The following is a 121,689-nucleotide window of genomic DNA, read 5'->3' on the forward strand; positions in this document are numbered from 1 at the left end:
ATGTTATGTCTAGTTGTTCATGTGGTGAACAGTAAATTTCTGCTGTTGTCACTTTTTGTTTTCAATGTTATGTCTAGTTGTTCATGTGGTGAACAGTAAATTTCTGCTTTTGTCACTTTTGTTTTTAATATTATGTCTAGTTGTTCATGTGGTGAACAGTAAATTTCTGCTTTTGTCACTTTTGTTTTTAATATTATGTCTAGTTGTTCATGTGGTGAACAGTAAATTTCTGCTATTGTCACTTTTGTTTTTAATGTTATGTCTAGCTGTTCATGTGGTGAACAGTAAATTTCTGCTGTTGTCACTTTTGTTTTTAATGTTATGTCTAGTTGTTCATGTGGTGAACAGTAAATTTCTGCTGTTGTCACTTTTGTTTTTAATGTTATGTCTAGTTGTTCATGTGGTGAACAGTAAATTTCTGCTATTGTCACTTTTGTTTTTAATGTTATGTCTAGTTGCTTATGTGGAGAACAGTATATTCCTGCCATTGTCACTTTTGTTTTTAATGTTATGTCTAGCTTTTCATGTGGTGAACAGTAAATTTCTGCTGTTGTCACTTTTGTTTTTAATGTTATGTCTAGTTGTTCATGTGGTGAACAGTAAATTTCTGCTGTTGTCACTTTTGTTTTCAATGTTATGTCTAGTTGTTCATGTGGTGAACAGTAAATTTCTGCTTTTGTCACTTTTGTTTTTAATATTATGTCTAGTTGTTCATGTGGTGAACAGTAAATTTCTGCTTTTGTCACTTTTTTTTTAATATTATGTCTAGTTGTTCATGTGGTGAACAGTAAATTTCTGCTATTGTCACTTTTTTGTTTTAATGTTATGTCTAGCTGTTCATGTGGTGAACAGTAAATTTCTACTGTTGTCACTTTTGTTTTTAATGTTATGTCTAGTTGTTCATGTGGTGAACAGTAAATTTCTGCTATTGTCACTTTTGTTTTCAATGTTATGTCTAGTTGTTCATGTGGTGAACAGTAAATTTCTGCTATTGTCACTTTTGTTTTTAATGTTATGTCTAGTTGTTCATGTGTTGAACAGTAAATTTCTGCTATTGTCACTTTTGTTTTTAATGTTATGTCTAGCTGTTCATGTGGTGAACAGTAAATTTCTACTATTGTCACTTTTGTTTTTAATGTTATGTCTAGTTGTTCATGTGGTGAACAGTAAATTTCTGCTATTGTCACTTTTGTTTTTAATGTTATGTCTAGTTGTTCATGTAGTGAACAGTAAATTTCTGCTATTGTCACTTTTGTTTTCAATGTTATGTCTAGTTGTTCATGTGGTGAACAGTAAATTTCTGCTGTTGTCACTTTTGTTTTCAATGTTATGTCTAGTTGTTCATGTGGTGAACAGTAAATTTCTGCTCTTGTCACTTTTGTTTTTAATATTATGTCTAGTTGTTCATGTGGTGAACAGTAAATTTCTGCTTTTGTCACTTTTGTTTTTAATATTATGTCTAGTTGTTCATGTGGTGAACAGTAAATTTCTGCTATTGTCACTTTTGTTTTTAATGTTATGTCTAGCTGTTCATGTGGTGAACAGTAAATTTCTGCTGTTGTCACTTTTGTTTTTAATGTTATGTCTAGTTGTTCATGTGGTGAACAGTAAATTTCTGCTATTGTCACTTTTGTTTTTAATGTTATGTCTAGTTGTTCATGTGGTGAACAGTAAATTTCTGCTATTGTCACTTTTGTTTTTAATGTTATGTCTAGTTGTTCATGTGTTGAACAGTAAATTTCTGCTATTGTCACTTTTGTTTTTAATGTTATGTCTAGCTGTTCATGTGGTGAACAGTAAATTTCTACTATTGTCACTTTTGTTTTTTAATGTTATGTCTAGTTGTTCATGTAGTGAACAGTAAATTTCTGCTATTGTCACTTTTGTTTTCAATGTTATGTCTAGTTGTTCATGTAGTGAACAGTAAATTTCTGCTGTTGTCACTTTTGTTTTCAATGTTATGTCTAGTTGTTCATGTGGTGAACAGTAAATTTCTGCTATTGTCACTTTTGTTTTTAATGTTATGTCTAGTTGTTCATGTGGTGAACAGTAAATTTCTGCTATTGTCACTTTTGTTTTTAATGTTATGTCTAGTTGTTCATGTGGTGAACAGTAAATTTCTGCTATTGTCACTTTTGTTTTAATGTTATGTCTAGTTGTTCATGTGGTGAACAGTAAATTTCTGCTATTGTCACTTTTGTTTTTAATGTTATGTCTAGTTGTTCATGTGGTGAACAGTAAATTTCTGCTATTGTCACTTTTGTTTTTAATGTTATGTCTAGTTGTTCATGTAGTGAACATTAAATTTCTGCTATTGTCACTTTTGTTTTCAATGTTATGTCTAGTTGTTCATGTAGTGAACAGTAAATTTCTGCTATTGTCACTTTTGTTTTTAATGTTATGTCTAGTTGTTCATGTAGTGAACAGTAAATTTCTGCTGTTGTCACTTTTGTTTTCAATGTTATGTCTAGTTGTTCATGTGGTGAACAGTAAATTTCTGCTATTGTCACTTTTGTTTTTAATGTTATGTCTAGTTGTTCATGTGGTGAACAGTAAATTTCTGCTATTGTCACTTTTGATTTGTTTGTTTGCAGAATATCCACAGTAACATGTTCGTTATTAATGCTCATACTGATTTCTGTGACTGAAAGATCTGTTTTGTATGGCATCATTATGACTCTATTTTCATCATTTTTGTTTATTGTCTTTCCTTATGCTTATGTAGGTTGGTATTTTAAATCTATTTTTATGTGTTATGGTTTTGCTTAATATTATAATGTGGGGGTTAGTTTCTTGTATAACGTGTTCAATCCCATGTTTCTTAGAAGCTATTGCACCTTTGATGTTAATATATACCACTGTGAACTTTATGTTTTCAGTAGGTATCCCGTATGTGTTGCTGTTATGTGTTGTATATGAATTATAATGTGTTTTTTCACGACATTGATTCACATATCAACACAGTCAGTTGTTTGATTTGGTTTTCTGTATTTTGTGATATTTTTGATCATCGTAGTCAATAGGCTTGTTTTGTCAAGTGTGTTAGCACTTATTTTTGAGTGTGGTATTGTTTCCTTGTGATTTTTGTGTATGTATTGAGGTGTTATTTTCTAGAGTAATATTACTTTATTCTTGCTGTTTTTGTTTTATTTCCTTTTAGCATTTGTGTATACGTTGTTTTAGATGTTATTCTGTTATGTCTGTTGTTTGTTGCAAATTTGTGTTAGGTTGTTACTTTTTAGTCCTTGTTGTTCTTGTCTCATATATACGTTGTTTCATTTGTTTGTATTTGTGACATCAGTTGTAATTGGCTGTGTGTGTTAAGTCATTCACACCCATGACGGCCAACTTTACGTTTTCTAACTTTTCTGTGACCGAGCTTCGCTTTCACATGACTTTACTTTTTCACTCTCTTTCTGCTTGCCTGGTTGCAGTTATTTATATATCTATCATTTAGGTGTTTTAGAAATCTCCATAGCCTTGATGTGAACCAAACACAACATTCAATAACTTTGACACTAATTAATAATACTACACTAAACAATCTCTTATATCTGACAATCTTAATACAAACTTATTATTTATTGGTCCAGTTTGCATATTCTACTCATAAATTTACAAATTACGATCACATAAATCTACTTCATAAACCCTATGATCACGATCTGTAGCTTCAAGTAGTATATTAACACGATTGTCTGAAATTTATTCAAAGCTAGGCTCAACACAACCAATTATTGAATACCATGGCTGATCTGTCAATATGTAAATGATAATGGTTGTTACCTAAAAATATCTAAGTCTGTGTGAAGAAACATCAGGTAGAACTGAAGACTGCACAGTTTTACATTATGTTATTTGGTAAAAAAAGCTGGGTAATATACAGTATTTAAGATTCAAACAGTAAAACTTATTTTGCTCACATATACATACAAACTTCACAATGAAATAATTATTTAATGCTCTTTCTGTTCAATCTTACACAAACCCACACAATTTTCTCCACCATAGACAATGAAATACTTACTAAATTACACATACAGTGTAGAAAGAATCACAAATGTTTTAAAACTTCCTTTCTTCAGAATGCCATCATTAGCTTACCTCAAAGTAGCAATGATCCAGGAAAACTTGTTCTTTTTGAAACCTCACTGGAACTATTTTTCAAGTAGCACTTTGATGTAACTACTGAAAAATGTTCTTCACTTTCTGATTAGTGTATGAAATAAAATAACTACTTAAAAGGTTATATATCTTTAATGAGTTTGCCATCTCAATTTCTTAGTTATACCTTTATAAAAATTTATTATGTATTGGTTCAAATCTCCATATTACACTTTTATATTTGAAAATTATGCTCACATAAATCTAATTATAAATTTCACAATCACACCAGATGTCTGAAAATTAAACAGTGACAAATTTTATTCTATGTAAAATACAGCTAATATCTGTTATCAGAAACAAAATATTTTTAATTCTATGGAAGACTAGGATGTACAATTAAATATTATTAAAAATATTGCCATCTCACTATAAAATATTTTATAAAACTAATATTACTTTACTGCAACAATTAAAACATTATACATTCTAAGTAAATAAAAACATAAGATTATGAGTAGCTGCATATAGTACATTAACAAGTTTATATTGTCAGAAATACAACTAATGTTTCTAGATGATAGGTAAAGAATGTTTCCAAACATAACAAACACACATAAAATACATATTGTTGCTAGAAATAGGCTTCTTATGTATAATATTCCATGTATAAGAAAGATGAAGGTCTTGAGAGTTAACATGATTCCTATGAAATAAAAAGAACCTACAAATGATTGTTGTGAAAAATAAATTTTGATTAATCAGTTTAGTCAGTGATTCATTGTGATGAAAAACAATTTCACTTAAACATCATATTATTACATGTAGTTTATAAACTGTATATCAAAGTAGTATTATGATAAACTAATTCCTATTTGTTAACAAACGTTTGTCTGAAAAGGACTACTCAGTTTAATTTAAGAAAAAACAACAGAACTTGCTGATTACCAGCTATTATTTATTTTATTTCGACTTCCCAATATTTAGAAAACAGACCAATTTATGTATGAGCTTATGAATTTATTACCATTTTTGAATTTTATATAAAGCTAAATAGGGTCTGTCTGCATTAGTTATCCCTTATTTTAACGTGATAGACAAGAGGGAAGGTAGTTAGTCATTATCATACAAATTCAAAAATTTGTTTCACCAAATTGTGGGATTTGATCAACACTTTTTTATCATCCTCATGGTCCTAACTGCTGAGTGATTTTTGTTTGGTTATTTTGCAATAACAGATCCATTGTGTAGCATAAAAATCAGACCCATTAATATAAATCCACATATTAGATCTTTAAGTCATTGTTTCTCAATAATTTAATGTTTCTTACATATTGTCACATAAAAGGAAAACCTAACCTACTTCTTACATCTTTTTCATTTGTCCCACAACAGGACAGCAGTGAGTCTACACACATACTAAAATTAAGGGCTTCACTCATCTTGATGGGCACAACAGACAGTTTGATACTAATAAAAAAATTAATAAGATGAATTATGAAAAAACGACAAAAATCAGTATTCATTCTCAATACACTTACCCATATTTTTTTTTATAATTACAGAGACTTTGGATTTCCAATAACTCAGTTACACCAATACAAAAATTCTTTGAAGGTTAAAATCTATAAAATGTGATTACCATTTCTAATTGTATGCAGAATGAAAATAATCAGAATAATATAACATGAATAGTCTTAAACAACTTACTGTTAATACATAACATTATAATTATTAGGCTAAAGTTTCACCTTATACTTAGCTAGGTTAAGTTATTATGATTAACTAAATGAGAAACATAAAGAATGTCCTTATAAGAATTAGTATGTTTGTGATAAAACATGTACTCTTACTCATTTATGTAATTATTCATTGAATTTTATTTTTTGTAAGTGAAGAACAAAATACATCAAGTATTCATATCACACCCTTGTTATAAACGTAAGAATTTAAAACAATGAGATTCCTAATCAGACCAAAGCTATAAAACTTTGTTTTGAATTAAAAGCCATACTTCTGTTTTTATCATAGGGTGACATATTAAGTATTTCACTTTCTGTTTAATGATTTTCAAGCATTAAACTGGTTTTTGAAGTATTCACTGTTGAAGATTACAATTTTGAAGGATGTTACATGGAGTGGATGAGGAAGTTACTACTTCCAAAAAGTCCACTTAAAACAAACTGTACAACTGTATGGTTTCTCACAGAGCATTCATTGATTTTAACTTACAGCTAGATTCAAACTGTTTTATACAAACTCCACAACTGGAAAGTTCAGTGTACATTTCTAATGTAATTTTACATTACTTGTTTCAAACTGTATGGTTTCTCCCTAGTGTGTATTCTTCTGATGTAATTTTAAATTACTAATTGTTTCAAGCTGTTTTCCACAAACTATACAGCTATAGATTTTCTCACCAATATGCATTCTTTATGATTTTTTAATGCACTGCTTCTTACAAATTGTTTTTCACAAACTGAACAACTGTATGGTTTCTCCCCAGTATGTATTCTTCTGATGTAATTTTAATTTACTATTTGTTTTAAATTGTTTTCCACAAACTGTACAACTGTATGATTTTTCACTACCAGGTATTTTTTCTTATAACTTTAAGCTACTCTTCATTCCAAAGTGTTTTTCATGAATCATACAAGTAGGTTTCTCCTCAGTATGATTTCTTTCATGTTGGTTCAAAGGACCATTGTTCTCAAAGTGTTTTCCATACACTGCAAAATGACATGGTATATTTGTAGATTTTAGATTCTCTTCTTGTGTTATCATCTGTTCCAACTTCTTCTCCAACATATGTTCTACCATTACACAAAGGTATATTAAATTTCTTTATGGTTATTTCCATTGAAAGTTCTTTCTCCATTCTTTGGTTTTGGCAATTTTGTAACTTCTGTAAAGTGATCTTGTTTTATACTATGATAACAATAACTCACACAGCAGGTCTTCATATCTGAAACAGATATAAATGATGTCACATCATTGTCAATAATATACCTAATGAACTTTTAAATATATTAAATGCTCAAATATGACAGTAAAAATATACAGATGTGAAAATATTAAAGCTAAAAATAAATTAAATTTGCAGTTTTCATAGTTTCACACTTTTCAGAAACTTTTCTACTTGAATCAGAATAGCATTAAAAAGAAACTGTAGGTAACATTCCACTTTCAAAATGCTTTTAGCAGATAAAGTACAATTACCTGTAGAAATATGATAATATAATGTCACAACAATCAATGCACTTTCAGCTGGTATCTTTATGGATTAATACTGAGAGATATTTTCTAACTTGAAATGTTTGATTTCCATTAAATCGAATTATTTGTCTAATTTAATCTGTTAAGTAACATTAATAGTTTATACATTGTGTTCAAAAGTTCTATATGAAAGTTAAATAAATATTCATAAATGTCAAGATTTCTACTATACTATTTATTCTTTTATGAATTTCAGGTTTTAATCCTCTGATTAGAAGTGGTTTGACTGCTATCTTCAGCATGTAAAAATAAGGGACTGGAGACCTGGGATCATTAAAATATCAGTTCCTATAGGGACAGTAATGTTCAGTAAATTTCACTTATGAAAATAAATGAAAACTACACATTCTCTGAACATGTTGAAACATCAGTCTACTGAAACAGGTTCCAAACATTAATCAGAAAGTTTATACATAAAGAACCAGGAAGATAAACACTCATCAGTTGCTGTTCTCCTTATTCACTTTCAGGCAAGTTTAAAATTACAGTTTTGTTAAATGTTTTGTTGCCATTTTATTAGTTCAAAACCTGTCATACAAAAAAAATTCTGGGTTAAAAAAAAAAGTCATACACAGATGTATGCATTTCAAGTTAATCCAGTCTAATCTGGCACAATAATGTTTAAAAATTACCAAATTGAAAAAACGTTTTGAGTCAGTATATATGTGCTTAATAGTTTTAACTTTTTGTACTTACCAGATGTATTTTCTAACACAGATTCTACTTGAAATTCAGTTTTAGCTTTCATATTCATGCCATTATAGTTTGAACTATCTAAATCATCATCACTGCTGTCACTGAACTTTGAAATAACATCACCTTCTAACATGTCGTCAGGTTGTTCTATTTTCTCTTGGACAGATATGTTCTGAAACAAACAATATATTTAAACAGTCAATACAAATAATAGCTAGTGTTATCAATACACAAAGTCTCCACACTTAATTTGTATAAAATGTGAAAATATAATAAATAAACCTAATGCTTCAAACTTAGTTATCATGACAGGCATTATTGTGTGATATAACCAAAAACCACCTTCAAGAAACAGTGCATTACTAACAAGAATGACTATTTACCAATTTTACACATTCCAAAAATTGGACATTTTTACTCCAAACTGTCACTTAGTTTCAGTGGATGTCCCCTATAGGACCTCTTCTTCATTTACCAAATGTCAGGACAATCCATTCAGAAATTCATGAAATACAAAATCTCTAATATTGATTGAATTTCTTCCTTTTTTCTTCTTCTGCACACATAAAGAATGTAAAGTTTACTATTGGAATACAAAATTAACTTTCATGGATTTTTCATATTTTGTACACTAATGATACTTACAACTTACAATTAGGTGTCAAATTTGGTCTAAATTTAACCCACATTTGCAATGTTATTCAAGAAAAATCACTCAATTTTGACCATTGTTCTTTTGTTCACCTACACAAAAAGCCAAGTTAGCAGTCTAACATATCACCCTAAAGTAAAATTGGACCATTTTAGGTTTTTTTTTCCCTTCATGTTACAAATGACTGATTTAAAACAGCAAAACTATATGGTGAATGTATGTGCAAATATATAAATATTAATTCAGCCAAGGTAAGTAGATTAGAAGTTTCTAATTCATGTTTTCAAAATTAGATGGGTAGATGGTTATTGTTAATTGTTCATTGTTAGCTTTACAATATAAATTTGTTAAATTTTATGAAATTTTCCAAATTAAAGATTATAACATGATATCAACTTAAGGAATTAGCACAGATAATAATATCCGAGATGGCTGTATTGAGTGCATGCAGGTGAAGACAAGAAACCATTAATCTAGTTTCCATGTTATTACCATATAGGAAATTATTAAAATACAGAATAAGAGAATGTTAGAACAGAATAAACTGTTAAACAAAGAATAAGAGAGTGTTAGAACAGAATAAACTGTCAAACACAGAATAAGGGTTTAGAACAGAATAAATTGTTAAACAAAGAATAAGAGAATGTTAGAACAGAATAAACTGTTAAACAAAGAATAATGGTTTAGAACAGAATAAATTGTTAAATGCAGAATAAGAGAATGTTAGAACAGAATAAACTGTCAAATACAGAATAAGAGAATGTTAGAACAGAATAAACTGTCAAATACAGAATGAGAGAATGTTAGAACAGAATAAACTGTAAAATACAGAATAAGAGAAGTTTAGAACAGAATAAACTGTAAAATACAGAATAAGAGAAGTTTAGAACAGAATAAACTGTCAAATACAGAATAAGAGAAGTTTTATATAAGAAGAAAAATACAAAGTTTAGGTTCTTTCTTATGCAGCCTACAAAATTTGCAGTATTTTCCTGAATAACTGCTAAGCATTAAAATGTGTGTAATTTCTTCAGCTTGTGACTACAATATTGTAATTACCAATTAGTGTCAACAGAAAGACCAAAGAAGCACAACTGCAGCTAAATATTTGATTTAATAATACAACTTTAAAAGTTTAGTCTACATATTACCTCAGTTTTCACTGTTCCTCTATCATAGTTATCTTCTTTCTCATCTTTTATCACATTAGACTTCAAAACTGTTTGTAGAGATTTTTCTTCATGTTATGAGCTGGTCCTGTAGCTAGGAATACAAACAATGGATATTTCTCAAAAAATACATGACTTAATGCAACTTATATATCAAAATCTATACAGTGTACAATGAACAAAAGCCTCTTCTACAATTTTCTTACATAATGTCTCAGCCCAAAGAAAAGTAATTGTCTGAAGAATGATAATTAAATAAAGAGTATATATACTTCTGTAGTTGAAATACACACTGTACAAAACTAATAACTAGCATATTAATACACGCAAAAACACAAGAAAAAAAAAAAGAAACAACTGGTCCTCAGAATGCAAGGACATTGCAATGGAAACATTTAGTAATAAAGTAAAAGAATGTGGAAATTAAGCTATATGTTGTATTTCTTCTTATGAAATTGAGCGTATTTCAGGTCTGTGATGTCTCGATGCTATGCTGACATGGAAAACAATCTGTTATTTTCTATCCATCTCAGGAGGATATCACTCTCTAACAAAGTACCAGCAGAGGGTATGGAATAAATCTACAACAATTGTAGAAATTAATGTTTATCTAATAGAGGATTGAAGCTGCCTAAACACAGAGTTTTGTGTTACAACAGATAATGTAGATTTGGTTTTTCAAGAATTGTAAGTGATATTAAAAGTCAATTATTTGATCTGGCTTGAAAAAATAATTAAAAAAATTGGAATTCTTGAACTTAAAATATAAGTTAAAATTACATAACACATAATTACATAATACTGAAATATTTAGCAATAGCATCATCATAACATTTCAAACTACCCTAATAATGATAACTAACAAAGTACATTCTGAAAAAGATCCTCACTTTTCAGAAAATTATGCCAGATCATAAAAATGTTGTGGAAGTATTTGCTAAGCCCCAAAACATTCCATATTTTTTTTGCAAATAGTAACCTTTGCTATAATGCAAGTGATTTAGATCAAAGGTGAAATCTCTCTAGAAATAGTGGAGGTTGATGCCACAGAAGAAACAGGTTGTTCTACTGAGGCAGGAATAATTATAGCAATCATGGTTGTAATAATGAAGTAATACTATGGAAAACAAGTAAATGAAAGAATTCCACAAGAAATTACAAATGTCTGAAAAATTATAAATGGAAAAAACAAAGTCAAATGTTATGTGAATCAAGATGAAAAACAAAACACGAAGCAAAATGTAATCACATCTGCAGGCTAGAATACTAACAGAGTATAAATACATGTTATAATGCAGCTGTACCATGTGTAAACATATGAGAGTATGTGGGAGTATCAAGGTTCGTTTTGAGCAAAAATTACACATACAGAAAGAAGCACTGAATGAGCAAATACGTGAGTAAAGGCATCATTTCAGAAATTTAATCCATTAACTATGCTTTGATGACTCATTTATTCATATGCAACAATAATAGAGTGATGAAATTTTGAATGTAACTTTCTAGAAAGTCAAAACAGATGCAATTTTACATGCCCATTGCAAGTAGATTTATACTAAAATTATTTCATAATAACAAAAACCCTGTAGTGGACAATAAATGTGTACAACTGCAGATTATTACTTCACACAACAATGAGTCATGTAATAGATTCCTCTAAATCCATTGTGTGATAGAAATGTGTGGATAAGTGTGTGCTAACAAAACATCTATTGGTTTTCACAGCCAAATAAAGAATGAGGCCTCAGTTAAAGAAACTTACAAAACAGATAATAACTTGTGGTAAGTGGGTGAATGTTGAACTGTGAATAAGTATAGTGCAAAAACTATATCTCATCAAGCACAATCAGAATTTTAGGTCATGTGATACTGTAAGAACAACAAAAGGACAACTGTGATTCAAGGTAACAATAACCATCTTCAAATTACCAGTACAAAAAAAACCTCATTGATGAAATAACATATAACTCTTTACTAACTTTACATGATGGGTTTATCCTTCAGTTGGTATAACTCATCACACATGGAAGATCTCAAGTTTAACCACACTCACAGGTAATGGTATAGAATACAATCAGCATAGTGGTACAAGATTCAGGTTTATGCAATTAAAGACTAAAATAACCAAGAGAATTCAGCCTAATTTTACTGTCACACATCCAGGATCAGAAAACAAAATCATGCTAAAACAGAAATTATCAAATAACAATAACAATTGAAGTACACTGTGAAACTAAGACACTATTTATGTTGGGAAGAAGAAAACACTTAAAATCTAAACATACATACACACACTTACTATCAATTGTTGGAAGTGTTCCATCTTCACTTTTCTCCAATTTTATATCCAAATGACCATCAGGCTCTCATCATAAAATGGTTCAACCTTCCTCTTTAATACTTCCACAATTACACAGAAGGTTCACATTTGGGTCATTCCATGTCAAATCATCCAGGTGACCCCACAGAATGCCTTGAAAAAATTCACATGTGCTCATCTACCCATATAATGAAAAACTGCCAAAGATGAGATCAATATCTCTAATAGTTTCTGATTTACATCCCTGTAAAATTTAATTAATTTGTTTTTTATTTTTGGCAAATTCATTGTTGGGCAACTTGGGTTCTTTAAAGCTGCAAAGAATAAGTCTGAAATTTGCTACACTGACTGAATTAATCCTACAGAATTCAAAAATGGTCTTAAACCAAGTATATCTCTCTCAGAATTTGCATAGTGAGGCTGCAAAATCACCTGAAAAACCCAAAATCGTAAAAAAACATTGATTTATTTAATAAGCCATAGCTCTAAGACTTAATACGATACAAAGCTGAATTTTTTTTTCAAATTTCCTATAACATATCAGTTGATAAATCAACAATTCTTGTAATTAAAAGTCTGTTAGATCTCCTGGAAAAAAATTTAGCTGCATGCAACTGTTTATGATTTAAGACGATGTAAGACAAAAAGTCACTGGTATATGATAATTAATGAAATTAATATTGCAGATGTATTGTTTATCTGAAGTTAAACTAATATCAGCTTGCTGAGGAATCAGCAAATACTTATGGTACTTTTCCCCATTGAGCTTTATTGCATTTATATATTCAGTTGAAGTGAAAGTTTTTACCAGAAGTGAATATTTGTGTAAAACATTAATTGAGTAATACCAAAGCAATCACTAGGACCATGGTTTCCTACACTGACTGCAGAAATAAGATCTCAACATTCCCAAACAACCATTTTTTTTACAAATATGTAATTCAAATAAATCAATTATTTTATTTAGGCTGCTTGTTAATATATTATTTTTCACAACCTTGATTTTTAGGAAGATCATGTTCAGAGATGTTAGAAATATATGGTAAAGGTGGTTAGAATATTTCAGTGGGATTCATAAAATTCTGACAGGTATTTTTCAAAATTGTATGGATATATTTGCACACAGTAACACACCTGAATTGAAGTTTCTTTTTTCAAGTAAACAATGTATGGTCAGAGAATACTTTAAAAAAATTATAACTCAAAAAGTAGGTTGAACACCATCCTGATTGTTTTTGTAGATCATATTCAGACATGTTAGAATATATGGTAAAAATCTGAAAAGGCTGAATAACAGGTGACATGGTCAAACTGTGGCCTGAAGTAGGGCTATTTTTACCAAAATCATAAACAGTTGCATGCAGCTAAAATTTTTTACAGGAGATCTAACAGACTTTTAATTACAACAATTGCTGATTTATCAACTGATATGTCATAGGAAATTTGAAAAAAAAAAAAAAGTTTTTTTTTTACGATTTTGGGTTTTCAGGTGATTTTACAGCCTCACTATGAAAATCCTAAGAGATATAAACTTAGTGTGAGACCATTTTTGAATTCTGTGGGATTAAGTCAGTCAGTGTTGCAAATTTCAGCCTTCTACCACCATTACTCTTGCAGCTTTAAGCAGCCAAAGTTGCCCAATAATAAATTTGCAAAAAAAAAAAAAAAATAAAATTTTACAGGGCTGTAAATCAGAAACTATTAGAGATATTGATTTAATCTTTGGCAATTTTTCATTATATGGGTAGATGAGCACATGTGAATTTTTTCAAGGCATTCTGAAGGGTCACCTGGAAAATTTTCCAAAATCTGGATGATTTGACATGGAATGATCCATTTATATTCTTACCAAAACCTGCAGCCAGACTAGAGAGAAACAATAATTATATGTTGTATCCTTTCCAAAGGTTACAAAGTCTTCAACAACTGCATCCCAACATGCATACCTTCCTGTGATATCATGTTATAAGCCTCATCCTTTTTACAATTTTACTGGCCACAAAGAGCAAAACATATGCAGTAGTTTTCATGCCCATTTCCAAGATGCCAGATGTGCTTTATCTGTTTTCAGGAAAACAAATTATGGCCATGACAGTGCAGATGTATCAGACAAGAGCATATCCAGAATTTTCGTGAATACTGGTGTCCAAAATTTAATTCAAATTAGCTGTTATACTAAATCCTCTGGTCCCTATTTAAGCTTAGTTTTTTCATAAGGTAGTGATTTTTGTGTCACTAACAAACAAAAATATTAAAACATTTCAAACCAATGATTTCATAAACAAAACATAAATTGTACATTTTAACATATTAGATTACAAAGTTACATGAATTAAGCCACATATCATTCCATTAGTGATGAGAAAAACCAAATTAATATCTATTAAGAGTGTTCACAGATTTTAACACAATTTCTCAGAATCTTATTTAAATAAGATATCACTTATTAAACAAATCCAGAGAATAGCCTATGTTTATGCTTATGAATAAACATTTGCCAAACTACTTTAAATTATATGTTTGCTATAATGTTCATTACATTACTCATGCTTAATAGGGTGAGTCCAGCACATTGTTCTTCACCCAAGCTGCATGTTAGGAATGTCACAACTCCACATATACATGAAATAGAACATTCTGCATCACAGCAGCCAGCAGAAAGAGTACATCCACACCAGATTAATATTTGGATATTTGGTGAAACACCATCATCTGATACTGAAGACAGTCTATAATATTGTGTGTGAAGCCCTACCCTATCCACTACTTTACTTTTGTTTGTTGTGGTGATGGTTGAGACAAGTCTTGCTCCCAGGCTCTTGGATAAACAGAACAACTCCACTGGCCAAGTCATGGCTGTTTAACATCCCATAAAGTCATCCCACTTATCAAAGTCCACATGGAATGTCCCAAGATAGATGGAGAAACTAGTGCACACAGCTCTACTGGCAGAGTACATAAAGTTTTATTAGATGTACTACTATAATGCAAGATGAATCATTACTTCCTTCTCCCTTCCTGACAGCAAAAAGAGGAGACAATTAACACCTAATTTTCCTCTGCTAATCTTTTTACCATTACACAAACACTATATACCTAACTTATTTCTTCAGAAACTTGACCTTTAATATATGAATATAAGGCCTCACTCTTAGCCTGTCTTACACTCCCCTTACATAGATTTCCAAAGATTTTTTAAGGAATAAAGGAGGTATTTACCCCTGTATACCCAATAAGTCTGTTACTATTTCTCTTGGTGTTCACAAAGTGATAAACATATTTTGAATGAAAGCCCACAGAAAGTGTAATCAGTGTAATATTGATTTTGTTTTTTCAGGAAATTACACAAGAAAGCAGTATTCTTTGCAAACCTCGTGCTGGTACAACACTCAACACTGAAACAGTACAAATAAAATATTAAACTTGAAATAGAAGTCTATCACGACTATTCATCATATTATGACAACAAAATTGTGCCATTAAGTATCACACTCACTGTATTAAGATGTTGGAATAAACAAAAACAGGTATGTTGATTTTGAATGTAAAAAACAATATGTAATTTGGCCTGCTGAGACAAAGGACTCTCTGAAGATTTGAGATTTGTTACATTTGATTGCAAAATCTGAGAAAAGTTCCAAATAAGAAAATGGAGGCATATGATTTACATAAAAAATAATTCAACTTCTTGTAACTGAAATAATAAACTGAAAATTTATTCACAGAGACAGAAATTATGTTCCATGTCTATTCAATAGTTTTAATGAGCAAATTTCTGCTCCTATCTGTGTATCCTACTCATAAATCAAAAGAAGTTGCATGTTGTTTCATACCTAATTGTACCTGTACTATAGCACACAAGTCTTTACTTTCACTGTGATTTCATTTGCAAAAATAATGAAGTTTCATATTTCATGGAATGAATGACTGCTAATGTTTCATTACAGCCATTTGTTAAAAAAGACAAAATTAAAACGTTCATAATTTGGTAATATGAGAATATTCATACAAATACATTAGTATTTTCTGTTACAATAACAGATGACTTTCAAACTATTTGCATCTTGTAAAACATTATTTATTAAGATTAACACAGTTTCCTGTTCCATCAACTCTCACATTAGGCGTCAAAATTCATTAAAACGAGAATTTCCACAATTCAACTCAAATTCTATTTTTTCCACTATTCCTGTCAACAATTTGAGATGTTATGAATAGTATCATCACTAGGAATATCATATTTGACAAAGTATAAGGAATCGAAACTCAACCGCTATTCAGTTTACCAACATATTCTTCTTTAAATACAAATCTAACAAATAATTTAAGATAATACGTTTGTCGTAATTCACCAAACTATAATAATTTATACAACTAATACGTATACGACGTCAAAGTGGTCAAGTGTTGGGGAACAAACCTCGTGGTGATACAACGCTCAACACCTGAAACTGTACAATTTTTGTTATCAGTAGCTCAGTATAAAATTAAAAATATCAAATTTTCAAAGTCCTACAGTTCTAATTTTTATTTCACAATTAATTATAAGCTTATTCGTTCACTGTTAGTTAATAAGTTTAAATATTTCAAGATAAAATTTCTAAAACACTATTATACTTATTTATCCTTTCCTATTTCACTACAATATTCCGTCCACCCAACACAATGCGTATGCATTTAGTACAAAAGATACTATCGTCGAAGTTTTACCCGCGTAAGTTCCCGCTACGCAGTTTTGAAATATCTGTTTGTAAAATAAGAATTATTGGGTTGAGGAATAATTCGTGAGCGTTTTTTCAAGTTAAAAAAATATATTCATAACTGAAACGCTTTCGCAAATTATTTCATGTCATTTGGTAGATAATTTTTTGCTCTAATAGATGGTATGTTTGGTTTTCATATGTCTTTACTTTTTGCTTTCATTTTCAGCTCATTAAATGGAATGTCAAGTGGACAAAATCGAGCATTTTCGACAACATCTGCTTTTCGCATTTAATTTCTTGCAATTTCGTTTACAACAATGCATGCTATATACCTAGGTATTACATGAAATAAAGTATCATAATAAATGTTTTGGGTGTAATATGTTCATGCATTGAAGTATTGTATAGTCTTGCATGTAATGCTTGAATGAAATTATATAAAAACCATCACGAATTATTCCTCAACCTAATAATATATACTCTTCAAAAAAAGAAACGCAAAAGGCAAAATATGAGACAAATTGTTAACAAGTTTATTTCGGGCAGTTCTGTATGACATATGTGAAACTTTGCACATTCACTGCTGAACATCCAAAGTCTGCAAACACAAAGTCCACGCTCACTAGTTAAAGTTTAACGTCAATAACAAGTATGTCCCCCATGAGCATCAATAACTGCTTGGCATCTCCTGCCCATGAAAGCGATGAGATGACGAATCACATCCTGTGATATGGCTGTCCAATCAGCCTGCAAAGCTGCTGCAAGCTGAGGTATAGTCTGCAGTTGAGGTTGTCGCCGTAGCAGACTTCGGTCCAACTCGTCCCAAAGATGTTCGATGGGGTTTAAATCTGGTGATCTGGAGGGCCAGGGAAGAACGTTGATGTTGTGGTGTCTCAAGAAGACAGTGGTGAGTCGGGCTGTGTGAGGACGGGCGTTGTCATGTTGAAAAACGTCGTTGACGTTCACCCTGATGGGTTGCACATGGGGCCTAAGAATCTCGTCGACGTATCGTTGAGCCGTAAGATTCCCTCGAATGTGCAAAAGGTCTGTTCTGGCATTGTAGGCGATGGCAGCCCACATCATGACACTGCCACCACCAACTCTGTCAACATCCTGCACACGAGGTCTGCCAGATCGTGGTGGTCACAAGTTGATCTATGTTGTTGGTGACGATTCCATAGCCTTGTGATGGTGCTTGGGTGGACATTCACAGCTCTGGCAACATCTGATCGAGATTCGCCTGCTTCCAAGCGACCACTAGCGTTGTTGCGTTGTGCTTCAGTCAGTCTTGGCGTAACAGTATTGCGTGTCGGTGGCTCAAACTGAGCTATAGAAACCGAGAACCCGTCACTTTTATAGGGATTTTGCACATGTTGCACTTGCAGATCTCTCAAACAAATTTATTGGACACGTATGCGTTTTGGCGAAAAATCCGATGTTTTCCTCCGTTTTTAAAGTGCACAACTTTTATTGTCATTTTGGTGTGACAATCAGTGCCTTAACACGTGTAACATCACATGCTCTGAGCTTGTAACGTTATTACATATATTTCTCTTCAAAATAAAAAATATCCCTTTTGCGTTTCTTGTTTTGAAGAGTATATTTATTTTTGCATAATAGCGCGTCGACAACTGCGAGACACGATCACGATCAATATTTTAAGATAGAAAAATATCAGTTCGAATACACATTCAATCACATAATTTATGCTACTAGACCTTTCTGGTTTACGGTATATTTAACTTAATATAAATATAATGGCGTCCTTGGTGTTAAATTATTGATGAAAGATTTTAAATCTTCGATTTTCTGTGCTTCCATAATTCTTATTCAGTTTGAGATTTTCTATGTTATAACTGTTTTATTTTGTGTTGCTTTTAAATGTTTTATTCACATTTGACTCTTTTCGTTTTTATTTTTCCTGTATATCATGGTTATTCTCTTTGTTATTTCTCCTACGTATTAATTTTTTGTATAAATATTTTATGCCAGCGCGATGTTTCTCCTTGTTATACAAACTTTGGAAGAAAGCTTCGAAGTTAAACACACCAAAATCCCTGAAATAACGGAAGAAATAGGAGGAATGTCTTTTTATGAATGCATCAGGTTATTTTAAACGTATCATGAACGAAACCATGTAAATTGTAGGTTTTAAATTTGAAAGATTTTTCGTGTAAAAAACCTATCGTAAGTATTCAAAAGTAAAATTGTGATGAGTTGGAATTAATATTCATTAGAGTTGAAGAGTCCACATTATTTGGAGATTACGTGTTGACCCTTCTATCTTTTTTATTCAGTGTTATTTTTATTTATCGACAGAATAAAAGGTCAATAGCCATAAAAGGCAATTTTAACTAAGATAAATTTCAAAGTATTTGAAGTTTGTTAAGTTTTGCAATGAATATAGAATTTAAACATATCAACATTATTTTATTATTTGTTCTCAAATCAAAGAGGCCCGGCATAGCCAAGTGTGTTATCCGAGAGTCGCGGGTTCGAATTCCAGTCGCACCAAACATGCTCACCCTTTCGGCCGTGGGGGCGTTATAATATTATGGTCAATACCACTATTCGTTGGTAAAAGAGTAGCCCAAGAGTTGGCGGTGGGTGGTGATGACTATCTGCCTTCCCTCTTCTTTTACGCTGCTAAATTAGGGACGGCTAGTGCAGATAGCCCTCGAGTAGCTTTGTGCGAAATTCAAAAACAAACAAACCATCAAGTGAAGCGTATCAACATGAAAGTAATTTGTCCCTCGTGAACCGTCGACTGAGAATTCAGTTTTAGGCTAAATAGTGGGCATAATATTGTTTGTATCACTGTTGCATATAAATTAGTATTAATTTGCTCTACGAAGTGTCGATAAAAGATTCGGTTCCAGATCAGATAAAAGACGCAGTAAGTTTGTAAAACATCAATCTTGTTGGCAAGTGTCATGAACTTAATACATGTTGATATTCCAGTAGATTCTAAATTCAAATTTCTGGCTATTTGAAATCGTAATACGTAAATAAATTGGAGACTCTTCCGAGCAAATTATTCAAATCGAAACAATATTAAAGTGTAATTGCATTAAAAAAACCTGCATTTATCAGTCTTGTTGGGTCCCCCGCTAGTACAGCGATAAGTCTACGGATATACAACGCTAAAATCAGGGGTTCGATTCCCCTCGGTAGGCTCAGCAGATAACCAAATATGGCTTTGCTTTAAGAAAAACACAAACACACAGTATTGTTGGCAAGTATAATAAATTAAATACATATGGACATTTATTCAATATCTGAATTATAATTTTACTCAATTCCAAGCTATTCGAAATTTAAATTTCGTAATAAACTGAAGGCTTGTCTGGAATAATTGTTATACGTAACACTATACACAAAGAAAGTGGTCAAAAGCTTGTTTCATATTGAATGCATTAATAAAAACTACCTCTATTTTCTTTATCTATCGATTTGATTATCATGACATGACATTCGATGAGGTTCTCATTGTTTTGTTATATTCGTAATGGTAGAATTTGTATCAATGTGTGGATTTGATACTTATTTAAACACTAATTCATAGTGAAAACTGAATGATCAAATTAAATCAGCCTTTATTAATGTATGCATTGAACAAGTATACAATATTTATCAATTAAACTTTTAATTTCTAGAGAAGGTATCACGATTTTAAACAAATTGTTTAAATTTAGAGCTAATAACTCAATGTGACTGGATGATGAAAATCACCACAATATATATAACATGCACATTCCAACACTAAAATATCATATAACTCTTACACATTTCATAGCATGAGACACAATAAATCTTCGATACTCGACATAAATATTGGTTAGCCCAAGCAAACTAAATTTGTAGTTTCCAGCTTAAGTTTTCTAAATAATTATACAGGTTAATGGTTATTATTCATTCCTAATTTTTAAACACGAATTTCACAAATACTACGAATTTCTTCTACTTAAAGTATTTAGATTAATGTGATATTAGCTTGGGAAGTAAGAATTAATAACAACAATTGATATGACAGCATCAAATATATGCAGATGATGAAAAACTGTTAGTCTATATACGTAAAAACGGCTCGCTTGGGTTGAGAATTTTTTTTTTTTTTTTATGTAGAGGAGAGAACAACGTTTCGACCTTCTTCGGTCATCGTCAGGTTCACAAAGAAAAAAAGAGGTAACTGACCGGTAGCTGACCACAAGTTTGAAGGGGGTTGTGTAACTGAGAGTAGGAATGTAGAGGGCGTGATTACATTTTGAATATATAATTTTATATTATTTATTTTATTTTTAATCTATATTCCATGGCATTATGATAAAGTTAACTGTTTTATAGAGTAAAATTACTATCACATATTTAAAAGCAATCTCGCTAGTCCTCTAAGTATACGTGTGTTGTGAATAACTGAATTACAACCCAAAAGATAATGTCGGCTAACATTAAATGTCAATTCCTTATTTGCTGTGGTATGTTGGTGTGGAAAAAGAGTGTGGCCAAAAAACAAATGACAGACAGTACCACTAAAAAGAATGAAGTCAAAAGTGTTTTCCAAACTGAGAGCCACACTTAGAGTATCCATAACAATTACACAGCAAATATACATTTATTAGCTAAACAGGCCATGTAATTTGTTTTACCAATATTGTACCTCAAATTGAACAAAAAATGCACCTGTCTAATAAATAAAAGCTTACAAATTTATCACATACTTTGAATTTTGCATAAAGCTAAATCGGGACTCTCTGATTACTTATACCAAATTTTAATGTGATAGACTAAAAGGATAGTTGTCAGTCATTAACAGCTATTACCAAACCAAATTCAGGGATTTGATCAGAACTCGTTTATAAGATCCATTGGTCTTAAGTGCTGAGTGGTTTGTTTTGTTTTTTACCATAACAGGTCCATAGTCTGGTACACCACTTTATACGTTCAACACAGTCTATTCATGTTGTTACTGAAATACAGATTAATCATGCCTATCTACATATAAAGTAACTGTAGTGAAAATAAGTTGTACCAAATGTTAACAAAACATGGTCAAAATAAATCTTATCTAGACAAGCTGTACATCATTCTCACAAATCTTTGATTATGACATATCTGAGTTTTAAAGTTTATAACAATTAGGCCCATTACAATAAATCTACTCATTAGACCTTTAACTTATTGTCTCCAACTAATTTACTATTTATCACTTAAAAGGAAAACCTAAGTTACTTTTAATATTTTCCATTTGTCCCACAGTGGGACAGCAGTACGTCTATACATTTGGACTACTAAAATCAAAGCCTTCATTAACCATGGTGGGTACAACAGATAGCCTGATGAAGATTTGAGATTACTAAAAAAATCTTTTTACTCAATGATATTAATAATGAGAAGGAAAAACAACAAAAAGACAAGAAATCAGAACTTATCATTACACATTTATCCAGGTTTATCATTGAAAATATCTTAAACTTCCAATAACTGAGTCGCATCAACACAAAAGTTCCCAAACATTTCAACAGATAAAATTTTGTTTACCATTTCTAACTGTATGCACAATGACTAGAATCAAGATAATGTAACCTAATAACCTCAATATTCTATTACCCCATTGGTAATAATATTTAATACACAATTGTCCCATTACTAGATCTTTCAAAAACAGTAGTTTTTTCTTCTTTTCTGGAAGAAGCAATTAATGTTATCAGAATCAGTGTACCTTACTCATCACAGACTTTTGTACAATTAGAAGGCAGTATTAAAATGATTAAAACTCCCAGAAATTTTAATAATGGTGTGAAATTTTACTAACTGTAATTCTTTTCACCACTGACTCCCACAACACATTCTCACTGGTCTTCGTATCTACAACAGATATAAATAATGTCACAATTTGCTTCAATGTTGCTTAACTACTAGACGTCATAATTAAGCACAAGTATAAAATACACAACATTATAATTATAACATTAAAGTTCCAACTTAAACTTAGTTTGGTTAACAGTTTATAAACTGACTAAATGAAATACATAAGAAATGTCCATATACCATTTAGCATTTTCTTAGTGCATCTGGTAACTCCATTTGCTGCTTAAAGATTTTTAAGCACAAACCTGGTTCTGTGAATTAATCAATTAATGAAGTGTAATACATAAAGCAGATGAAAAAGGTAGAATTAATTAATAAGGAACACCTTCTACAAAGTTCAATCTACCATACTTTGAAACTATCTTTAATTTATGACAAGAATGATAAGTGAAGCGCAGTTGAGGAGGGTAGAATCTACTAATTAGTGCTGCTTGCTGGAGGGCTTTATCTAATATATTTACAAGTCTTGACTTTTGTTCCTGATAAATGTATGTAAAGTGGGTAACGAATGTAGTACATATAAATAAGTATTGCTTTTAGCAGGGAACTGTCTACTATATTGAGAACACGAGAATGATGTTAATCATGTGGAATCACTGGTGGGGAAGTAGTAAGTTCACACACAATGCTGCAGTTCAGGGTTTAATTCCTTGTGATGTTCAGACAAGATGAACAAAATGGTCTCTTGTTGTATGATAAGTAACAAACCACACAATAGGTTGTATGTGTTCTTTTAAGCTACAACTACTTTGAAATATGTTTCACACACTACACTGTAAAGCTTAATCCCAATGTGAGTTTTTGAAGTAATTTTGAATTACCTTTTGCTCCAAACCCCTTGTCACAAAATATACAACTGTATGGTTTCTCTCCAATATTCTTTGATGTATTTTTAACACATAATTTGTTCTAAATTGTTTTCAATAAACTGTACAACTGTATGGTTTCTCCCTAGTGTGTATTCTTTTGATGAAATTTTAAATTACCACTTGTTCCAAACTGTTTCCCACAAACTGTACAGCAATAAGGTTTCTCACCAGTATGTATTCTTTGATGCCTTTTAATGTACTACTTCTCACAAATTGTTTTTCACAAACTGTACAGCCATAAGGTTTTTCCCCAGTGTGTATTCTTTGATGTAATTTTAAGTAACTGCTTGAAACAAATTGTTTTTCACAAACTGTACAACTGTAAGGTTTCTCCCCAGTGTGTATTCTGTGATGTAATTTTAAGTAACTACTCGATACAAATTGTTTTTCACAAACTGTACAACTGTAAGGGTTCTCCCCACTGTGTATTTTATGATGCAATTTTAAGTAACTGCTTGATACAAATTGTTTTTCACAAACTGTACAACTATAAAGTTTCTTGCCAGTGTGTATTATTTTGTGTTTTTTCAAACTATCTCTTGTTCCAAATTGTTTTTGACAAACTGGACAACTGAATGGTTTTTCCCAGTATGTATTCTTTGATGTTTTTTTAATTCACTCTTTGTTCTATGTTGTTTTTCACAAACTGTACAACTATATGGTTTCTCCTCAGTGTGTGTCATTTCATGTAATTTTAAATTACCATTTGTTCCAAACTGCTTTCCACACACTGTACAATAGTATGGTTTTTCCCCAGTATGTGTTCGTAGATGTTGTTTTAATTCACCAATTGCTTTAAATTGTTTTTCACAAACTGTACAACTGTATGGTTTCTCCCCAGTGTGTATTCTTTGGTGTAATTTTAAGTAATCACTAGTTCTAAATTTTTTTTCACAGACTGCACAACTGTAAGGTTTCTCACCAGTGTGTATTCTTTGGTGTGATTTTAATGTACTGCTTCTTACAAAGTATTTTCCACACACTGCACAACAATATGGTTTCTCACCAGTATGTATTATTTGATGTCTTTTTAATGTGCTACTTCTTACAAATTGTTTTTCACAAATGGTACAACTATAAGGTTTCTCTCCAGTATGTATTCTTTGATGTAATTTTAATTTACTGTTTCCTCCAAACTGCTTTTCACAAACTGTACAACTGTATGGTTTCTCCCCACTGTGTATTCTCAGATGACCCTTCAGTTAGCCTTTTGTTTTAAATTGTTTTTCACAAATTGTACAACTGTAAGGTTTCTCACCAGTGTGTATTCTTTGGTGCAATTTTAAGTAACCACTTGTTCCAAAGTGTTTTTCACAAACTGTACAACTGTAAGGTTTCTCTCCTGTGTGTGTTCGTATATGACTTTTTAATTTATCATTTGTTTTAAATTGTTTTTCACAAACTGTACAACTATATGGTTTTTCACCAGTATGTATTCTTTGATGTAATTTTAAACTACTTCTCAGTCTAAATTGTTTTTCACAAACCATACAACTGTAAGGTTTCTCTCCAGTGTGAATAGTTTGGTGTAATTCTAAGCTACTCTTGGTACCAAAGCATTTTCTACATATTAAACAAACGTATGGTTTCTCCCCAGTGTGAATTCTTTGATGTATTTTTAAGTTACTGTTTGATACAAACTGTTTTTTACAAATTCCACAACTATAAGGTTTCTCCCCATGATGATTTCTTTCATGTTGTTTCAAAGCACTATTATTCTCAAAGTGCTTTCCATAAACTGCACAAAGATATGATTTCTCTCCAGACTGTACCCTCTGTTCTTGTAATAGGTTATCTATCACTCCAAGTCCTCTTCCACTGATTACACAGCTGTAGGTTTTACCTTTACACTGGGGTATATTAAATTTGTTCAGGTTATTTCCATTTAAAGTTGTTTCTCCACATATACTACTGTTTGGATTTGGAGATTTTATAACTTCTGTATAGTTGTCATCTTTGTTAATATCATAATAACCAGAAAACTGACTCACACAACACATGTTCTCACTGGTCTTCATATCTACAACAGATTTAAATGATGCCACAATGTAGTTAATTATAAATCAGATGAACTTTAAAATACATGTAACGTTTTAGCATGATCAGTACAAACATCAATATGAAAATGTTAAAGCTAAAAATGAATTGTTACACACTTTTCATAGTTTCACACTTGTTAAAAACTTTTCTACCTGAATCAGAATAGCAATGAAAACAAACTGTAGGTAACATTCCACTTTTAACAGGTTTTTACAATCTCATGCAGACATACGACACTACAGTGTTACAAAAAACAATATACCTTTAGGTAGTTCTTTTATGGATTAACTTTTACAGATATTTTCTACTTACATGACATGTTGATTGTCAATAAATCTAATGGATTGTGTATTTTAACATGTTATTTAAGATCAGTAAAGTTCTATATGCAAGTAATGAATCAGTATGTATAAATGCCAAGGTTTAGACATAATTAAAATGCACTTTTCTTACGTATTCAATTATCCAAAATTGACCTTTAGTCTTCCCTGTCTTGGTTATGTTTTTGTGAACTAGAATTTCATAATATACAGTCACATTTCAATTACTGAATATTATATATGTATATAGATTATTACTATTTAGATATAAATTATTAAACTTATTTTTCTTGAGATACAGAACAATACATAAAGAAGTAAAGCAAACAATTATCTCTTATAACTATGACCTTTGAACTTGGTATCTGCTGGACAAAGGTTGCAAAGCCTTTTAAAATTTTCAAAATGATTATATCAAACGAAATTTGTTTCAGGTTTTATATATACATTTGAATGACAAAAAACATAATAACTGTACTGATACCACAGAATTCCATTATAATTTATTAAGCTTTGTAATTAAGATGTATTTAAGTTTAAAAAAACATGAAACTTTGAGCAGTCTAAACATGCAATCTGTCTTTTGAAATCTTGGTTAGAAAGAATGTGCAAGTCTTTTCACAGAGTAAAATGACTGAAAAAAACCCCTAGGGGACATTCTAAGCTGTCCAGTGGTTATTCATGTGATATATCAAAGTAAGTGTGTATATGTAATTATAAGGGACCATTTCCAAATATAAAAAGAGGTGAATGTTGCCACTGTTTAATTCAGTACATAAACCATATCTCAGCAAAACAAAAATATACAAGATAATTTCATGTTCTAACTTACTAATATTGGTAATTTGAGTTCCTAATTTGTACAAAACTATAAAGTTGGTATTTTCACACTGCAAACAGCTAATTTGAAACACTACTACATTCAATAAAACCATGCAAATCAGTAAAATATATATTTAGGTGTGTTTTTTATACATTCTTTAAAATTGAGAAATTAGCTTTATAAAAGTTGGAATTATAATCTACAAATTGATTCCAAACTTCTTTACATAAATTCATAAAATAGTAATTCAATAAAATTTTGCATGCAAGTTCACAAACATAATGACATGGCCTTTGACCCCCTGACCAGTTGCAAAAGGGTTAAATTAAGAGATTGGAAATTTGGGATCATTAAGGTTCCAAATTCTAGAGATGATGTTCAGTAAACAACAATTCACACTCTGAACATGCTGAAACATTAATCTACAGAAACAGGTTCCAAATATTAATCATAAAGTTTATACCTGAAGAACTGCAAAGATAAACACTGATCAGTTACAATTAATTTTCTCCCTATTCACATTCAGTTTTGTCAAATGTTTTGTTGCCTTTTATTACTTCAAAACATGTCAAATTAAAATATTTCCCAGTAGAAATTAGTCCTGTATCACTTGGTTCAGTAACTTTTAAACATTACAAAGCATTTAAGCAATTATTTTAAAGCTACTGTTAATGCACTTAAATTTAGATGTTTGTACTTACCAGATGTACTTTCGAACACAGATTCAACTTCTTTTTGAAATTCAGTTTCTGTTTTAACACTAATATCATTATAAGTTGAACTTCCCAGATCATCATCATTACTGTCACTGAACTTTGAAATAATATCTTCTAACAGATCACCAGGCTGCTCTGTTTTCTCTTGGACAAATATGTTCTACAATCACACAACATATTTAAATGGTCAATAAAAATAACTTGATTTTGTCAATACACAGGCTCCACAATTAATTAGCTTAAAATTCAACAATAATTTATAAACTTAATTCTTCAAATGTAGTTATCATAATAAATGGTAGTGTCTAATGTGGCCAAAACAACCTGCAGGAAACACTGTGTGTTATTTTGTGCAGTGGTAATTTAGCAGTTACATTTTTTTTTGCAGCTTGGGTATTGATGCTCTAAAGGATAACATTTTGATACAAAAACTTTATTAAATTTCATGAATTTTCCATGTTCAGTGTGCTAATAGATATTTACAACCTACAATTAGGAGTCATATTTGGTTAAATTTAAGTTGCAGTTACAAAGTTATTAAAAAAAAAACACTATACTTTGACAAAAGTTCTTGTGCACACTTATGCAAAAAGTAATTTAAGTTGTCAGTCCAACATTTTTACTACAGCTACCTAAAAGTGAAAGTGGACCATTTTTAGTTTTTCCTTTGGATTTAACATGACTGATTTAAAGCAGCAAAACTATAGGATAAAACTATGTGCAAATATGTTAGTGTTGGTTTGGCCAAGGAAACTGTAATAGCAGTTTCTAATTAAGGTTTTCAAAATAATTTTATTGGTGTATAGTTATTATTCACAACTAAGTATCTACTTTTAAATATAAATTTGCTAAATTTTATGAAATTTTACAAATTAGAGAGTATCATGTGATATTAGTTCGAGCAATTTGCTTAAATAATAATGTCTGAGATGGCTGTATCAAGTGCATGTGACTGATGACAAGAAACTATTAATTTAATTTCCATGTCATTACCATAATCAGGTCTGAGATGGCTGTATCAAGTGCATGTGACTGATGACAAGAAACTATTAATTTAATTTCCATGTCATTACCATAATCAGGTCTGAGATGGCTGTAACAAGTGCATGTGACTGATGACAAGAAACTATTAATTTAATTTCCATGTCATTACCATAATCAGGTCTGACTGATGGCTGTCATTCAAGTGCATGTGACTGATGACAAGAAACTATTAATTTAATTTCCATGTCATTACCATAATAAGGTCTGAGACGGCTGTATCAAGTGCATGTGACTGATGACAAGAAACTATTAATTTAATTTCCATGTCATTACCATAATCAGGTCTGAGATGGCTGTAACAAGTGCATATGACTGATGACAAGAAACTATTAATTTAATTTCCATGTCATTACCATAATCAGGTCTGAGATGGCTGTATCAAGTGCATGTGACTTATGACAAGAAACTTAATTTAATTTCCATGTCATTACCATATTAAGGTCTGAGACGGCTGTATCAAGTGCATGTGACTGATGACAAGAAACTATTAATTTAATTTTCATGTCATTACCATAATCAGGTCTGAGATGGCTGTATCAAGTGCATGTGACTGATGACAAGAAACTATTAATTTCCATGTTATTACCATATAGGAAATTATTACTACTGTTTTATAGAGAATATACTAGCATAACATATTAAATATCCTGCTTGGCTCTGTAAAGTACTGGTCTACTTTGGATAATAAGCCTGCAATCCTAGAGCTAATGTTGGTTATGATCAAGTGTCACTTTCTTACTTGTCATGGTTTGTTGGTGTGTATTGATAATACCTCATGTTATCTAATCAAAAAACATGTTAGATGTGGAAAATGGTATCTTGTATAGCCCACCTTCATGTTCCAAACTGAATGAGTTTTGCTGCACTTTTGTTTTTACATGGAAGGTATTTTTCATTAGATGTATATAAAAATGCTAAGACTATTTAAATGCTAACATTTTTATGTCTTATTCTATTAGCAAACAAAACAGATAGGAAAAGTGTAAGAATAGTAGTTTATTTATATTACACATAGTTCAATGTATTGGACTAACACACAATAAAACCTATTTAATCTGACACAATAACTACTTATTTCAACATATTTAAAGTGAAACGTTACATATGGATATCCTACTAAAATGAAGTTTTTTGGTTAGTCACTTGGACCTGTACTGCACTGAGAATATTTATAGGAAATAATGGGTACTGAAGAGTGAGAAAAACAAAATAAAATAAAATAAAATAAAATAATTGTCATTTTATGAAACTAGACTAAAAAATATAACTGATACATGTGCTAAAAAAGCAATCAATCTAAATAATGTTACCATCTCCAATGCTACTACTAAATGTAACAGCATACTCTGAGATAAAATATTTCTGAAATTGTGCTATCTCTTCTATTCACATTGTTGGAAGGAATGCAAAATGTGAGCAGTTGTGATCTGAGTTTCATTAAGGCTACATATCATAAGATCAGTTACTTGTACAAAAACTCAATAAACAAGGAAGTTGGCCAAGTTAGAGCCACATTATAACAACTTCTCCTTCTGAACCCTATGGAAACTCAACAGACAAAAAACAGAACGAATAACCTAGAAAATGTTGTTGTGATGCTACTTCCAATATAATTACCACTTGGTGGGAAGTTTTGCATCAATGATTGTTTGGTTGGTGTCTGATGGTGTAAAACAACAAGGCTATCTGCACCAAACAGTTGATGAGGAAGTGAATCAACCTTTATAAAATACAGAAATTGTTTCATTTCTTTTTGGAAGCAAAACAATTCCCTGAAAAACATTAAAAAAGATAAAAATTGTGCATGCTAAAATATGGGATTTCCAGTTGCTTTTTGTTGAAATCTCAAAAAGAGATAAAACCTAAATAGAATTATAAAGGCCAATAGTCTGTAAAAAGCTAAAAACACAGTCAAGGTAGACAGTGTTACCAATGACACCACCCAAAATCAATAGTAAAGTGTGAGCTTAAGCATTTCTAAAATGGTGCTACCACTCCAAGTCGTGATCATGGTACAACAGTAAAATGTAGAGTTCGTGACATGAGTGCTATAAATGTCACACAACGGTGGGTTAAAAGGCCGTAACCAATGCAGGGCTTTGTGAGGATAATTTTCTCCTTATAATCCCTATGGAAAATAAACAGCCAAAGAGCAACAGTAAGTTTGATCTGGAAAACCTTGTTGTAATGTTCTTTACCTCACGTTAACTACTATCTGGTGGAAAGTTTGGCATCACTGATATGCCTCAAGTCAACATCACAGACAGGTAACAGAAGATGGCTGTTGCAGTGTTAGCAAGCTTATAATTGTGATGAAAGTTGATAATTGTGTCAATAATGAAAGCTAGGTCAGCTTTATTAAATATCCAAGAAAACTAGTATATGAACTTACATTAACAACTAAACATGGGCAAATGAAATTAACATCTGTTCAACAAGGGAAGAAAATATATGCAACAAAAATATCAAAACTTTGTGTGTTCCTCATAAAACCTTGTAACACTTTGTTATGGTTTATAAGAGTTTTGTACACAAAGAATAACATTACTCTAATTATGTCTTTCTATGAAAATGTTATTTATTTATTGTGATTATTTACACTCAAACTGTTAAAATAACTTGAGTGCAAAGTAATTGTCATTTTAAGTACAAAAATACTTTTCTTCAACTTATATTTCTATATCTCATTTGCATAACATCTTGAAACCTTTCACATGAATATCAAAAGTTTTTGAGGTAAATTTTTATATTTTAATATTAATTTTCTTTACCATATAACTAACTCTTGCTATTATTATAATTGCAATGAAATTATTAATATTAGCAAGTAATAACAAGGTACTTTGTATCTTTTAGTAGAATATCTCTAAACAAGTTATTTTGCTTATATTCATAGTCTTGGGTATTTTCCTTTTGACAAATATTTTAATTTTTATGTTCTATTTTCTTTCCTTGTCCCACTTATTATTTATCTGAAAGAAATGTAGAGGTCCCATCATTTTCATGTAATGAAAATAAATTTTGAATGTAATACAATACATACCCAGGAAACAATTTAAAAATAGAGCAGACAGCAATGGTTAAAATTATATATTAAAACAAAACAAACATATATACAAATGGTTCTACACTATAGGTTATTATAGGTGTATATACAGCACTAAACTGTTTGCTTCTTGTGACACAGACTGGTACAGTTACTTAAGAAAATTTATGAATTTTCTTATCTGCTCTATTACTGCAATACAAATTGTGATCATTCCATTTTTAAAACTGCCACTATAAGCTCTTTATCACAAAAATAAAAATAATGTAGTCTTGAACTAAATAATCTTTCAATGTAAATTTACACTGACAGAAATCTAGAACACTTCAAGCAATGCTATATATCCTGATGCAAAATCTTAACTTAAAACAATGAGAAGAACTCAGAAAGTTCTATTAACATGAGGGAACAATGTAACATAAGTGTAAGAGAATGTATGATTCATAAAATACTACACAACTGAACTTGCCATAAACTCTCATCACTAAAAATAACTAAATATGACACTTGCAGCTATAAACTATATAAATCATAACTTCCACTTGAACCTTAAACAGTCTTGTATATTTAACAGCTACTTGTGATTATGGCATGGCTTCACCTTGTTCAGAAAAAGAACAATAAAGTGGTTGTGGATTTGAGATTTAAGCATCTCTATAGACGTTTACTTTTGTACAAGGAAGGAACTATACTAATTTTAAAGACTAAATATGAATTGCAGGTGAGCATCACATGGCTTGATTGAAAGTTCCAACAACCTTTCCATCAGTCACAATATGTCCTCTATAATCCAGTATAATAATATGAGAGACTTGTAACAGCTCACACATACTGACTTGAGGACAAGACTTTTAAAACATTCATCTGCTAAACCTGTGTTTTCTGCAGAAGTATTATAGCCTTTTTCAGTGATATTAAAACAGATTTTCATAACTCAATCATCAGTTTATGTGATTCACAGAAGATCAATGTGGAATTGCTGGCAACTTAAAAAACAAATATGGTGAATGAATGATAATTCTTTTACTAGACACAGCAATTATTTAACCAGTTACAAAATATGCTCATTATAAATGAAACTGGTTGAAGACTTTTATACAAAAAAATAAGTTTTTAACAATTTGTAAATGTGGCAATTGTCAGAAGAGACCTATCACATGAAATGAATGAAAATTTAATCCCCTAACTATGGGTGGGTCAAAGTGGTGATTTCATAGCTTTCCAGAAATTCAAATTAAATAATTTTATTCATATTATGTATGAAGAAACATAGCATCAAAATGTGGTTATATAAATCAAAACTTAAAATTATACAAACTCTTAATTTTATAAGAAAATGAAAGATCCTCAATCTTCCCTAGTATGTGAACAGAAACATTTGCTTTTTCGGTGTTCTTTCTCCTCTAATTTATTTATCTTCCATCTATGAAGTAAGAAATTAATATAAATTACTCACTCTAATATAGGTATTAATCACACAAAGCATAATTGTTTTACATCCATCAATTTTATTTGTTTACAGAGTCATAAACTAGAAACTGAGACCTACTTTCTACACCTAGGTTTAGAGTAGTATGTTGTTAGTACAAAATAGACTTAAAAAGTAACAGAAAAAAAAACAAGGCACAGGTAAGTAATATATTTCTTTTTCTCTCATTTTGTTTATTGCTATAAATGTCACTAAAATTAGGTCATTTAATTGTGGCAACTTTTGTGATGAGATTTTGTGTTTGACATGGTTCAAATGTCAATAAAAAATAGAGTTACATATAAACAGATGTATATTATTAAAGCTTTAAATTGTTTTGGATAAACAACTGTTGTTTCCTGATACAATATGCATTAAATCTAGTATGACAAAAAGGTAATTAATTTATTCTGTTATTTTCCATGATGTTGGAACAGTAATTCAAATTGATCAAGCCTGTATAGAGTTAAGGTAGAAAATAGTACAGATAAAATACAACATTTTATTTAAACCACTTTTGCTTTTTTTAAGGATTACACAATCTTACCTTTTAAATTATCAAGTGAAAAAATCAGTTCACACAAAGAAGTGTCCAATATTTTATGCCATATATACACACAAACTCATTGAAACATTTCCATACAAAATATTTGATTAAAAGTTTATATTTCTTTGCCTACAAACGTTTTAAATATTTACAAAAAGACTGTCTCACCTTATGATGATACAGAAAAATATTAAATACTATATTATGGAAAGTATAGTGGTCATAAATTAGCTAGTCAAGCCCACCAACAAAGGGCTAAAAGAAAAAGGCAAGGTGAATGGAAACTGCAAGAGCATTATCATGTAAGAATAATTCAGTTGTTGAGAAAGTTATGAAACAAATGTGATAACATAATAAGCTCACTGATTAATTAATTAGTAAACATCATTAATCAAACAACTATAACTAAAACCATCCAGACAGAATTGAAACCAGATGAACCCTAAAGTGGTAAGTAAACCTTGCCATCTGGTAACAAAAGATAATCCATGAACACAACAGTAAGTGGCAAGAGTTATACTTGTGGCCCAGGTAACATTACAAAATATAATTAAGGAAAAACTCTGGTAAAACAATTACACAGTTCACTTGTATACCAGTGACTCCCCCAACATATTTCTTCAACTGTTACATATATCATGCAGTAGAAAAATGAAATGGGTAATCATGCTGTTCATCCCAAGTCAAGATGACAAATATAGTCCCTGTAGAGTTATGTACAACTAAACAGTGAAACAGTACTGGCAAACCATCACTCTGGTACATTAAATGGATTGTGGAATTCAGAAAGAAACATTAAGGCTTTACAATGAAGCCTTTTATTGTAGACATTTTGCTGAAGATCTGTAGTTATGGACTAAAATAATGTAGTGGTGCTCCAGATTAGGTTTAATAAAGTGTAAAAAACCACTATAAATATTATTTCGGATTAAACACAGAATAAGATTTTATAATTAGGTTTTATAACGAGAAGAAAAGTACAAAGTTTAGGTTCAATTTTATATTATAAGCTTGGTTTGTATAAGTAACCAGTATAAAGTATACAGTAAGTTTTATGGAAACATTAACAATGAAACAACCCTGGACTAGCAATATTATCCTTACAAATAGAGCTATAATGAGTTTATTCCCAGCAACGCAACAAATGTTTAGTGAATTTCTTCAGCTTGTGTGCATAACCATGTAATAACCAGCCCATCTTAACAAATATTTGGAAAGACACAATTACAGTCACATAATCTCTTTAATAACACAATAATGTAAAAGTTTAATCTCTAATTTACCTCAGTTTTCTCTTTTCCTCCATCACAGTTATCTACTTTCCCTGTAAGCAGAAATAAAAACAATATAGATTTCTGTTTAACAAGACTCAACATAACTTAGCCATTGAAAAAACACAAATAAGATTTTAACAGTGTATTTAGGTGAACAAGCTGCTTCTATAATTCCTTATGTAACATCTTGGTTCATATAAAAGTATCAACTTTCAGTAAAGTAGCTGAAAAATCTCAGAGGAGAACAATAGTAATTAAGTAAAGAGTACATATACTTCTAGTGTTGAAATACACACTTTAGAAAACTGATACCTTCTAGTAAATTAATGCATGCAAGAACACAAGAAGAAAAGAGACAGAAGGACACCAGATGGCAAGCACATTGCAAAAGAAACAGTAAGAAAAGTAAAACAGTGTGGAAATTAAGCAATATGGTGTGCTCCTTCTTATGGAACTATTAGAAAAATCACTTCAGGATAGATGTAATGTCAGTAATGTCTCAAAATGAGATGCTGATGTGATAAACCAGCCACAACTTCTATCCACCAACAGAAGGCATTACTCTCCAATGGAGTACCAGCATAGATGATGGAATACATCCATAAGAATTGTAGAAATTAATATCTACTTTATAGATAAATGAAGCTGCCCAAACACAGAGTTTTGTGCAACAACAGATAACTTACGTTTTCATTTAAGAATTGTAAGTGATCTTAAGAGTCAATGATTTTATTCAGCTTGAAAAAAATAATACAAAAAATTGGGAATTCTTGAACTTAAAATTTAAGTTAAAATTCTCATTACATAATACTGAATTATTTAGCTTTAGCATCATCATAACATATCAAACTACCCTAATAATGATAACTAACAAAGTACATTCTGAAAAAGTTCTTCACTTTTTATACCAGCTCACAAAAATGCTATGAAAGTATTTGTTTTATTCCAAAATGTTTCACATTTCATGTAAGAAGTAACTTTAGCTGTAATGCAGGTAATTTATACACTGTTGGCAACTTAACATGTGGGAATGTGGAAAGTTTTCAGTACTGCAATGGTAACTCCCTGATTCTAATAGAAGTACAACAAAAAACTTCATTTTATGAAGACAAGTAGAGAATGATATATATCTGACCTAGATAACTACAGTAACATAGAAAGTTTTAATGTTGCAAAAAGTATCAAAACAAGAAATTCAAAAGTACCAAACTTTTCTATGCCCTGCACCAATAAAAATTGTTAACATGTTTTTGCACCCCTCACAGTAATTATTTATTTAAGAATAAAGGTGAAGGTGGCCAAAATAAATGTTATCTTGCACCCCCTGGAATGCTATCTCGCACCCCTGGTTGGGAACCACTGACCAAGATACTTAGAATTTAATAAATACTATCCCTTCTTCAGCAAATCACTCTATGTTATGTCAAACCGAAGTAGAGACAAAATGTTTTTAAATATTAAATATCTCAGTTTTGTAATTATCACTTTCTTCTTTCAATATGTTTTGTACACATTAAAACTTTCTATATTATTACACCTATTTAGATTATGTATTTGTGATTCCTACTTGTCTTTATAAAATTTAAAACTTTTAACTACAATTGTTTTTTACATTTTTTAATCTATATTTTTGTGGACCAGCAATACAAAGTGTGGACAATACTGAATTCTTCAAATCAATTTTAAGGACTACCACATTATCTAAACTACTGTATTTCTGTTTACATCTACATTAGGCATTTTTTATTTGTTACTTATTGTTACTTTATGTAACAGTTATGTATATAACAGATCCTCTCTAAATCCATTGATACACTGTCTGATCAAAATAAGTGGATCAATGAGTTCCAACAAAGCATCTATGAGTTTCCACAGTCAGATAATGAATAAGACCTCAGTTAAAGAAGGAGAAGCTTACAAAACAGATAACTCATGTGGAAAGTGGTTAAATGTAGAACTGCAAATATGTATGGTGCAAGAACTTTACTAACACTATTTAATGGATTAATTCTTCATTTCAGTTTGTAGAACACTCACTTCGTATGTCTCATGTTTAACCCTAATCACAGAATCAGATCAAAGTTCATGCAACCAAGACTAAAGTAATCAAGAAAATACAACCTAATTTTACTGATACACAATCTTGGATCAGAAAACATAATCATCCAGAAACAAAAACCGCTAAATTAAAAGTGAAAATTTAATCTATTTATGTGGGAAAATTGTATATATACTTACTAGTTATTGTGAAAGTTTCATCTTCACTTTTCTCCAATTTTATATCCAACAGACCATCAGGCTTCTCATCAGAAAAAGGTTCAACCTTCATCTTTAATACTTCCACAGTTACACAGAAGCTTGACGTTTATATTCTTACCAAAACTTGCAGCTAGACTACAGAGAAACAAATTAATAATTAGATGATGCATTCTTAAAAGAGGTTACAAAGTCTTCAACAACTGTGCACCCCAATATTCATATCTCACTGTCATATCATGTTATGAGTTTCAACCTTTTTAAAATTTTACTAGCCACAAAGAGCAAAACATATGCAGTAGTTTTCATGCCCATTTGCGAGATGCCAGATATGCCTCATCTCAGATTTAGCTGTTTTACCGGACAACACTTATCCAGGATTTTCTTAAATATGGTGTCCAAAATTAGATAATTTTATAATAAGATAGTGAAAATGGGGCCAGTAGTTAAGTGATCTTTGTGTTATTAATAAAATAAAAATATCAAAACATTTCAACCAATGATTTAGTAAACAAAATATAAATTGTTCATTTTAAGATATTTAAGTACAAAGTCACTTGAATTAAAACACATTTCATTCCATAAGAGATGAGAGAAAATAAAATATCTTTAAAGAACTTTCACAAAATTTAACCTTACTTAAATAATTCACTACATATTTTTAAAAATCCAGAGAATAGACAGTGTTTATTCTCATAAATAAACATTTGACATTCTACTTCTAATTACATGTTTGTTACAATGTTCATTACATCACTCATGTTTAATAGGGTGAGTACAGCACATTGTTCTTCACCCATGCTGCACATTAGCAATGTCACAACTTCACTTAGGCTGAAATAGAACATTCAGCCTCACAGCAGCCAACAGGAAGAGTACATCCAAACCAGGTTAATGTTTGGATATTTGAGAAAACATCATCATCTGATACCGAAGACAGTCTATCATATTATGTGTAATCTACTACCCTTTCCTCTATCTCTTTCATTACTTTACTTCTCCTTGTTGTGTTGATGGTTGAGACAAGTCTTGATTCCAGATTCTAGAACAAACAGAGCAACTCTACTGGCCAAGTCGTGGCTGTTAAACATCCCATAAAATCCCCCCCACACGTTCAAGTCCACATGGAACATTCCAAGATAAATGGATAACCCAGTGTACACAGCTCCACAGGCAGAATACACAGTTCTCTTTTCTTAGTTGTATTAACTTCATGGGATCTAGAACCCTGGACTTTTTATAAATCTGTTACTGTCTCACTTAGCTTTCACAAAGTAATAAACATATGAATTTTAATGAACTGTGCTTGCACATTTTAGACCTAATTAAGTTGCAAAGCCCATAGCAATTGTATTTAGTGTAATGTATTTTTCCTTTTCCAGAAATTACACATGGATTGAGTGTTCTTTGTGTGACATCTTTGCAAATAAAAATAAAAATTGAAATAGAACCTTATCAAAGCTGATCATCAAGAAATGATAACAAAATTGTGACATTATATTAAAAAATTTGACTTAACAAAAACAAGCAAACTGATTCTGAATAGAAAAGCAAATATGCAATTTAAACACTTCAGGCAAAGGACTTACAACAGTTACGATATTATTGTGGCATTTAATGGAAAAAATTTGTGAGAAAAGCTCCACAATATGCAGTTGCCATCCATTCTACAAAGTTTCATCACTAGTGTTCCCTCTATGTACATTGTGTCAAAATTCCAAGTGAATAACTGAGGTACATTTCCATTACTTTAATCAGAAATTTTTTTTTTATTTTCTCCTTCTAAGTTAAATAATAAATTAATTGAACATTTTTCCACAAAGGCAAGATCTATATTTCATGTCCGTTCAACAGTTTTATTGAGCAAATTTCTGTATCCTACCCACAAATCAAAACAAATTGCATATTGTTTCATATTACTTATTGTACCAGTATTATAGTGCACAAGTTTTAAACTTTACTGTGAAATATTTTCAAAAGAAATGCTGTTATACACGTTATGAAATGAATGAATGCTAATGTTTCAATATGACTACCTGTTTGTTGAAGTCTTATACAAATTTAAAATGTTGATCATTTAGTAAAATGATAAAAGTATTTTGAGAAATATATTACTTTAGTATTACCTGCTATTACACACGACTTTCAAACTGTTTGCATCTTTTATGTTATTACTGAGCAGTTATTAAATCCAACACAACTTCCAATTCCATCAATTTTCACGTCACACGTAAAAAATTGACAACTAGAATTTCTAGTTTCTACTCTTAAGTTTTATTTCTTCCAGTTTCCAGTAAACAGCTTTATATACTGCAAATACTATATATCACGATGAATATAAGCATCTGAGAAAACTTTAGAAATCGAAACTCTACCGCTATTCAGTTTATCGACATATTCTTATTTACACATAAAACTAACTTTAAAATGAACACGTTTTTCATACTCCACCAAACAATAATAACTAAAGAGTACGACATGTAAACGTTCTAGTGTGGGAGAATAAACTCAGTACAACACTGAACATTTCTACTTTCGGCTTCAATTTCAATAGCTCAGTATAAAATTGGAATATTAAATTCTCATTGGGCCATAATTCTGATCTTTATTTTAAAATTAATTATAGGCTTAGTAATTCGCCACAAGTTAAAAAATATTTGATATAAACTAAGTTTCCAATAACTAAATCATATTAATTTACCTTTTCCCTCCATTACCACACTACGTCCGATATCAATCGCATCTATCGTGCAAGTAATGCGCATGCCTTTCAATATAAAAGACAGTCGTTGAAGTTTCGCACACAAAAATTTAGCAATCTAATTTTCAAACTTATGTGTAACATAATTATGTACACATTATTTCTATACAGTGTTGTGACTCCAACTGTGATACACACTAACGCACAATATTTAAGACTAAAAAATATTCACAATTAAATACATCCACTCACATCCTTCATATTTGCCTCCTCTGATTTTCGAGGTAATATTAAATACAGTAGCGTTCTTGATGTTTTATTAACACGTAATGCATATCTCAGGGAAGCAAACTTTCGATATATATATAAAGTTGATTTCTATGGAACATTAACTGCAAAATTTCAACATTAATATAGGGTATTTAGTGCTAAAATATAACAGCGAAGAATATTTTCAAGGATACTTTTAATCAGTGATGTCGAGAAAACACACTTTAGAGAAATATATATGCAAAAACAGAAGCTGTTTTTCATATGTATAAGGATGCTTTCAGTTTGTGTATTTTTAGGCATAAATATTCAAAATGTGGTGTGATCGTTTTACCATTGCAATTTCGGCAAAAAAGCTTTTTATTTTTATTTTTCCTTATTTTCATCTTCCGAAGCTCTACTCAAATAAGTGGTTGAGTCTAACAACGCAAAGGTATATTTTTCTTCATGTATTTCTGTACTTTAATCAGTAAAATATGTATTGACAGTGTTAAAACTTGTAATGAAAAATACGAAAACATTGAATCTAAAAAATAAAGAAATGTATGTTTAAAGCAATTTGATTAATTTGAAGATCTCATTTTATTACAATTAATTGGTATTTTTCGAATATTTTTCTCAAAATATAAGAATTATATAATTTAATTTTTATAAAGTACTGGTGTTTTCGATAAGACGGCAATACGAAAACAAAGCTGTTACCAAGAGGTATAATTTTATTTAATTCCTCACTCCTGAAGACGTAACTTTTCTGTTTTCTACAGAACTCAATTTCACTAGTTATCCTCTTATATCTTATTCATAACTAATCTATGTTTTGCTTAGGGGCGTCAACCAGTCGATTTCACCTGAAGATGTTTACTCAGTAGTATGAACTAATCCATTACCGCAGTACATAGTACCAACTATAGAACCAATAGCCAGTCAACCCACCACGTCAAGATAGCAAACAGTTTCTAAATTCACAGCAGATCATACACGAACTCATGTCTTGTTTTATACGTTTTTCCATTTCAGAGCAGAAAACCAAGACAATGCCCTAAAACCTATACAGTCTTACCAACCAAACCCTCAGATCATCCAAAATAAATTAGTAAATTACCAAAAGCAACCTTGGAAATAACTACTGCCAGATTTCAAGTCACACCTGCCAAGAAGCATTCATAACAGAAGGTAAGATTCAAAGACATGTCAATGCAAACTACACAATCTGAGAAGGAACCTGAACCAATAGAGAAGCTCATTAGCAAGGACATATTGAAGAATCAATCCACACAGATTCAAGTACATGTATCACTAAATCATGCTTCAACAATAATTAACTCCTTCCAAATGTCAACCGTTAAACCAAGAATGCGTCTCCAAAAGAGACAGGAGAACCCAGACAAAAAAAAAACAGCCAGACGACAACTTTTACATATTCGTTTGCTCTTTATCCAGGCAGTCCAAATCACCTTATGAAAACATGACTGATATTAAGTTTTTCCACAGTTTTATGTTGCTGTGCTCCTATCAGTACAATGTCATAGAAAACACTGTCTCTGAATTAGACTACTATCAGATTTTCCAAGCTTTACCATCGACCTGCCACCAGATTAGCCAATTTTAAGATGTTCACTTATATTTAATGTGTACTAATTTTATGTTTTTGTTCCTTCCAGGCAATGTAGGGGAATTTGTTTTGGCTCCCCAGCCGTAATAGTGGGTTTTATTGGTGTATTTCCACAGCAGTTGAATCCTCTAATAGCAACTCTGAAAGGAACTATTTTGAGGTCTTAAATTATTTCAGGAAAAGAATCAGAATGACAAATTAGTGTCAGACTCAAAGCAAGGGCAATAAGGTGATACACTCTTATTACAAAAGCAGATTCATCACTGTGTACTTCTAAAGAAATATGAAGTTGTTTAAATACTTTTTAGCATATTGCAAAATTTTATCACTTGCATTTACAGAACACGATTAACATTGAATTTAATGCTTTTGTCACAGCCTTGGTTTGCATCAAGTTAGGTTATTTTCTGTCTACCATTAAGCATTCTTCCTCACAATGATTTCCTGTTTTCAGCTCAAGACAAATAACCTTCCTAGATTTATGAAGCATTTATTTCATTTCATTAGTTACACTTACTATAAATAATAGCCAATCTACTCATTCAATAATACTGTGTTAAACCTTCGCACCCAACCAGTGAAGTCTAATTTAACACCTCAACATATCAGCAACTAGATCAAAATTTATTATCATTCACTTAATAAACTTTAATCTACAAAAGAATCGAAGAGAAACAAAATTCTCTGACTACCACTGACTGTCTTTAAGACCTTTTAGTGGTCTGAAAGATTTAAATTAAATTCTTATCAAAAATTAGATTAGATACCCACTTGCTAAGTAAAGAACACTGAGCCTGCAACCAAGTCAAAGATCACAGCATGTACATGACACAAAAACAACATACAACCATCACCTACAATAATTATAGAAGGAATTCCTGGTACCTACAAAAAGAGAGATATCATACAAGCCATGAAGAGGCTTTCTCAAGAATTATTTTCACACATCTTGGATGACTGGCCATTGGAATAGTATGCATCAGATGTTCTAACCGGCAGGGAAATGCCACACTTTTGAACAACAAGCCGAATGATGATATCAGTAGTTCCAAGGTCACTCAGTAGATTGCTGAGGAACCATCCACCAGAAAAGCCATAGTCATCAAGGGTGTACCACTAAACACTGAAATCCACGAGGAACTTGCTCTTTCGGACATCAAAATAATCAAGATTTAATAAGTAGAGCCTATCACCAAATAACTGAGTGAACCAACGTTCAAGAACTCATCAAATGAACTAGCAGTTGAGACCCAATACCACTTTTTATTTTGGATTACCAAAATTCAAAGACGACGTTGCCAGCTACCACCAAGAAATTTCAGAAAAATGTATCTCAGAACAGCTGGTATGGGTATTAACACTTTTATTGATTAGCAGAGAACAACGTTTCACCTTCCTAGTATCGAATTGACCTAGGAAGGTCGAAACTTTGTTCTCTGCTTATCAATAAAAGTGTTAATACCCATACCAGCCGTTCTGAGATACATTTTTATTTCAAGTGGGTTTCTCGTCATCAAGAAGATTTCAGAAAACACCACCAAGCTTATACCACTCACAGCTTCCAGAACTACCAGTTCCCAATGAACCGTCAGCTTCCAACTATACTTATATCATATAACATCATTACCGCCACTAAATCAGCCAAAATTCTATGGTGAAATAGATCAAACTATACGCCTGCAGCAGACATCACAGAATACAGTGGGTACTTTTTCATGGTCAGACTTGTTGCCTTTGTCATTAGTGCTATTCATACCTGTAAAAAAACCCAAGACATCAATGATATCACGTACCTTACCACAGAATTCTGTACTGCAGCCACGAGCTACTTTGACATTAATGTGACAAGCATACTCAATATATACTCTTAAGGTTATTAAACACTGGAGGAGCACTTTATGCATCAACATGCAAGTTTTACTTTATTTTGTTGTGGTATGTCTTCCATATAAAAATATCCAAGATAGGTGGCTAACTTTAAAAAAATTCTTTTTCAACCATGAAACGAAATTAATGCTAATATTATTAACTTAAATGAAATTCTCTTGAATAATATACATACATTTCAAATACCAAAATTATAAAATAATTACTGTACCAAAAATACCACATAATAGAGTTATAGCATTACTTTATAATTAAAAAACCCACTAAGATAATCTTTCCATCAATCCTGATACGATGCAAAAATGAATCTATTTTATGTCAGATTCATCACCACGATGAATTCATTATTATATTACTACCTCTATATGTGTCACTGCATGGACATTAATTAATTACAAACAATCTATAGTGTAAAAGTATAATCATGGAAAACCTTAACTTAAAACGTGTAGATTTTAACTGTGGAATCAATAATAGTAACACAAAAATTTTACATGACTTTGTAGCTAACAGGAGTTTATTACTATAAATACAAACCAACCAACTGACACATACACAAATGGCTATCAAGTTATGTTAGACATAACAACTGTCTCAGTCTCTGTTTTCTCCCACACTTCTGTTTTCACAGTACATAAATATAATGGTGGTAATCACAACGAAATAGTTGTCTATTTATAACTCCGCAATAATCAACCACTACCAAAAACTCTGGATTGTGTAAACACTAACTTGTTGCTACTAAAGACCAACATTCATAAACTTCCTTCCCAAGGCACACAGCTCAAAATCACAACGAAATTACCAAATGTCTCTAATATTTCCATTGCTTTTTCCCAAATTGCTCATGAGACAGTTCTGAGTAAAATAGTTAATCAAAACATAAATGCTGGACAACGTCAGCTAAAACATAGCTTCATCATGCCACATGATCTCACCCTAAACCTAGTTATGAACAAAAATAATCTTATTAAAAAGCTCATTCTTTTACAAGCAAATCAGGATAAGTTTTGACAGATAAAGAGATAATTCCCTTTACAATCCAACACTTCTGGAAAATATGTAAATCAGTCACCTGCAACCAATCTGCATAAAAAGCTACACTACACGGCCAAAAGTATGTGGATACCTGACCATCAAACCCATATGTGCTTGTTGAACATATCATTCCAAAACCATGGTCATTAATATGGAGTTAGTCCTCCCATTGCTGCTATAACAGCCTTCTGAGAAGGCCTTTCACTAAATTTTGGAACACGGCTGAGGAATCGCTCCTATTGAGCCACAAGAGCATTAGTGAGGTCGGGCACTGTTGTTAAACAAGAAGACGGTGCTTTAATTCATCCCAAAGGTGTTTGATGGGGTTGAGGTCAGGAATATGTGCAGGGCAGTCAAGTTCTTCTACACCAACCTCGGCAAACCATGTGTTTATGGACCTTGCTTTGTGCATGAGGGCATTGTCATGCTGAAACAACAAGGGCCTTCCCCAAACTTCTGCCACAAAGTTGGAAACACACATTAAGATTTCCCTTCAATGTTACTAAAGAGCCTAGCCCAAACCATGGAAAACAGCCCCAGAACATTATTCCTCCTCTGCAAAACTTTACAGTTGGCACTATGCATTCAGGCAGGTAGTGTTCTTCTGCCATCCACCAAACCCAGATTTATCCGTCAGACTGCCAGACAGTGAAGCGTGATTCATCACTCCAGAAAACGTGTTTCTACTGCTCCAAAGTCCAATAGCAGTGTGCTTTACACCACTCCAGCCATCCCTTGGCATTGCGCATGGTAATCTTAGGCTGGTGTGCAGCTTCTTGGCCATGGAAACTCATTTTATGAAGTTCCCGATGAACAGTTCTTTGCTGATGTTGCTTCCAGAGGCAGTGTAGAACTCGATAGTGAATGTTGCAACTGTGGACAGATAATATTTATGAGCTACGTGCTTCAGCACTCAGAGGTACTGTTCTGCGAGCTCATGTGGCGTACTTCTTTGTGACTGAGCTGTTGTTGCTCCTAGATGTTTCCACTTCACAATAACAGCACTTACAGATGACTGGGGCAGCTCTATCAGGGCAGAAATTTGATAAACTGACTTGTCATTCCATGACAATGCCACGCTGAAAGCCACTGAGCTCTTCAGTATGACTCATTTTACTTCCAGTGTTTGCCTATGGAGATTATATGGCTGTATGCTTGACTTTATGTGCCTGTTAGTTATGGGTGTGGCTACATTGGCCATGTAGTGTAGCATACATTACAATAAAACCATAGCAGCCACCAACCAAGAAAAGCTAACCTCTATGCAGTATACTTAAAAATGCTTTTATAACCCCTACAACAGACTCCTTTGACAATAATCACTATACCAATATCAACAATCAAATAGCAACTATTGAAATATTTAAACCCTTCCTTCCTACTTCATTAGATCACCACCTTTCTCCACACTACTTGAACATGCAACCCATCATTACCACAGACATTAATCTCAGTAAAGCTAAAAACACAGACCCAGGTAAAAATAAAATCAACAATAGTTTTAAAAATATACCTGACATTACATCCGCATATCTTGCAGCCATATATAACCTTTCCCTGCAACTAGGATACTATCCATCAATCTGGAAATTGACAACAATTAAAGTCATATCCTCAAAAACATAGCAACTGCGACAACTTTAAAAGTTATCAACCATTTAGTTTCCTATATATCTCTCCTCCAATTACAATTCCCAAAACTCTGTTCTAAGCCATTATAATATAAGATATACATTCACAACATTCCATTTCCCACAACTTATTCATTATCACCTCAATATGTTGACAACATTGCCTTTGATAGCACTTTATGCAACCAGAACCATGCAGCACAAAAAGTTTAAAAATACTCAATGCAACAGAGCAATGATGTAATATGTGATACGTTATACTCAATGAGACAAAAACGTTGCATAAAATAAACAGACATATGGAAAAAACTCAGAAATCTTAACACAAACCTGTATAACACAACAATCTCCTTCTCCTGGAAACATCAAATTTTTAGGAATATCTCATAATCAAATTTACATTTGGACAAGCCATTTTAAAAACAGAATAAAATCTGTCAGTAAGAAAATAACATATCTCAGATGCATTGCTTGAATCAACAAAGGATACAGTACCCAATAAGTATTAAGAAAACACAAAAGCTACACAGACCACTTTGAATATATCTGTATCACATTTTGCACCATGCCACCTAACCTCTTTAAAGAGCTTCAATTCTTACAAAATAAAGTTGTTAAAATCACTCAGATACTTCCCAATTACACCTTTCAGGAATATTTAGATAAAATACCTCAAATTCTAATAATCAAAACCTATTTCACCAAACTTGCAAAATGTTGCTACAAAGTAGCAATCACATGCAAAAACCAAGAATTTTCCTAAACTAGTCACAACTCGTACTTCTAATCGATAATCTGGACAACCAACAGCAACCTTCTAAAAACACTTTATCTACAAATCACCTTCTATAGGACACATACCTTATTTTTATATTTGATGTCTATTACCAATAGACTGAAATATATGCATGACTAATCTCTTTCACTTCAGACTCTTTATTTGATCAGATAAATTATTTGTCAACTGACCAGCAAAAGTGGGTCTTCCTTGGTTACTTCAATTTTTCCTTACACCAAGATTCAGTCAAGTCACTGGATCCATAATTCTCCACCCTACCCCCCTTGAAAAGGATTATATGCCACTGTCTTAAGAAATACATTTGTATTCATAATATATTACATTAATAAATATAGTTCTTAAGTTATTTTTCTGAGTAAATTTTTACGTTTGAAGTTGGAGTGCTTGGTCCCATTTTTGCAACTGTATGTGAGTCACTTTACGACTCAAACACCCAAACTACAATCACTTGATAGAAACAACCTAATGGCCCAAGCTCTTTACATAGATCTTCAATATGTATCTTTTATTTCTTGAGCTAATCTCCAGCTGAAAACTATAAGGTTTCTCTTCTATGTGCATTCTTTTGGTGTAACTTTATATTACTACTTGTTCCAAATTGTTTTCCACAAACCGTACAACTATAATGTTTTTCACCAGTGTGTATTCTCTATTACCATACTGATTCTTATAAAACATTTCACACATTCTGTACAGCTATAAAGTTTCTCACCAGAATGTACTTTTTATGTCTTCATAATGTACTACTTCTTATAAATTGTTTTTAACAAATTGTAAAACTATGAGGTTTCTTCCTAGTATTTATTCTTTGATGTAATTTTAATTAACTGTTTCCTCCAAATTGCTTTTCACAAACTGTACAACTGTATGGTTTTTCTCATTGTGTGTTCTTAAACGTCCTCTTAATCCACCTTTTCTTCTAAACTGTTTTTCACTAAATGTACAACTGTAAAGTTTTTCCCTAGTGTGTGTTCTTTATCATAATTTTAAGTAACCATTGGTTCCAAATTGTTTTTCACAAGCTGTACAATTATATGGTTTCTCCCAAGTGTTCATTTTTCAGTGTAATTTTAAATTACCATTGCTTCCAAATTGTTTTTTTACAAACTGAACAACAGTAAGGTTCCTATCTAGTGTGTGTTCTCAGACAGCTTTTAATTTACCATTTGTAACAGTGTTTTCCACACGTGGTGGTTTCTCTCCAGTATGTACTTTTTCATGGCTTTTTGAGTTACCCTTTACTTGAAATTTATTTTCACAAACAATACAATTGTAAGGTTTCTCTTCAGTATGTATAGTCTGATGTAATTCTAAGTTACTTTTTGAAACAAAGTGTTTTCCACACATTGAACCAAAAAATGCCTCCTTGAGAATGCCTGGAAGTCAGGGAGTGATTATGTTTTCCCCCAGTGTGGTCCAAGAAAGCTGCATTTTCAGCATTCTTGGCTTTTACAGTGGAGATGGCTACTCTACAGCCAACATGCAATGAGTGCTTTCTGCAAGTACTGCTGTCTTTTTGTTCCTGATGGTGCTGGTGTTGGAAGCCAGAAATTGGGACAACTAGTGAAATTTTCATACACAAACTTGAAGAAGGCTGTTGAAGACTTCAAGGCACATGAATTGAAACAGTACCACCAAGACAGCAAAGAAAAAGCTAACAATTTTCTACAAGTTGTAAACACAAGTTCATCTGTGCACTTGCAGCTTGATGCAACTTACAAGCAAGAAATTGAAAAGAACCAGCAATATTTAATACCTATCATTGATACTGTATTGCTGTGTGGGAGACAGGGTTTAGCTTTGAGGGGAAAATATGATTTTGGTCCAGTGTTTGTTGGTGAAACTGATGAGGAGCAAATCAATAATGATGGGAGTTTTTGGGCAATTTTGCACTACAGGGCAAAGGGTGATGTCAAGCTTTCAGCAAGCCTTAAGAGTACAAAGAGGAATGCTACGTATCTGAGTCTTCAAATTCAAAATGAAATCATCAATGCCTGTAATACTCATGTTCTTGATGCTTTGGTCAACAGGGTTAATGCTGCAAAGTGTTTCTCAATATTAGCTGATGAAACAACAGATATTTCAGGCATTGAACAGTTTTCGCTGTGTGTTAGATATTTGCATGCCAATGACAACTCTGTTGCAATTTGAGAAGATTTTTTGCAATTTATACCTGTTTATGATGTGACAGGCAGAAACTTGGCTGATGTTATCATAACCAATCTGACAAAATATGGTCTTGACATGGCTTATCTTCGAAGACAAGGGTATGATGGTGCTGCCTCTATGAGTGTTGGAAATTCAATGGTGTTCAGAGACACAAAACTGTTAAATTCCCACTTGCACCCTATGTGCACTGCAGTGCCCATTCCTAAACTTGGCAACTTCTGGTGTTTCTAAAGAAGTTCCTGTGCAAAATTCCATGGGAGTAATTTCTAGCATCGAAAACTTTCTCAATACACCCAAATGAAAGTACGTTTTGGTTCTTTTGGTGGAGAATAAAGCACCTGAATCCAAAAAAAAGTTTGAAAGGTCTCTGCCCCACCCTGTGGGTTGAGAGGCATGTCTCAGTCATTATCTTTCTAGAATTAATTCATGCAGTTGCAGATGCCCTTGAGACCATATCAGGTTGGCAAGACAGAGATTCTGCCACACAAGCCAATCAATTGTTGTGTTCTATAACACAACCAGAATTCATCATCACTCTACTTACCATTGCTAAATTGTTTTCCTTTAGTTTACCTCTGTTCAACTTACTGCAGCAACAGAATATTGATTTAGGTGCTGTGATGTACCTAAATAGTGGAAGATTTAATCCATTCACTCAGAAATAATACTGTGAATGAATTTAACAACATTTTATGTGAGGCTCAAACTCTGTGTGGTGAGCTTAAAATTGACATCATAATGCCAAGGCAGGCTAAAAGATAAATGTAATGTGCTAACCCACAAACCACTAGCCCTGAGAAGTACTTTCGTATTGTTGTATTTGTACCATTTGTTGATGAATTTCCTTTACAAATATGTGACCGTCTGTCCAGTCACAAAACTCTCCTTACAAACTTCATGTGTCTACTACCATCAGGATCTACCACAGAATGGTCAGAACCTACAGCACAACAATGTGACCAAATTAAAGAGTTGGTCAATGTATACAAGGCTGACATTGACAGCACTTCACTAGCTGCAGTAGGTGAACTTAGGGTTTGGTACAAATCACTTGCAAACAACAGACCAAAAAATGTCATAGATGCATACGCAATGTGCAATGCAGAAGTGTTCCCAGTCATTTCCAGAGTGTTGAAAGTATTTTCCACGCTGCCTGTGTCAACGAGCTTAGTGGAGCATTCGTTTTCAACTCTCAGATGACTCAAAATGTATCTGAGAAATACCATCACTTCACACTAGGAAAAGTAAATAAACAAACTAAACATCTTCAAAAACAAATCTATAGTAAATATACTTCATAACAAATCTAATTTTTTATGCACAAAACACAATCTTTACTGAAAGTTTACAGTATGCAAACTTCAGTGTATTATACCAACCTGTCATGAAATGGTTAATTCCTTTTTTCATCATTAATGAATTGAAATACTTTTAATTATTTGAATTACATGTGACTATACCATACAAGGAAACTTTGTATTTACTAGTGCTGAATTATTTAGCTGATTACTAATGAGCAGTGATTACTTTGATTAATGTTTCATAAACTAATCCATTAATTGAGATTACAATTTGTTTGTGTAAATAATCAACTAACTGAATTTAGACTATCCAGTTATTTACCATTTTAAAATTATTTCAACTATCTAAGTAATCAAAGTCTCACCTTTGTGCTTGCTTGTTTTAAACATAAATCTATGTAGTTGTGATAGTTGCATGTTCTCTTCTAAAATCATTTGCATGCATTTTGGCAACAGCAACGATTGTGCCCTTTTACTGTGTTCTGTCTGAAAAATGCCATTTTTCCTGTGATGGATTAGACAAAGTTCCTAGACTTTAATTTAACCATAATCTAATGCTCATTTCACATATTCAGCTCATTACACCACATCTCATTACCATTCCTACTTGCGACCTCTTCTTAAGCCATTTGAAAAAGTCAGGTATGGTCTTATCTCTTCTGAATACATTTTAAACTGTTCTTCTGTTTCTATTTTTATGAATGGTTTGAAACCATATGGTCCTATGAGCTCTGCCTTAGTTTGCTGAAGTGAGCAATCATATAATCCCCTTCACAGATTTTGTTATATACAATTTGCCTTGCTGTGAATTATTTTAAGGCAAAACAGTACATGAACTATATAAGCTATATTGTGTTACATCACTCTTTGAAGGCTCTGGAATCACTTAATGTGAGTTCTCATCCAGTTTCTTGGATATTTGGAAAACACTGACCTTTTTGTCATTATTTATCATCATTATTTAATTTTTCATACTTCTTGGCCATGTTAGTAATTGTGTGAATGAACTTGTTGACATTGCAACAAAATCACCTGCTCTTGCCTGTCTTGTTATCTTGACATGAGGCATGTCATTGGTGCAAGATTTTCCACCAGGTAGTAGTTAATTTGGAGTGAGAAATACAACAACAAGCTTTTCCATGTTGTTCCTACTGTTGTATAGCCATTTAGTTTCCATAGAATTCATAGAGAGGAAGTTATCTTGATAAGGCTTTAAGTTAGCTAGTTTCTTTGCTTGTCATTGTTTTTTGTATGAGAACTTGGTGTACCATTAAGTGACCTTCACGATACTCAGATCACAGCACTATTATAGAGACATTTTATCTCCTAATTTACCATTGATATAGGTCAGAGTTATTGCAGATGGTGAAGCTGTTCAGATTTGGGGATTTTTATAGATTATAGTATTTTTAGTTTATTTTGTAGCTTGATTTGATGAAAAGAAAATGAAAATCTTTTCATTGGGTATTTTATTTTCAATTTTCTATGTATTTTGTTTTTTCTCACTCTTTAGTACCCACCATTTCATGTAGATACCATAATGCTTTGCTACATAAAACTCTAAATGATCAAAAAAAAATTTCAATTATGCATGATGACGAGAAAGCCCACTTTTAGTGAACCTGACAATGACTGAAGAAGGTCAAAACATTGTTCACTCCTCTACTAGTGCTTTCTCTACCCATACCAGCCGTTTTTAAATATATACAACTTCAGTTATATCCGTATAAGGCTTTTTACAAGTTTCTTAAACAGGAAAATGGTTATTAAGTGTTTCCATTTAAATAAATTTTTGTTGTATATTAATTCAAAATATTGAACTTCATGTAACAGAAATGAAACTGCTTTTCTTCAAAGTTTTCCTCTTTCTTTTGCTTAGTTATAGATAAGGCAAAAAGATGTGTAAGCATTTAAATAGTTTTGCTACTGTTTACAAATATGTATAAGTTTGAAGTATTAAGTTGATTAATTATACCATCATGTTTTAAACCAGTAAACTGTGAAGACTGTGTGTAATAATAACACTAACTGTTTAATATTAGGCTGTATTTGGCCAAAAGAAAACAGAGCAGCCTGGTGATCTGTTAGAAGATGATATTATTTCAAAGTTCAGTGACAGTAATGATGATGATCTGGATAATTCAAACTATCATGATGTGAATGTGAAAATGAAAACTGAATTTCAAGAAGAAAATGAGTCTGTGTTAGGAAATACAGCTGGTAAGTACAAAGACCTAAAACTGTTAAGTGCATTGACACTGGCTTGAAAATATTGGTTAAATTCTTGGTATATTTTATAGATTGCTGAACCATATGAGACTGATTTAATTTGAAGTATACACATCTGTTTTGTATGGCTTTTTTTTTTTACTTGTAGTGAAAAATCTTGTGTGAAAGGTTTTGAAGTGATAAAATGACAACAAAAGATGTAAAACAATTATAAGATTAAATTTGTCTGAAAGTCAACAGGGATAACATCAATCATTTCTATAAAATAAACAAAAAATTTTCTTACTGACCAGTGTTTATCATCCTGGTTCTTCTATAAATTTTCTGATTAGTGGTTGAAACCTGTTTCAGTAGATTAATGTTACAAACTGTACAGAGAATGTATTCTTGTCACTTATTTTTGTTTATGTGATTAGCTGAACCTTCCTAGCTGTATAGAATCTGGAGTGGTCGAGACTGTAATCAAATAGCTTTTAATCACAGGGATGATACCTTAATAAAAACCAGATATAGTGATAAACCTTTAGTATTTTCTAACATTTATAAATGTTTATTTATGATTTGCACATAGAATTTTGAATTATTCATTTTAATTAATGTTAAAATGTACAAATTAGATTCATTGATAATTTACCACTTCCAATTAGAAAATACATGCATTTCTACAGGTGACTTTATTTCATCTACTAAAAATCTTTTAAAAGTGGAATGTCACTCATAGTTTGTTTTCATTGTTATTATGATTCAGATACATATGTTTTCAAATTACACTATGAAAATTACATTATAATTAGCTTTTAGCTTTACAGTTTTCATAATGGTATTTGTATTTCTCACAATAGGACATTAAATATATTTAGAGGTCCACCAAGTGTATTATTAACTGTAATTTGGTTAATTTATATCTGTTTTAGATACAAAGACCAGTGCAAATATCTATTGTGTGGGTGAGTGTTCTTGTTATCATAGTATAAAACAAGAAGAATACCATACAGAAGATATAAAATCCTCCAAACCAAACAATGAAATTTGTGGAGAAACAACTTTAAATAGAAATAGCATAAAAGAATTTAATATACCTCAGTGTAATGGTAAAACATACACTTGTATAGTCAGTGGAAACAATGAATAACCTAACACAACCAAAAAGGATACAATTTGGAGTGAAATCAAATCATTGTGATGATTATAGAAAACATTTTGAGAGAAATAGTTATTTTAATCAAGACAAAAGAAGTCATACTGGGATGAAATCTTACAGTTATGGAGTTTGTAAAAAACAGTTTGGATCAAGCAGTGACTAAAAAATACATCAAAGAATACATACTAGGGGGAATCCATACAGTTGTATAGTGTGTGAAAACCAATTCAGAACAAATGATGAATTAAAAGAACATACAGAAATACAAAATGGAGAGAAACCATACAGTTGTACAGTTTGTGGGAAACAATATGGTGCAAAAAGTATCTTAAAAATACATCAACGAATACATACTGAGGAGAAACCATACAGATGTAGAGTTTGTGAAAAACAGTTTAGAACAAATGGTCAATTAAAAATACATCAAAAAATACACACAGGGGAGAAACCTTACAGTTGCATAGTTTGTAGAAAACAATTTCTCTCAAGATATAACTTAAAAATACATCAAAGAATACACACAGGGGAGAAACCACACAGTTGTAAAGTTTGTGAAAAACAGTTTAGAAGAAACAGTGATTTAAAAGTACATCAAAAAATACACACTGGGGAAAAACCATACAGTTGTACAGTTTATCGAAAACAATTTAGAACAAACAGTGAATTAAAAGGACATCAAAAAATACATACTGGGGAAAAACCATATGGTTGTCCAGTTTGTGAAAAACAATTAGTAACAATAGGTAACTTAAAAATACATCAAAGAATACACACTGGGGAGAAACCATACAGTTGTCCAGTGTGTGGAAGACACTTTGGTACAAAGAGTACCTTAAAATCACATCAAGGAATACATACTGGTGAAAAACCTTACAGGTGTACAGTTTGTGAAAAAGAATTCAGAATAAAGAGTGAATTAAAAAGACATAAAAAAAACACACACTGGTGAGAAACCTTACAATTGTGTAGTGTGTGGTAAAAAATTTGTAGGAAGTAGTATCTTAAAAAATCATCAAAGAATACACACGGGGGAGAAACCTTATAGTTGTGAAGTTTGTGGAAAACAGTTTATATCAAAAGGTGTGTTAAGAAATCATCTAAGAATGCACACTGGGGAGAAACCATACAATTGTATAGTTTGTGAAAAACAGTATGGATCAAACTCTGAATTAAAAAAACATCAAAGAATACACACTGGGGAGAAACCTTACCATTGCTCAATGTGTGAAAAACAATTTGGAAAGAATTCATAATTAAAAAGACATCAAAGAACACACACTGGGGAGAAACCATACAGTCGTGAAGTTTGTGAAAATCAATTTATATCAATGGGTGATTTAAAATGTCATTAAAGAACACACACTGGAGAGAAAGATTAAATTTGGACAACTGGTTGTCCAGTGTGTGAAAAATACTTTGAGACAAAGAGTATCTTGAAAAATCATCAAAGAATACATACTGGGAAGAAACCATACTGTTGTGAAGTTTGTTGTAAACGGTTTATATCAAAGGGTGATTTAAAAAGTCATCTAAGAATACACAATGGAGAGAAACCTTACAGTTGTGCAATTTGTGAAAAACAGTTTGGAAGAAACTCAGAATTAAAACGACATCAAAAAACACACTGGGTTAGAAAATTATGTTAGAAAGAATCACTTAATATGACATCAAAGAACACATGTGGAATACATTTTGTTGAAGTAATAACTTCATACAACACAAAACAATACTTACCATATAACATAAAATTAAAGTACAGTAAGGGACACTTTCCTCCATCTTGTATGTCCTCTTCAGGGAAATGAATCCTGCAGTCAAGCATTGTTGTTTTGTGAAATTATCTATGTCGCACCAGGGGACTCTGCTTCAAGTACTTCCTTATCAGGATTTAAAACCAAGGCACTAGTATTGTGGATAAAACCCTCAATAAAGTGTTACTTACTAATAAATTCACCTTTCATTATCTTCTTGAAGTACATCTTATTATGAATTAAAGTCAAAGTTCTGAATATGGTAGATATAACCACACAAAAGGTGTTACTTGTTAATAAATTCTGCTTTCTTCATCTGTTTCATATGCTAGTCTTCAGAATCTTTAAGTAACAATTGGAGATATCAGAATCACAAGAAAAACGTCAGTCTTGATCTCTCAGTGACACAGTGGAGAGACAAAAGAAGTGATTTTATAGGGTTCCTAGCACTTAATTTAAGACCATGAATAAAACAACTTTAAAGCCTGTAAACATGTTTTTGAATGCTGTTTATTTAAAAACATAATGCTGCAAAAGGAATATTAATTCATTCATTCTGCTAAATTTTGCTTAAACTTGTAAATAGGCAGTGAAATTTTCAAACTCAAAAATATTATCAAGCAGGAAATGTGTTAAGTACAAACGTTTGCACTGAACTTGTGTACCCAAATTTTTCACAACTTTTGTATCTCCTGAGCTTTGTTGTGAATTATTTTATTTCAGCAAGTTTTTTTTTCCTTTGTCTCCTGTTTACTTTAGATTTAGCGGTGAAGTGAATGTTTTTGCTTTAACAGCTTGCTTAATAAATTTATTTGTTTGCAGTTGAAGAGATTCTTTACTCCGAAAATAGTTTTTCTCTTCTTCTGAACTGTACATGAATGCCTGTTCCAACTGTTTTCCAGTAATGAACTTGAAAGTCAAGTTGTTTGTATCTTGTAATTTTGATTAGACTCTCATCCAGCACTAACACAGAATCACCAGCTTGTTCCTGTAAAATCTACTGATATTTTATGTATGGTGCCAATGAAAATTTTATCAAATAGGCTGTTCTGTCTTACCCACATTTAAATGCTTTACAAATATCACTATAAAAGAACATGGACAGATAAAGTGATCCAGTATTTTTATTGCACTTGTATGACTTATGCTAACAGTTTTCAGAGTCAAAAGAATTTCTGTTTTGAATGTTTCCATGTATCTGAATGTCTGGTATAGGTTCTATAGGCCTAGATATGATCTACATCTTATCTCTAAGCACATATGCTCATCAAAGATCTAATAGTCTTGTATAGATTGGCAGCCTTTGGACACATAGGCCTAGATGTAGTCTACAGATCTCCAGGCACATAAGTTCCTGTGATGGTCCCAATAGGTGTTTCTGTAGACCTAGATCTCACTGTGTCGTTTTGCATGTAATTTGCAATTACATTTATATTTCTGCACACACTAGTAAGTACATAAATTAGAATTATGTTTCAACTTTCACTGTGTGATTGAACAATCTTAATGTTTGCTGTTCTAAGTTGAAATATCTTTGTGTACATCTTGCAATAGGTATCAAGCATGCATGCTGTTGGACTTACCAATGAATGGACTGAATGTCCTCCAGCCACTTGTCATTGAACATGCACTTTCCCATTATTACATTAACATTCTAATATGAAGAGCAATTCACACACTATGGTTAAGTCCCAAGCTTAATGTTAACAGACTGTAATCAAGGTAGGTCTATTTTTGTCACATACATTACCACCACTGAACACACCTATCAAAACAAGTCAAACTTGATTTTGTACTCCTGGTACAGGTAGTAAGCCTACAAGGAATGATTGCACAGTATAATGACTTAGTACTCCCAATTTTGAGTATGGCCTAGATCAAATGTGCACAAAGTACTCTAATGTTTTTTGAGCATAGGTACAGCATGAAACAAACTAAAGTTACAAAAGTGATACAGCATCAGTGCTGACAGAAATCAAACATAAAACTTCAAAAGCCAAAACCTGTGATTAATGTAAAATACTTTTTAAGAACTGTAATGAACCTTGTTTTAATTCCAAGCAAAGTTCTTTTGAGCTTTGGTTTTAATAGATCTCCAACTTTCAAAATACACTGTCCAAAAAAATTAAGGAAGCCAAAAAGAAGAATGGGGCTGTACACTTCTGTAAGTAATGAAGGTAACAGAAATGTTAATTTCAATGAAGATGCCTTTATTATAAACTTTTTTTATCCAAATCTTTGAGTTTTCATTTTCCCAATAACATGTGACTTTATTGAACAACACCTTCAAAAATGAACTTGTAATCCATTTATGTGTACAACATGAAACTTGAGGAACACAAAACTAAAGTTCATAATTAACTTCTAGTAAGAGGTATGACGACCTTGATCTTGTAAACATTCTTGACAATGTCTTTGGATACTTCTAATATTGAGTCTGATGTAAACGTGAGGCATGGCATTCCATTTCTGTGTCAAAGCTTGTCATAAATCCACAACATTGGCAGGGAAATTTGCATGACATGTTGGTTTGAGGGTATGTAAGTATGGTGATCTTGCTGGTTACTCCACCACCTCCATCCTTGTCTGTTTTAAGTAATCCTTGAATAACTTGGTGGTATGGGGTCTGGAACCATTGTGAAATTTTCTTTGATGCCACCTACAAAAATCTTAAAATGGGATGTAGGATGTTATCTGGATTTTGTCATGCAGTTAAGGAACTTCCATCAATAAAACTTGTATCAGCATAAATTTTCAAGAAAATCTCCACCCAAACAATAACAGAACATCCACCATAATGATCAAACTCCATGGTATTGGAAGCCTTATAACATTCACCCTGGCACTACCATCTTTGTACAAATTTGTCACAACTAAAAACATCAACTTTCATCTGTAATGAGTAAAGATTTCCAATAATGAAATAGCCAATTCTGGTGTAAATGAACAAGATTTAATATGGCAGCACAGTGCTGTTTAGTTAAAACTGGGTTAAAAATGGGTATTCTGGATTTTAATTCACATTTGTGAAATTTGTTTCAAACAGTTTAGTCAGATACATGGGTATATTTTACACAGTGATAGTTAATTTGCAGGCCTGTAGCAGTATTTTGACAGTTCTGTAGTGCTACGTTTGCTAACCAACAGCCATGTTTTTCGCTTGTGCTGCATGTATGGCCCTGGTATATAATTAAGTGCAATTTAAGTGTAATCAAATTGTCCACCAAGTTCTACCAGAGGTATGAAGGAAGCCTACATTTACAAATCTTATGAAGGTAATGCATGAACAACTCACCATTGAAAAATGAACAATGTTCACCATCACATACCATTTGTATTTATATCAGAATTCCACAGATAAGAAAAAACAGTTACATAATTACTGACTTATTGATAATTATGTCAAACCAAAGTTTCCTCAGCTAATTGTTATATAGATATTATTTGTATATATATATATATATATATATCATATAATGAGACATAAACTGTTTTCTAGAATAGTGCGAATTGAAATTCCAAACTAAAAATCATAACCTTACAGAGTTGTCTTGAATTATGAAATTTGAGAGTCAAGCATCATGAAAACAACTGAATATTTCATATCATTAAGTTAATTTTAAAACTTCTAGGAATTTTACTTGTATTAAAGTTGTTTTTCTATTTATAAAAACTTTTTTCCAGGAAATAAATATTTCATAATTAAAATTCTTAACAGTTTCCTTTGAGGTGCTTAAAATACATTAATAATACTAAAGTAATTTGTGATGAAAATAATTTTTAGTGTTGAAGTTAAGGTTAATAGTAAGTTAATTACATCTAGGTGAAAATCACTGTGAAGTCGGATGAAGATTTATTTTTGAACTTTAACAGTCAATTTTAATTTATAGTGTGTCACCTCAAAATTAGTGATGGATAATGCAGATAATTCTGATTTAAATTTTAATAAATGCAACATATATAAATCATGTTTGATTCATAAAGTCAAATAATAATTGGTTGTTAGTCTAATTGTATGACGTTGCTAATATTAAAGAATGTAACTTAATTGAATAATAGCTTTTGATTTGGAAGTTTTTATTTACCTTATGGAATTGATGATTTTTAACTGGATGACCTGCTTCAATTTAGAATTAGTTCTTCCACTACCAGTGCATTAAAATATGACCTAGATTTCTAATTCATAAAACAGGTACAAAGTACAAAGTTTAACTTGAATGGAACTGTTTTGTCAACACACACTATTATATTTCTGACAAAAGAATCTGGTTAATACAGTGTATTTAGCTGCTGATTGCCTGTTTTTGTTGTTGTTGTTATTACTTAGAACATGGAATGTTTAATTCTGGTAATAAAACCATTTATCAAAATGACAAATCTATACACATTTTACTATAAAGAACGTGGTGAAACTATGAGAACGTTATATGTCATATCAACACCATGGTAATCAAATTGATCAGGTAAACAAAATGGTGTAGTTGTTATTAATGCACACAACACGAAATACACAATTCCATTTATATAAGAGAAAATCTTGTTCAGGTTTGTTCCGTCAAATAAAAATTAATACCTTTCATGGTTTTTTACAGTTCTTAGTCCAATGTTAGGAGAAGAAAAAAAGATATCACAAAACTACAAGTAAAGTTTCAAAGATGATAAGTGATTGTGGATAAATTATATTTCATATTATAATTATGAAAAAAAAAGCAAAGTGTATTCATGATTTTGGTGACAATGAGTAAAGAATGTGTTATAAAATTGTTTTAAATTTGCGATAACCAAGTGGAAGAATAACCATTTTGAAAATACGAAAATAGCCTTTCTCATTTGTTTTATTGACATATGGTATAACGTGATTATCTGTAGAAAAGTGTTTATTATTTATCATATCTAATGTTTCATTTTATAGATAAACCTATTACATAAATGAGACAGTTACATCATTATTTCTTTTTCATATATTATTTGTATGATGTATATTTTGCATTTTTTGTTGTTTTATGTATGTGAAACAATTATTAATATCTCCAATTTATTCTGTACAGGGTGGCCCATAAATACCTTCACATCCAGATATCTTATGTATCCAGCGTATCTGTTTGCTGTCCCTCATTCTCACTGCATAGTATTATGCAATGCTATATTCTGTGAGACATTTTTCTCAATATAGCAGGGGTTATTGTTCCAAATGCCGTGATAACAGCTGCCTTCAACTCATCATTAGTATTATAACGTTGTTTATAATAACATATGGATGGGTAGGGACTTTCGGGCCACCATGTAGTTTTGTTTTTATATTTAATATCTTCTTCACCACACATTTCGATCTAATCACCCTAAAAAGGTCTTTTATTTAGATCTCTAAAGTTTCATGTTTAGATATATGATTTAATATACAGGGTGCCCCGTAAGTCCCTACCCATCCATATGTTATTGTGTTATATTCAATTATGGATGTATTATAAATTTGTTTCTTTTTTTTTAGAGAAATGTGGCCAATGTAAGCCCATTTACACTTGAAGAGCATATTGTGACAAGTATTGTGCAGTGAGAATGAGGGACAGCACACAGATACACTGGATACATAAAATATATGGATGGGTAGGGACTTAAGGGCCACACTGTATACAACTGTTCTGCTGATGTTTAGTTTTAAAGGATTTTATACCACTCCAGGTAAATTGTTATGTTTAACCATTACTATTATATAAATTAAAACTACCATTGTTACCTTTCTGTAAATAGTTTCACAAATATTTGTGCATACAATGAAATATCTTGACTAAAACTAATAACATGTACGTGTTCTTTCCACATATATCTGAGGGTCAGTAACATTGAACATAAACAACAGAAGGATAATCACGTTATCTACAAATGGTGAGGACACTTAACCTCATTAGATATTTTTGTGATTCATAACAGTTAATGTTAGGTCGACCTTTTAATAAGAGGAGGGATTAATAAAATTAAAATCTTGATTATATTGCAGAAAAAAAAAATTGAAAAGACATCTACAAACACAGTATAAGTTACGTTCTCATTATTAAACACTCATTGAAAAAGAAAAATTCACATACATATATTTACATTTAGCATTGAACCTAACTGTTTTAATACAAAATGTCCAAACTATACACAATCAAATTATTGTAATGTCATATACATCGATTTTTGATATAAATTCTGTGAACTGATTATACACGTTTCTAGCAACTGTGTTTAAACAACTTTTATTATGGAGTTTCTCATTTAAACTTTTGTTTCATCATAGCCCAATATATTTAAGTGGATATCAATAACATACGTTAAATCATAGCTAGGTGGTTAAGGAATTCGACTCGTAATTCGAGGATCGTGGGTTCAAATCCCAGTTGCACCAAATATGCTTCCTCTATCAGCCATGGGGGTGTTATAATGTGACAGTCGATCCCACTATTATTTGGTTAAAGAGTAGCCCAAGAGTTGGCAGTGGGTGGTGACGACTAGCTGACTTCCCTCTAGTCTTACACTGCTAAATTAGGGACAGCTAGCGCAGATAGCTCTTGTGTAGCTTTGCACGAAATTCAATCAAACATCAATTTTAATTCTGAATCTATGTTAAACATTTCCTTTCAAGATTAAGAAATATACAGAAGTGTCTATTGAATCTATACATAACCAATTTTAAAACTGAAAATTATGTGATGCACGTTTTGAGCAAAATTGTAGTAATTCTTATACATTATAATAGCTTCTCTCTGAAAAGAAAAATAGACTACTGTTATAGAAACATTGAGTAATAAAATAATTGTGAATGAAATGTTTTACTACAATAACTGTGTTGTTTTAAGATTATTCTGGTTATGTTATCCTCATTCTGGTCATTGTTCATACAATTGAAAACAGTGATGAAGTTTTTATACATTTTAACTTCTGAGAACTTTTGTATTAATGTAACTCTGTTACTGAATAATAAAATTTTTACAATTATAAAATATGAGTAAATGTTTCGTGTGAATAATAATTTATTGTCTTGTGGCCAATCTCAGTCAAACGAAAAGACCTTAAAAGTGATGTGGAGTTTACTTTTTTGACATTACATGATAATCAATAATTTGATAATTTCAAGATTTAATGAACATATTTATGTTAATAGCTGATTTTTATCTTCTAAAACTGAGCTGTTTGTTGTTAAGAGAGATTTGTGATAATGTTGTACTACTTGTCTGGATGAAATTTGTTTGAACGAGTTTGGGAAAATTCTTGCAACTTATTTTCACCATGATTATTTGATCTATACAAAGGAAGGATATACTTGATTAATTTTGTACAACCCAGTCATTAATATACCTAATGGTTGAACATGGGACTCCATGGATTATAATCTGTTCTTGCATAAAACATAAACAGAAAATGCTCCCCCACTGGGGCCCCCTGCTAGTACAGCGGTATGTCTCCGGATTTACAACGTTAAAATCAGGGGTTCGATTACCCTCGGTGGGCTCAGGAGATAGCCCATGTGGCTTTGCTATAAGAAAACACAAACACTTCCTCACTGGGATAGCAATAAGTGTACAAATTTACAACTTTGGGTTCTTTTCCTCTCAGCAGATGCAGAAGATAGCCACATATGGCTTTCTATAAGAAAAATACACAAAAATTCTCAGCAGTTAGGAACATGGATGTAATTTAAAAATGATGGTCAAATTCCACTATTTGGTCTAACAACAGTTTGTGGTGGGAGTTAATGACCAGCTGCCTTCCCATTTGTCTGGTACCTCACAATTTAGAACGGCTAATGCAGACAACCAGGGTTTAGCTTTCTGCAAAGTCCAACAAACAAATGTACCAAAAGATAACCAGTTTATAATTGGTTGGTAGTCAAATTGTATGAATATGTTAACTACTAGTGGAAAATTTAACATATATAAATCAATAAAAGCTGATTATCAGCAACAATTTTTTTTTTGCCATCTACATTGCTTATTTGTAACTGGGTGTCCCATTTCATACAAGCATTTATTAAGTAGAAATTAGATTTTCACATGCAGTGTTACATTGATATGATTTTGTAAAATAATATGAAGTTTTTAACTCAGATAAAGCTCTTTTGTCTGCACAGCAGATCGTAACTTCTTCGACTCAACAAAGTTTAGTTCTCACAACAATCACCTATAAGTTAATAAATAAACTTAGTATTTTCAATGTTATGTATTTTTAGTCTAAGTCTAATAGAGGTGCAATCTAATCTATATTTTGATCAACATGTGTTATTAGGTTATACTTGTTTCAGTGAATACCGTTAGTAGCCCTGAACTACAAAACTATTATAACTGAATAATACATAGATAAAAGTGTAGATTGATCTTTAAATCTTTTGAACTTAGGCTTTGATATTAAACAATTTTCATAATACTTAGTGTATTTGTTATATCTACTATTATACAGCCATATAATGTGAAGATCTGAATGGTACCAAGTCGTAACTTTTCTTCCACTTCATCTATCCAGTATAAAGGTTTTTCTCACAGTTACCACAAAGCATGCTAAAAGCAACAGCGGGTTTCCTCTATAAGTGTTTTTTTTAGCGATACAAGTTAGTTTTTAAGATAATTATACTTATTAGAATCTTTATATATATTTTATTATACATTGGCCATTGTACTTAAAAAGTGTGCAAATGACACTAGTGTATTTCAAATATTTAATAATGGAAATGTGGATTTCAGAGATACTGCAAATTCTTCGACTGCTTTACATGTCTCAATTTCATTGCCTCATTTCCATTTGTATAACTTCAAGATTCAGTCTGTAATGGGCTGCATGAGTTTTAATGATCTCAAAATCCAGGATCTTCTCAGATTTCCAAGAGGAAGATGTAGAAATTTTACCAGTATAATAGCTTCTTTATTTCTCCAAAAAAACGATAAATGGTCGGAGACAAGATGGCTTGTTTCATATAAGATGAATTTTGTATTGTTTTCCACTTCATAAACGTGGTTAGAGCTACAAAGTTGGTCGTATTGAAGAAGGTGGAGAAGCTCTGAAACCGACGCCGGTGGCAACAATATTCTAGGTGATTTCTGGTAAAGATGTCACAAGAACGTTGAAAATAATGTACAGCTTTCTCATCATATCTTTAGGTTTTCGACTCTACTAGACGACACTCAATGAGATCTGCTGCTTTCAAGTAATCTAGCTTGGAACCTGGCAGCATATCTGATGCTCCTTTTGTTTTATGTGAGATGTCATTCAAAAACAGCATACGCTATATAAATGTCTAGTTAATTAACGCCAAAATGGATGAAGCATTTAGTGCATGGTTTCAACAGCTGTTATTTATTTCAACATACTACAAAAATTTAATAAAACAGTCGAACCTTACTATATATGTAACAACAGAACGCTTCTAACAATACCACCGTGTTTCTGACGTTATTTTAAATTTTACATTTTTTTTTTCAATTTGGTCCATTGTCTGAGTGGCAGATTTTACTCACTTTATGATGATTAAATTAAAACAACAACAAACAAAACGGTGAATGTCATTGGCTTGAGGTACGATTTATCTCAATTTCTAATGAAAACCAGAGCACTTGCCGATCGTAGCGGCAGAGCCATTATACACTTGATCTTGTTTGTTTGTTTGTTTTGGAATTTCGCACAAAGCTACTCGAGGGCTATCTGTGCTAGCCGTCCCTAATTTAGGAGTGTAAGACTAGAGGGAAGGCAGCTAGTCATCACCACCCACCGCCAACTCTTGGGCTACTCTTTTACCAACGAAAAGTGGGATTGACCGTCACATTATAACGCCCCCACGGCTGGGAGGTCGAGCATGTTTGGCGTGACTCGGGCGCGAACCCGCGACCCTCAGATTACGAAGTACACGCCTTAACGCGTTAGGCCATGCCAGGCCCTTATACACTTGACCAATCAGTTGTATCACTTTCGCCCTTTTTGTTACAATTGTAAAACACTCGCATAAGAATTGAAATTTTAACAAACACTAATACCAGAAGTGTAACACAAATTTTGTTCCTAGATAGTATGTCTTATTTCTTAATTATGTATGTTGTAAAAGTAGAAAAAAATGGCCATTATTCCCTTCAAACTTTGCTTTTGTGACCTGGATAAGAACATTTAGAAATTAACCTATTTCCTACTTAAAAACAGGAAAATTTGCACATTTTCATTGACATAAACTCTGAATAAAACAACATATGACTCAAAATTTACATTATTTATGCTAAAGTTGTACAAAAATGTTTAGAAGTAAGTATTTTTTCGAGATTTGCGACTGTAATGTAAATCACTTTCACGTATCAGACCTCAAATATAGTCTCCCATCATATTTTCGTTGTATGCTCCTTGGTAGCGGCGTTCAAAGGCCAGTATATCTTGGTGGAAACGCTTGCCTTGCTCCTCTGAGTATGCTCTCATGTTCTACATAAATTTATCAAGATGAGCGTAAAGAATATGGACTTTCAGGGACATCCTGCAGCTCATTTTGCCGTAGCTCTTCACCAGAGCTTCAACCAGTTCCACATTATTTTCGGCCTTGTGATTGCCCAAGGAGCCCCGAACCACTGCGACAAAGCTGATCCAAGCTTTTTTTCCTTTCTACTAAGTTTCTTAGGGAATTCTGTGCACTCCAGGATCTTCTTTATTTGTGGTCCAACGAAGACACCAGCTTTGACCATTTTCTCAGACATTTTAGGAAAGAAGTCTCGAAGGCACTTGAAGGCTGCAGTCTGTGAGAAATTGTTTCATAAGACCCAGTTTTATGTGCAGTGGTGAGAACAATATCTTCTGGAGGTCCACTAGTGGCTCACACTTGACATTGTGCTTCTCCACAGAGAACTCGGTCCGTTGTGGCTAGTGCTTTCTGTTGTGGTGCACTGCAGTGTCCCTGCTGTCTCAAAGGCAAAGATAACAGGGAAACTTGGTAAAGCCTCCTTGGAGACCCATCAGGAATGCCACCATTTTGAAGTCTCCGTTAATCTCCCAGCCATACTCATCATACTTCAAAGCTTCTAGCAAGGTCTTGACGCTGTTATATCTCTCATTGAAGTACACCAAGTTTTAAAAGGTCTAAAATTTGTATAATATAAAATCTTAATATTCAAGCAAGCAAAAATTGTCTGTCTTACCTTCTAGAGATTTTTGGAGTGCTTGCAGGTAAAATTAGGTGCCTAGGGTATATCTTGATCCCCGACAGGCATGCTGAAATATGCCTTTTAGGCTTCACACATTTTAGTAGATGCTATCACAGAGTACTTTTTTGCTCTTGTCGTAATACATTGACCACATACATATCAGAATACGTCTGGAGAATGCTAGCAGCTTCTTGATGCCATCTCTGATAAAATCAGATAGGTTTATGTGTTTACTTAGGCAGCTAGAAATAAATTGAAGTGGTGAGCGGTGAGTCCTTGTATTATATTACTATGGAATATTATTATAATATTACTATGGAAAGTTCTAAAAAAATTCTTGTAAGTTCTACAATATTCTAGAAAGTTGTTGAAAATTCTTGTAAGTTCGAGAAAATTCTCTATCAGCTACTCAGCACTAAATCTGCATGGAATGTTCTGGAAAATGGGTAAATTTGAAAATGTCATTACCCAGGTCACAAAAGCAAAGTTTGAAAATAAAAATAGGTCTTTTCCATTTACTTTAGGCATAAGAACTTGGGAAATAATACTTTCTGCCTAGGAACAAGAAAAACTAAACATTTTGTTACATGGTGTAATCAGTTATAGAGTGTATAATTTTTGTATACTCGATATAATTTTAAACAGTTTGTTTCCACGATAACTGATGGCCTGGCATGACCAACCGCGTAAGGCGTGCGACTCCTAATCCGAGGGGCGCGGGTTCGAGCCCGCGTCGCGCCAAACATGCTCGCCCTCCCAGCCGTGGGGGCGTTATAATGTCACGGTCAATTCCACTATTCGTTAGTAAAAGAGCAGCCCAAGAGTTGGCGGTGGGTGGTGATGACTGGCTGCCTTCCCTCTAGTTTTACACTGCTAAAGTAGGGACGGCTAGCAAAGATAGCCCTCGAGTAGCTTTGTGCGAAATTCCAAAACAAACAAACAAACCACGATAACTGAAACTACTTAATAATTCCATTAAAATGTTTTTAGTTTTATATTTCCAATTACGTGAACATATTACGGTGGGTTTTACTCTTATGAATTAGGGAGATAATTATTTCTTATGAGCACGCAAATAGTTCCCGAGAAAAGCATCAGCAGTCAGTTAGATTGACAGTATTTAACATGTTTCAATTATTGACTACGTCATCAAATTTATAGTTCTTGTTCTATTAACAGTGGACACCTCAAAATTAATATTTCATCTAATGAGTGTATCAAACCTTTTACAATCATACTGGAAAGGACAGGGTTACTTTATGTGATACATCATCGTTGCAAAGTGTGGTTGGTACTATAAGCGATGAAAAACAGGGTTTTCATAATTTTGCAGGAAGATGAGGTTGGTTATCGAACTGCATAGATCTCTCAATGTGTGTGTAGTTTTATGACATTATAATTTTCACTTCTGTGTTTACGCATCCAAAAAAAATTATCTGATAATATACAAGCAAAAACATTATTTTAAGAGATACCTATTCAACTTAGGAATAGTTTATAGGTTTTTAAAGCTATTTGTGGTGCAAATTAAACATCAATCACAAATTAAAGGCAAAAACTAAAATTGTAATTAAACCAAGCTATATTGTTAAAAGTTGTACAAAAATGAAAACTCGGCAATGTGTACAAGAGTGTTCAGACTGTAAAAGTTGTTGTGCAGGAGAAACGGGTCAAAAAATAACAACCAGATGTAACGATCATTAAAATGAAAAAGAATTTAAAATATTGAATTATTTAATATTGGGAAAATACTGAACTAAAGAAAAAATGTGGAAGTAGTGAGCATCAAATAATTAAAATCTCAAATTAATAAAACGTTTGAGCACCTTTATATTTATAGGGCCTGGCATGGCCAAGCGCGTAAGGCGTGCGACTCGTAATTCGAGGGTCCCGGGTTCGTGCCCGCGTCGCGCTAAACATGCTCGCCCTCCCAGCCGTGGGGGCGTATAATGTGACGGTCAATCCCACTGTTCGTTGGTAAAAGAGTAGCCCGAGAGTTGGCGGTGGGTGGTGATGACTAGCTGCCTTCCCTCTAGTCTTACACTGCAAAATTAGGGACGGCTAGCACAGATAGCCCTCGAGTAGCTTTGTGTGAAATTCCAAAAACAATTATATTTACAGTAAGTTGATTAATTCTGAGACGATAGGGGGCTAATAACGTAAATAAAATTATTTGATTTCATGTATTTGCAACTTAAATATACTTGTACGAGGTTGTGTGGTATATGTGAAGACGAAACTTTGTTCAGAAGTAAATTTGTTATTTTGTATCTCACAGACAGCTGTTTCGAAACTCCATAGGCCAGGATAAGATCAGACCAGGACAAACCATGGCAGACGAAAGAAGTGCTGATGCCGATCAGGATATACAGAAAACAAGTAAGTCTTGTTGGTGGCAACATAAAAATATTAACTTTGCTTAATATTTGCTTAATTTGTTGTTGAATGTAATTAAACCTTGAATTCATTTTAACATTTGCAGTTAAGTTGCTTTTAAATATTGTATCTTTTTTTTTTTATTTAATTATATTACATGTACTGTTGAATCTATACTTTTATATAATGTTTTAGGTATTAGTTATAAAAATACTGAGATTTATTCAAAATAGTAAGGTATAGTTTAAACAATGACACTTTTCTAAAGGATTGTGTTTATGAACATGTGATGATCAACTTGCATATTAAACGTGAAACACTTTTGATGCATTTAATGTTTATATTCATCATTAAAACATTTAACTGTGTTCATGTCATTGTTTACTTACATTTTCTCTCTGTTTAGTGTTCTTGTCAGAGACAGAATGAATGGAGATTTGATGTTTGTTATAATGATTTTGTTAAAATATTCTAAACTTTCATGGTATTTGGTCAGCAATCAAATTTACTGAAATGTGTAGTTTTTGTTTTAAACATATTTGTAATTCTTTCTTTTTTTAAATAAAGTTCGTGATCTGATAGTTGCACTTAATGAATCAATCCATCACAGAAGATTTATCAGTAATTATAGAAGGATTGAAACTATCAGTAATTAAAATCATAAATGTCTTAAAGGTGTTTCTGCAGTTGCAATGCTGCCATGTTCTAATGTAGTTTTATGTTGGAAGTATAAATCCTCAATATGGTGAAAAACCTATTCTCATAAAAAACCTATCTATGTAGTCATTACATAAAGTTTAAACTACATGAAACTGATGTGAAGTTTTTCTTGGTCCTTTAATGTTCATGTTGTTTCATAATCTTGGTATCTTGGATTATGTCATCATTTTCATATAAAGATGCGAGAAAAATGAAACTTTCTAATTTGATATGAAAGAAGAAGAATGTTATTTTTGAATTTATAATTGTTGAAGATTTTGTAACCTTTGTGAAGGATATAACATTTAATTATTAATTTTTCTCTCTAATTTAGCTGCAAGTGTTGACAAGAATATAAATGTAAAGCTTCTGTGTAATCATGGAAATGTTAAAGATGAAGGTTGAACCATTTTCTCATGAGAAGCCTGATGGTCAGTTGGATATTAAATTGGAGAAAAGTGAAGATGGAACTTTCACAGAAACTAGTAGTAAGTAGATGTGTATATATTCACACACATACAGGGGTCCTTGCTATTTATATATGTAAAAACGGCTTGTTTGGGTTGAGAAAATTTTTTATGTAGAGGAGTGAACAACGTTTCGACCTTCTTTGGTCATCGTCAGGTTCACTACTGTACGTAAAAAAATTTCTCAACCCAAACGAGTCGTTTTTACATGTATATTTCTCTACAAGTGGGTTTTCTTGACATCACTGATCCTTGCTATTTTTGTTTTATTCTTATATTGCTGGCATCTTGAGGAACAAAATACAAAATTTCCCCACACATATGTCCTTGATAGTTTTATGACTCAGTTGTTCAACATAACTCTTTGAACATGGGCTTGGTCAGCTTGGATGACAACATGACCTCTTTGTACTCGTTTAAAGTTTTTATAGATTTAATACTTATGACTTTCAACATTGGGTGTATGTATATCTTCACAAAATTTGGTACTATTTCAGATAACATTATGTCTTTACATCCAAAAAATCATATGTTTCGTTTATCAATAGCATTTATTTCTATGTTTTTATACTAATGATAGTAGTGTGCTAAATAATTTTATTTAATTAAATAATGCACATAAGATCATAGACTAATAGCATGCAAGTAGGAGAGCTGACAAATCTGGACTCTTTATTTAGAAAAACACCCAAGTAACTCAAAGCAGGCCCTTCTGGTACTCAGGTGAATGAACATTCTGAGCCCATGTCTTCTATAGAGATAAAGGTGACAGAAATTAGTGACATTGACATTACAGCTGCATCTACATTTTCATCTTCTGCCCAATCCTCTCACAACACCTCAGTCTAGTACAACTCATACATTCCTTAAGAAAAGAATATAAAAATTAAAGGTTATGCAAAGAGGTTTTAAAAATGTATTTAATATTCTGTGACTTTTTTATACTGAAATGTTTTCTGTTAAGAAAGGAAAATGTTTTTAAATGTTCATAAAAAATGGTTTTCAATTAAGTGTTTGTTAAATATAAAGGCTGTTTAAATATCCTTGAATTTAGAATTATTTATAAATTGTGTTATATAGTATAGTGCCAGAACTTTACACATACAGTTTGTAATTGAATTCATAATTATTTATAAATTGTGTTACATAGTGTAATGCCAGAACTTTACACATACAGTTTGTAATTGAATTCAGAATTATTTATAAATTGTGTTATATAGTGTAGCACCAGAACTTTACGTGTAAAGTTTGTAATTGAAATCATAATTCTTTATAAATTGTGTTATATAGTATAGTGCTAGAACTTTATGTGTACAGTTTGTAATTGAATTCATAATTATTTATAAATTGTGTTACATAGTGTAATGCCAGAACTTTATGTGTACAGTTTGTAATTTGGTTGCTTGGTGTAAAACAACATTTTTTTAAGTTATTGCCCCTGTTAAATACCACATTTCATTGTTTCTTATAGGAGATATTTCTCTGTTTTGCATTACATAGGCAATGTTCATGCTTCCATCCCACCCCATTTCCTGTTACTCTTGTTATTACCTGTTGCAAATTTCTGGTTTCTAACTCTGATGTTTAATGAGGACCCCTAATATTTAAAATTGTGATGATGTTTCAAAATAAATATAGTATGATTTTTACCTGTTTTAATTTAGCTCTTTTCTTGAATGTTGAATTATTCAATGGTACATTTTCTTTTTTATTTTGTTCATGATTTTATTTTCTGTCTTAGGGATATGTGTCAGTGAAATTATGTTGCATTCTCATGGTTTTTTTCAGTAGTTTGTTAAATAAATATGAATCTAGTGGCACTTTCTAACCTTATTTTGTATGATCACCCATGAGTGGAGTTAAACTTGAGACCTTTCACTTGTGAAACAAGTGTTCTGCTAATTGAAGGATTAACTTGCTATATATGTTACTAAAGAACTTGTATGTGATTTAATTGGTGTTACAACATTTGTTCTTTTTTATGCACTGATAATTTGAAAACTTGATGGCCTTTTTGTGGTTTTTCAATAACACCTGATCTATAATTCTGAATTTTCTTTAAGCATTATAGCAGTTGTAACATATTTATTCATAGTTCAACACTCAACCACTTTCCATGTGAGGTATTTGTTATTTTAGAAGCTTTTTTATTTCATATCTAACCATGGAAACCTATAAATTCTTTGTTGGCAGACAATGAATTTAGAAGAGATCTGTTACATAATTCACTGTTAAGTGAAGTAACAGTCATTTTGATTTAAACACAAATACAATAACTTAGGTAATTTATGTAAATCAACTTATTATTATGTGGCATGTTGTGATAGTTTCTTAAGTAAACCTCAGGAGGTGTACTTGGATAGTTGTTTCCTTTTCATACATGTATATCATCCACTGTAGACCTTTTGATATCAAGGACTCAGTTCATTATTAACCCTCTTGTTGTGGCAGGTCACATAGCACGTTATGAATTTTAGAAATATATATAAAACATTTACTTAAATTATGTAAATTGCTTTATCGTTCTGTGATAGATTGTTTAGGCAGGGTATTCATTATGAGCAAAGTGAAAGGGACAGTAACAGCTTCTTGTAAAAACTTAAGTATAAAGGATGACTTTTCAAAATTCTTCTGTCTTTCATCTGCAGCTTTTTCAAAAATCAGAACTAGAGATAAACAAACCAATCACAATATGTTTTCCACAATCCACCAGGATAGTATAAAGACCTGTACAACCTTACACACACACACACACACACACACACACACACACACACACAGCTAGCCAATATTTCTTCTAAAATTTCTCAGTATGTTAGTTATAACAAACAGAAAGCAAAGTTTTATTCTATCAGTTGATGTATTTCTTTTGTTTTCTAAACACAGTTATCTCATTGTTTCCAACTCAAAATTATTTCTCAACACCTTGACAAACTAAGCTTAATTTTTAAAAGCTCTTACTACAAAGTTAGAAAGCCAAAAGAATTATGATAGTTATTAAACATTATTTGCTTTGTGGGTTGTTACTCTGTGTTTTTAGGCACATTATTTAGTTAAATAAGAATTTAGTGTAGTAGTACTTTTATTGTATTAAAAAATTATGCTTGAGTTTTATTTACAGTTGAAGCAAAAAAACCAAGAGGACTCGTATTCCTCTGTCCTTCACTCTCCACTTACTTATATTTCATCTTTTGTTCTGGCATTAAATACATGTTTGTTTGTTTTTGGGACATTATAGGTCATGATGTTGTATTGGCTCAGGTCCATTTACCCTCAAGTTTTCAAACTCTCTTTGTTAACCTGAAGATGACTTGATATGGTCAAAATGTTGTTCTGTACTTTATTGTAATTAAAGTTTTAATGTTTTTAGAATACAACAAAATGCTTAATTTTCACATTTTACTTTCTAAGTCAGTGTCCTAATTCCCATGGTCTTGCATTCTGATGTCTGTTTTGCTTTTTTTGCATTTTCATGTGTGCCTGCTGACTCAGCTACTTATCAGTATTGTTAATTTTCTTCTCTGTTGAAAACTTTTTGATACTAGGTATAGGAAAATATTCTGCTCTTTGATAGATAGCTACTTGGGACTGCAACTTCCATTGTGCATGATAGTCCAAGTATATTTTCAAAACCTGTTCTTTACTGAGAGTTTATACTTTTTTTATGCACCAAGTTTATCTTCTAAGACACTATAAAAGAGGACTGTTCAATAAAATACATCATTGATTCTTGTGGTGGGCATAGCACAGATAGCCCATCATGTAGCTTTGTGCTTAACAACAAACATTATTTTGGTTATATTCACTAAATTAAGTTATCAAATAAGATGAGTTAAGTCAACTGTTCAGGGACTTATGTTAGTTAACTTCAAAATATTGAAACTACTTGATTTATTATTTTGTATTATTTTTATGTTGTATCAATTCAAAAACTTACATCACTAAGCTGGTTATTTAATTGTTTCTAACTGTAATCATGATACTTTTTAAAGAAAAACATTATTAACATTATCAGTGATAGCAAAATGTTTTTTTTTTTTAATTACTGGTTTATTTGATTTACAGAAGGTCATTGTGAGATTATTGTACATCTGAAAAATAACAGCAATAGTGATTGTGTGATAGTATTTAATGACAAGGAAACAAGGGGATGTAAAAAATTATATAAATAAAATGGAATAGACAGGGAAAAATTAATACATTGTTTTTTTTTCAGTGTAAATTGTAGATGGTGTGTGCTGATCAGTTAATCAAATGTAATCAGTTAATGGAATTAATTCATTAACAAGTACTGCAATTAATGTGGATCTTTACTCTATTTAAAATGAAATCTTTATTGATTACCCTTGGACTACTGAAATTGGACAGTTTAAAATGCTTTACTTGTTAATTTGTATTTCATATTGGAAAATTATGTTTATATTTATTTTATAATCTCATTTTATTTCTTACAAATATTATGCTCAAGAACTATTTATCATGCAGAAATAATTTCAGAAATGTTACTTTTCTGCACAACTGTATTTTAATTTATCACATGCCATGGAATTGTATGCATCAACCGCAAGCCTTGAACAAACCCGTACCATTACCAGTACCTGTGCCTGTTGCACTGGCCTATTATGTAATTATCATAATGTTATATCTCTCCACTGATAGGAGAGTGATATAACCTACATGGGCATCACTTCTCGTTCTGTACTTCTTGAAGTTGTTTAACTTAAATTTGTTTCCCTTATTTGAAGAATTTTCCACTTTCATTTTAAAGCTTTTTGTTTTACCTGTGTTTTGGCACAAAAATATTTCACTTATTTCTTGATGACAAGAAACCCAGTTGAAATAAAAATGTATCTCAGAATGGCTGGTATGGGTATTAACACTTTTATTGATAAGGAGAGAACAACGTTTCAACCTTCCAAGGTCATCTTCAGGTTAAAATTGTTTGTTTGGTATCAAGCATGACTTCTGAAGTTAACATTACTACTTTGGGTATATGCTGTAATATAAGACACAAGTGCAGGCTACTTGTTTGGGGATTTATTAGGATTTATTCTCAGGAAGATTGAGCATTATCTGAGACATCCTTTGTTTCCTTCTGTTGACCCTTTTCCTCCAGAGATTTTTTATTCTGCTTTGCCTTTTCAAACTTGAGGATTCTTTTGGAACCTTGTTAACTTCTCTGATTTTCTTTTTCAGGTGTGTAATGTTTTTTCTATTGCTTCTATTTCTTATGGTCCAAGTCTTTCCCAAACTTGTTTAGTCTTCCCCCATCCTCTGGTGTTAGGACTCATGCTGGGCATTTTGTCTCCCAGCTGGGTAAGAGCAATAGTATGCCTTATCCATTGTGGGGTTTGGATCAGTGTGTGCTTTCTCTTATCATAGGGTGAGCTGTCCATATCTCAACCAACAATTATTGGATTTGGTTTTGTTTATTTGGGGAGCAGATCCTAAATCTTCTCTTCATCTTACAAATACCCAGTATACCTATTTTCATCTTACCTGACTGCTCTTTTATGGTACTCTCCTCTATCCACCTCCTCTTTGAGGCTCTTCACAGGAACCATGGGAGACTTCTGGGGATGTCCTTTCTCTCTCTTTACCATGTTGGACCACTTGTTGTCTTCAACTCTGGCCCTACAGATGTGTTTGTTTTGGGTTGGGATGTTGCATGGTAACAGACAAGTGTCCTGGTTCCTTAATATCAGAAATAGCATATGTAGATTTAAGATTTAGTTTAAGGTAGTTTAACCCTTTCTAGGTAGGTCATAGGTCAAAGTAGTGTGCCCTCTTATTGGTGGAGAGATGATGCATGATGATTTGCATGAAAGACATGTTGGAATCGTTGATTCCGACAGGTGTGTGTGTGTGTGTGTGTGGAATGGCTTGAGGCATGCACTACAAAAAATATTTGCATATAGAGTGCACAACAAAATGGAAAAGGCTATCTTGTGAGAAGAGAGAAGTACCTATTGGAAATACATTTTATTATAGGAAAATTATGACTTTTTTCCCATCTGTTCCCTCATTATGTAATTCTTTTATTTCTGATTCTCTTTCATGGATAACTAAGACTCTCAGTTGCTATCTTGCTCAGATTGCTCCCTCTCACAGACTTTGTAATTACCAATTCTTTCCATGGCTTATCCCTTTCTATAGGTACTTATCCTCTCTCAGTTCTGTAGGTTTGGGTTCATTAGCTCAGTTATTTGCCATAAGTGATTAAGTCTAAACTAATGTTTTTTAACATAGCTTTCCATAAGATCAGACATGTCACAGCCTCTCTTGCTTCCTTTTAGTACTGACTAGAGATATTTTAAAATGGTATGTGAGCTACTTTTAACACAGTCACTAGTCACTTACATTACTGGATGGTTTTATGTGCCTCTAGTGTTAATCCCTCTGTGGTCTACCCATAAGATATAGTGTAATGACTGGCATGTGAATTTTAATCTTCAGTTTCATCATTCATCTTGTACATTCTGCATGTACCTGACAGTATTCTGGACAAAACTGTGTGTGTGCCCAGCTTTTTATGAACATCCTAAAAAAACTGACACCAAAAGTAGAAGACAAAATAATAGAAATTCCAAACTACTTAGCCACTTAATATACAGAAACAAAGATTAAAATCTTTATGTTATATGTTACCAGATCCAGTTGAATTGTCAACTCTATCTCATAGGCAATGTTTATGCAAATTCACATCAAGCAGGAGAGTACTGAAAGTCTTAAACCAATTAAACCAGTCAGCTTTTGCCTGGTTCCTATTAATATGGAGTTATATGAAAAATGACTTTGATGTTATATCTATATGACTAACTTGGTCATGAGAACATTTTATACAAAAAAAGTAATAATGATAAGAAAGTTGACAGAAGCAAAGTGTCATTTTTCACTCAGACCTGGTCATACTTTGATGTCTTTAGTTATGGAAACCAATTCCATTACACTGTTTCCTTGTGATAACTCATTTCAAGATGATTGTGCCTGATGATAGTGGTTCATGCACACTTAGGCATTTCAACATGGTATATGATTTACCACTCATTCCAATTGTGAAGTACAAAAGAACCTTGATTTCTTCTGTTCCAAACTACTGTGAAGGTAAATATGGAAAGATTCCTTTGCACTCCTGTAAGAGACCAGTTGAATGCACTATTAGTTTGAGTTATAGGTCTGGAAGTGTAGTACATTACACCCTTTTATAGTATCTCTTAAGTAATTTCATGTGGATATGTCCAGCTGGCCAAGATTTGAATATGCCTTGGAATCTATATGAGAGCTCCTTTTTGTTCAACCTGCAGTTGTAGTATCTATCTGATGTAAGTATATGACCAAAAAGGAATGAGTTAAAGCCTTAGCCACACTATACATTCTAATGTTTTTGGCCAACATGCAACAACCAGCAGTTGCTCTTCCTGCTTACCTTTGCTTTATTATTACAGTAATTTAATATCCAAAATCCTTATGCAGTCTTTCACTGTTCACTGCTTCACTAGGTTACTCCTACTTTCATAAAAACCAAATCCCATAAGCTTTCTTGTGCCATTTAAGAAAGATACTCATGTTTTTAATTAATTAGCAATGACCTCTCCACCATCATTGTTACTGATATTTAGCTGTTAGTTGTGTAAGTAACATTTTACTTAGATAAAAATGGAAATTTGATGATGAATAACTGTAAGATAGCAACAACAACAAACATTTAATACATGAATATTTTCATATTCCATCTTCAGCAAGATATGTTAATTAAAATATTCAGTACACAGATTTTGTAAGGGTGATCACTGAAATTTTTGCAATGCTATTTACATATATAATTAAGTTTGAGGAATTAGTTTTATTAATTATATTGTTACATTTTAAACTAGTAAATTGTGGAGACTATGTGTAATGATAACAGTCTGTTATTGTTATTGACCTTTTAAGAATGTTTAGTTTCAGGGAAAATGAAGCAGCCTGGTGATCTGTTGAAAGATATTATTTTAAAGTTCAGCAATGATGATGATTTGCATAGTTCAAACTATAATAATATGAATGTTAAAACATAAACTGTATTTCAAGAAGAAATTGAACCTGTGTTAGAAAGTATATCTGGTCAGTACAAATATCTAAAACTATGTGCATTGACACTGGCTTAAAAATATTAATTAAATTATTGGCACAGTGGAGCACCATTAAGCCGTGGACCAGTAAACCGCAAAATCGCTTAAGCCGCTGTAGCAAGTCTTGTGAGCGAGGATTATCGCAGCTAACAGCTAATTTAAGAATGTGTAAAAACCGGGCTTACGAGGTTAATCCTGGATTTATAACTTCAAGGGGATATTTAAAAAGGATTTGCTTTAATTTGGGAAATAAATAAAATATATTACAATAGAAATCGACCGTTAATCTACCTTATCCACTCTCTATGTCAGCTTTATGGAGGCTGCCATTGTTACCGAATCACACCTCTCCATACATTAAAGTTAATCTGCGGTAAATCCATGAAAAAAGTGATCAATAATTAAAGTATTATTTTTAATTCGATAATCCGAAATAATGATCGCATAATGGCCGGATGAGGCTCCTCGGCAGAGCTGTTGGCGACTCGACTTTTCAGTCACAAACGTTTAAGCCACGGACCACTTAAGCCACGGTTAAGCAGGTTGACCCCCCCCCCTCAAATACCGCGGCTTAACGGCGCTCCACTGTATATTATTAAAGTTACTGATCTGTGTCAAAACAGGCAATATTTTTAAGTGTGTAGATTTATTATTTTAATGGTGTCTTTTTCTATTTCTACTTGGAAGTTTCTATTTGAAATGTTTTAAATGCTAAAATGACAACAAAATGCTTCAAAAAATAGTAAGATAAACTTTGTACTGAAAATGAATAAAGAAAACAATAATTGTTCTATAAAATGAAACGGAAAGAAACTTTAACTGACTTCTGTTTATCTTTCTGATTTTTTTATAAATGAACTTTTTAATTAATGTTTGGAATTAATATCAGTTGATTAATGTTTCAACACACGCAGAGAATATGTTTCATTTATTGCAATAGATGTGATTTGTTAAATGGGATCAACCCTGTAGAATCTTGGGCTTTAATAGCCAAATCTACAGTTTCTTATTTTTATATGGTTAAGATAACAGTTATATCGCTTTTAATCAGAGGGATGATATCTCACCTGGATAAAATAATATATAGATAAAAAAAATAGTGTTGTCTATATCTTAGTATTTATAAAGTTATTTAACTTGCATACAGAACTTTAAATCAAAATATATAAAGCATTTATGTTAATTAACCTCTTTACAGAGTTGAAGACTCAGTCATATCTTTTTATAGTTAGAATTCAGACAAAATGACTTGATTTGAGACTTGCCTGTAATCTCTAGTGACTCGACTTAAGTGACTTGTTGACAATCATAAATTTTCCTGGATAAATCCTGCCAAATGGACACTATGGACTCGCTACATTGTATTTACGCAAGTTCCAAAGTGCATGGGTTTAGGATAGTGATAAATAACTGCATGTGTACTTTTATATGTATCGGCAAACTTTCACAATCTTAGTATCAGGATCAAGAATGCTAAAGACAAACAAAGTCTTTACCCACGACTCAGCTACTCATAATATACACAAGGCACACAAACACACTGTTTGGAGACCTTATAGTGTAGCTGGTCCAAAATAGAAGATAATTTATACTTCCTTAAACAAAATGTTTAACTAAATTGAATTTACATCACCTTGATTATTGCATATGAGACACAAGTAGTGTACCATCATTTTGTTTCGGGACATCAGATTCTGATTATATTCTACTTATTTCATTTATTTATATTGAAGAAAATACCCTACAAACAAACTATTACTATACCTATATAAAAATAAAACTGACTATATATTATTTTAGCTAACCAAATAATAAAAGGTACAGTGGACTTTTTATCTTCATATATCGTTTGACGAGTTTATGATAACATTTTATGATTATGACCTGACTTGGGTAAAATGACTTGTGACTTACTTGGACTTTTTACCAATGTTGTGTGTTAATATAATTAGAAAATTTAATAATAATCAGCCATTTAAAGTTAAGAATTATCTATAATTTTAATTTAACAATATACTAGCAGAAAATACACTGGTTATTGTGACATTGTTCCTCAAAATCTTCTCTTAAATGGGGAATGTCACCAATAGTTTGTTTTCAGTGATGTTCTAATTTGCATAGAAAAGATTCTGTAAAGTGTGAAACTGTTACACAATTAATTTTTAGATTTAATATTTTCGTATTGGCATTGGTTTTGATCGTATTAAAATTTCTTTAGAAGTTCATCAGGTGTATTGTTAACTGTGAGTTAGTATCATTTATATCTACATTAGTTATGATAAGCAGTGTGAACATCTGTTTAGAAAGTCAGTCTTCTGGAATAAAACAAGATCACAATACAGAAGTTATAAATTTCTCATAATCAAACAGTGATATATATGGAGAAACAACTTTAAATGGAATTAACTTTAATGAATTTAATATACCTCAATCTAATGGTAAAACATATAGCTGTTTAGTCAGTATAGAGGAATTTGGAACATTGGATAACTTAACACAGCAACAGAGGATACAATCTAGAGAGAAACCACATCATTGTGCAGTTTATATAAAAAAAACTTTGAGAAAAATAGTTCGTAAGAACAAAATGAAAAAAATCATAAGAATGTAGAAACTTAAAAATACATCTAATAACACACACTGGTGAGAAACCATACAGTTGTGAAATTTGTGAAAAACAGTTTTGGAGAAGGTCTCACTTAAAACAACATCAAAGAACACACACTAGAGAGAAAACTTACTGTTGTACAGTTTGTGGAAAACTTTATCAAAGGATGGATTGAAAAAACATGAAAGAAAACACAGTGGAGAGAAACACTAAGGTTGTGCAGTTTGTGAAAAACACCTTGCATCAAATGATAGATTAAAACAACATCAAAGAACACATACTGGGGAGAAACCTTATACTTGTGCAGTTTTTGGAAAACAATTTGTTTCAAAGAATGGATTAAAACAGCATCAAAGAACACACACACTAGAGAGAAATCTTACAGTTGTGGAGATTGTAAAAAAACAGTTTTCATCAAGCAGTTACTTAAAAATACATCAGAGAATATACACTAGGAAGAAATCTTGAAGTTGTGCAGTTTGTGGAAAACACTTTAGATCAAAGAGTGAATTAAAACAATGTGTAAAAAACACATACTGGGGAGAAACCTAAATCATATTGTGTTGAACTTTGTCTTTAAGTATTAACAAATGTACAAAAGTATTTTTGTTGTAGCTACACAAGTGGAAAGTTTGTGATGCATGTTATAATCAATGATCCTTTTCTAGGTGAAAATAAAAATATACTGTTATAGAAATGCAAAGTAATGAGACAAATGAATATTAAGTATTTTACTACTGCATTAACAGAATATTGTTTTAAGACTATTGAAGTTATTTTATATTGATTATGTTGTTAAGATAGATTTGTAATAATGTTGTCCTGCTTGCATAGATGAAATTCTTTTGGACGGGTTTAGCAAAACACTTGCAACTTTCATTGTAATTATTTCATCTATACAATAGCAGGATATATTTAATTAATTTTATAGATGTTATAATTTTGTGTGAACTGAACTGAATGCAGTAGTAAATAAACCTGACTTAGAAGCCAAAAATTCTGCAGATCATGACCTGTTAAAAAAAAATCATTCTCAGTATTTTGAACCACAGTCAGTTTGACAAGAGTTTGTGGTGGTGTGGATAGGATTAGCTTCCTACCCAATAGTTTGTCACCTCGAAATTTAGTATAGGAAATGCAGACAGTAAGGATAGATTCATGATGTTCTCAAAAAAGGTAATCATCTCTTTTATTTAGTTTTATCACAAAATTAGTGATCTTTCTGTCATTATTAAAACAAAAATCAATTCATTTTATATGTATTTCAAACATAAATTGTGCATTGTAACATACTTGAGCACAAAATGACATGAACTAAGACATGGCCAGGTGGTTAGGGTGCTTGACTCATAATCCATTGCACCAAACATGCTTGCCTTTTGAGCCATTGGAGTATTATTATGTGATGGTCAATCCAAATGTTTGTTGGTAAAAGACTAAGCAAAGAGTTACTGGTGGGTGGTGATGACTAGCTGCCTTCTCTCTAGTTATACGTTGCTAAATTAGGAATAACTAGTGCAGATAGCCCTTGTGTAGCTTTGTATGAAATTAAATTAAATTAGGAAACTTTCTGTGTTCTGCAAAAGTGTTAGTGTTTGCTTCTACATCATATTTTTGCTTTTCATCATCTTGATAATAACATCAATTTTCACCAGAATAAAGTGCCCAGTCATTAACAAGACTAAAACCCATAATTTTTTTAGCTAATGAAAGTGCTTTTGATAGGCATTTTAAGTCAGTTGCTGCTTCTGTAACATCAACGAAGGCATTGTACACATCATTTAAACTGTTTTAACACTATGAAATTACCCCAGTGACACTGTGATATGTCTTTGGACTCAGAAAGCTAGAAACTGGTTTTCAATACTTGTGGTGGGCAGAGCACAGATGGTCCATTGTTTAGCTTTCTACTTAATTACAAACAAACTATAAATTCTGTAATACCAGCAAGTTGCTGGCAAAGGTTTTACTGTCAAACTTTAAGAAAAAAAATCCATTTATGTTGAAAAAAGGACTTACATTTTCTGTGAAATTAATTACTTTGCTGTATCACTGAATGTTAAATTTAAACTATTGCAATAATTAACATAGAATAAATACAGTTTGACGATTAGTGTGCAAAACTTAAGTGTGTACACCATTCATTGAAACAACCACTTTAGTACAACTATTGTAACCTTGGCTAAAGAAATTATTGATGGGTAATGCCAAATCATTACATTTTTTCATTAAAGCTTCTGCAAATTTACTCCTGGTGCAATCACTAACATTCAAAAAACAAACAACTGTTAAAGAACATCAACTGCCCACAATTGGTATCAAAAGCTAATCTCTAGAGTTGTAAGTCCCCAGACATAACACTGTGCTATTAGGGGACTTGTTTCATATAGTAAACATAATTTTCGTTACATACCTTGTTTGATGCATAACTAATGTTGCTCCTGTCATTCAGTTTCAAATTGAAAATGGGCAATGTTGTGTTATTGAAATGTTAGCTAACCTTACTGCCAGAAATATAATCAGTCTTACAACAAATAATTTTTGTCAACTTGTGACAGTCGTTAGCAATTTATATCTCTGAATGGCTGGTATGGGTATTAACACTTTTACTGATAAGGAGAGAACAGCATTTTGACCTTCCTCGATCATCTTCAGGTTAAGAAAGATAGAGTGTTTGAATACAACCGTTGATGGACACATGTCTTAGGGACTTTGGTATCGCTTCAAGTCCCAAAACCATAATTTCTCCTCATTTCCTCTGTTACTTTAGGAATTTTGGTGGATTTTAATCAAAAGAAGACCATGAAAAAGTGTAATTATAATAAATAACAGGGTTGGATCAATCATATATGCCCTTTAACTGAGAAAAATATTAATGTAGCAAATATAGTAAAATATTTTATCCTTAGTTATAAGGACGTTTTAGATCATGGTAGTAAGTGAACAGCTTATAACATAGAATTTCAGATTTCATATCAACCAACGTGAACATTTTGTAATATTTCAAGCTTTAAAAGAATGTGCATCATATAAATGAAAACAGTTTAAGTAGCAACAATTCTTAAAATGACTTTATTCATATACATCTATAGTTTTGTACATATATATACAGTCACCTGGGAATTCATAATTTGTACGAGTCCTCAATAAGATACAATTTTTTTTTTTTTATAATTTCACATAAAGCTACACAAGGACTATCTGCGCTAACCCTCCCTAATTTAGCAGTGTAAGACTAGAGGGAAGACAGCTAGCATTTTAGAAACATGTTAGGAAGTGATGCTTATTTTTGCAAGAAAATTAAATACTACTTAATAAATGACGTAGTTAATTCACACGTAAGGATTCTTGACAAATTGAAATTTAGAATAATAACTATCTAATATATGTTAGAGGTTGTGATGATAATAGATTTGTTTGTTTTGTTTTTTGGAATTTTGTGCAAAGCTACATGTGAGCTATTTGTGCTAGCCACCCCTAATTTAGCAGTGTAAGACTAGAGGGAAGCCACCTAGTCATCATCACCGACTGCCAACTCTTGGGCTACTCTTTTACCAATGAATAGTGGGATTGACTGTCACAGTATAACACCCTCACGGCTGAAAGGGCGAGCATGTTTGGTGCAATGGGGATTTGAACCTGCGACCCTCAGATTACAAGTAGAATGCCTTAACCCACCTGGCCATGCTGGGCCTTGATGATAGCAGGTAGGATGATCAAGTCACATTATCTAGATAAGCATGCAGATAGTTCATGCTGTATGCACCAGAGGGTAGGGTAAATCACAAGACATCACCATGTTTCAACATATGATTAGGTTGCCAACTTTTATTGTTATTGATCTTGTAACAATCAAAATGTTCCCCGCTAGTGCAGCGGTAAATCTATGGATTTATAACGCTAAAATTAGGGGTTCGATTCCCCTCGGTGGACTCGGCAGATAGCCCAATGTGGCTTTACTATATGAAAACACACACAAACAATCAAAGTTTTAAAATTAATATTTAATGTAGTTCATTTTACAGTTACATTAATTTATCTTGGATAATCCTAAGAAGGACAAGATAGCATTCTAGTGTCCATCACCAGAGGTTATGTTGAAGGTGCTACAAGCCGAGGAATGAAGTTTTTCTGCAGCTTCATGGACGCAGGCAACCGGACTGCTTAGGGTTATAAATTTATTTCTTATTTCTGTGATGTTGTACTTTTGACTTCAGTGTTTATTTATGTTACCTAAAAATTATTTAATACTTTTCAAGTAAATATTATCATTTGAACGAGACATTTAATACATCTTATTGTCATTGCATTCAATAATTTATTTATGTTGTACAAGTAAAAGTAAATATTATTTTGAAAGGTACTTGTGTAAAACAAAAAAACAAAATTAAACGTAAGATTAACATTGCAACTTAAGCAGAATTTGACATTAAATTTTTCTACCAAAAGATATATAATAAAGAAAAATGTGGCAACAACATTAACTATAAAAAAATATGTTTATCAGTAAACTTAAAAAAATGAAAAACTGTAAATACTTAGAATTGATGATATAAAACTTAACAGCAATAAAACACCAAGAGTCTGTTATATTTGTATTAAGTTAATTTCCTCTAAATCTACAAATAGTAAAGTGTCATAATTTGGATTATGTAATTGAATATATTTGTAATTTAATCATACTATTAGTGGAAAATTTTGAACTGTATTATACATGCTCATGTCTTACTGTTAGAGGTGAAAAGTTGTGCAGGAATAAATGTTTTAATTTTTAATTTGCAAGCAGTTATTTCAAAACAACCTAGTTAAAGCTTGTAAAGATAGAATTTGAAGGAGTGCGAGTTGGATAGGATGTACTGTAGTGGTTTCATGGGAAAATGGAAATTTTTCTATAACTCTTAAACTATATTGGTATAAATATATATGTATATATTTAAGTTTAATGGAAGATAAGAGAATGGTTAAACCCATTATGGATTACAAAATAAAATTAAAATATAAAAGTTATGTTAGTCTGGTGAAATGTGACAAATGTGTTATAGGAAGTCTTAAAGTGTAATTTGTCTGCATGTAAAAATTTAAGGTCATATTGACAAATGAATGGTGGTAGAACTTTGATTCCTTATCTTTTGCCAGATGTAAAATTCGTAGTACTTACTGCATCTGAAACTATGGAATCTTAACATTGATTGTTATTCACTGTTATTTACTAGGACTTAATAATAGAAGGAAATTTTGACATTCAGTGTTGTGATGGTTGATGAAGTTTGTGTTAACTGTAATTAATGAGTAGTAAATATTCTCACAGACTGCAAGCTTTCTGAAAATCATGTACTACTGGAATAGAAAATACTAAAGTAGAAAAGAAAAGTATATGTAGTTTTTAATTATTTTAGCCTAATCTAATTACATTATTAATATTTTAACTTTGTAGGAGAATTGTCAATGAAGAATTTGTTATATTGATACACTCACACATATTCATTCCATCAAATGTATAAATGTTTATAACTTTATGAAATAAAATATGGAAAGTTTAAAATTTTTTGAGTTGTTGTATACAGCATATCTATGTTGTAAGTACTTAAAGTAGTGTGAAACAACATACAATTGTGTTTTGATCTATGGGCAGGATACACAACTAAGAACAGAAACTGGGTTACTGAAACTGTTGAACATATAAAGTAGTCTTTGCCTACATGGATACAGTTTATTATTTCAATTAAAACTAGTAAAATGTTTATTTTTTGCTAGTTGTAGTAATGTAAATGTACCACTATTGTTCATCCCACACTTGGAATGTTGACACTCAAATTGTTAAAGAGAACAACAGTGTTGTAAATGTATGTTTGCCATATTTCACTTTGTTTCTTTTCATATAATTCTGATTAGTTTTGACCATTTACTTGCATCTTATGTTCTATATTTCATCTGATAATATAGCTTCTCTTATTTTCTCTCAAAATGTTATATAGCACATTGAGGTGCGAGTACTTCATCACTGAGTATTTTTGATACTATACTAAAGAATTACAAGGTTTTTCTTTAACATATAATTACAACTTTATTCTTTAAATAGACAATGTATAGTAGTAATAATGATCCTATCTGTTCAGCATAAAAGTATTTAGCAACTTATCAACTCTATATGTAAAAATTAATTCATTGTTTAATTTCTTTTCAAAATCACTTAAGCATTGAAATAATTTTTACATACAAAGTTGATAAATTGGTCTTGGATTTATACTTTTTTAAAATTTACAAAATGTAACTTTGAAATTTTTTTAACATTGTTTTATGTATTAGTTTTAAAATTTCAGAAATTTAGACCAATTATTAAGGTATAGTTTAAAAGGGCAGTCTTCTGAAGGATTGTGTTTATGAACATGTGATGATCAACTCACATCCATATCAAACCAAGATGTTAAATAGATATTAAATATAAAACAGTTTTGGTGCATATAATGTTTAAATTCATCATTAAAAGATTTAACTACATTCATATTTTAGTTTACTTACATTGTCTCTCTGTTCAATGTTTTTGTAAGAGACAGTGAGTGGATTTTTGACAGTTTTTATAATGGTTTTTATTAAAATATATCAAGCTTTCCTTGTGCATGTTCACTAATCAAGTTTACAAAAAAATGTATAATTTTGTTTATAATGTTTCAAATTTTTTATGAATATTATGATGTGATGGTTGTGAATCTGTCCATTATTAGAAAACCTGTCTGGAATTATGGAAATAATGAAACTATTAATAATTCAAATCTTAAATAGTTTAAAGTAGTTCCAGTATTGTAATGTTTTAGTGTAGTTCTATGTGTGAGGTATATCTTCTCAAAGTAAGAAACCTACTCTCTAGTCATTATCGTTATGTTCTTCATTCTTCTCACTTGTCAAGAAGGAGTGGAAAGTAATGGAGCAGGGAGCCAACTGTGGACTGGCTCTTTACAAGCTTAAAATACATGAAACTGTTTATAAATGTTGTCTTGGTCTCTAAGTACACATATTGTTTCCAAACTGTGTTAGGTAAAGTGTAAATAAGACAAAGCATATAATTTAATATGAAAGCAATATAATGTGACTTTTGGATTTATAATTGCTGGTTAATTTGTAAAGTGTTATGAAGGATAAAGCATCTAATTATAAATTTGTTTCTCTGTAGTCTGGCTGCAAGTTTGGTTAAGAATATGAAGGTAAATCTTCTGCACAATTGTGGAACAATAAAAGGTGAAGATTGAACCATTTTGTGATGAGAAATTGGATAAAAGTGAAGATGAAACTTCCACAACAACTGGTAGTAAGTATATATATATGATACATATATTTAGCATTTAAATATATTATGTTCTTTCCAAACAAAAATAGTATGAATTTTACCTGTTTTAACTTAGTGGTGTACCTATATATTTATTCTCATTAATAATTTTCCTTTATTTATATATTTATTTATGATTTTGTTTTCTGTTCCAGACATGTTTAGCACTGAAATTAGGTTTCATTTTCTGTTATTTTAGTGAAATACCTTACATAAAGTTTAAGTTGAAATAACTTGCATAAATGAATTGGCTATCTAATTGTTTCTTACTGCAGTTATGATACTTATAAAATTATTATGAGTAACAACAAAACCATGTTTTCGTTATTTAGATTTTGGTTTATTTGACTTGTACAAGATAAATTATTTTATATTTGAAAAAACAATAATAATGGTGAATTTCTAATGGTATCTTATACAGAATGAAGGTAATATCAAAACTTTCATTATAGAATTGAAAATAGGTGAAAAATGTATACTATTTGTTTTTGCCAGTGTAGGTGTGTGATGATCAGTTAATCACATGTAATCATTTCAGTGATTAATCTGTAGACTACAAACCTTACTGCTGTGCTTGTTTTACTCAAGTTAAAATGAAATCTTTATTGATTAGCTTTGGACCACTGAATGTTGGAGGTATACAGTTTTCTGTGTACCTTTCTGTGATTCCTTCTGTATGCTACTTATTCCAGTGAATACATAAAAATGTATCAATGCTGAGACATACCTTTTCTGGTACTCCCTGTTTTTAATCATTTACTTCCTTTTGTTTCTGATCATCATTATCATTTAGACATTATGCCATTATAACTTTGCATCCTCTATATTGTAAGGTCTGTCAAGCAAGGTAATCAGTTGTTATTCTCTCTTCCCTCATTACATTAAAAATCAAAGCTGACAGAATCAAATCTGGCTATTCGTGGTCACCTGTTCTTCTGTCTTTTTGTGAAGACACAGTTCCAAATGATTTTGCCAGATGGTAGTGATTCATGCACACTTAGGTGTTTTAATGTGGTATATGGTTTAGCTCTGATTCCTATTGTGAAGTACAAAAACACCCTCACTTCTTCTGTTCCAGACTTGTAACGTATGTTGCTCCACTAGGTGAATCCCTGTCTCATGGAAACCAAATTCCATAAGCTTTGTTCCCATTTCAGAAGTATGCTCAACTTTGTAGTTGATTAACAGTGATTCTTTCATCATTATCAGTGTTGGATCCAGCTGTTAGTGGTGTAGAAGGATATGTATCTGGAGTTAAAATGTTACTTAGATGGGAATTCAAGTTTAATGATGAATAACACAATGATGGAAACAATAACAAATATTTGGCATACATGAGATGGAAACAAAAATAAATTCCTCAATATGTTGGCACACATCTTCCATCTTCAGCAAGGTATGTTAAAGTAAAATATTAGATGCAAATATTTGTAAGTATCTAAAGTCCTAACATTTAGTTTTAGTATTCACAGCATTAGGTTTATTAATTATATTATTACAGAAGTGTGCAAAAGTGTTATGACAAGATATATATTTCATTATTCTTTCCATTTTATATGACTAATTCTTCTATGCCATTAGAGAATGTAAATTTCAACATTATGCTTCACTGATCCATTTTGACTACTGAATGAGCCAGGGTGAGAATACTTATCATTCTTTAGAATTCCCATATACTTGTAGCAAGGGCATGTCATAAGGGTTCTGGCTGAATGAACATACAGATCAAACTTAGGGTCTGAAATAAATGCCATGTCACTTTGTGCATTGTCTTAGCTATGTAGAAGGATCTAGCATATGGTTGTAGTATATGGTTGAAGAAATCAATTTAATTGCACTCCACAAATATATGTTGATAAAAAACAGTGTTTAACACTATATATTTAGCTGAAAAGCTTAGAAATTCTCAGTAGAGCAGATAATTTGCATAAAAAAAATTATGTAATTCTGATCCAAAAGATAGCTGCAGGACTTGAGGTGCTTCTCAAACAATGTCAAGTACACCCTAGATCATGAGATCAAGACAGTGAAATTTGAAAATAGGAAATGAAGAGGCAGAATACCTAAACTTAGTGATGTGAAATATATTTGTTTATTCTTCCTTTTGGGAGAGAAGGAAGACTGCCACTGATCTCAATCATGAGATAAATGAATGACAGAAAAGTGTTCATATTTACAGTAACTTGAGGACTCAACAAGAATGGAATATTTGGTCATTTAGCAATTAATAAATCTTTACTTTGATCTCCAAGTATTGTAATGAAACTAAAAGTTGCTAAAAAGCACAAAAGCAGACTGTTGATGATTGTGAAAGGGTATTATGGATAGATGAGTCCATCTTTGAAATATTTGGTTTAAAATGTAAGTTAGGTTGCATATCTTACTTCAATATGTATCACCTATGACATAGCATGCAGGAGGTAGTTTTGCATTTTGGGGGTATTTTCTGCTGAAACAACAGGAGATATTTACATAATATTTGCAATAATAGACCAACACAAGTACAATGTGATATACCCATTGGTTTATATGTTATTGATAAAGGATTTTACTACCAAGAAGACAATGACCCAAAACATTCAACCAATCTATGAAGAAATTAGTTAGCTAAGAAAGAAGATACAGGAGTTATTCAAATGATGCAATGCTCACACAGAGCAGATCTGGGATTAGATAGATCAAATACTTAACAAATCAAAAGAAACTTTGTGAGAATGTATTAGAGACATTTGGAGTAAAGATTATGTGTAATGAAAATGCTAGCTGTAATTTTTATTAACCTTTTGAATATGTTGTTTGATTTTAGAACATATTTGTTCAAGAGAAAGCAGAACATTCAGGTGATTTGTTAGAAGATGAAGTTATTTCAAAGTTCAGTGACAGTAAAGATAATGATCGAAATAATTTAAACTATAATGATATGGATGAGAAACCAAAACTGAATTTCAAGAAAAAATTGAACCAATGCTACAAAATCCATCAGGTAAGTACAAACATTTAAAACCATTAAGTTCATTGAAAATGGCTTTATATAATTAACTTTTGGTATTTTATCAAAGTTTTTGGTTGCTGTGAGATAAAAAAGTTTAGAAGTGTATAGAATTATTATTTTATGTCTTTTTTTTCTACTTGGGAATTTGTGTTTGAAGGGCTTTGAAGTGATAAAATGACAAAAAATAGTTTCAAAATATTAAAATTAAACTAATCCTGATATCAAATAGGGAAAACATTACTGAAAGAAAGTTACTAACTAGCCAGTGTTTATTCTCCTGGTTTCTTTGTGAAACAGTGAAATGAATAAAATATCCATATACATACAGAGAATGAATAAAGGTAGAATTATGTTTCTTATAAAGTGTTAACAAAGTTACTAAAATGTACAGTAGACTTTCTTTCTTATAGATCATTTGGTTAGATCACAAACACTATTATTATGACTTGCATTGTGATATGGACTAAATGAATCATGACTTGACTTTAAACTAGCAGGAAATGACTTGTGACTAGGAGATGCAAAAAAACCATTCTATATGCTAATCATTAGAAACTTTTAAAATGATAACAAATCAGGTCAAGTTAGAAACTATCTCTTAATGGGCAAGCATTGGTGGTTGTAACATTGTGCTACCATATTTCTACAGGTGATTTTATTTTGTACACTAAAACCTTACATTAAATGTGGAATATTACCTACAGTTTTTCAATGCTATTCTGATTCATACAGACAAGGCTATATAAAGTTTAAAAGCTACATAATAATTAGTTTTTAGACTTAAAAGTTTTTTGTTTCAGATAAGAAGACCAGTGAAAACATCTGTAGTTTGAGTCAGTGTCCTGATTATCATGGTGCAAAACAAGATCATGTTACAGATGTGATAAAATCTCCAAAACCAAACAGTGAAATATGTAGAGAAACAACTTTAAATTGAAATGAACTAAATACATTTAATATACCTCAGTGCAATGGTAAAACATATAGTGTAATTAGTGGAGAAGAATTTTCAACATTGGGTAACCTAACACAACAAAGGCAGTTACAGTCTGGAGAAAAACCATATCATTGTGAAGTTTATGGAAGAAGCTTTGAGAGAAATAGTCCCTCAGAGCAACATGAAAAAAATAAAACTGGAGAGAAACTTTACAACTGTAAAGTTTTCGGAAAACGATTTCCATTAAAGGGTAACTTAAACAGTCATGAAAAAGCAAGCAGTGAGGAAAAACCATACAGTTGTATACTTTGTGAAAAATTATTTGGAGTTAGTGGAAACTTCAATACACATTTAAGAACACATATTGGCAAGAAATCCTATAGTTGTTCAGTATGTAGAAACCAATTTACTACAAAAAATAGCTTAAAATCACATCATATAATACAGATTGAACAGAAACTGGATTGTTGTATAGTTTGTAAAAAGGAATTTAGAACACAAGGTCAATTAAAAAGACATCAAAGAACACACACTGGGAAGAAACCATACAGTTGTGGAGTTTGTAGGAAACAGTTTCCATCAGGTAGTTACTTAAAAATACATCAAAGAATACACATGGGGGAGAAACTGTACAGTTTGTGAAAAACAGTTTAGATCAAGGAGTGTATTACAAACACATGGTAATACACACTAATAAGAAACCTTACAGTTGTGAAATTTGTGAAAAACAATTTGTGAGAAGGTTTTACTTAAAACTACATGAAAGAACCTATACTGGAGAGAAACCTTACAGTTGTGCAATTTGTAAAAAACACTTTTGATCAAAAGATGGATTAAAACATCATCAAAAAACACACACTGGGGAGAAACCCTACAGTTGTATAGAGTGTGGAAATTTTTTATGGAACTCCAGGTTAAAACTACATAAGAGAATACACAGTGGAGAGCATACCTCCATACCTCAACAGTTAAATTATTGTGTTTATAATAGTAAAAATTGGGTTTTTATTCCAGTGATTGACACAACACAGATTGCTTGTTGTGTATTTTTGTAACATAACATTAAAGGACATCAAGATACTTTTTGGTTCATTTGGACTGTTTACTGAATTAAATTAAACTCTAAGACACACACAATCAGCCAGATCTTCTTATTAAAATAATGATCAAGCTTTTCCTTTAACTTCCATGAATTAACTGGTTTTACCAGAAGACAGATAATATGTTCTAAAGCACAACATTTCAATAAGTAATCTTTGTCATCCTCAGGAACAAGTTGATAGTCAGCCCAACATAACCATTTTCAGATGTACAAGCGTTTGACTCATGTCTTAAGTGAAATTGTATAACAGGTGACTAAAAACAAATGATCTCAAGAATTAAAGTATGATTGAATTTCTAAAGTTGCATACATAAAGAATTGGTAGTTTATCTTGTAAGACAAATCATATCATTAGATCAAGGTAACTTCAAATATATTTTAAAAAAGTAGATAAAATCTCGAAGATTTTCTGATAAATTTTATATTGCAATCAGAAAGCTTTACTTATTTAAAAGTATCCACTTCACATGTACTAATTAGGAAATAATCTCGAGATTTTAAATAGTTAAGATAAAGCCATGCAGAAGGTATAAATTATTAGTAAATTCTCCCATCCTCATGTAAATCATGTACCAACCTTAAAACTCCCAAATTATCAAAAGCAGATTAATTCACAGGTTGAAATCCATTATCAAAATTCCTCCCACTCTGTTGAAGAAGAAAGTAATTCGTTTCTTGTTTGGATATAGGTTTCAAGTCTGTGTTATAAAAGTAGATATCAGAAAGTGAATAGTAGAAGTTGAAAATCGATAACCAATTATAGATAAATAGAATATTTAAATTATAAAGAAATATATAATTTGATATTAATATGTTTAAACCTTATGTTCTTTGTAATATTTACTAAACCTCAACTATTTTGAATTTAAATAGAGTTAAAATTGACTTTCAAGGTTACTGACCTTTTATTTGTCAGTAAATTACAATAACATTGAACGTAAATTATAGATCAAAACGTGTCATGTCTAAACGGTGTATACTCTTCAACCCCATTGAATGTTAGTTGTGACTCATCAGAGTTGCTAGTTCACCGACCTTGCACTGTGAACGAGAGTTGACGGGTTAAAAAGTTTCATAAAACAGAAAAAACAAACATTTCGTCAAAACGAAAGTTGAGTATTATAGTTCATTAATATATGGTATGCGTTGTTAATTGTTATAATTCGTTAGCAAGGTATAAATTTATTTATATTTAATACTACTACAAGTTATTTTAATATAAAATGTCCAATTTATTATGTTATAACGTTACAAATATTGATTTTCTAGACAAATCAAAAATACTTGATTAATCTTTTTGTGCTGATTTACACCTTATAAAATGATTATTCATATCTTCAAGTGGTTTTCTCGTCATGGAAAAAGCTAACAGGAACACCTCATCAAAATTGATAAACCGACATGGAACGTAGTCTTACCAATATAGAAATCTTTTCAAGTGGTTTATTATTCCAGTTAGAACTAGCAAAGTGTACCTAGTTGCTACATGTAGTAAAGTAAATGAAACTCCATTGTCTACCCACACTTAAAAAGTTAACAATTATTGTGGAATACCAGTGTTCTGAGTCATGCGATTCTAGTTATGGACCAGTTAGTCTTCTGTATTTTATCTGGTAATATAGCTTTTATTTCATTTTAAAATTTTCTAATGCATTGTGAGATGCAAGTACTATTGATTTTACCCTAAAGAATTACAAGTATTTCTCTTTCAATTCATAACAATATTATGCTTGCAACTTTTAAAAATATTGAAATTTAGATAGATGAGACAAAGTATGGTTACAAAGGGCAGTCTTCTAAAGGATTGTCTTTAAGAACACGTAATGATTAACTCGCATTCATTTGAAATCAAGACATCAGATGTTAACCATGAAAAAGTTTTGATGCATATAATGTTTTCATTCATTATTAAATTCATCATTCTTGCTTAGGGCAATTAATTATGTCATTGCTTTACATATAGGGCACGGAACAGGTAGATTATTCCGCACCTGCCCTGTAAAATTGGGTTTTACCAGCATAAGAATTACAGGTCCTCGCTGCCTTGATTGAGCGGCGTTTTTGATTTGTTTGCTTTGAATTTCGCGGAAAGCTACTCGAGGGCTATCTGCGTTAGCCATCCCTAATTTTGCAGTGAAAGACCAAAGGGAAGGCAGCTAGTCATCACCACCCACCACCAACTCCTAAGCTACTCTATTACCAACAAATAGTGGGATTGACTGTCACGTTATAACGCCCCCATGGCTGAAAAGGAGAGCATGTTTGGTGCGACAGGGATGTGAAACCGCAACCCTCAGATTACGAGTCGCACGCCTTAACCCACCTGGTCATGTCGAGCCGACGTATTTGAATATATTTGTAGTTATGTCTATACTACTTATTAATTTTTTGTACATGCACACATATACATATATATGCATTTACCTGGATGTAGAACATTAACTGCCTCCCCACATTCTTTGCTTCTGCCACATACATTTAAAATTAAGGAACAAAATCATCTGAATTCATAAAATGAAATAACTAAACTTCATGATAATCCTGCACACACATAACCTCACCAGCGGAGCGAAGGAGAATGGAAATATTATCGGCCCGGCATCGCCAGGTGCTTAAGGCACTCGACTCGTAATCCGAGGGTGGCGGGTTCAAATCCCCCTCACACCAAACATTCTTTTCATCGTCGTCTTTTCATCTGTAGGGGAATTAAAAATTGACGATCAATCCCACTATTCGTTGGTAAAAGAGTAGCTCGATAGTTGTCGGTGAGTGGTGATGACTAGTTGCCTTCCCTCTAGTCTTACACTGCTAAATTAGGGACGGCTAGCACAGATAGTCCTCGTGTAGCTTTCCGCGTAGTTCAAAACAAACTAAACCAAATATTCTCAAACAGCCAAGTTGGGATAGAACGACCTCGACGTTTCTACCTCTAAAATGAACACCTGCCACGAGTTTTGTGTTATGCATTGTTCTTTACTTTTTTAGAACAAAATAGGGCGTAGTTACTAAACTTGATATTGTGGTATTCTGTTGTATTGATATAGTACTTTATGATTTCTTGGTTCTTTCAAATGTATATATAAAATCTAAAAAGAAATATTTAGTTTCACATTCTCCACGTGCGAGTTTTGAAAAGGCTTAGCAGCTTATGGCAAGCAGTAAACGAATACAATGTTCGTAAGAAGATAATTATTTTCCATACTTTATTTACTATTCAATGTTTTAAGAAAAACAAGTTGAAGAGTATATTTGTAAGTAGTAATAATGTATATACATATGTATTATAACTGAAATGTGACTGTGTTTTACAAAATACTAGTTCACTAAAACACTCGACTCGTAGTCCGAGGGTCACGGGTTCGAATCCCCTTCACACTAAACATGCTCACCCTTTCAGCCGTTGGGGCGTTAAAAATCAACGGTCAATCCAACTATTCGTTGGTAAAAGAGTAGCCCAAGAGTTGGCGGTGAGTGGTGATGACTAGTTGCCTTCCATCTAGTATTACACTGGCAAATTAGGGGTGGCTAGTGCAGATAGCCCTCGAGTAGCATTGCGTGAAATTCAAAACAAACCAAACCATTATAACACAGCCAAGACAGTTAATTTTGCAAAGATCAGTTTTTACTCTTGGATACAGTAACATGAGTGCAGACGCGCCGCGTTATTGTAATTTCTGTAATGTTTAACTAGGTACGGCTGAAAAGTCAATATAATGAAAATAATATGTATTTATAAATATATTATACTATTAGGTGAGCTACCTAGTCTAAGTATTCGTGTTTTCATGTTATAATCTGTAGTCATTTTATAATAAAATAGGCATCATTTATTTTCTGATTTTGTATGGTGAGTATGAGATCGGTCAAATGGACCAAATCCATACAAAGATTCGATTGTGCAAAATAACTGATAAATATAAACATTTATCCTAACAGACATTTGACAATTATCTTGAGGTTATAAGGATTTTGCATGTTAAATTTGAAAATATTCTGGTTCATAAAAGTACTTTCAATCCTAAAATCAAAATTTTGAATCAGTGGCGGCGCCAGGATATTTTCGTTGGGGGGCTGAGGTAAACTGTGGAGGGGCTTCCCAAAATGCCATCAATATGAAGTATAGATGGTAAATTATAATAATGTAAATACCAAGGTACATTTCAGAAAGGTGTGCTATTTTGAACTGCGTTTTTAATGCAGTTTTCATTGGAAATTCGTACTCTGATTAATAATTAATTATTACAAATTAGAAATAATCTGTTTATGAAAATATGCGTATATGTAAAAGAGGAAGCTCACCTAAATTCCACCCAAGGTAATACGTAATAATAAAGAAAATTAAGATTAGCTTAGATTGAACATTTAATATACCATTAAGAGCAAAGCTACAAATCAAAAGAAATATAAAGACAGTTTACATAGCAGAAACGAATTTTCCCACGTGAAGTTAATACACTCTGAGGAAAAGTAAGGTCACTATCAGGCTAACTATCTTTCAACATGCTGTGTTAATTGTAAATATTACTTCAAAACAATGCGCCTGTTGTGGTGATTGGCAGCAAATATGTCTATAACAGTATTAATATTGAGTTGTTTTGCCCTCCTGGAGTTTACTGATATGACAGTAAGGTTGCTGGTGTGGTTGTTACCACTGCTGTTGCGCAAGTATGTCTTGAGAAGCTTACGACATGAGAAACATCTTTCACAAGCAGCTAATTGACAGGCAGGGTCACAGCGATGCATACAAGTTTGTGGAGATCCATGAAGGCATCCTTGTACCGCTTCAGCATGGTTGCAAGTTCCAGTGGTGTGGATACTTCCTGCCCCTTGTCTTTCTTCCTGGCAATTGGCCAGTTCAACTGGTGGACCTCCACTGCGAGATCATCTTCTGCCACACCATAGTTTGCTGCCATTCCTAAGAGTGCTTGCTTGTCCAGAAATGTGGAGTGTTTGCGGTTCAATGCAGTTGCCCCCATCAGAACACTGCAAGCATCAGAGGAGAATCTTCTATTCAGCTCATTGAGCATCCTGTCTTTGATGGCATAGCAGGTGTGTCTCCTGGCATCTGGTGTCAGTTCATCTCTTTAGCCAGTACTAGATGTGATTATGAATTCGTCCAGGTGTCTGGGGGTGGATCGCTGTCCACCTTGATGCACCATCTCAGTACATATTCCCACTTTCTTACATATATCCTCAGCAGACTCTTCCAAGTCTTTTCATGCTGCTTCAGTTCCCATTTCTGAGAGACCAGAGATGACAGATTGTACTAGGTCCTTTACAGAGGCCAGCTGCAGGTGAGGTGACTGGAGGTGATCTGATAGCTGTTTTGTCATCAGCAATAGTTTTGCTATGGCCACTAGACTGGTTAAGAACTGCTGATCTAGGAAGATGCACAGGCCCTTTGATTTAGTGGCTCTGTGGACATTGTCCCCCTCCACAAGACGCTTTAGGGTTGTCACAATGGCAGGGAGGGTTCTTTTCACAGCCAAACAAGCAGCATGTTGGCAGGCCCATCTTATGTCTGACAGTCGCTTCAACTTTATGTGCTGGTTCACGGGTTCAAGCTCATTCTGTACCTTCAGACATTCTTCATCCACAACCGATGTAGAGAAGAATTTGTACAGCTTTTGAATTGTCACAAAGAACTCTGCTGGAGCCTGGACGTTGTGCACACAATCAACTAGCACAAGGTTGAGCCTGTGTGCATGGCAGTGGACATACACAACATGAGACACCTCTCTCCTGAACCTTTCCTGTATGCCACTGATGTGCCCTGACATGACTGCAGCTCCGTTATAGCACTGGCCAATGCAGCATTATGGTCAATACCACATTTAGCCAGAGTCTCCATGATTTCCTTGAGCAATGAATCAGCATTCAGGCCCTCAGCAGCTGTAAAGTCCAGGAACTTTTCGTGAAGGCTTTGTTTGTGTAGGTACCTTAACACAATGGACAGCTGTTCTTGTTTGCTCACATTCTTTGTTTCATCCACCATTAAACAAAATGCTCAGCTTCCATGACCTCTTTGCTGATATCCTTCCTGATCATTCCAGCTATGATGCCAAGCAGTTCGTTTTGGATATCGTGGTGCATGTACTTGGCATTGCCAGGACCACTCAGCTTCTTCTTCACGATTTCATCATACCTGGAAATCATGTCAAGAAGTTCCAGGAAATTGCCCCTGTTATCTGACTGATTACCTTCCATGTGACCTATCTGGGCTTCATTCTGGCAGGCTGTGTAGAGCAGTGCATCTATCACGGCTCTCATGTAATGTCGGTTTTTCTCCACAGTTTTAGCATGGCTTGCATCGAGAGCATGTTGGATCCTTGCACCCTTTGTTTTCTGCAATTTAACCTCTGTCCATGCTTGCATGGCAAACTTGTGCCCTGCAGAGTTATCATGGGACTTCAGTGATGTGGTCGCCTTCTTCCAGTTCTGGAAGCCTTCATGAGTGAAGAACTTCTCAGTTTTACAGAAGTGTATGTGACTGAAAAGACGACATGCGAAGTGGAATGCAGCATCTTGGGTCACAGAGTACTTCAACCACGAGTGCTGATCACGCCAATTCTTGTTGAATGACCTTGACTGGCCACTGTATTCTGTGGCTGGGTATCTCTTCATGTCTGGACAAGTAGGACCACTATCTGGAAGCTGGCTCAGGTCCTTGGGTTCTGGTGGTAGTTTTTCACTCTTGCGGCTGGGGTCCCTCACTAGTCGTGTCCGCATTCTCACCATCACCACTGTCCTCCTCACTTGCATCACATATGTTTGTAGAACCATCTACTTGCTGCCTCTTCTTGGGTAGCAGGTAGTGTTGCATAATCAATCCTATGTGTAGTATGACCGGTTTATGTTTTGGTGGGTGATTTCTGACTCTTGTCTTGTGTGTTGGTGTCCTTGTTTGAAAACGAGTCACTGATTTTGAGTTCCTTTTATTAATCCAAACTGAGTGTGTTTCAGTGTGAGGCCGAGTACCAGAGATAGCGAGAGCTGCGTAAACAAACATAACTCCCTTTTATACAGAGCGTGCAAACGTCAAAGTGACCCCCGAGCCGGCTGACTGCTAGTTCCACTTCTTACTTCCAAAGTGTGTTAGTTTATATGAAACGAATGGGAATTTTTCTCCTTATATTGGCATTAGGGCTTACAAAGGATATTAATTTTAAACATCGAAATCTAAGGAAAAAGATATAACATACAAATAACAACTAAACATAGTTCAACTTTACGAACAACTGGTCTGCGGCATTGAAAACACCAAATTATATTAATAGCACATGAAAATCCAGAACATATCCGTGAAATACAGTTAGAGAAAGTGTTTACCTTTAACCATATAGCACAACTACTTGATTAGAGGGTAGTCATAATGTAAAATTACAGGCTTTAATAGGGCATGTTGTAAAACTGTAGGCAGCTTATGGGAGTGAGCGGGGAGGGTGGCGTGCGGCTGGCATCTGGATCTTGACCTTCACAGAAAGGCTGGTTTCTTCGTAAGTTCACATTATTCATACAGGCCAAACTGTGATTGTGATATTGTTCTTATTATCATAAGCGTGACAAACACCTGTTACAATAATGTAACTGCTACATTACATTAAATTAGGCACTTCTAAATAGCCCAATGACAATTTCAAAATTCATTCTAGAATTGTTTAGAAATATTATTTGGTCAGTTAATATGTAAGGCTATTATCTAATCATAAGTATAACATTAATTGGACTGTAAGTCACAATTTTAAGTGTATGCTCCAATCATCAGTACAATTTTGGATGGCTGATACACAATGCAAAATGATCCTACAGAGGACACAACACCAGCTAAATGTTTCATAGTTTTTACCTACACACAATACACTTATACATGCATGCTATGTTTTACTTTTCAATAAAAGATAAATGAAATTAATGGGTAAATACCTGTGAAACCTTTGGTTTATCAAGTAAAATCCTTGATGATCTGTTGTAACTTGAAATCAACGTGGTTGTCTAACCTTCGTCAAAGCTCAAGATAGAATGGCATTACACAGGGAGCGTCAATACAGCGCATGAGTTTCAGTGTATTCAGTACGTTGCTATGGGACGCATGACACATACTTCTGTCTTAATGAAGACGTTGAGTTCTACAGATTTATGTCTCTTTGATGTGAATTGTTAAGCAACAATGACGATTGTGTTTTCCATATTTTATGAATATATGTAGGTAACAATATTGGGGGGCTGAGGTAGCTTGGCTCATTTTGGGGGGGCTCAAGTCCCCCTTGGCGTCGCCACTGTTTTGAATGTTGATAGTCAACATTCCAAAAGAAAAAAGGCATGAGATAAATGTTACTTTAAAAACCGTAAAGCTTACGAAAAAGAATCTGATATTTTGCTTACGAAAGTCTTGTAACGTTTATAGATAATCTGTCAAATATCGTGAATATATGCTTACTAATTATTTAACAGTTATAGCATGAAAACTACAACAAGCACAGAATGGTTACGATGTTTATCGAATGGAGAGATCCTGTGCTGAAATATGTACCTTGATATATATTGACAAAAGGTCAAAAAATTATAAGTTAAAAAATTTTAAAACAGCAACGGTTTCAGCTATCAGAATGATCGCTTCAGACACCCTAGAAAACAAGTAAATCCTTTGGCCCAATATTCTCTCACAGTACTTGTTTGAATAGTAATATGTTGCTTTTGTCTTTTCGATAAAGCCCGGCATGGCCAGGTGTATAAGGCACTCAGTTCGTTATCCGAGGATTGCGGATTCGAATCACCGTCATACCAAACATACTCGCCCTTTTAGCCGTGGGGGAGTTATAATATGTCGGTCAATTCCACTATTCGTTGGTAAACGAGTAGCCCAAGAGTTGGCGGTGATGACTAGTTATATTAGGGACTACTAGTGCAGATAGCCCTCGAGTAGCATTGCGTGAAATTAAAAAACAACAACAAACAAACAAGACGATAGCCCACGTTGGAACAAAAGCGCCGAGAAGTAGGTCGGTTTCGGAAGATAGTTACGTCCCCTGGCCCCTTTTTAAAGTCTTCATAAATTCGTGGAACATTCATGGCGTATGAAATATTTTTATGGTCGTCGGAAGCCAAATGTGTTGAGAATTCACATTTCTTGCGCCAAAGCGATTTCCCGCAGAACTGCAATATTTCCTTAAGTATATTATGAAAATGAGAATGCATTATTCTTTATCCCATATTTCCCTGTGACCTTTATTGACGCTGTGCCCCAGAACTATAACCCCTCTGATCTCCCTCCCACTCTTGTCAGACCTGCGTTGAAACAGTGGTACTTTTACGGATTTACGACGATAAATATAAGGATTTTGTTCTTGGTATCTCGATATAACTTTGCTAAAAGACTTTGTTTGTTTTGGGAATTTCGCACAAAGCTACTCGAGGGCTATCTGTGCTAGCCGTCCCTAATTTAGCAGTGTAAGACTAGAGGGAAGGCAGCTAGTCATCACCACCCACCGCCAACTCTTGGGCTACTCTTTACCAACGAATAGTGGGATTGACCGTCACATTATACACCCCCACGGCTGGGAGGGCGAGCATGTTTAGCGCGACGCGGGCGCGAACCCGCGACCCTCGGATTACGAGTCACACGCCTTACGCGCTAGGCCATGCCGGGCCTGCTAAAAGACAAATACTGAACAAAACAGAAAAAGTGCTATTAGATATATATTAAGTTAATTTTCTGTAAATGAGAGAGATCAAGTATCCTAATTCAAATTCTTTAATAATAATAGCATGTATTTGTGTTTTGATTATAATTGAATCTTTTGTAAGTGAATCATACATGATTGTAGTTTACAGCCAGAGTACACGAATAAATATATTAATTTTGATTCCGCAAGCAACTGTTTCAAACTGCCTGGCTAAAACCTGAAAGGAAAAAAAAAACAATCGCGTATTAATCATTTGACGTGAAGACTATAGTTGCGAACTGTGTAGTGCAGAATACTTCAGGTCTGAGGGAAAACTGAAGGTTTTTGTATAACTGTTAAACAATTTATACCGAAAAATTATAGTTTATATGAAATAATTAAGTTTATTAAAAGACAGAGAGTTTTCAAGTCTGTGAGGAATTACAAAATAAACTAAAATTTAAAAGTTATATTAGCTTTTGATGAAGTGCGACAAGCGTGTTATCACTATGTATATATGTCAGAAGTTGTAAAGCTAGCTAGCTCTACATGTGTATATTTTAAGGCCATTTTAAAAAAGTGGATAATGATTGTATTTTAATTCTTTTTTTTTTTTTTTTGTCAAACGTTACATAGTACTTCCTGCGTTTAAAACTACCGACTTTTCTTGATATGGATCGCTACTGGCTGTTACTTATTAGAACTAGAATTTTTAGTGGAATTAAAATGGATGTTTGGCGTACAGTATTGTGATAATAACGTTACTTTAATGTGTCTTAATTTTTGTCTTCCAGTCTCCTCAGATTTTGAGGAGGGATGGAGGGCAATAAAACAGGGAACCAGCTGTTTACTTGTTCATTCAAGCTCACAAAGCATGAAACTGTTAAATGTTACCTTGTTTCAAAACCAAGTCAGGTGAGATGTGAAAAAAAATTAAACTTATGATTTGATATGAAAGCAACATGAAGTAACTTTTGGTTTTATAATTGTTGGAGATTTTGTAACCTTTTTGAAGGATGCAACATGTAATTATTAATTTGTTTCTGTGTAGTTTAGCTGGAAGTTTTGACAAGAATATAAATGTGAAGCTTCTGTGTAACTGTGGAAGTATTAAAGATGAAGGTTGAACCTTTTTCTGATGAGAAGCCTGATGGTCTGTTGGATATAAAATTGGAGAAAAGTGAAGATGGAACTTTCACAACAATTGGTAGTAAGTACATATATATAATATAAATATTTTCTATTATTCCCAAACATAAATTGTATGAATGTTACCTGTTTTAATTTAACAATTTACCCAAGTTCTTTGCTCACCATATATAACTTTTATTTGTTTTATTCATTATTTTATTTTTTGTCCCAGAGATGTATATGATTGAAATTAGGTTTCATTCTCTTAGTTATTTCAGTGTTTGATTGAATAAACCTGAATATAATGTCACTTTCCTAACCTTATTCTATACTATCACATCTGGGTGGGACTAAACATGAGAACTGATGTGTAAAGTAAGGGTTCTGCTAACTGAGATGAAGAATTGATCCTCTATATACTGTTAATAAAGAGCTTATATGTGGTTTTGTCAGTGTTCTTTGTTCTTTTTAATGTACTGGTAATAAAACGACACGATTGCCTTTTGTTGTTTTTACATTATCAATTGACCTAAAGTTCTGAATGTTTTTGATGTATTACTGTAGTTACAACATATTTAGTCACAGTTCTACACATAACCACTTTACATGTGATGTATTAGTTATCTTAGAAGTTTCCTTTTCTTTATTTGATGCCTTATTCCATATCTGGCTATGGATATCTACATATGCTTTGTTTTCACTCATTAATTAACATATTTGGATCAGACAATGGAGTTAGAAGAAATGTATTATGTACTTCACTGTTGTGTGAATTAATAATCAACAACAAATAAGAAATATTTGAATCTGATTAAAACACAAGTACAATAACTTAGATAATTTATATAAATGAACTAAACATTATCTGGCATGTTGTGATGGTTCTTTAATAAACATGTGAAGATATGGTTAGATAGTTTTTTGTTCTTATGTTGTTACCTTTTGTAGCACTTGAAATGACTTTCAAGCTCTACACAATTATGGCTCCCCAAAGGGTTTCATCCTTTGCTCATCTGACCATTGTATTGATTTTTTCTCGCTTGTTTCAGTCTTTCTTACTCCAGTTGTCTTTGGCAATATATATCTTGTGACACTTTGTACCTACATCAATGTGCCCTCTTTCTTGTTAATGTATATAAGCACCTCATTCAGATAATGTTATCACCTTTTTTCAACCAACTATTGATAAACAGTTTTGGTTGTGAATGAGTGCTACACAGAAAATCCAAACCATTCTGTTGAGAGTGGGGCAGTGGTGTTCTTCTGGTGTAAATGTGACGTTGCTTCCCAGTACTTATGACACACTCACTGGAGTTGAGCCGTTGTTTTCCTGGTTGATGTGGCTTTCTGATCCTATTTATACAACTGTGGGAGTTGAGTTGTCACCTTATGAGATGATGATGTCTCCTGACAGACTTTACATACACACTGAAGTTGAGTTGTCACAGTTGCAGTTCAACCCTGTGATTGAAGAACCTCATTCTACTTTTGTATGGACATTGGTTCCCAGCATAGAGATTTTGAATTAGTGAAGCAATCAACATAAGTCCTCCAACAAATACAGGTTGTTTCTATTTTTTCCCTCGATTGTTGCTCTGTCTGTGTCTTCAGTCACAGCAGTTGTACATTGAATTGTTCCAAGTTATTGCTTTTAGATGTCTTGCCCATGCCATGGTTGCAGGAGTTGATTTCATGTGATAGGCAATCTTTTAATACCTGATGTCTGTTCCTAGATTGAGAAAACAGTGAGAATCTTCATGGCATACATAGAAATTGGCATGGGTCTTAATCCCATATTTTGGATTTGAAGTGAAGATGGTATGATCCTCATCCTACCCCCACACAGATACTGAAACCCCACAAGAAGGTTTTGGAGGTAGTCAACTTACTGAGTACAGTCTGCCATGCCCTAGTCAATCTACACTGAACAGTTTCCATGGGCAAAGAGTACACTTGGTTCAAGAGTGGTGAGGTTCCCCTCTTCTGATTTTTCAGATCTGTATCTCTCTTGATAATGGGTATCCTTCAGACACCTTTAGGAATACTGACACCAGCCCCTCCACCTTCTTAATGTTGCTGTCAGTGGCAGAGGAGGTTAAATGTGTTTTAAAAGTTAACATTTTTCAAAATTAAAAAGGAATTTCCATAATACCTACCTCCTTTCAAACTCTTGTGTCTTTCCTCCTCACTAAGATCTGGTGTTAGAAAGTGGGATTGTGTCAGTCATAAAAAATGATTATTTGAATTAGATACACACATATATATAGTACCAGGATAGAAGGATGGGCAAAGGAAGAGACCCTAGCAGTTGAGTAATAGCTATGTGTGAAAGGATGTAAGTATTATTGGAAATAGATTTTCAGTTGTAAGAAAATGTTAACCTAAAGGCATAATCTGTTCTTTTTAATTACATCTGATCTGGAAGTCTTAATTTTATTGAATTCATGGCTCATCAGTGTCTCTTATTGAACCTAAGGTGAATACAATAACAGGCTTATCTCCTACAGTTGTTGAAATCCAAAGTGGCTGATTTATGTTTTTTCTTGCTTCATTAAATTGATAATAGCACGACATAGCAACTGTTTTTGCAGTTAAAAGTAGAATCTACAGAGGTTATATCAAAATTGTGATCAGTTCAGTTTAGCATCGGAAATAGCATATGTAGATTTTAAGACTTGGTTCATATTAGTTTGATAACATTTCTTGTATGCAGAAGAAAGTGATTTACATTACTGCAGTTAAGAACTAAAACTAAGAAAATATTTGAAAATTATCTTAAAAAGTACAAAAGAAATGGTTATTTGAAGTGCTTTAATACGTAATAATCAGAGAATTACTGTTATAATACTAATAACTGTTCACCGTCCAATATATCTCACCAACTCTGTCAAAATCACTCGCATTACTGCAAAGTTTATTTCTTACAACAATTTTAGAATATTTGTTTTTTTCACAAATACTTTAATAAGAAACTCAGTTTTCCCTGGGATTCAGCATAGTTTTTAAAAGTGATAAACCTTTTCAGTAGGCACTTTTCTAGTTATCAGTATTTAAGTCATATCCTGTTGATAAAGAATCTCAATAGTTGCCATATCCCAAATTTGTGTTATTTTACACTATTTCTTTAAGATATATATATGAGGATCACCTTACCGTTTTTGTTTCTTTGTGTGTGCCTGTTCAATTGGCTTCTTACTTAAACTTTGTAGAGTTATCAGTTTGTATGGATGTTTTTTCTCTTCAAAAGTACACATACTCTTTATGTAATTACTGTTTTTTTCCCTGTTAAGAACTTTCTGATATCAGATGTAGGAAAATAATTTACTCTCTCACCATATGGGAGTACAACTACCAATGTGCACGGTAGACCAGGTATATTTTCAAAACATTTTCCTTATTGAAAGTTGATACTTTTCCATACACTAGTATAACTTATGAGAGATTATATAAGATACCTGTTCAACTAAATACATTGTATACATTTTGATTTCATTATGTGGTGCACAAGTTATTAATCTTGTTATAGAGAAATCTGTGTTTATATTTTTAGCTTCAGTAAAAGCTGATTACATAGAAGAAAAATCTCTACAAACAGTTTTGAAATTTGATATGATTAAAGATGAGAAAGAAGATAACTTTGATGGATCAACAGTGAAAACTGAGGTAATTTGTAGATTAAAGCTTTTACAGTTGTGTTATTGGATAGAATATGTAGCTCTGATAATGTCTTTTTGGACATTGTTTATATTAATTGGTTATGTTTTTAATATTTAGATATACACATCTATTTCAACATAATACAGTTTATTTTAATTGTTATGATTTAGATAGTTTATGTAGCATGGGTGTCACATTATTAGTTAGGTACTTTCAGAAATGATAGTTTATAGTAAGTTTGCTTGTGTAACTATTTATGAATCATACATTTTTTAATTCACTGGCTATAAATTAGTGATTGTTATATTATTATGTCATGTTACAAGAACTTTCTGAATTTTTCTTGTTTTGAGTGTTATTGCATCATAATATCTCATAGTATGTGGATTGTTTTATTTTGTTTATATTCACTAAATAAAGTTAGCCAATCAGATAAGTTAAGTCAACTGTTTAGTTAATTATATTAAGTAACTGCAAAATACTGCAACTACACAAATCATTATTTTGTATTATATTTATGTTATATCAGTTGAAATAACTTACATAAATGAATTGGCTATCTAATTGTTTCTAACTGCAGTTATGATACTTATAAAATTATTATGAGTAATAACAAAACCATGTTTTCATTATTTAGTTATTGGTTCATTTGACTTACAGAAGATAGATTATTTTATATTTGAAAAAACAATAATAATGGTGAATTTCTAATGGTATCTTATATAGAATGAAGGTAATGTCAAAACTTTCATTATAGAATTGAAAATAGGAGAAAAATGTATTCTCTTTGTTTTTGCCTGTGTTTATTGTAGGTGTGTGATGATCAGTTAATCATGTGTAATTAGGTAATTGGTCCAGTGAGTAATCTGTTGACCTCAAACCCTATTGTTGTGCCTGTTTTACTCTAGTTAAAATTAAAACTTTATTGATTAGCTTTGGACCACTGAAAGCTGGAAGTATACAATTTTTCTGTTTTCCTTTTCTGAACCCCTCGATGTGGATTTCTGTACATGATGAGGAGACCTCCCAGAGAAGGTTCTGTACTTTCGTTTTACCTCCTCTAGGACCTTAACATCCACCTGCATGTTTGCCATGCATGGTGACCTGTGAAGGGTAAGAGTATATCCTGGTGGATGAGGGGTCCAACTCCAACACGTCACTTTGGCCTTGAAATCCTGTAGACAGATGGTCTTAGGATGGCTCCCAGGATCAATTGGCTAGTCCATTTGGGCCAGGGTCAACTGAATGCCAGCATAGGATGTCCTCAATGGGTGTTGTGGACATTGTATCTAACACTGGTGTTTGGGTATAGTGCCCACAAAACCCTGCCATCACTGCATTGGTACTGTAGTTTGTCCCCTCATATGGCTCCATGGTAGGTGGGGTCAGTGGACACTGAAATATTTTTTTTTTTTTTTTACTATTGATATCCCTCAAATGAAAAAATAAACAAGCAGGACAACATAGAGAAAAATCCAACTTCTGGGAAATAACCATGCATGAATGGCTCTGTACAAACTCACAACTTGAATCTGCCCTGCAACTTTTAATTATACATTCTTTAACTGAAAAACCCTTAGGCCAGATATTTCCATTTTTTATTCAGAAGGGTTTGGAAGGGCTTGCTGGCTCTCCTAAATTCAGTAAAAAAGTTATGGTCTGGGGACATTTTAGTGGAAACATCTTCATCATAATATTCCAAACTCCTCTTGAAATCAAAGGCCATTGGGGATATACTTATTGAGGTTACTCCTTATTCTACTTTGAATTCTTCTAGAAGAGTTATAGTTGAGAGGGATTTAAAGACCATTCCTGAGTCAGAGATTCTCACAGGTTTCAGCAGCCAAGGTGTTACAGCTGTGCACCAAATTTTTACTCATAAAGATGGGATTATGGAGCCAACAAATGTTCTAATATTAACATTTACAACATCATGTCCTCCCACCATAATCAAAGCAGAGTATCTGAATTGTAAGGTACGGCCTTATATTCCTAATCCTGTTAGATGTTTCCATTGTCAACAATTTGGGCATTTCAACTGCATTGTATTAACTGTTATGGTCCACATTCTTCCTATTTTACTTCTTGCCCTAAATGGGTAGAAGGGAAAGAAGTACAACATCTAAAGATATTTCACAATATTACTTACCTAGAGGCTCGGAAATTACTATTCTCAAATCCGTCTCATACTTATGCTGCTGTAATCCATTCCACTACTACAGTAGGAGTCGAGACAGACCTTTCCATGCCTCCTACAGAATTCTTAACAGCACATCTTAATCTAGTACCCTCCAAAATCAACAAAGTTAATGAATCAGTATCTACTTCTATCTCTGTACCTACTGCATCTTCCAGTCATTGCCCAACTTCACCTTGTTCAAGCCTAGGTGTTTCCATGGGGTCTTCCTCACTTAGCACCCCAAAATTTAAACAAACAATTCATTCACATCTTCAATCACTGGAATGTATGTCTACAAACACAAACCTGCCTGCTCGATCCAGAGCAGGATCACTAGAAAGTGACCGACCAACGTCCAGTAAAGAAAAAAAGTGCAGTCGTGAGCAGAAGATCTCACTGCCATCCTCTCCTCCAAAATAAATAGTAATGGTCATGCTAATCCAATGGAATTGTCAAGGTTTTCAGTCAAATGTGAATGACATCAAGGATTTGATTGACTTTTATCATCCCAAATGTCTTTTGTTACAGGAAACATTTTTAAAACCTTCTAATACAGTCACAGTTTGACAATACTTCTTATTCCAAAATAATAGGTCATGTGTAGGACAAGAACATGGGGGAGTGGCACTGTTGCTTGATTAACATATGCCCACCTGGTCCTTGTCATTGAATACACCTTTGGAGGCTGTAGCCATCCATATCTCCTTGGATCGTACCATCACTGTTTGCTCTCTGTACTTTACCCCTGGAAAACATTATCATCCATCAGACCTTGATGCCCTCATTGAGCAACTGCCAACCCCCTTTTTAATTTTGGGGGATCTTAATGGGCATAATCCCCTCTGGGGTGTTTCTGGTATTGATGTGAGGGGTTGTGCTATCGAGCATGTGCTCCTGAATCACAACCTGTCTCTGTTCAGTACTGACTCTTACACTTATTTTCATGCACCCATTCAGTCATTCACTGTTATAGATCTTTCTATCTGCTCCCCTTCACTTTTCACTTGCTTTTCTTGGGAGGTTGACATCAATCCATGGGGTAGTGATCATTTTCCTATCATATTAAGAGAGATTGGCCATTTTCATTGCCACCTGACCCATGTGCCTCAGTGGAAGTTGTGCCAGGCCAACTGGCCCTCTCACTGCTCTCTCGGAACTTGATCATGCCATCTTATGTAAATCACTGATAGATGATTGTGTAGCAGCAGTAACTAACTGTATTGTCCAAGCAGCTGCTTGGTGCATCCCCAAAATCTTGACATCTTTCCCATGCCATTCCTGCCCTTGGTGGAATTCTGCTTGTTATATAACACGAAAAGCTCAGAAACGTGCTTGGGATAAATTTCGTAGATATCCCAAGCTTTCAAACTGCATTGCAGTTCAGCAAGCACGTGCATGTGTTTGGCAAGTTAGACATCGAAACCTGAAGGAATCTTGGATTAAATACACATCCAGTATTTCTTCAACTACCAGTTCAAAAGTCATGTGGGTCAAGATCTGGAAGGTGAGTGAATGGTATACTTCTGTCCTCCTCTCTATCTTAATATCCAGTGGTCATGAAGTTGCTGATGCTCAGAGCATTGCCAGTACCCTTGGTGAATGTTTCTCTCATGTTTTTAGCTTTTCAAACTCATCCCATTCCTTCTTAGCTATGAAAACACGAGTTGAACATCTACCTCTTACCTTTTTGACAGATCATCCCTATGATTACAATTGCCCTCTTACACTGGTGGAACTCAAACTTGCACTTCATCAGTCTGGCAATAAATTAGTTGGATCTAATGATATGCATTATGAGATGCTACATCACCTTTTTCCTGCCTCCCTTACTATTTTCCTAGCTATCTTTAACCAGATATGGCAGGAGAATATCTTTCCTGATGCTTGGTGTCAAGCTATTGTACTTCCTATTCTTAAACCTGAGAAGGATCCAAAGATTCCTTCGAATTACAGTCAAAATGCTTTGACGAGTTGTCTCAGTAAGATCTTAGAGAGGATGATTAATGCTCATCTTGTTTGGTTCCTTGAATCAAACAACCTTCTTTCACCCACTCAGTGTAGGTTCCAAAGACAACACTCCACAATAGACCACTTAGTTCACCTTGAAACATCAGTCAGAGGAGCCTTTTTAAAGTGACAACATCTTGTTTTTATTTTTCTCATTAGTGAAAGCTTATGACACAACATGGAGATATGGCATTTTGTGAGACCTTCAATCATATGGATTGCATGGCAGTTTGCCTCTTTTTAATAAGCATTTTTTAATGAACTGCTGACTTCAGGACTGTGTGGGCTCAACACTTTCCCATTATTTCCCAAAGGGACTTGGAGTCCCTCAAGGCTGTGTTCCGAGTGTCACACTTTTCATTATAAAGATTAATGCCATCAGTGAACAGCTACCCCCTGCAGTTGCAAATGGTCTTTTTGTTGATGACTTTCACATCTCATGTCAGTCATCAGACATGAGGTTTATTGAACAGCAGCTACAAACTGCAATAAGTCATATACTTAAGTGGACCACAGCAAATGATTTTCAACTCTCTCTCTCTCTCTCTAAAACTGTTTGTGCACATTTCTGCAATCATCCAGATCCAGAACTTCGTATTGATGATGATGTTCTTCCTGTCGTCACTCAGGCAAAGTTCTTAGGACTTATATTTGACTGTAAATTAAACTTTATTTCACATACTCAGCAACTTCATGTCAAATGTATAATAGCACTGAACATCCTCTGTATCCTTTCTTCCACCTCTTGGGAGCGGATCAATACCCCATGCTTAAAATTTATTGGGCCCTTCTCTGATCCAGAGTTAACTCTGGGTTTATGGTTCTGCCAGAACCTCAGCACTGAAAATGCTGGATTCTATCCACCATCAGGGGATTTGTCTTTGTACTGGGGCCTTTTGTACTTTTCCAGTCCAAAGTCTGTACATGGAGTCCCATGAACCCCCTCTGTATATTCACCATTTGCAATTGTCTTTTATGTATGCTTCCAAACTTTGATCTTAACCACAGTATCCTACTTGGGGTTGTGTTTTCCATCCTCAGTGGGTGACACTTTTTTATAATAGAAAATCTGCCATTGTTCCTTTTAGCCTTTGTATCCAGGCACAATCAGAAAAATTGGATTTATCTTTGAATAATATTGCATTTTCCACAGATCGGCCTCTTCCACCATGTCTAATTACTATCCCCAACTATGACCTATTTTTGAGTCATCTGAGGAAGACAGATACTCCTGATTTGAAATATCACTCATTATTTTGCTGAACATCTTTAAAATGTTCCATCCATTCCGATATATACAGATGGTTCAAAATCAGGTGACTGTAGGCTTTGTCATGGTTTGTTACAGTTCAATTGTAGCACACAGAATCCCCTCTACAGTTTCTGTGTTCACTGCTGAATAGTATGCCATTTCTCTTGCCCTGAATCATATTGAAACTATGCAATATACAAATTGTATGATCTATGCTGATTCACTCAGCTGTCTATTGGCCCTGACATCATTCCATGTTAGTTACCACCCTATTCTTATCAATATCCAAAACAAACTGACCCATCTATCTCTGTCCAGTTTTTGGATACCAGGTCACATTGGTATTCGTGGAATGATGTAGCTGACAGAACAGCAAAGTCCATCTGCTCTGACTCTATCACTATACCTGTTCCATGAATGGACTATGGTCCAGTTATCAAAACCCAACTGTACACCAGTTGGCAGTCGACTTGGAGTGAGCAACGAAATAATGAGCTTTTTCAAATCAAGCCTTCTTTAGCTCTTTGGCCATCTTGTTTGTGTAAAGATCGAAGGGAGGAGGTTGTTTTGGCTAGGCTACACGTTGGTCACAGTTTTTTAACTCACTACTTCCTTTTATCTGGTATTGATGCACCAATGTGTTGTGGTCTGTGTGGCACTCATCTCATACTTGTACATATTTTATTATCATGCTGTTGTTACAACCAAGAATGACAATGCCATTTTTTAACATATTTTTAAGGTTGGTTTGCCCTTGACATTAGCCAGTGTCACAGGTGATACTGCTCACCTCACTCATGTTTTTACATTTTAAGAGCCATTGGTCTTTTTAACTTAATTTAAGGTTTTTATTGGACTATATACTGTTTTAGCATGATTTTTTTGCACATTTTAATTTTTATTTTGGCCTGACCTCAGGACTGGAAAGGCCACCTTCATGTGACTGACAGCAAGTTTGAACTTAATGCTTCAGTCTTCCTGGCGGGTCTTAATTTTACATATTTTACGTATTTTTACCTTAATTTCCATATACCATTATAATATACCACATCTTCTTGGACACAGATAGCCAAGTAGCTTTGTGCCAATAAACATGAAATACATACTACCTTTTCTGTGATTCCTCCTGTGTGTTACTTATTCCAGTGAATACATAAAAATGTATCAATGCTGAGACATACATTTTCTGGAACTCCCTGTTTTTAATCATTTACTTCCTTTTGTTTCTGATCATCATTATTATTTAGACATTATGCCATTATAACTTTGCATCCTCTATATTGTAAGGTCTGTCAAGCAAGGTAATCAGTTGTTATTCTCTCTTCCCTCATTACATTAAAAATAAAAGCTGACAGAATCAAATCTGGCTGTTCATGGTCACCCGTTCTTCTGTCTTTTTGTGATTACACAGTTCCAAATGTTTGTGCCAGATGGTAGTGATTCATGCACACTTAGGTGTTTTAATATGGTATATGGTTTAGCTCTGATTCCTATTGTGAAGTACAAAAACACCCTCACTTCTTCTGTTCCAGACTCGTAACGTATGTTGCTCCACTAGGTGACTCCCTGTCTCATGGAAACCAAATTCCATAAGCTTTGTTCCCATTTCAGAAGTATGCTCAACTTTGTAGTTGATTAACAGTGATTCTTTCATCATTATCAGTGTTGGATCCAGCTGTTAGTGGTGTAGAAGGATATGTATCTGGAGTTAAAATGTTACTTAGATGGGAATTCAAGTTTAATGATGAATAACACAATGATAGAAACAATAACAAATATTTGGCATATATGAGATGGAAAGAAAAATTAAATTCCTCAATATTTTGGAACACATCTTTCATCTTCAGCAAGGTATGTTAAAGTAAAATATTAGATGCAAATATTTGTAAGTATCTAAAGTCCTAACATTTTAGGAGAGGTATTTAAATAGTTTTAATGTTTGCAGCATTAGGTTTATTAATTATATTATTACAGAAGTGTATAAAAGTGTTATGACAAGATATATAATATTTCATTATTCTTTCCATTTTGTATGACTAATTCTTCTATGCCATTAGAGAATGTAAATTTCAACATTATGCTTCACTGATCCATTTTGACTACTGAATGAGCCAGGGTGAGAATACTTGTCATTCTTTAGAATTCCCATATACTTGTAGCAAGGGCATGTCATAAGGGTTCTGGCTAAATGAACATACTGATCAAACTTAGGGTCTGAAATAAATGCCATGTCACTCTGTGCATTGTCTTAGCTATGTAGAAGGATCTAGCATATGGTTGTAGTATATGGTTGAAGAAATCAATTTAATTGCACTCCACAAATATACGTTGATAAAAACAGTGTTTAACACTATATATTTAGCTTTGTTGTCATGCAATAGCCTAAAAAGCATAGACATTGTCAGAAGAGCAGATAATTTGCATAAAAGATTTATGTGATTCTGATTGAACTATTCAAAAAATAGCTCCAGGACTTGAGGTGTTTCTCAAACAATGTCAAGTACATCCTAGATCATGAGATCAAGACAGTGAAATTTGAAAATAGGAAAGGAAGAGGCAGAACATCTAAACTTAATGATGTGAAATATATTTGTTTATTCTTGCTTCTGAGAGAGAAGGTAGAGTGCCACTGATCTCAATCATGAGATAAATGAATGACAGAAAAGTGTTCATATTTACAGTAACTTGAGAACTCAACAAGAATGGAATATTTGGTCACCTCGCAATTAAAAAATCATTACTTTGATCTCCAAGTATTGTAATGAGACTAACATTTGCTAAAAAGCACAAAACTAGACTGTTGATGATTGTAAAAGGGTATTATGGATAAATGAGTCCATCTTTAAAATATTTGGTTTAAAATGTAAGTTAGGTTGTACATCTTACTTCAATATGTATCACCTATGACATAGCATGGAAGAGGCAGTTTTGCATTTTGGGGGTATTTTCTGCTGAAACAACAGGAGGTATTTACATAATATTTGCAATAATAGACCAACACAAGTACAATGTGATATACCCATTGGTTTATATGTTATTGATAAAGGATTTTACTACCAAGAAGATAATGACCCAAAACATTCAACCAATCTATGAAGAAATTAGTTAGCTAAGAAAGAAGATACAGGTGTTATTTAAATGATGCAATGCTCACACAGAGCAGATCTGGGATTAGATAGATCAAATACTTAACAAATCAAAAGAAACTTTGTGAGAATGTATTAGAGACATTTGGAGTAAAGATTATGTGTAATGAAAATGCTAGCTGTAATTTTTATTAACATTTTGAATATGTTGTTTGATTTTAGAACATATTTGTTCAAGAGAAAGCAGAACATTCAGGTGATTTGTTAGAAGATGAAGTTATTTCAAAGTTCAGTGACAGTAAAGATAATGATCTGAATAATTCAAACTATAATGATGTGGATGAGAAACCAAAAACTGAATTTCAAGAAAAAATTGAACCCATGCTAGAAAATACATCTGGTATGTACAAACATCTAAAACCATTAAATACATTGAAAATGGCTATAAAGAATTAACTCTTTGGTATTTTATCAAAGTTTTTGATCAGTGTCTTTGTCTGTGTTTAATTTTTTCCTTACTTGAGAATTTGTGTTTGAAGGGCTTTGAAATGATAAAAACAACAATTTAAAAAATAATAAATTTTATTTACCCTCAAAACAAATAGGGAAAGCATTACTATAAAAACGTTACTATCTGACCAATGTTTATTCTTCTGGTTTCTTTGTGAAACAGTGAATTGAATAAAAAAAATTCATACACATACAGAGAATTATGTTTCTTATAATGTTTAACAAAGTTACTGAAATGTACAGTGCACTTTCTATCTTATAGATCACTTAGCTAGATCGCAGACGCTATTTATTATTATGACTTGCATTGTGACATGGACCAAATGAATCATGACTTGACATGAAATTAGCAGAAAACAACTTGTGACTAGGACCTTCAAAAAATCATTTGTTACCAACTCTGTATGCTAATAATTAGAAACTTTGATACCAAACTAGGTCAAGTTAGAAACTATCTAATGGACAAGCATTGGTGGCTGTAACATTGTCTACCATATTTCTACTGGTGATTTTATTTTATATGCTAAAAATCTATGTTAAATGTGGAATATTACCTACAGTTTTTCAGTGCTATTCTGATTCATACAGACAAGGTTCTGTTAAATGTAAAAGCTACATAATAATTAATTTTTAGACTTAAAATTTTTCATTTCAGATAAGAAGACCAGTGAAAACATCTGTAGTTTGAGTCAGTGTCCTGATTATCATGGTGCAAAACAAGATCATGTTACAGAAATGATAAAATCTCCAAAACCAAACAGTGAAATATGTGGAGAAACGACTTTAAATGGAAATGAACTAAATACATTTAATATACCTCAGTGCAATGGTAAAACATATAGTGTAATTAGTGGAGAAGAATTTTCAACATTGGGTAACCTAACACAACAAAGGCAGTTACAGTCTGGAGAAAAACCATATCGTTGTGAAGTTTATGGAAGAAGCTTTGAGAGAAATAGTCCCTTAGAGCAACATGAAAAAAATAAAACTGGAGAGAAACTTTACAACTGTAAAGTTTTCGGAAAACGATTTCCATTAAAGGGTAACTTAAACAGTCATGAAAAAGCAAGCAGTGAGGAAAAACCATACAGTTGTATACTTTGTGAAAAATTATTTGGAGTTAGTGGAAACTTCAATACACATTTAAGAACACATATTGGCAAGAAATCCTATAGTTGTTCAGTATGTAGAAACCACTTTAGTACAAAAAATAGCTTAAAATCACATCATATAATACAGATTGAACAGAAACTGCATTGTTGTATAGTTTGTGAAAAGGAATTTAGAACACAAGATCAATTAAAAAGACATCAAAGAACACACACTGGGGAGAAACCTTACAGTTGTGGAGTTTGTAGGAAACAGTTTTCATCGAGCAGTTCCTTAAAAATACATCGCAGAATACACACTGGGGAGAAACCTTACAGTTGTGCAGTTTGTAGGAAACAGTTTTCATCGAGCAGTTCCTTAAAAATACATCGCAGAATACATACTGGGGAGAAACCATACAGCTGTGAATTTTGTGAAAAACGTTTTGTAGAATGTAATGCCTTAAAAATACATAAAATAATACACACTGGGGAGAAACTGTACAGCTGTGAAATTTGTGAAAAACAGTTTGGGAGAAGGTTTTACTTAAAACAACATGAAAGAATACACACTGGGGAGAAACCTTATAGTTGTGCAGTTTGTAGGAAACAGTTTTCATCAAACAGTTACTTAAAAATACATCAAAGAATACACACTGGGGAGAAACGTTACAGTTGTGAAGTTTGTAGGAAGCAGTTTTCATCAAGCAGTTACCTAAAAATACATCAAAGAATACACACTGGGGAGAAACCATATATCTGTGCAGTTTGTGAAAAACAATTTGGATCAAAGGGTGTATTGCAAAAACATCAAATAACACACACTGGTGAAAAACCTTACAGTTGTGATATTTGTGAAAAACAGTTTGGGAGAAAGTTTTACTTGAAACAACATCAAAGAATACACACTGGGGAGAAACCTTATAGTTGTGCAGTTTGTAGGAAACAGTTTTCATCAAACAGTTACTTAAAAATACATCAAAGAATACACACTGGGGAGAAACCATACAGCTGTACAGTTTGTGCAAAGCAATTTGGATCAATGGGTGTGTTACAAAAACATCTAATAACACACACTGGTGAGAAACCTTATAGTTGTGAAATTTGTGAAAAACAGTTTGGGAGAAGGTTTTACTTAAAACAACATGAAAGAATACACTCTGGGGAGAAATCTTACACTTGTGCAGTTTGTGGAAAACACTTTGGATCAAAGGATGGATTAAAACGACATCAAATAACACACACTGGGGAGAAACCTTATAGTTGTGCAGTTTGTGGAAAATATTTTGTATCAAAGCATGGATTAAAACAACATGAAAGAAAACACACTGGGGAGAAACCTTACAGTTGTGTTGTCTGTGGAAAACTCTTTGTATCAAAGCATGGATTAAAACAACATGGAAGAAAACACACTGGGGAGAAACCTTACAGTTGTGCTGTTTGTGGAAAAATCTTTGGATCAAATGGTGAATTAAAAGGACATCAAAGAACATACACTGGTGAGAAACTATACAGTTGTACAGAGTGTGGGAAAAACGTGTATGGAACTGTAGGTTAAAACTACATGAGGGAATACACAGTGGAGAGTAAAGTTACATGCGTATAGCCTCCATACCTGAGTAGTTAAGTTATTGTGCTTATAATAGTAAAAATTGGGTTTTTATTGCAGTGATTGACACAGCTCAAATTGCTTTTTGTCTTATTTTGTGACATAACATTAAAGGACGTCAAGATACTTTTTGGTCCATTTGGGCTGTTTACTTTTACTAAATTAAACCCTAAAAAACACACACCCACACACTACAAGCAAGATCTTCTCATTAAAATATTGATCAACCTTTTCCTTGAAGTTCCATGATTTAACTGGTATCACTAGAAGAAAGATAATCTGTTCTAAAGCACAACATTTTAATGAGTAATTTTGGTCATCCTCAGGAACAAGTTGACAGCTAGCTTAACATAACCATGTTCAGATGTATTGTTTGAATCATGTCTCAAGGAAAATTGTATAACAGGTGACTAAAAACAAATAACCTCAAGAATTAAAGTATGCTTGAATTTCTAAAGTTGCATACATAAAGAATTGGTAGTTTATCTTATAAGACAAATCATATCATTAGATCAAGGTAACTTCAAATATATTTTAAAAAAGTAGAAGAAAATCTCGAAGATTTTCTTATAAACGTTATATTGCAATCAGAAAGTTTTACTTACTTAAAATTATCCATTTCACATATACTTGTTAGGAAATAAACTAAAGATTTTAAACAGTTAAGATAAAGCCATGCAGAAGGTATAAATTATTAATAAATTCTCCCATCCTCATGTACACCATCCACCAACCATAAAACACCAAATTATCAGCAGCAGATTAATTCACAGGTCATATTTAATGCTATAAAACCCTTAGGTATCAGCTACATTAATGGTTGAAATCCATTATCAAAATACCTCCCATTCTGTTGAAGAAGAAAGTAATTCGTTTCTTGTTTGTATATAGGTTTCAAGTCTGTGTTATAAAAGTAGACATCATGAAGTGAATAGAAGTAGTTGAAAGTCGATAACCAATTATAGATAAATAGAATATTTAAATTTTAAAGAAATATATGAATTGCAACTTGAAATAATTAAACTGGTGTTAATATGTTTAAACCTTATGTTCATTGTAATATTTATTAAACTTCAACTATTTTGAATTTAACTAAAGTTAAAATTGATTTTCAAGGCTACTGACCTTTTATTTGCCCGTAAGTTATAACACTGAACGCAAGTGATAGATCAAAACGTGTTATCTCCAAACAATTTAGACTCGTCAACCCCACTGAATTTATTATTGTGACTCATCACAGTTTCTGGTCCATCGACCTCTCACAATGAACGAAGAAGTTTCATAAGTTAGAAAAAACAAACATTTCGTCAAAACCGATGTTGAGTATTATTGTTGACAAATATATGGTATGCGTTGTTAATTGTTATAATTCGTTAGTAAGGTATAAATGTATTTATATTTAATACTACTACAAGTTATTTTAATATAGAATGTCCAATTTATTCATAAAGAGTAAATTGATTGTAGTGTTATAACGTTACAAATATTGATTTTCTAGACATTAAAAATACTAGATTAATCCTTTTGTGATAAATTATACTTTGTAAAATGATTATTCACATCTATAATAATTATGTATAATTATCTAATACAATTCCGCATGTAGGGGCCCAGCGTGGCCAGGTGGGTTAAGGTACTCGACTCGTAATGCGAGGGTCTCGGGTTCCAATCCCCATCATATTAAACTCGCTTGCCCTTTTAGCCGTGGGAGCGTTATAAAGTTATGGTCAATCCCACTATTCGTTGGTAAAAAGAGTAGCCAAAGCGTTGGCGGTAGGTAACGATGACTAGCTGCCTTCCCTCTAGTCTTACACTGCAAACTAAGGGATGGCAAGCACAGATAGCCCACGTGTTGCTTTGCGCGAAATTAAAACAAACCAAATATTCTCTAACAGCCCAACTGGGATAGAACGCCCTCAACGTTTCTTCCTCTAAAATAAACACCTGACACGAGTTTTATTTTGTGCTTTCTTCATTTTTCTAGAACCAAATACAGCGTAGTTGGTAAACTTTATGTAGTAGTATTTTGTTGTATTG

The 121,689-nt window shown here is 32.5% G+C and overlaps 5 protein-coding genes, 2 long non-coding RNA genes and 1 pseudogene across 30 annotated transcripts; 4 read left to right on the forward strand and 4 right to left on the reverse strand.

Moving 5' to 3' along the window:
- Positions 1-3,937: 3,937 nt before the first annotated feature.
- On the reverse strand, positions 3,938-12,160 carry LOC143235322 (uncharacterized). Of its 2 annotated transcripts, XR_013019036.1 has the most exons (4): positions 10,788-12,160; positions 9,880-9,991; positions 8,077-8,248; positions 3,938-7,069 (listed from the first exon to the last, which is right to left on the reverse strand). It is a non-coding gene; the product is annotated as an uncharacterized LOC143235322 (long non-coding RNA). The 2 variants fall into 2 exon arrangements; XR_013019035.1 differs by lacking the exons at positions 9,880-9,991; positions 10,788-12,160 and having other exon boundaries at positions 8,077-8,211.
- Positions 12,161-20,496: 8,336 nt separating this feature from the next.
- On the reverse strand, positions 20,497-40,278 carry LOC143235317 (uncharacterized; annotated as a pseudogene). Its single transcript, XR_013019025.1, has 5 exons — positions 40,145-40,278; positions 37,174-37,329; positions 34,945-34,985; positions 27,542-27,716; positions 20,497-25,677 (listed from the first exon to the last, which is right to left on the reverse strand). The product of XR_013019025.1 is annotated as an uncharacterized LOC143235317 (transcript).
- Positions 40,279-40,376: 98 nt separating this feature from the next.
- LOC143235321 (uncharacterized) lies at positions 40,377-93,450 on the forward strand. Of its 8 annotated transcripts, none has more exons than XR_013019031.1 (8): positions 40,377-40,595; positions 52,642-52,819; positions 53,743-53,775; positions 60,313-61,399; positions 70,271-70,424; positions 88,288-88,422; positions 91,247-91,423; positions 92,233-93,450. It is a non-coding gene; the product is annotated as an uncharacterized LOC143235321 (long non-coding RNA). The 8 variants fall into 8 exon arrangements; XR_013019033.1 differs by lacking the exon at positions 53,743-53,775 and adding an exon at positions 78,351-78,503; XR_013019029.1 differs by lacking the exon at positions 53,743-53,775.
- Positions 48,535-52,635, forward strand: LOC143235318 (zinc finger MYM-type protein 1-like). Its single transcript, XM_076473344.1, has one exon. It carries the CDS (start codon positions 48,615-48,617, stop codon positions 49,278-49,280), a length of 666 nt encoding a protein of 221 aa, XP_076329459.1. The 5' UTR covers positions 48,535-48,614; the 3' UTR covers positions 49,281-52,635.
- On the forward strand, positions 54,139-55,038 carry LOC143234890 (uncharacterized; the record flags this gene model as incomplete). The annotated part of the gene is made up of 1 exon (XM_076472582.1): positions 54,139-55,038. A coding segment is annotated over one exon (780 nt), but the record flags the coding sequence as incomplete, so codon positions are not given.
- Positions 93,451-98,687: 5,237 nt separating the features above from the next.
- LOC143235724 (zinc finger protein 862-like) lies at positions 98,688-99,251 on the reverse strand. The gene has a single exon (XM_076473932.1). It carries the CDS (start codon positions 99,249-99,251, stop codon positions 98,688-98,690), a length of 564 nt encoding a protein of 187 aa, XP_076330047.1.
- A 214-nt stretch (positions 99,252-99,465) lies between these two features.
- On the reverse strand, positions 99,466-100,200 carry LOC143235725 (zinc finger MYM-type protein 1-like). Its single transcript, XM_076473934.1, has one exon. The coding sequence runs from the start codon at positions 100,198-100,200 to the stop codon at positions 99,466-99,468; it is 735 nt and encodes a 244-aa protein (XP_076330049.1).
- A 2,663-nt stretch (positions 100,201-102,863) lies between these two features.
- LOC143235324 (uncharacterized) lies at positions 102,864-119,778 on the forward strand. Of its 15 annotated transcripts, none has more exons than XM_076473354.1 (6): positions 103,405-103,474; positions 103,928-104,048; positions 104,185-104,343; positions 107,815-107,927; positions 116,668-116,845; positions 117,611-119,778. In XM_076473354.1, exons 3-6 carry the CDS (start codon positions 104,250-104,252, stop codon positions 119,599-119,601), a joined length of 2,376 nt encoding a protein of 791 aa, XP_076329469.1. In that variant the 5' UTR covers positions 103,405-103,474; positions 103,928-104,048; positions 104,185-104,249; the 3' UTR covers positions 119,602-119,778. The 15 variants fall into 15 exon arrangements, with proteins under 15 accessions (XP_076329467.1, XP_076329476.1, XP_076329475.1 ...); XM_076473357.1 differs by having other exon boundaries at positions 104,190-104,343; XM_076473356.1 differs by having other exon boundaries at positions 103,437-103,455.
- The last annotated feature ends 1,911 nt before the right edge of the window (positions 119,779-121,689 follow it).

Source organism: Tachypleus tridentatus, chromosome 12, assembly GCF_004210375.1.
Source record: "Tachypleus tridentatus isolate NWPU-2018 chromosome 12, ASM421037v1, whole genome shotgun sequence".
NCBI lineage: Eukaryota > Metazoa > Arthropoda > Merostomata > Xiphosura > Limulidae > Tachypleus > Tachypleus tridentatus.

Bases quoted from the DNA above. Each gene is read 5' to 3' on its own strand.
- LOC143235318 (XM_076473344.1), top strand. From the start codon at position 48,615: ATGAGTGCTTTCTGCAAGTACTGCTGTCTTTTTGTTCCTGATGGTGCT.
- LOC143235724 (XM_076473932.1), bottom strand. From the start codon at position 99,251: ATGTCAGGGCACATCAGTGGCATACAGGAAAGGTTCAGGAGAGAGGTG.
- LOC143235725 (XM_076473934.1), bottom strand. From the start codon at position 100,200: ATGCGGACACGACTAGTGAGGGACCCCAGCCGCAAGAGTGAAAAACTA.
- LOC143235324 (XM_076473352.1), top strand. From the start codon at position 104,250: ATGAAGGTTGAACCTTTTTCTGATGAGAAGCCTGATGGTCTGTTGGAT. The intron at 104,344-107,814 runs GTAAGTACATAT...TTATATTTTTAG, and splicing joins AACTTTCACAACAATTGGTA to CTTCAGTAAAAGCTGATTAC. The intron at 107,928-116,667 runs GTAATTTGTAGA...GTTTGATTTTAG, and splicing joins GATCAACAGTGAAAACTGAG to AACATATTTGTTCAAGAGAA.